General features: G+C 34.4%; 16 protein-coding genes, 1 long non-coding RNA gene and 1 pseudogene across 36 annotated transcripts in view; 9 read left to right on the plus strand and 9 right to left on the minus strand.

Annotated features, from left to right (window-relative positions):
* The window catches only part of LOC142518950 (nucleobase-ascorbate transporter 2), a 3,819-nt gene extending 1,374 nt beyond the window's left edge, over nucleotides 1–2,445 (minus strand). The window contains exons 1-9 of one of the 2 annotated variants that reach the window (XM_075621812.1): nucleotides 2,062–2,445; nucleotides 1,911–2,023; nucleotides 1,719–1,816; nucleotides 1,327–1,503; nucleotides 910–1,010; nucleotides 719–794; nucleotides 533–592; nucleotides 208–392; nucleotides 1–89 (exon numbers count right to left, since the gene is read on the minus strand). The exon at nucleotides 1–89 is cut by the window's left edge and continues 8 nt beyond it. In XM_075621812.1, the coding sequence (XP_075477927.1) occupies nucleotides 1–89; nucleotides 208–392; nucleotides 533–592; nucleotides 719–794; nucleotides 910–1,010; nucleotides 1,327–1,503; nucleotides 1,719–1,816; nucleotides 1,911–2,023; nucleotides 2,062–2,075 (913 nt within the window). In that variant the 5' untranslated portion in view covers nucleotides 2,076–2,445. Of the gene's footprint in view, nucleotides 90–207; nucleotides 393–532; nucleotides 593–718; nucleotides 795–909; nucleotides 1,011–1,326; nucleotides 1,504–1,718; nucleotides 1,817–1,910 lie in introns of both variants that reach the window. The other variant, XM_075621813.1, reaches the window with a different exon arrangement.
* Nucleotides 2,446–3,968: 1,523 nt separating this feature from the next.
* On the minus strand, nucleotides 3,969–9,034 carry LOC142518051 (uncharacterized). Of its 6 annotated transcripts, none has more exons than XM_075620653.1 (8): nucleotides 8,438–9,034; nucleotides 8,298–8,358; nucleotides 7,724–7,974; nucleotides 6,125–6,329; nucleotides 5,338–5,469; nucleotides 5,123–5,172; nucleotides 4,946–5,042; nucleotides 3,969–4,436 (listed from the first exon to the last, which is right to left on the minus strand). In XM_075620653.1, the coding sequence occupies exons 1-8, from the start codon at nucleotides 8,846–8,848 to the stop codon at nucleotides 4,333–4,335; spliced, it is 1,311 nt and encodes a 436-aa protein (XP_075476768.1). In that variant the 5' UTR covers nucleotides 8,849–9,034; the 3' UTR covers nucleotides 3,969–4,332. The 6 variants fall into 6 exon arrangements, 4 of the variants coding, with proteins under 4 accessions (XP_075476768.1, XP_075476767.1, XP_075476765.1 ...); XM_075620652.1 differs by having other exon boundaries at nucleotides 5,123–5,181; XM_075620650.1 differs by having other exon boundaries at nucleotides 5,123–5,223.
* An 11,768-nt stretch (nucleotides 9,035–20,802) lies between these two features.
* Nucleotides 20,803–23,887, minus strand: LOC142518553 (uncharacterized). 3 transcript variants are annotated; one of them, XM_075621344.1, is made up of 5 exons: nucleotides 23,760–23,887; nucleotides 23,631–23,675; nucleotides 22,077–23,196; nucleotides 21,281–21,991; nucleotides 20,803–21,185 (listed from the first exon to the last, which is right to left on the minus strand). In XM_075621344.1, exons 3-5 carry the CDS (start codon nucleotides 23,172–23,174, stop codon nucleotides 21,144–21,146), a joined length of 1,851 nt encoding a protein of 616 aa, XP_075477459.1. In that variant the 5' UTR covers nucleotides 23,175–23,196; nucleotides 23,631–23,675; nucleotides 23,760–23,887; the 3' UTR covers nucleotides 20,803–21,143. The 3 variants fall into 3 exon arrangements, with proteins under 3 accessions (XP_075477459.1, XP_075477457.1, XP_075477458.1); XM_075621342.1 differs by lacking the exon at nucleotides 23,631–23,675; XM_075621343.1 differs by lacking the exons at nucleotides 23,631–23,675; nucleotides 23,760–23,887 and having other exon boundaries at nucleotides 22,077–23,370.
* LOC142518554 (uncharacterized) lies at nucleotides 23,031–23,700 on the plus strand. Its single transcript, XR_012813578.1, has 2 exons — nucleotides 23,031–23,225; nucleotides 23,522–23,700. It is a non-coding gene; the product is annotated as an uncharacterized LOC142518554 (long non-coding RNA).
* A 7,782-nt stretch (nucleotides 23,888–31,669) lies between the features above and the next one.
* LOC142518934 (uncharacterized) lies at nucleotides 31,670–32,629 on the plus strand. Its single transcript, XM_075621793.1, has one exon. The coding sequence runs from the start codon at nucleotides 31,786–31,788 to the stop codon at nucleotides 32,287–32,289; it is 504 nt and encodes a 167-aa protein (XP_075477908.1). The 5' UTR covers nucleotides 31,670–31,785; the 3' UTR covers nucleotides 32,290–32,629.
* A 4,497-nt stretch (nucleotides 32,630–37,126) lies between these two features.
* LOC142518932 (protein LIGHT-DEPENDENT SHORT HYPOCOTYLS 9-like) lies at nucleotides 37,127–41,184 on the minus strand. Of its 2 annotated transcripts, none has more exons than XM_075621790.1 (2): nucleotides 40,530–41,183; nucleotides 37,127–37,599 (listed from the first exon to the last, which is right to left on the minus strand). In XM_075621790.1, the coding sequence occupies exon 1, from the start codon at nucleotides 41,074–41,076 to the stop codon at nucleotides 40,543–40,545; it is 534 nt and encodes a 177-aa protein (XP_075477905.1). In that variant the 5' UTR covers nucleotides 41,077–41,183; the 3' UTR covers nucleotides 37,127–37,599; nucleotides 40,530–40,542. The 2 variants fall into 2 exon arrangements, with proteins under 2 accessions (XP_075477905.1, XP_075477906.1); XM_075621791.1 differs by lacking the exon at nucleotides 37,127–37,599 and adding an exon at nucleotides 37,645–40,330 and having other exon boundaries at nucleotides 40,530–41,184.
* Nucleotides 41,185–46,421: 5,237 nt separating this feature from the next.
* On the minus strand, nucleotides 46,422–57,143 carry LOC142518361 (EP1-like glycoprotein 3; annotated as a pseudogene).
* LOC142518933 (olee1-like protein) lies at nucleotides 49,228–50,388 on the minus strand. The gene is given in 3 exon segments (XM_075621792.1): nucleotides 49,228–49,807; nucleotides 50,207–50,315; nucleotides 50,317–50,388. Coding segments are annotated over 3 exon segments (507 nt in total). The 5' UTR covers nucleotides 50,374–50,388; the 3' UTR covers nucleotides 49,228–49,466.
* Nucleotides 57,144–63,149: 6,006 nt separating the features above from the next.
* On the plus strand, nucleotides 63,150–65,477 carry LOC142518845 (transcription factor bHLH30-like). The gene is made up of 2 exons (XM_075621672.1): nucleotides 63,150–63,717; nucleotides 64,926–65,477. Exons 1-2 carry the CDS (start codon nucleotides 63,514–63,516, stop codon nucleotides 65,379–65,381), a joined length of 660 nt encoding a protein of 219 aa, XP_075477787.1. The 5' UTR covers nucleotides 63,150–63,513; the 3' UTR covers nucleotides 65,382–65,477.
* A 4,987-nt stretch (nucleotides 65,478–70,464) lies between these two features.
* On the plus strand, nucleotides 70,465–73,573 carry LOC142519078 (uncharacterized). Of its 5 annotated transcripts, XM_075621975.1 has the most exons (6): nucleotides 70,465–70,749; nucleotides 71,063–71,193; nucleotides 71,404–71,698; nucleotides 71,776–72,018; nucleotides 73,017–73,153; nucleotides 73,255–73,573. In XM_075621975.1, the coding sequence occupies exons 2-6, from the start codon at nucleotides 71,101–71,103 to the stop codon at nucleotides 73,429–73,431; spliced, it is 945 nt and encodes a 314-aa protein (XP_075478090.1). In that variant the 5' UTR covers nucleotides 70,465–70,749; nucleotides 71,063–71,100; the 3' UTR covers nucleotides 73,432–73,573. The 5 variants fall into 5 exon arrangements, with proteins under 5 accessions (XP_075478090.1, XP_075478094.1, XP_075478091.1 ...); XM_075621979.1 differs by having other exon boundaries at nucleotides 70,465–71,193; nucleotides 71,776–71,919; XM_075621976.1 differs by having other exon boundaries at nucleotides 70,466–71,193; nucleotides 71,776–72,012.
* An 875-nt stretch (nucleotides 73,574–74,448) lies between these two features.
* Nucleotides 74,449–76,381, plus strand: LOC142518601 (senescence-specific cysteine protease SAG39-like). Its single transcript, XM_075621393.1, is given in 3 exon segments — nucleotides 74,449–75,556; nucleotides 75,647–75,870; nucleotides 75,872–76,381. Coding segments are annotated over 3 exon segments (1,029 nt in total). The 5' UTR covers nucleotides 74,449–75,117; the 3' UTR covers nucleotides 76,238–76,381.
* Nucleotides 76,382–77,202: 821 nt separating this feature from the next.
* On the plus strand, nucleotides 77,203–78,561 carry LOC142517623 (senescence-specific cysteine protease SAG39-like). The gene is made up of 2 exons (XM_075619940.1): nucleotides 77,203–77,668; nucleotides 77,769–78,561. Exons 1-2 carry the CDS (start codon nucleotides 77,239–77,241, stop codon nucleotides 78,353–78,355), a joined length of 1,017 nt encoding a protein of 338 aa, XP_075476055.1. The 5' UTR covers nucleotides 77,203–77,238; the 3' UTR covers nucleotides 78,356–78,561.
* A 6,075-nt stretch (nucleotides 78,562–84,636) lies between these two features.
* Nucleotides 84,637–86,171, minus strand: LOC142518785 (uncharacterized). The gene is made up of 4 exons (XM_075621600.1): nucleotides 85,865–86,171; nucleotides 85,670–85,746; nucleotides 85,273–85,384; nucleotides 84,637–85,194 (listed from the first exon to the last, which is right to left on the minus strand). The coding sequence occupies exons 1-4, from the start codon at nucleotides 85,888–85,890 to the stop codon at nucleotides 85,101–85,103; spliced, it is 309 nt and encodes a 102-aa protein (XP_075477715.1). The 5' UTR covers nucleotides 85,891–86,171; the 3' UTR covers nucleotides 84,637–85,100.
* Nucleotides 86,172–95,448: 9,277 nt separating this feature from the next.
* LOC142517842 (magnesium-chelatase subunit ChlI, chloroplastic-like) lies at nucleotides 95,449–97,573 on the plus strand. Its single transcript, XM_075620315.1, has 3 exons — nucleotides 95,449–95,676; nucleotides 95,899–96,017; nucleotides 96,353–97,573. Exons 1-3 carry the CDS (start codon nucleotides 95,571–95,573, stop codon nucleotides 97,400–97,402), a joined length of 1,275 nt encoding a protein of 424 aa, XP_075476430.1. The 5' UTR covers nucleotides 95,449–95,570; the 3' UTR covers nucleotides 97,403–97,573.
* Nucleotides 97,574–99,128: 1,555 nt separating this feature from the next.
* LOC142518369 (pathogenesis-related genes transcriptional activator PTI5-like) lies at nucleotides 99,129–99,551 on the minus strand. Its single transcript, XM_075621130.1, has one exon. The coding sequence runs from the start codon at nucleotides 99,549–99,551 to the stop codon at nucleotides 99,129–99,131; it is 423 nt and encodes a 140-aa protein (XP_075477245.1).
* Nucleotides 99,552–102,003: 2,452 nt separating this feature from the next.
* LOC142518069 (uncharacterized) lies at nucleotides 102,004–109,038 on the plus strand. Its single transcript, XM_075620691.1, has 15 exons — nucleotides 102,004–102,785; nucleotides 102,930–102,985; nucleotides 103,500–103,558; nucleotides 103,702–103,773; nucleotides 104,033–104,116; nucleotides 104,562–104,669; nucleotides 104,818–104,880; nucleotides 104,987–105,067; nucleotides 105,712–105,777; nucleotides 106,370–106,525; nucleotides 106,826–106,903; nucleotides 107,508–107,546; nucleotides 108,005–108,087; nucleotides 108,400–108,472; nucleotides 108,631–109,038. Exons 1-15 carry the CDS (start codon nucleotides 102,061–102,063, stop codon nucleotides 108,805–108,807), a joined length of 1,920 nt encoding a protein of 639 aa, XP_075476806.1. The 5' UTR covers nucleotides 102,004–102,060; the 3' UTR covers nucleotides 108,808–109,038.
* Nucleotides 109,039–120,874: 11,836 nt separating this feature from the next.
* Nucleotides 120,875–125,492, plus strand: LOC142518214 (auxin response factor 3-like). Of its 7 annotated transcripts, none has more exons than XM_075620946.1 (12): nucleotides 120,875–121,144; nucleotides 121,283–121,337; nucleotides 121,513–121,821; nucleotides 121,916–121,972; nucleotides 122,553–122,726; nucleotides 122,832–122,916; nucleotides 123,032–123,122; nucleotides 123,194–123,358; nucleotides 123,630–123,749; nucleotides 123,827–123,896; nucleotides 124,116–124,278; nucleotides 124,377–125,492. In XM_075620946.1, the coding sequence occupies exons 3-12, from the start codon at nucleotides 121,522–121,524 to the stop codon at nucleotides 125,195–125,197; spliced, it is 2,046 nt and encodes a 681-aa protein (XP_075477061.1). In that variant the 5' UTR covers nucleotides 120,875–121,144; nucleotides 121,283–121,337; nucleotides 121,513–121,521; the 3' UTR covers nucleotides 125,198–125,492. The 7 variants fall into 7 exon arrangements, with proteins under 7 accessions (XP_075477061.1, XP_075477062.1, XP_075477058.1 ...); XM_075620947.1 differs by having other exon boundaries at nucleotides 121,283–121,333; XM_075620943.1 differs by having other exon boundaries at nucleotides 120,875–121,337.
* Nucleotides 125,493–129,425: 3,933 nt separating this feature from the next.
* On the minus strand, nucleotides 129,426–129,821 carry LOC142518373 (homeobox-leucine zipper protein ATHB-52-like). Its single transcript, XM_075621133.1, has one exon. It carries the CDS (start codon nucleotides 129,819–129,821, stop codon nucleotides 129,426–129,428), a length of 396 nt encoding a protein of 131 aa, XP_075477248.1.
* Nucleotides 129,822–142,299: the final 12,478 nt, after the last annotated feature.

Genomic DNA, 142,299 nt, shown 5'->3' on the forward strand with positions numbered 1-142,299 from the left:
AGGCGACCAGTACAGCAGACATCATTCCAAATGAATGACCAGCATCAAAGGTAGGTGCACCCCACTGCAGTGGATACGGGATTTTAATCCTATTCGATAAATTTATAGGTGATGAGTAATGCTCCAAGGAAATAAATAATATTAAAGACAAGACAATAAAATGAAAATAGGATGATTATACAGCAGAACAAGTTGACAAATATTAACCATGGGGAAGAAGAAATTAGGTTTGCTTTATCGGTTCGGCAATTTCTTTGAGTTAACTCTGGTCGATGCTTGTATGCTCCACTGGCTGTCAGCAGGTGTGCATAAGCCCATATGACGGTGACGGAGATCAGAAGAGCAAATCGCTCCAGTACAGGATATTGTTTTGCTTGAAATTTCTTCATGTACTGAAAGATATAGTGAAAGAAGACAATAGCCAATAATTCAGCGTGATTTATCCATTTGTAGTTGCAAAAATTCGAACTTTCATAGAAAACTTTGAACACAAATTTTAACTTTCAAATATATGTAAGATTAGTAATGACACCTGAGAGAAAGCAACAAATAAGATGAACGTTGGAATGCCAATTTCCACGCATCGTCCAGCCTGAAAGTAGTGCATCAGAACAACATATAATTAAAGGAAGGCATAATAATTTCTGCATACATCAACCGTGACAATGCAAAGAAATGGCCATTTGATTCAGTATTTGAAATTGAAATTTCAACATACCACTGGGAAGCCTCTATCAAGCAGACCAAAGCCCACAAGAGAAATCACCGGAACCATTCCAAGTGGACTAAAAAACCTGGAATAAATGCCTTTTTATACTTAATTTACAGATGAAATAATACTCTCCGTTGATATAAGATTTGCATTAAGGTAAAGTGCAAATTTCTATCAGAGTAGAAGCTATATAATACCTGGAGCATATAGCCCAGAGCTGACTATAGCCCAAAATAATCTGTACACTTGATGCTACTATCAATGCTCCTTGAATGGCTCTCATCGTATTGAGAAATCTCTACACGTCACCAGTTGTTTTTAGAGATGACTAGTTAAGAAAGTCGTCCAATTGCATTTACAAATTTTCTTTTATTTAAAACTTTGAAGTTGAACTTTTACACTGGAACAAGGGATATGATAAAGAGGTCCAAATAATTTTAATGAATCAAGAAAATCAAGAGGCTCGATTTTAGATTGTTATTTTTTATAGAAACTAAAGGAAATGAACCATAAAGACCCATTAAGTTATATCTTGCACGAAAACAAAATTTTAGTTCAAAAAATGACTACCAACAAATCTAGTAGGAACTGATATTTCAAGAAACGCAGCATACCATATGAGGGTCTGGGATTCTTTCTAAGGATGGATCATGAATTATTGAAATTATGGGAACCATGAATGCCCAAGAGCCGCCAATTACAGTAGGTAGCCTGGTTCCAAATAATGTTTGCAGCAGTGTATTTATTCCTCCAACAAATAGCAAAGTTTGAACTACCCTCACTTTATCACCCTAGTTCAAAATTTCAAATTGCAAATGGAATTAAATGTCGAATATCCCATTCGGGAAAACAAAGACATATACAATCGCCACTGAAAAAATACAGAGAGCGTGTAATTTTAATCAAAGAATGGCTAGCGAGTCCCATTTTTCTTATCGAAAATTTATTAAGAACCAACTTAAAACAACAAAGATAAACCTTAATCAAAGTTAAGAGAGTCACTTACGTCAGTTCCACCCATCAATGGAACAAGGAAGGAAGGAATCATCACCGCGGTACCTAATGCCAAGATATAGTGCTGAAATCCCATCGCTATCGCCTCGCCTATATTTTTCACATATAAAAATCAAACCTAGACCTTTGTTTTAAAATAAAAATAAATGAAGAAAGGAAAGTAAAGAACAAAACTTGAATATACCCCAAGAAGGATTAGAATCTATGCAATACTCTAAGCCTTGAAGTTGGTCCATTGGAGGATGACTTATTTCGTCTGGCTTTGGAGCATCCATCGCTAAATACAACTTGCACCACCTTGCTTTTCTGCTCTCAATTAAGCTTCCGAATGGGACGTTCCAAAACGCATTAAAAGTAAGATCAAATATATGTTTCTAGTGTCAAACTCTTAATAAACAAACATACTGTTAGATGGGTAAAAGCAAAAAGGATATCGAACACAAGAAAAAAGAAAACCAGGAAGAAAGGTAAAGTGATGGGAGAGAAGAGAAACTAAGTCAATGTGATAAGACCCAGAGACTGTACATACATACATACATACATACATGCAGTTTGAAATATTTGTTTGGAGAGAAAAGAAAGCAGTTGAATAAACTCCTGCTTGGCTTTCTTTTAGCTTTTATTTGATTGTGAATGTTCCGTTAAGTTATCCAAATTCCGAGATTGCCCTTGAAGGCACTTCCAAACCAGATGTTACCGTTACTTCCTGCCTTTCTGTACGATACTTAATGGTTTTTCTATTTTTACAGTTCAAATTTATACCTGCAAATATATTATTTTATGTTTGTTTTTGGGTTTATTCCTTAAAAGCAGAAAAAGGGAAAGATGAAAAAAGATGTATCATTTGATTGACGATTTAATAATTAATCCCAATAATTTAAAACAATCAGCTTAAAAGGTAGTAGGTGTACATTAACTTTGTTTTACAAAAAAAGATGACATTGGGCGTCAATAAAGTGGAGTGATTGTGATGTAAGAGAATAGAAAATAGGATCTTTAAATTTTCATAAACGAGACAGGATAAATTTTTATAATTTTTTAAAAAACTGATACACTACTAAACTAATCTATCTTAATAAAATATAAGTGTGTAGTGTAAGAATATACGCAAAGATTTTTTTGTACATATAAACTGAAAATGATACTTCATACATACACATATGGGAAAAAAAAAATGTATTTAACTGAACTAGCTTATCATATCCTTCATTCCTATCTCGAAATGAATATTCAAAAAGCAAAAGTAAAAATTTCAAAGAGGGTTGGGAGGGGAGGTCCAAACTTTTTCCAAGTTTTCTTTGAAAGAAATAATAATTTTCTTCCTCTTCTCGACGTGCATGTGTGTTGTGTGCATGATGATAGCGATGGAACAGCAAGAAAATCTTCAACGTACAGTGAATTTATGAGTTATTAGCGTTGATATCAGAGTCTCTTCTCCACTCACATGTACTACTTTTTATTCAAAATTTATGCCACTTTCACCTACAGTAAAACGTAAAATTCATTGCGAGACAAACAAATATTCCATCAACCACCGATTTCATTTGAGAATCGAGTAGCATTGATTAGTTTCCGACCTGTAAGGACTGCATATTTATTATCATTATCAACATAACGAAAAAAATTCTCAAGGAGGTATGACATACACACCAGATTTATTTTGAAATTTAATTTTACATGTAAACACATAACGTACTCTCGTATACACTAGAGTTTTCTCCGTCAGAATACACTTCAAACCATTCTTAACTTAAAGTAGTATAAACTCTCGTTCGGTGGACGAAATCTTGGGTATCGATATAAAGGACGGAAATTAAGACTAGGGGAGCACCTTAAAATATAAAAATGCGTGGAAAGTGATTATTAAAGACAAACAGCTACAAGAAAAGAGGACATGCTATCTACTTTTGAAAATAAGACTTCGGGATGAGGGTTAGGTTAGTGGAAGCAATGATGCCCACGATCTAAAACTCCAAATCCTTTACATCGCAGATTAGAAATTAACAAAAAGTTAAAAACAAAAACAAAAAAAACAATGCATGCAAATCAAATTAACCAAAAAAGCCACACTAAACTAACTTTATATGACATGCTGGCCCAAAAATATATTGGTAGGGGTTTACCGGTCGGCATTTCATCGTCATAAAATTAGATTTTTTTTAAAAAAAGTAGAGCGATGTTTTATAAAAAAATTCTACTTCTTTTACAAATGAAAAGCTCCGTCCCCTAAAATACAGAGATATACCCTCGAAAAAATATTAAAAATAATCTGCAATTTGGACTTTTAATAGCCCCAAACTATCAGGTATATTGAACACTCAAGGTTCACAAAACTCTGCATTCTTGTTCCAGAACAAGGGAAGATAGGCCAAACATCCTACATCTCCATGAAAAACGTACATCATCATGCATACATTTTGTCGCATGTGGATCTAAGTTCATCACTGTAAAGCTTTAAGTGACTGATTGATGAACAAGAAAAAATTTTGGAAGCTAAATCAACTAAAAGGGGGAAGTATACAGAATGGGTTTCCCGTTGAAGGATACAAGTACAAAATTTCTTTCGGCGCCACTCCTTCCATCTCTATCTCGCCGGCGCACGTATCTTAATATGAATGAAAATGTTTGTAACAAGAGTCAACACTATGATCTCTTCTCCAATTTTCTTTCACTGGATCGCCTATTTTCTGCTTCTTTTCTCCTCTGTTGCCTGCCACAATAGATATTAGAGTATTAGACTAATTTATTAATTGAAAAAACCTAGTATTAGTCCGAGAGCTGAAATCGCAATTATTCAGACTGGCGTTGTATGGGATGCATATGCACCTACATGAACGTTTCTTTAGCTCCACAAGTCCATCATAAGACAAGACTATTCCTCATAGATAAGTACAGCAGAAACATATTAAACTACAATCCAACAAGTTTATTCACAAAATCTCGGATGATCGTTTCATTAAAAGAACCAGCTTGATGACAAGTACTGCTGAAAACATAGAAGTTAATTTTCAACATATCCAACGCTGAAGTCAATAAAAAAAGCATATCACGACCAATGTGTAAACTAGAAGATGAACGTTACTGAGTAGAGTCATTTTTCCCCACTTCAGTTAAAAGACAGTAGAATGTGAACACCATAAACAAAATAAATGGAATAAGATATGAAGATAATAGAAAATTCACATATTAAAACTTACGCAAAAGAAGTGTATCCACTACCAGATTTAGCTGCAGAGATAAGGGCTGCATGAGCACCAATAGCAGATAGAGTTTCCTGACCTCCAGACGGATTAAAATTCCTTTGATCAACATCCACCTAAAACCAAAATCATCAAGATTATTAATCTTGAAATTAACCATACAACTCCTTGATAGATGGAAAGAAAATGAGTAAACCTTGTCCCACTTTGACTTTTTGTTATGTCTTCCATCTCGGGCTGCAGCATCTAAAGCAACTGGTGTTATATTAGACACACCACCAGCAACCGCGGTCAATCCTAAAGTGCATAGAAACAACAACTAACAAGAAGGTATCATCTTGATAAATTTTCAAAAAACAAGCCAATTTATGGAGATATGATGATGGTACAAGCTGACAAGTACTTAAGCACCTGGAATTGGTGTGTTAATCTTTGGAGTAGGAGCAACATTTCCTTGCTGCGCTCCTCCAGAAACAAAGTCAACCCTTTGATTTTTCTTCTTTTCTAGTTCCCTCTTTTCTACCTCCCGCCTAATGTCAGCTTCTATTTGCAGAAGACAAACGGGAAAAATTGAAGATACACTATCCTAAGAATTATGTGAAAGAACTTCTCAACTCAAAACAAGACATCAACTATTTATCGATCATCCAACTCAGGAACACGTTACAAAAGGATGCCACATGTGATAGTCCCGAGGGTGTTGAAGAATATTTATTCTCAACTTATGTCCCAGTTTGAAGATAAAAAATAGAAAATTTCGTTTCTAATTAAAAAAAAAGATAGAAAATATAAACCAGTTATTGAAGTCCCACAATAAAACATTAGGGTAAACATTTCAGAAAGAAGTTCTTCATACATAGCTTGGGTATGTCAAATATGTTTCAAAAGACAAGAAAGCGCCAATTGGTAGAAAGATGTGAATGATATAAGAGAATGTATTCAGAGCTCAATAACAAGTTCAGAGGATCTGCTTAATAGAAGCACAAAGGTTCATAATTAAAAGTTTCAACATATTTTAGAAAAGTTTATGGAATAGATATTTCACAGGTTTGACAAATTTTTAGCGTGGACATACACCAACCAAATCAAACCAAATGACAGGAAACAGTTAGATTAACTGAAATTAGAACATAAATGGGAATATAGATCACTAGACGGCAATCAAACAAATCTAAATACATTACATATGAATTCTAACCTATTTCATCATAGAAGTCACTTTTGTCATATCCATGAGGGTCAAAAACATCTTTACTGCAGCAAGATCCTATTTGATCAATATTTTGGTAAGTCACAGCGTGCAACAAGAAGTCGGGGTTTCGATATTCCTTCTTATTGCGCACCTCTGCGTTGAAACTTCTTCCAGTTGTCTTCTTCAGTGCAAGAAACTTGATAATCTTCTCCTGAAGCATCAAAGAATTAGAAAAGTTGAGGAATGTATTGAAAAATAGCATGAAAAAATCATAGCAAGATGAAACCAATAATACAACTGACAAATACAAATTTATTGTTTCTGCATAGTTAGGCTGACAAAATATGTAACAGTTCCATCTTTCTACCACGAATATTCCGTTGTGTGTCCTATAGGAAGGATTTCAAATCATAGTTATTTATGACACAAGGAGCAATAAGGGGCAAGTCAGATGGTGAGGGGCGTGCCTTATCAAAATAATGGGCAGTAAGCATGCTTTCTTATAATATGTATAAAGGTAATTTCACTTCAATATTACATAGCAGCCAAAAAAATATTTTTCTAAAACTATTGGATAGTAATGTAAATCAAAAGGACATTAGTAAATATTTGCAGTATCAATAGAAAAACTTCAATCAAGTGAATCACCCATTCTTCTTCATCTTTAGCGGCAGGAGAAAGCAGGAGGATTTGAGTGATTTTGGAATTGGAAATTTAGTAACTCAAGTAATGAAGGATGGTTGTTATGATTTTCAAACAATGTACAAAGAACTATCAACCTGAGTCGAGGAAAAGATCCTCAAATAAAGACCGAAAGAGTGCTGCACAGAATGGAGGTTGGAAATTAATTCCTTTCATGCAGCAGGACTTAGGATGATTTTGGGCTGGGCCACTAACTATTTGATGCACCTTTCCAAAGAGTGGCACCTGTGCAAGCTAAGACGCGTGCCTTTAAAACTATGTTTTAAACCTTGCGTCTCTGAAGCCGCTGAAAATGAAATGGAAGAGATCAACACCCAAGCACAAAGTTCTATTTGGAAAGATTCATCAAAGTAACAAAGTTAACTGAAATATGCCTCACACAAGGGAAAGTTGGAGTAGATTAATTTAAATAGAATGCAGATTCTTCTTTAGACAAGGTTTTAAACGCAAATACTAGTACCACTAGAAGTCTAGAATATATGAAGTGAGTAATCTTGAAAGGATTTTAAATTTGAATTCATTGGCACCAAATTTGTAGAACCATGAGATACGAATGAAAAAAGAAGTTTGAGCTAGATCGAACTTGTTAAGACAGTGAGACCTAGTAAATATTCATGATTTGGGACATATTAAAGGTTAATCATTACCCTATATAAGTCAACTCAGTCCATTAGATTTATAAATTACACCACAAGAAAACAGCCAGTTCTAACATTGCCGTTCTCAGAAAGGAACCTGTGATAAAGAACAGTTTTTTCTGAATTTGAGCTACCGTGCCCAACAGAGAGGATCAAATTATAGTAAATGAAAAGGCTATATAAATATATCCTACAAGTCAGATTCTACATCAGCTTAACATAAAATATTATATCATAGTCCTTTCACTAAAAAGAAAGGACTAACTTGCAGTTCCTCTGAGCACTTTTTCTTTGGAGGTGGGGGAAGAAACTTGGCCAATGGATCCATATCCCTTTCCTCTTCGGTAGAAATTCTAATGGCATCTTCAGTTTCTGCGGCTTCCAATGCATTAATTGCACAATCCATGCTATCTGATTCAGGTTGATCAATTGCATCCAATAATTGAGGTGTCATGGCTCGAGTGTTAGGTGTTGCGAAGCTAGCATTTCTTGGTGATCTGCTATCCCGAAACTCACCTAAATTAACAGCAATTAAAACTTAGAACAACTCCAGCACAAAAAACCTTCCAATCCATTGTCAAACTTTATGCATATCAAAATACAGATTCCAGTGTCATAACAAATGGCGCATAACATAAAGTAATCGAAATGGAAATAAAATTACCAACTCAATATCCTAATTTAAAAATCTCCATCTTTGAAAATTTTAATGTCTCTAAAAACTGGTGCCATAGGCCGTTCTAACGATCATAATACTAACATTCAGCCATATAAATGATTAATTTTAATAGATGAGGCAAAAGAGAAAAATGATCAGCAAAATGGACAGCCTTACGCACCGTCACTGGTTTGAAGCTGATCCCCATACATTACTCGACCAGTCGCCACTATTTCTCCATCCTACAATCACTGATCATTCAACACGAAAAACAAAAAAAAAAAAATAATAAAACTCATAATACTTACGCAACATAATTACCTCAGCTTCAGGAGACATTGCCCCCTCCTCATGCCCATAATCCACTATCGTCAGCCGATTCTTTGGAACATGAGCCAAGTTCAAATCCAAACCAACCGTATGTTGCGGCGGTTGAGGTGACACGCGAGAGAACAGTGGAGAGGCAGTTTCCGAGGAAGTACCATAATGAAATAGCTTAATAGGAGACATAGCATTCGGGCCTCGCTCTTCCTCTTTCTGCGACGTATTTTCATTGCCAACGGCAATAAGATCATCTTCATCTTTCACCATAACGACATCCGACGCGATGGAGGGGATTTCTTCTTCTTGAAGATTTTCATCCTGATCTTCGGCGACTTCCATTTCATCGTCTTCGTCTCCATACATGGACAACAACGCTATGCCCTCAGAAGCTTTCTTCCTCGATTCCATTTCCACCAAATCAAAACCCTAGTTTAGGGTTTTTTGCCCCTAATATCTACAATTCTTACTCATCTTCTACCTTGGAATTGTAGATATAACTGAGATTTCAGAGCATACTGAATGATATAACAAGGGGAGATAGGGTTTTGGGATTTTGCTAGGAAATCTCGAGAGCGAGGCTTTGTTGGAATTTTTTTATTTCAGTTAAACAAAAAATATATTTTACATATCCTCTTTTATTGGGCTTTGGAAAATAAATTGGGCCGCATAAAATAACTGGAGCAGATGTTGGTACTCCGACTAGGCTTGTGATCTAGCTCGATTGGGAAAAAAAATTAAAATACTCAAGTTCGATTCGATCTACGTATTAATTTTTAAGTTCGAACTCAAATTGATAACATATCTAGTTACTTCAGCTCGAGCTCGAGCTTTAACTTGAAAAACTCGATTCGAATTGATAATTTATCATATGTTCGAGCTCAACTCGATTACAAGATCGAGTTTTGACCGAACTTAAAAGTAACTGGACTCGTTTGCACCCCTGCTCCCAACTTATAACAATGATGTATTAGTTTGTTAGGCTTTGTGATTTTTATTACTATTTAATAGATTTTCGAAAATTCTTGAGGATATCATAAGGTTATGTGGACATAGGGATGGCAATGGGCCGGGGCCGGGGCGGGTTTGCCTTTCCCATCCCCGAATTTCATCCCCACCCCCATACCCGCCCCAATCCCCGTTTTTTCGGGTTCGAAGAATCCCCAAATCCGAAACTTCGGGGATCAACTTCCCATCCCCGCCCCCATCCCCGTTTCAAAAATATTAATATTGCAAGACGATAACGAATTCGGAGATTTTCTCAAACCAAAACTTATTATTATCTATTATTATTAGAGATAATATTAATATCAATATCAATAATAATAAGATTATTAATATTTAAAAAATAATAATATTATTATATTATTAATATTAATAATACTATTATTTTTTTATTGATATTATTTTCGGGGCGGGTTCGGGGATTTCGGGGATGTGAATAATAATCACATACCCGCCTCGAATTACATCGGGGATTTAAAAAAATCCTCGAACCCGAATCCAAACCCGAAAAAATCGGGGATCCCCATTCCCGTTTCGGGTTTTCCCCGCGGGTCTCGAAACCCACGGGGGAAGTTGTCATCCCTATGTGGACATTCTAAAACCATGTCACGAGGTATACATTTTTATCATTATTATGACTCTGAATATTATGTAAAAAATTAAGACTTTTTTCCAATATAAATATTCTTTAATTGTGTGAGACGGTCTCACGGGTCGTATTTTGTGAGACGGATATCTTATTTGGGTTATCTATGAAAAAATATTACTTTTTATGCTAAGAGTATTACTTTTTATTGTGAATATCGGTAAAATTGACCCGTCTCACAGATAAAAATTCGTGACTCGTGAGACCGTCTCACAAGAAACATACTCTTAATTTTACCGTGTTGTTTTGGAGATTGCAGTGAATCATAATATGATATATGTTTTGAAAGGAATTTTATTCCTTGATATATTTTCTTTTTTTATCTTTAATATTTTGCCTTTCTAGACATGAGGATAATCTCGAAATTGATGATATGATCTCGTATAAATTCAATATGTGATATAAGACTATATTTGATATGACTCTTAATATCTTTAAGATATGATATCACAATATCTTTAAGATATTATCCTTGTTTTAAAAAGAGTTTGTTTCCTAATGAAATTGGTTTTTCTATGTTAAATAGGACTCAAAGGAGAAGAAACAAAATAGAGGTGGACGATATAGAGCATAAAACTTTCGGAGAGACAGAGATGCATTTGTACGAAGAAAATATTTTCTGATTGAAGCAATCTCGCGTCGTTGATAAAGTGTTGCTGTGAAGTGTTGACTACATCTGAAGACAACACCTAATCACTGTTTTGATTAGTGCGCTGATTTTTGAAGACTTTTTCACTTCTCAGTTGATGCATTCTATGTATTTTGGTTATACGGTTTGTTAGAGGTTTAGGATGAAATTTGTTACTCGCCTTAATAAGGGAGTTGTTTTATTCTTTCACTAGTATTGGTTTTTGTAAACTTACAAGTTTTTCTAGTGAATTATTTTTCCCTGAGGCACCGCACATGTATTTTATACTTGTGCATAATTTATCTCTCGTATCTCGTATTATTGTCATTCCAGTTGTGTGTTAATGTGTTAAACTATAATTTCCGCTGCAAGTTGTTGTGGGTGTTACAACACCTACGCACAACACCTACATTCTGATACACACAACACTCACCATCGTCACATTCACCCTGTGGAAACGGAACTTTCAATTGGTATCAGAGCCTCCACTTGACGCTACTAAGTGAGATCCTGTTTTGTTTTGTTTTTCAGGTGGAAAAGGATCATGGAAGCATCAACAAACACTGTTTTTAGACCTCCCGTATTGGATGGATCAAACTATGCATTATGGAAAGTAAAGATGAGGGTTTTTATTAAATCAATTGAACAAAGAGCTTGACAGCGTGTACTTGATGGTTGGAGTCCACCAAAGATTGAGGATGCTGATGGAGACACTCGGCTCAAACCTGAAAGTACATGGATAATCGATGAAGTGCAAACGTCAAATTTTAATTCCAAGGCTCTCAATGCTATATTCTCGTCTGTTGACACAAGGATGTTTAATTTAATCACCAATTGTGTTTGTGCCAAAGAAGCTTGGGATATACTTCAAAAACATTGTGAAGGATCCGAGAGTGTGCGTAAAACTAGGCTAAGGATGGTGGCATCAAAATTTGAAAGCCTGAGAATGGAGGACAAGGAGTCTATTCTTGAGTATGATAGCCGGTTGAGACAACTTTCTAATGAAGCTCACAGTCTTGGAGATCCCATGTCCAATGAAAGATTGGTGAACAAAGTTTTAAGATCTTTACCTGAGAAATTTAATGTCAAAGTTTGTGCAATTGAAGAATCTAAAGACACTTCAACAATCAACCTGGATGAATTAATGAGTTCCCTCAGAACTTTTGAGATGAATCTTGATTTACAAAAGAAGGATAAAGGGAAGACAATAGCCCTTGAAGTTTCAACTGACTCTTATGATGAAATCCTTCAAATATCTAAAGAAGTGAATGAATCTGATTTAGGTGAAGATTCTATCTCTCTAATTACTAAAAAATTCGGTGATTACTTGAAGAAAATGAGAGAGAAGAAGAAAATTGGACAAAAATATGTGTTGCCCAATATCACCACTTCTGCAAAAGCTCAAAAGTTTACTCCTATGAAAGGACAATTTCGACCAAAAACTGAATTGCAAATCCAATCAAATGTCAGAAATTTGGACTCAGTACAATGCAGAGAGTGTTCTGGATTTGGACACTATGCCAATGAGTGTGCCAATCGACTTCGGAGAAACAAAGGCATGGCTATCACTTTGAGTGATGAAGAGTCTGATGATGATCAAGGATCAAATGAATCTGAAAATCACACATCGTTGTCTGATGTGATCAAGGAGAAGCGTTCAATGCAAATCAATCCTTTGGGTGTTGCCACAGGTGTTGCAATACTTGGTCGCAACATCTCTTCAAATTCAGTGTGTCTTAATTCTACAACCCTTGGTGAATCAAGTCAGTCTGAAAACCAAGAAGTAGATGATGATGAAATCACTCTGGAAAGTGTGCAGACAATGTATGAAGAATTGTATGAAGACTGGATCAAAAGAAATAAAGTGAATGCAATTCTCTCCAAAGAGAACACTGAGCTGAAGTCACAAATATCACGACTTGAAGTAATCTTAAGTAAGAAAGATCTGGAATTATGCAAAGTCAAGGAAGAGCTTGGAGAAGCAACTCAAATTCTTGCGAAGCTTAATTCAAGTTCATCCAAACTTGATTCACTCTTGATGATTGGAAAGAATGACAAAGCTGGACTTGGTTATACGAATCACCAATTTGAAATAGGAGAGTCTTCCAACACTGAAAGAAAACCAACTGTCTTTGTCAAAGGAAGTGCTGAAATCTCGAATGCTACATACACTGAAAAAGGTGTTTCATCAAAGAGGCAAATATCTACAAAGAAGTCCAAGTCCAGAAAACGCCACTTTATCTGCCACTATTGCTTTAGACCTGATCATATCAAACCCTGCTGTTTTAAACTGAGAGATGACTACAAAAGATGAGAATCTGAACAGGTGTTGCCACAGGTGTTGTACAACATCCGGCGTAACACTGCCAATAGGAAACCATCGGTAAAAAGGGTTTGGGTGCCAAAGGCTAATATTCAATGTTCTGTTATTTATACTTCGTTAAAAACTAACATTGCAGGAATATGGTACTTTGACAGTGGCTGTTCACGCCACATGACAGGTTCTAAAGACTATTTGACTGACTATGTTGAACTAAGGAATGGTCATGTGACATATGGTGGAGGTGCTAAAGGAAGAATAGCTGGCAAAGGGACCTTGAATGTTGATGGACTGCCTAGTCTACACAATGTGCTTTATGTCGAAGGACTTAACTCAAACTTAATAAGCATAAGTCAACTTTGTGATGATGGTTTACATGTTAAGTTTGATAAAGACAATTGTGAAGTTTTTGATAATATTGATACATGTATTTTGACAGGTACAAGGTCGGCTGACAATTGTTATCAACTTGGAGAGGACCCTGTGTGCAATCATTCAAAAGTAAGTGAACTAAACTTGTGGCATCAAAAATTGGGTCATGCAAACTTCAAGACATTAAAGAACCTTGGTAAGTACGATGCTGTGAGAGGTATGCCTAATTTATCCTCTGGAATTCCTTATGTTTGTGGTGCATGTCAAAAGGGTAAGCAAACACGTGTTCCCCATCAAGTGTTGCAACACTTTGGAACAACACTGTGTCTTGAACTCTTGCACATGGATCTTATGGGTTCAATGGAAGTGGAAAGCCTTGGAGGTAAGAAGTATTCATGTGTTTGTGTGGATGATTTCTCTCGCTTTACATGGGTAAGTTTTCTTAGAGAAAAATCCGACACATTTGCTGTTTTTAAGAAATTACATGCTAAGATTACTAATCTACATGATTTGAGGGTTGGTAAGATAAGGACCGATCATGGTAAAGAATTTGAAAACTCACACTTTATATCATTCTGTGAAAAGAGAGGGATAACTCATGAATTTTCGGCCCCTAAGACTCCTCAACAAAATGGAATAGCCGAAAGGAAGAATAGGACACTGCAAGAAATGGCTAGGGTCATGTTGAGTTCAAAGAAAATTTCAAAACGATTTTGGGCCGAGGCCTTAAACACAGCATGTCATATTTCAAACCGTGTGTACTTAAGGAGTGGTTCTACTATGACATCCTATGAAATCATCATGGGAAAGAGGCCAAACCTGAAGTACTTTCATGTTTTTGGGTGTGTATGTTATGTTTTGAATAACCGAGACCATCTTGCAAAGTTTGACTCTAAAAGTGACAAGTGTTTATTTCTTGGTTATTCATCCAATAGTCGTGCATATCGCGTGTATAATCTCAGAACAAGAACGACTATGGAATCTATTAACGTTGTTTTTGACGATCTTGCAGATCTAACGGGAAAAACAATCGAGGACGATATTGATGGGCTACTGAACATAAGTGAGACACTGCCTAACACAGATGTTGCACCCGGTGTTGTAACACCTGAGACAACACCTGCACTGGCAGAATCAAATGATGAACCAGGAGAATATACTGAAAATGATGATGTTGTAACCAATGAAGGGATTGATATTCCCAGTAAGATTCAGAAAAATCATCCATCATCTCAGATCATTGGAGAAGCATTTGGAGGAATGCAAACTAGAAGAAAGGAGAAGATAGATTATCGGAAAATGATGGGTCTAGTATGCATGACTTCCGTATACTCTCAAGTAAGCCATTCTTGTTTTGTTTCGCTCATTGAACCCAAAAATATAAATGAATCCTTAAAAGATGAATTTTGGGTTGATGCGATGCATGAGGAACTTGAACAATTTGTTAGGAATGATGTGTGGGATTTGGTTCCCAGACCTAATAATGTGAATGTTATTGGAACCAAATGGATTTTTAAAAACAAAACTGATGAATCTGGGATTGTTGTGAGAAATAAAGCTAGGTTAGTTGCTCAAGGGTATACTCAAATTGAAGGAATTGATTTTGATGAGACATTTGCCCCTGTTGCCCGGATTGAGTCAGTCCGACTTTTACTTGCTATCGCTTGTCACATGGACATAAAACTATATCAAATGGATGTGAAAAGTGCCTTTTTGAACGGCATTTTGAATGAAGAAGCTTATGTAAACCAACCTAAAGGGTTCGAAGATCCAAACCACCCGAACCATGTCTACAAGTTGAAGAAGGCACTTTATGGACTTAAACAAGCTCCACGAGCATGGTATGGTAGGCTTACTGAATATCTGCTTGACTTAGGCTTCAAACGAGGTGAGGTTGATAAAACCATTTTTATTCAAAAATCGAAGCATGATATTCTTGTGTGTCAAATTTATGTGGATGACATCATTTTTGGTGCTTCTTCTCAAAAGCATGTTGATGAATTTGTTAAATGCATGTCTACCACATTTGAAATGAGCATGGTAGGAGAATTAAGTTTCTTTCTTGGATTGCAAATTAAACAAATGCATGATGGTATCTTTCTGTGTCAATCCAAGTATGCCAAGAATTTGGTGAAGAAATTTTCTACAGAGAACACTAAACACATGAAAACACCAATGGGGTCGACTGAAAAATTGTCCAAAGACGATGTTGCTGCAGGTGTTGACAACACCCAGTATCGCAGAATCATAGGCAGTCTTCTTTACTTAAGTGCAAGTCGTCCCGACATCATGTTTAGTGTATGTTTGTGCGCTAGGTACCAGGCTGATCCTAAAGTCACTCATTTAAAAGCTGTCAAAAGAATTTTGAGATATATAGCCGGGACAGTTAACTTAGGTTTGTGGTACACCAAAGAAACAAACACAAATCTAGTGGGGTTTAGTGATGCTGACTGGGCTGGAAATCTAGATGATAGGAAGAGTATCACTGGAGGATGTTTTTATCTAGGTAACAATTTCGTGTCATGGTATAGTAAAAAGCAAAATTGTGTATCTGTGTCCACTGCTGAATCTGAATATGTTGCAGCTGCTAGCTGTTGTTCACAACTTTTGTGGATGAATCAAATGATTAAAGACTATGGTTTCAACAGTGACATCTTAATTGTATACTGTGACAATTCAAGTGCAATTGATATTTCAAAAAATCTAGTACAACACTCTCGAACGAAACACATAGACATTAGACATCATTTTATTCGAGATTTGGTTGATAAGGGTACAATTCGAATGGAATTTGTTAGAACTGAGAACCAACTGGCTGATATTTTTACAAAACCATTGGATTTTGAGAGATTTTCCAATCTTAGGAAGTCTCTCAGCTTGTGTGCACAATGATCACTCACGGATGTTGTCCTCGGTGTTACAACACCTGTGGACAACACTCACCATGCATATGCATTTTATTTTTAGGATGCTAGACATATTGCATACATCATGTTTTGTGTGAAGCCTGTACAAGTGAAGGATACTGAATGGTGTGCTCTCAGTTGTGAATCAAACTTTCTATCAAAATTTTCTAAAGTATGGAGTGTGCTGAATCTAAGTCATTAAGCTGTGAGGATGTTCGTGTACCACATGATCTTGTCCAATGTAAAAAATGACTTAGAAAATTCTTGAGCAATAAGGTGAAAAATAGAAGAAAAAAAAATTGTTGTTTAGAAGAAAATGGAAAAAGCTACCTAGAGGAGTCCAATGAAGACCGTTCTTCTAGTGTGGGAGCTACCACTTCTAATTCAAAATACAGATGGAAAAAGCTACCTAGAGGAGTCCTATGAAGACCGTTCTTCTAGAGTGGGAGCTACCATGTCTGAATTAAAAATGTTCAAGAAAGTTTGAGTCCAACTTGTGAGTGTTGCCAAGAGGTGTTGCCAACACCTAAGTACAGACTTATCACAGTTTGATCACATGCGTGTGCATTTCATTTTTGATCATACTTTAGGCATAAATTTAAGTCATTCATAGTGCTGTTATGTGAATTCATCATGACCAGTGGGCTATCAGTTTTTAATTCATGAAATACGAAGAAAACCCTAACCAACTTAATTTTGAAATTTCTTGATTTCTAACTGTTTGTGGGGTTAATTCGACGTGGTGTTTTATCCTGCCTGATTTCTTGAAATAATGATGGCACTGTTTCAGAAAGTTACCGTTGGGTGAGAGTAAAAATTGAGTTGAAAAAGTGCTGAAGTTGCGGTTCAACAGAATGTTACCGTTGGAGAGTTGTGCTTAAATAATTAGGAATGGACGAAGAATAACTTTACTGTTTAGTATTTTCCCTCACATTCTAAAATTTCTCCTGCCCTCACTATTCATTGTTTTTGCTTAAAATATCTCTGTTCTTCGCGATTTTCTGTGTCCTTCGAACCGATCTACTTCTTTTGTTCTTGATTTCGCAGATGGCTGGCTTCGATCCTCACGACATTAGGAGTGAAATTGCTGCGAGCATGGGTGGAAAATCACCTGACACAACACCCACAGCCGAAACCAATGTTGAGGGGATGGAAATTGTGGGCGTGTCAGAAGAACCAACTCCGCTGGAAATGATCGCTCCTGGTGAACCTGGGAACGAGATCAATGTCGAGAATCCACCGGACTTTGAAGTCTTGAATAAAGCTTTTCCCACTGCTCCTATGCGCCGAAAGTCAAAGAGACAAGCAGGGTTCGATCCTGACTTTGTTCCAACCAAGAAACCACGGGCATCTACCTCCTCAAATCTTCTGGACCCTGATTTCTCATCTGGGGACGACTCCAATGATGATGATTTTGAGTTGGTGGCTCGCCCCAAACCAATTGTTGCTGCAAAGGAACCTGGTTCTACTTCTGGTATTCAAAAACAAAACCCCATCACAGATACTCAAAATGTTGCAGAAGAAAGAGTTCCTGATGAGCCTTTAGAAGATGAACAATCTCTGGCCGAGTTTCTCGCTCACCTTAAGGAAGAAAAGGCTGCCAAGAAACAAATTTCTAAGGATGATGAACCTGATTCAGAAATGATGAAGGAGTTTGAGCAAAACCGACCTGGAGCTTCTTCCTCTTCATCGTCTGTATCTGACTTTGAATCTGAGGAACAGGGTGATGCTGAATCTGAGGATATTGGCTCTGAAGCTAGTGAGTCTTCTGATGATGTTGCTGCTACTGCTGCCGGTGTTGAGGTGGATGATGACAACACCGAGCGCCACATTGACTGGGCTGACTATGATTTAAGTAAGTCTTTTTCCCCCAAATTTTATTCTGAGGATGCCTTGGCATTATGGCCGATGTTTGTTCAGAGAGAGCTGATTGAGGAGAAAAATATTGATGTTAATGCATATGGGAAATACAATTTGATTGAGTTTCTCAAGAACCGAAGGTTGCTATCCACAGTCACTACTGTTATGCCCTACTGTCGCCGTGTAGTGTTAGAATTCTACTGCAATCTCCTGGGCAGTGTTGGAGATGAGGAATCGGTGAAGTATGGGAGAGTGTTTGTTCGTGATCGTATCTATAAGTTCTCACCTTCTGTGATCAATGCATTCTACAACACTCAGGATATTGAGGAAGTTGAAGAGGATCTTGACATAAATGCTGTAACCTCTGTGCTCACTGGAGGCCTGATCAAAGTATTCCCTGATTATCCCAAGAAGTTGAGTGCTGCTAATCTCACTTCTTTTTTCTCCGTGCTGCACAAGACATCAATCTGGAATTGGACACCGTCAACCAATTCTACTACTGTGACTAGATCTCAGGCCCTGGTGTTGTTTGCTATTGGTACTGAAAGGGCCTTTAACTTTGGAAATCTGGTGTTCAGGACAGCATTGCAATATGCTGAAGGAGACTTCAAGAAAACAAAGCTGCCCTACCCTTCACTGATTTATGGAATCTTGGAATCCCAAGGTTTCATTAAGGATATTGATGAAGATCATTGCCCTGTCAAAGATCCTCTGAATATTTCTCCTGCTTATTTCAAAGGCAACAGAATGATCGATCTGCCTTGGCTGCATTCAAATGTTGCTCCGGATGTTGGCAACACTGATGATACAACATCTGAACATGTGCCTGAGACAGCTGAACAGCCACCTACAGATGTTCATCCTACTGGTTATGTCACACTGTCTATCTCCTACATTCAAGCTCAGATTGCCTATGGTCGACAACAGATTGAAAATGCCAAGAAAACCATTGAACATTATGAAAATCAAGTGGCTGACTATGAGCTTCTGCTGGGTGAAAGTGTCCATTCTGGACAAAAAGGGGGAGTAGATACAGATATAGCTGGAACCAGTAGAGCAAAAATGGCTGATGATGATGCAGTAATGAAGGATAATGAGATTTTGAGTTTTTTTTCTCTCTTGATGGTTTTAGTATTTTAGTTGTCATTTTATTCTCTCTGATCTTTGTCCCTCCTGATTAATGAACTATTTCGGTGTTATGATCTGAATGTTGCAACATCTAACATACAACACCTGAGTGAACTGTATTTTTCATCAGGGGAAGGCTTAACGGTAGAATTCAGGGGGAGTCAACTAAAGTTGGCTGAGTCACTGATTTGCTAACTCAGGGGGAGCTGAGATGTACAACCATTTTTGGGTTGTTTTGTCCAGAAAGGCAAAAAGGGGGAGATTGAAAGGAATTTTATTCCTTGATATATTTTTCTTTTTTATCTTTAATATTTTGCCTTTCTAGAGATGAGGATAATCTTGAAATTGATGATATGATCTCGTATAAAAATTCAATATGTGATATAAGACTATATTTGATATGACTCTTAATATCTTTAAGATATGATATCACAATATCTTTAAGATATTATCCTTGTTTTAAAAAGAGTTTGTTTCCTAATGAAATTGGTTTTTCTATGTTAAATAGGACTCAAAGGAGAAGAAACAAAATAGAGGTGGACGATATAGAGCATAAAACTTTCGGAGAGACAGAGATGCATTTGTACGAAGAAAATATTTTCTGATTGAAGCAATCTCGCGTCGTTGATAAAGTGTTGCTGTGAAGTGCTGACTACATCTGAAGACAACACCTAATCACTGTTTTGATTAGTGCGCTGATTTTTGAAGACTTTTTCACTTCTCAGTTGATGCATCCTATGTATTTTGGTTATACGGTTTGTTAGAGGTTTAGGATGAATTTGTTACTCGCCTTAATAAGGGAGTTGTTTTATTCTTTCACTAGTATTGGTTTTTGTAAACTTACAAGTTTTTCTAGTGAATTATTTTGCCCTGAGGCACCGCGCAGGTATTTTATACTTGTGCATAATTTATCTCTCGTATCTCGTATTATTGTCATTCCAGTTGTGTGTTAATGTGTTAAACTATAATTTCCGCTGCATGTTGTCGTGGGTGTTACAACACCTACGCACAACACCTACATTCTGATACACACAACACTCACCTTCGTCACATTCACCTTGTGGAAACGGAACTTTCATGTGTTTTTCTTTTGAGAAGATATTTGTTTGTCGTAAATGATGCGTTCGGTTATCCGGTTTTTGATTAGTTTTAAAACATAATATATAAGAGTAAAAATGTAACATGATAATGGTAACTAGAAATAAAATTAAAAATAATAATTACATTGGGAAATATGAAATGAATAAAAATATATTTAAAAAACAAATAACATAATAATGCATGGTTTTATTTTCGTAATTCAAAACCAAGTAACGTCTCTGTCTCAATCTTCAACCGAGCTGCCACAAGTGGAGTGATACATAACTTGATAAAATTATTATTACAAATATAACTCAGTTTTTTTTTTTTACCTTTTAAAGTTGGGAGATGTTTTTAAAAATAAATTTTTAACATGAGATGATGTCTCGAACTTGAGACTTGTTTATATAAACATGGACAAAAATAAACTCGACGGCCTGTTTGCCTGAATGAATTTTGTGGATGCCTAGTTGAGAGCGTTTGTCTATCAAATCATAATAGGATCATGTGAGAGATACATAGCACCATGTGGTCACACAAAATAGACGTCTGTCTGCATTCAACAATAATAAACAAACCTCACACATTATCGCCTGATGAACATAGAAAAACAGTTTGATGTATGTTTGCCTATGAGTTCCCAGCAGCTTAGTAAAATTAGAAGTGATGGAAAAATATCTTGCATTTGTATATATATGAGCATGGATGGAAACAGGAAGAGTAGAAAGCAACGGACAGATTGCCCCATCATTTCTCCTTTTCTACGAATAGTATTTTCTATGAGATCCAAATGGTACTAGCTCCTGTCAAGATAAAATGGAAGGGATCAGGCAAAATTAAGTATAAAACTTGCCAATTACAGTACAAAGTTCGGTAAAGAAGGTGGAGGTGAAGTTACCGATGAATAGCGAACATGATCATGTCGTGAGTAAGAAGATTTGACAATAGTCTCCCATCTGGTATCAGTCTTGGAACCTTGCTGAACCTGTTTCCTAGAGTCAAATGGGCTTCTACTCCGTGGATGTGAAAACGGATTGCCCAAAGAAATGGAAGGCAGAGTACGCCAAAGCCATGATTCGGAAGGAGATTTTGGTAATGGTGGAGGTAATGGAGACTTCATACAAGAAGAATCAAATTCTCTTTGCTCGTGACATTCCAGACTATTTTCATCTTGCGTACCAAAATTTACATCAGATTCCAAAGGTGGATTGGATTCTTGATTGGGAAGTTGATTCATTTTAATATCCTTCACTCCATCAATGGCACATTCAGGCTTCAGGGTGCCATTTGTCTGATTCCTTGATACATCCTGCAAGGCCAAAAACATTTTGCGAGAAGATGCGATTTTCTTGGCACAGTCATTCTCAACTTCCTTGGGAAGTCCAAGAAAGCCTGCTCCTTCACGGAACGTAGGCTTCGTAGATTCATTTCGGTAGGGAGATATGCCACCACTTCTGTTACGCCTCAAGGGGGACAGTCCTGATTTGTATGAGCCAAGAGAGTTCAAAATCTGATTCGAATCATCAGCTAGTTTTTTCTCGATTTCTTGATGGTCCCGAGATAACAATCCTGAATGAAATTTTTTCTGAGGAGTCGGATGGCAAGAATTCTGCAGGATTTCAAAATTATACAATTATTGATTCTATATTAACCATAGTTTTCCTACATTTGCACAAGTGAAACTTTAGAATTACCTTGTACAGAGGACCGCTGTATGCTTTTTGAGCCGGTCGCCTAATTTTACCTGCTGAAAAATTTGGATCGTGGTTTCTCAATTTCATTCCTGGCAAAGGACTAAAGAGGCACAAAGTATTCTTCACACACAACCGAGGGATAATCCCCCAAATTTTACCCCGCTTTTTCACTGGAACGGGGCACTCTTGTTCATCATCGCTTTCCACATTATCCGTGTACTCGCTACGTTTTTGCATCGAATCAAAACCGTACTGCTTTGGCAAAGGCCTATTCTCACAAGAAATCACCTTCTTTATCTGTTCTTTTGGTGGCTCGTTTGCCACTAACTGTTTCTTCATGACATACTGTGGTGTCTCCAAAACAACAGCCTTGGCCGCTGGCAGGAATCTATTCATCATAAAATCTCGGGTTTGAACATCGACAGAGAATGTCCCAGATGGTTTCACACATGAACTATGGTACCCACTCAAACCACTTACACTATAGTTAAAGGACGATGATTCTGTTCGTGAAATTGAGTGAAGTTCATCGGAAAATTCCGCATTTTCACTTCCTGTATCAGATTCATCTTTACAATCTAAACTCTCATTCAATTTCTCCAAAAGACTAGCATGGTCCATGAAATTTAATGTTTCCGTTTGAGTCCTACAAATATTCTGATCACTCGATCTTTCACCAGAATTGTGTCTTGAAGAACTCGACGCCCGTCCGGGCAGAAACCTCGGAATTTCACCCGAATTGTATCTTAAGGGACCTGACATCCTTCCGTGTGCCATCCTTGGAATTTCACCCGAATTGCGTCTAATGGCATCTGATACCATGGCAGGTGGAAGCCTAGGTGTAATGGAAGGTTCCTCTGGTGTATAGACTCCACCTTTCGATTTTCCGGGGAATTTTTCCCAGTGAAATGGAACTGAAGCTGGTTTTGTCACCTCCTCCATTTCGAAATCGTATTTGCTCAATGGAAGGGAATTGTGTCCATATGGTTGTGTATTTTCAAACCCATTGTGGTTTACGAGCTCTGAAGAGCGTATGGGTGATGAAAATCTCCGTACAGACAGAAGGGGAGCATCGAAATTTAGTTGCCTGTTCTCCATCAGCTCGCTTAAATATCAAAATCTGAATCAGACAGAAATTGCATCTTTAAAGTTCGTTACACAACTATAAAACAGCTAATAAATTAACCAAACATTTACTTAATGCTCCACCAGAACTCGTTAGCGAGCAATTGATTTTAGTGGCTTAGTTATTTGAGCTCCTACGCAAACATGTATTAATTATAACACAATGCACCAAAGAACTTACACAACCTCAGCAGAGAAGGGGAACAATGTTTCAGCTAGACTCCTTAAATATCCATCAATTCCAGACGCAAAAATGTTGTACCAAACCCGTCAAGAACTAAATTTAATAGTAAAAATAAATTACCGAGTAACACAAGAAGCAAGTTTGGTCAAGAAACAAGGCCATAATCTGATTTCCGAGAACTGACATTCGTCAATGAGTGACAAGTAAGCATAATAAATAGAAAGAAACAATCTTATAAAGCTTACATTTCCAGCACACCCCATGAAACATCAAAATGGGAACATATAATCCTCAAAACAAATATATATATATATATATATATATAAATCGAAGAAAACACCAAATAAACAGAACCCAGATGCATCTTCACTTACCAAAGGCAGAAAGAGACAGAGAAAAAAGGAACTTGCGCTCCGCAAATTATGGGAAGAAGACTGGTGAAAAGGCGTGAAAAATAAGAAAAAAGAGAGAGAGAGAGAGAGCGGGGGGGGGGGGGGGGGGGGGGGGGGGGGGGGCGAGATGAAAAAGGGGCAGGAAAATGCTGAACAAGACCTCTGTTTGCTTGTGTTTTTTGAGATGATGAATATTTAGTCGAGCGGAGACTGGAGACGAGTGATTGAGATATGCATGTGGATTTTGGACACCAGTGGGCCTCTTATCCCGAAAGAAAAACGTTAAATACCAAACTCATTTCTATCCCAAAAGAAAAACATTAAATATCAAACTCATTTTTTCTTAATTTCGATTACAGTTTTGTTCTTTTTTCCAACCGTTCACTTTCGTATGATAATAAGATTGTCTGGAGATGGAGGGGACAAACGTCACGTATATACCGTTGGGTTATAATGACAGCTAACCCCAACTCCCTTTATTTCGCGCCTCTTATTTTTCTACAATTCCCAAGTTTATTAAGGTTGAGGAGCCAAACACAGGAGGGGACCGCTCTTTTCATTAAAAAATTATAGAGATTAACGTCAGGAACGTAGGGATAAATTTGCCAAGTTGGAGTTTAATATTAATTATCTACCAACACTTTGTGAGCTTAAACACCGGATTGAGATAGAGTTGACTAGTTTCAATCTCTTGAAATTTAGCTCGACATTAGTTGCGACATTCCAGCTTAAACTCATTTTCAATGGCATAAGTCATCGGCATAAGTCGTCATTTGACTCATGAAACAAACCATCGAATTGATTCACAGAGCATAAAAGTTGAGGGGACAAAAAACAGATTTTTTTTAAACATGTACGATTAGAAATATTGAAAATATAATGAAAGTCATTTGGTGCAATGTGACAGCTGACAATTTGGGATGAAAGTCCCCGTAATTAATGGTAACCAAACCAAAAGAAATGGAAAAAAACAGCGCACCTGGATTTGTCGGTAATGCTAACACAGTCAATTACGCCCAATTTCTTCTGTTAAAAACCACACACATGCTTTGCTTTTTTGACCCCTAAGAAGAGGCGTTTCTTTTAAAGATTAATATTATATATTTTTTAATCTTATTATTGTGGCCCAATGATCGCTTGGATGAGTAACAAATGGGGCGTAAAGTAAGCATGTTTGATGCCTTCCTGCATGTGATATTTTGAATATGTATACCAGAGTTGTTTTTCTTTGACTAATCAATCAGGAATTAATTTATTGCGTGGGACAAATCTGGTCTGGGCCACAGTTTCATTTAACATAAAATGCCGTGCAAAATAAAATGTTAATTTCAAAAATTGTTGAGCAATGAGTGCGTTGGTTGTATGACATCTGTATGGAATTGTCGAATCCTTTCCTCTTGAACTAGCTTTCGAGGTTGAGTTAGGTCTAAATTTATATCTTAACATGAGGAAACTCTAAACCACTGATCGACAATTTATAAACAACAGGTTCTAAATTTTAAAGTATATTTACATGGGCTAATCTAGCTGAAAAGGTGTTGTGAGGCTAATCTCCTCGAGAATGAAGGTTGAAGAAAAATGAATGAATAAATGTTGTAAGAATTTGGTTATAGAAAGTTCAATGTACAAAATGTCTAAAACTTTTCTTTTTTATTACTTCCAACTATTTTTAATTATCCGCTATACTAAAATAGTGTTTTTTAAATACTTAAAAAATATTATAGATTTTTAAATATTTACAAACACTGTCTCACTCAACTAACTAACACTTTCTCTGTAAATTCTTTCGGGTCGTTATTTTTCTTGCTCATATTTGTATGTTTTTCTATTGTAACTTCTTAGTGGAATAAAAAATATTTCGAATTAGACTCTTTGCTAAAAACGGGATAGGAAAATAAGCGTATTGCACATAAAATGGAATTAATCCTAGAACCACAAGACTAAAACCAGTGTCGGGATTGGGACGGGACGTTCTTTATAAAATTTATTTCTGAAATTTTGTTAAGATTATGAATTTTAGCTTTTAACTCTATTTCAAAAGTTAGTTCAAGAAAATGATTGTCGAAATCTATACATATATACAACTCTAAAGAAATTAATGTAATTGATGTGAAACATCTAACATACGTCTCTCACGCCTAATGGAGCGTGAAATTTATAAGAAATTAGTGGGTGGCTCGTAAGAGCAGTCAAACATATATTAATAGGTCTGAGCTCTAAAATCATGTTAAAATCATGTTAAGATCATGCACTTTGGCCTAACTCCACTATAAAAGTTAGCTCAATTGGGTATGATTGTCTCAATCTATATATGCAACTCTCCAAAAACTTAATCCATATGTAGGGAATTTTTTTTGGTCTTGTATGTTTGTCTCTTTGTGATTTTGGTTACCTATGTTATAAAATTTAAATTTTAGTCATGTATTATTTTGTTTTTTTGATAATTTTAGTCATTTTACCAGAATTATTAATGTCACATTACACTAGTCAGCACTGTATCAATGTCACATCAGTGTCACGTTGAAAAAAAAGACTAAAATTGCAACAAAAAATAAATAAATATAGATAACTAAAATTGAAATTTGTAATATAAAATACCAAAATCGGAAAGAGAAAAACAAATATAACCAAATTTTTTATATAGTTATAATTAAAATATTGTTTGATTTTGAATAACAGAGCTAAAAGACATCGTTCCAAATAGTCTCATCAAAATAGGGTGGCAAGGATATTATCATTAAAGAAAACGGTTTTCATGAAATTTTATGATTGTTGATGTACCCGTGATTATATATACGCATATATACGGAAATCATAATTTCATTGAAACATTAAACAAGAGGTACATCACGATAGACAACGTTGTCTTTTTTAAGACAATATGGATCGCAACAGCGGGCACTAATTTCACCATACATTGATTCGTCTCTGTTGGGGGTGTTATTTCTATATATCATTTTGTTTTTAAATTATCTTCTGCTCATTTTTTCCCATCTTTTTCATACCTTGCCGAATTTCTTCCATTTAGCTTTACCGATTACTTTCTTCGTAGCTTATAAAATTTCTATTTGAAAATTTCAAGACCATTTTGCCAAGTATTTTGTACATACTTTTTTCCCTCTGTCTATTATATGGTTAACAAGTCTAATAGTTTTATAATCTAAATAAATCAGAATCTTGATATATTTTATATGGATAATTGGATGTTTAATATATCCAAAATTTGGTATTTATATCATCATATTCTTTTGATATAGTTTAGATTTTATAGTGCACATGAAGACTATCATTCAAGTCGTTTCGATTAACCCAAAATTTCTTGTTTCGTCGTTAATGTAACATGTATTTTGTGAGACATGTCAATCATGTTCATATTTATAATAATAAGTAATAATTTTGATATAAAAAATAATATTTTTCATGAGTGACCTGAATGAGAGATCCGTCTCACAAAATTGACTCATAAAATCGTCTCATATTTTTTTTTATATTTGTCAACGTTTTGCTCTTGAAATAGACACCGAATTTCAGCTCGTTATGTGCGTCACATCCTGTATTTATTAAATTTTCCAACTCTATTTCAATTGTCTTGTTGCGAAGGTAATCGTGGGCTTTCTTCTCAAGGACTTGTATGATGTCTGTGGTCCAAATAAATTTGGGCCATGTCTTAAGCGTACAAATATCTTAACCCTAATTCCCATTATTGTCGGTCATAATTAATTAGATAATAATTGTTATTGTTGTTTGTCCCAAGGAAAATTTAATTTAGGGACCCACATTTATCTTGCCATTGTCGACTAGGTACATGATGCTGCTCGGAAAATTGAGTTAGTTGAGTGAACAAAATTTTGGACATAGTTTTGTTCTTTTCATGTGCGTGTTGGTGACCAGGTAGAAGGAATTCGACTTGAAAACAAGAACTTTATTGGGGCGTAGAAGAGTTTTTGACGTGGTTATTCCGACTCTCAAATCAATTAAGTATCAACGTAAATGAAATAAAGTTCTTTCAAATATGAGGTTTTAAAATTTTTCATTGATTTTTTTGTTATAATCTTTAAATGTAACGTTATTTCGATTTTTTTGTTGAAGAACTAAGAATATATTGATTTTTCTGTCATATGCAAAGATTGAAAATTATGAACTACAAGGATTATGCTAAACACATGAATATGAATAAGTCCATTCAAGTAGTTTTTTTGGCTCAAGAATTCAATACTTCGTGTATTGATTTTAAGAAGATTCTTGAAACAAAAGAAACAAAAAATGGGAATGCGACTTGAGATATTAAATTTCGACTTGATTGAAAAAGATAATCAATCATACGTATAAAATTTTACAACATCAAATGTGATCAGCGTTGAAACTTAAATGATATTAATCTATTTATTGAAAATTTATATGATTCCTTAAATAGAAGAAAATGATATTTTATTATATTCGTTGATGATAATATAAGATATGAGATGTATATATTACGAAATGAAATATGAAGCTTTAGTGACATCTAATGGAAATAAGAATGATATATCAATGATATATAACATATTGTATATGCTGTGACAAATTGTTGTAATCTATGTTATTTGATTCTAATTAAATTTTGTAAGTTATGTACACTTAAAACTTCGAATTTGCATTATATTAAATTTTGAATTAAGTTTTGTAAGTTTTTACGCTTAAAATTTAAATTGTCAATGAAATTCGAGATTCCATGTGGGGGCCGTGCTCCTGATTAGCGTTTAATAACCAAACAACCAGGATTCAGTAATGTAAACAGCGAAAGCGATAAAAAAAATTTCCTTTTGGGCCAATAGGAATTTCGGCATAACCTCTCCGCAAGTAGAACATCCAAAAAAAATTTCAAACAACATAAACATTTATATGTTCTAAATAAAATCATAACATCAATTCACAAACTTATAGACGCATTGGCCATGACTAAACACATGCAGAGCCGACAAGGCTCGATCAAACAACTATAAATCCAAAAAATCGTAAAAATAACAGTACAGCTACACAGGGCATCCCCTAACAAATGTGTGACTCGACGATATAATACACACATATATGAACTTATATATCTGGAAACTCTCAATAATAACCCAACGATTGGGTACCGCTACCTGACGCTCCACTAGACACATCAAAGCCTCTTGGATAACTTTTTATGACATAAAAAACAACCATAACATAAAAAGAAATGATGGGTCATGCCCCAATACGACGAACCAGAAAAATTATGAAAAATATAACTGACATGAAATAAAAATCAAGTAAAATGCAATGTGATTCAATGCGTGTCGGTAACAACAAAATAACAGATCTCAAAACAAAGTCCGAACGAATCGCATCAATAATAGGAACAGTGGCCATCTGTGCCAAGAATGCAGCAACGCAACATCAATCCGCATCATCCATGCACGTAGCATCGAGGGTCAAGTAGCGACCCGGTCAATCCTCATGCAGTCATCAGGATTGTGCTAATTTTATTACTCACTCCATCGATGAGATGTCAGAAGTGATCTAATCCTACCGCTCGCTCCATTGATGACTCAATATCTCAACAAGTCAATAATGATAGCAATCAACAAGTCAAGGCTCGAAATGCTTCGCTTGAATAGTTAGTATGACTAGTTGACAAATATCCCAAATATTTCTTTCAAAATAAATATATTTTTATTTTATCATTTTCAAAGGATAAAAATAAGGATTATTCATCAACCTAAGCATATCAACTCAAAAAAATGCGTGAATGCAATCACATTATTCACATAAGCATATAAAGCAATCTACAACTCATTACAAAATACTTAACGTTATCCCATGTCATTATAGACGTCATAATAAAACAGTTCATGCGTACATCAATCGATACTTAATTTACAACTTGAAATTTTCTAAGGATTTTCCCGAAGAATCTGATCATGCGGCAAATAATTCATTTCACATCAACTTCTATTTATTTTTCCAATATTCACCAATTTAGCTTAAAATTTCAAAATCCATAATTTAGGCTTTGATATTTCTAAAATTAATTTACAACAATTCTATAGCATCTAAACATCTAATTTGGGTACAATAATTGTCCATGTTAGGTAAAATAATTAAAATGTGGTGTTTGAGGTATTGCATGGTTTAAAATATTTGACTTCTATCGTTAGCATCAATTACAACTTTTGATAAAGCGGCAAGTGCTCGGTTCTACATTATTCGATTATAAAACTAGAAGAAACAAGTTGCATCAACTTTTAATTTTGAATTGGCCTCTTACATGTTACTCGATTTTTAAATTTAGAAGTATTTCTTCAGTTTTCAGATAATGTTAAGAATTAAATGATAACTGGTTCTTTTAAAATCGAACAAAATACACAATATAACTCATGTAAGTAGTATAAACTAAAATATTTAAATGAAATATTGGATTTATCGATCCTCAAAATTGAAATAAATAAAGTTTGGTACTTGAGTGAGAAATGATATATACAAAGAAAGCTATAATTGTCACAATGAAATAATACGCATACATACATTTATCATTATAGTTTTGCAACTAAAAGGTGAAGAAATTTTTCCGCCTATAATTTTTATATCATATTTAAAATAATTATGAATAAGGATAAATTAAATTTGAAAATTCTTTTATATATATATATATATATCACATTTTAATGTGTTACTCTGAATCTAAATAATAAAAAACTACAAAATTAACTTATTCATAATTAATAAACGCAAATTATATAGTGAATATTACTCCATCCTTCACATGTTGCTCACTAACGACCATTAAATGGTCTGGATCCTCATGTTGTATTAGACATTAAAATGGCAACAATTAAGCAGGATATTATCAAGTACTCTGCCTTAAACCGACTTAATTAAATATTTTTTTGGGTAGGGAAATTCGGCCCACGGGCTCAAAGGACTTCAAAAGCCTAAAATAAATCCCTTTCGCCCCCGGTGTCCACTTTCCACACATCCATATGGTTTTTCTTAGGGCTACTCAATATACACTGAAATATCACTGACACTCTCAAAAGAAAAAGGTGAATTTATCTATCTCCAAAACCCCAAATAATAGACCCATTTGTTTCCCCTTCTTCATACATTACACTCATCACAAACCCCATATATCTCCTTCTCTTTAATCTACATATATATAGAGCTTTCCAACTCTTGCCTATATATCCTCCATGATGTGGCCAAATCAACTACTAAAGGTGGGGAGGGGGGATGAGAAAGAAGTGTAGGATCGGAATGGATCCAAAGGCAAAGTACAAATGAGTTGCAATTATTAATTGATTTTATTTCAAGGAAGTGATAACCCAAAAGAATATCATTAAAATTTTGACATACTTTTATCTTCTTGAAATTGAGATTTGGATCTAATTCAACCTTAAAAACTAACTCTAGAGGGGAAGATTGTCCAAGACCATATATACAACTCATAGAGATTTTATCCAACCGATGTGGGACAAATTAATACACCTTTCTCATGTTCATAAATGAATATCTGGAGTGTGATATTTACAAATGATTCAACTATGGGCAGACCAGGTGGCGTAACTATGGATAATCCAACACATAGCTGTGAAACCTGAACTCTGATACCATGTTAAAATTGAGACTCATTACTAATTCAACCCCAAAAGTTAACACTAGGGGGATGATTGTCCAAGTCTATTATGCAACTCTCAGAGAATTTATTTAATCGATGTGAGATAACTAACACTTTATATGAAAGACCATTTTAACAAACCATTTTTTTTGTAAAATTTATTTTTTTATGGAATTTGTAAAATGTATTTTGAAGAGCGTATGTAATTCAAATTGTATCTCTATCTCAGTATCTCTAATTTAAATAAATCAATAAATGAACTGAATATCTCCCACTACTTTTTCTTTAATTTTATAAAAGACACTTTTATTTTTTGTCAGCTTAGATTTTTCACTTCATTTCTCCTAATGAAAGAAAAATGAGAGGGAAGAGCTAGAAAGATCGGCAGCCATGAAAAACGCAATCAGATGCTGCATATCTTGCATTCTGCCATGCGGGGCACTCGACGTGATCCGAATCGTGCATGCTAATGGCCGCGTTGAAGAAATCGGTGGCACCGTGAAAGCAGCAGAAATCATGAAATTGCATCCCAAACACGTCTTAAAGAAGCCATCAAAGGCTTCTTCTGATGAAGGCGTGTGCCCCAAAATCGTCGTCGTTTCTTCAGACGCGGAGCTTCAGCGTGGCAAGATTTATTTCCTCATGCCGCTGCCTCCGGCGCCGGAGAAAACACGATCGAAGAGGAAAAAGAAAGTGTATTCCGAAAATAACAACAGTGCAGCGAACGCTACTGGAGTCAGCAATGTTTCAGTGACAAATCCACTCATTTCCGATCGCTATTTAAGTGAGATTTTATCGGAGAATATTTCAACGAAAAGGGATCAGCGGCGAGGCCGCGTTGGCGTGTGGAGGCCCCATTTGGAGAGCATTTCTGAGACCCTATCTGAAGCCTGATTAATTAACGCCAGTAAGTTTTTTTCTTCTCCTTTTCTTAACTTTCCTTCAGTGTCATTTTCATAATTACATTAGTTCACTAGGGTTTCGAAGCTGTAATATTTGATTTTCTTAATCGTCTTTTTTCCCTTTCATCCTCTTCGTTGTATATAAAGTATTCAAGCAGAGAGAGCAAAAATTAAAATTGATCAGACTTACTGTGATCTTATCAAGTTGATGAGACACAGAACTCAGGATTTGATATCACTTATCGTATACTAGAGATTGGTATTGAATATGATCCCACTTCTACTATTCAGTCTTCGTTTTTTAATTGTATTCTTCCTTTTCTTTTTCTTTTTTTTTTTAAAAATAAATGTTGTATGCATAATAACTTGAGGTGATTTTGTATGTTATCTTGTATAATTTCATAATAATATTATTCATATGCTCCACCATCAATTGGTATGATAAAAATATTATTAACATGTCCCGTTATAATTATTTCATTGAGGAAAGAAACACAATCAATTTCCATGTTTTCTGGTTCCGGTTCCCTTTTCTGCCGGCACCACTAGCTGCAAAGCAATTCTCATTTAGCAATTTTAAACTGCGTATATAGATGTATAAACAGTTTTGTTATGTTTGTCTACCAACAGCGTCAACTTCTATGTCAATCAATGAGGTGACACTTAGATGTGATTTATTAGTTGGCACATATGTTGGCATGATCGATGAATCTCATATCAAAACTGAATGTACAGATACTCACTTAAACACACATATAAATGTCCGATCGAGTTGTAATACATTAATTACATATATCTAGAAAGTTTAATACCCCTTTCAGGGATCATCATCAGCTTTGATGTTGGCTAATAACATGATCAAAAAAGCTAAACTTCATTTGATCGAGTAGGTACAAACTCAAACTATAGCTCATTTCATATATATATATATATATATATTGTGGGTATAACAAGACGCTGACGGAGCACATTACAAGAAGTTAATCATTTTTTCTCAAATAGAAACAAATACATGATATATAATTTAGAACCACATTAGTGCCTTTCAATAAATTATTGTATCATGTACGGTCTTATATATAAAGTGTGTATGCAATCACTAGTTTACAGAAATGTGTATGTGCGTGTATTAAATTATGTTGATACTGATGGAATAATAGTCCCCACAGTGGTTAGGATGCATGGAAATAATAATGGATCGGAGTTGTAGTTCGCATCTGGCAAGTGGGCAGTGCCTTTAAGAATTTGGTTATATTGTATATAAAAGAGAATGGATTATACATATGTATATGATAGATCGATGCCAATAGCATCTTAAAAAGGTGATTTACAGCAAATGTTTTTTATTTATTATTCTTATCTATATAGCCGACCCTGCAGCGAATGAGAATGTGTTATGACGATGTTATATTCGGATTGATCCATTTGTACAGGCTACCTATGTAACTCAACCATCATTAGGGACCTCCTAAAAAGTTTACACATTTGTTGGAATCCAATCCAAGCGCATCAAATTGCATGTTAATTTAATGTTTTAACATATTCATTATTAGGTTAATGTGTCGAATCTGCTTTTTCCAAAGTCATTTATGGTGAAATCAGATATTAATACTACATGGTGCCGACTTATTATGGGTTGTTTTTTGAAAACTAGAGAAGTCGAACTCCGAATACCTCTTTTTAGGGGTGTCAAAATGCGACACGACCCGTCAACCCGACACGACCCAACACGAAAAAAATCAGGTCCGGGTTGGGGTTTTTCGGGATCGGGTTGGGTTGATTTGGGTTAGTGCCATGTTAGGCGGGTTTCGGGTTGGGTCGCGGGTTGACCCGCAAAATTTTTTTTTGAAAATATTACATATATTTTTATATATGGTATGTTTGAACAAAATTTATTGTATATTTATATGATAAATTTTCATCATTTAATATTTATTTTGTATATTTTTATTTTTTTAACAATTTTTTATTTGATTTAGTAAATATACTTTTAATTTTCTACGATTAAACTTTCAAATTTAAATCGAAAATTTTGTTATTATGTGTTCAAATTAGAATATTATTATTATTTTTTATTTTTTGAATTTTTTTCATTAATTTTTTTAAAAAATTTTAAAAAAATAAATAAAATTCGGGTTAGGCGGGTTAGACGGGTTGAGTCGGGTTATATGGGTTCGTATTCGGGTTGGGGGTTTTCGGGTTGCTTCGGGTTTGGGTTGAAAAAAAAATAAAAAAAATTCGCGGGTTGACCCGAAACCCGACCCAACTCACCCGATTGACACCCCTACATCTTTTGAGTCATGGCTCCCGCTTTCGAAAGCCATGAGTCGTAAATATGAAAAAGGAAATTAAAATTGAAAATTATGCGAACATTTTATATGTAAAGAAAGTCATATGTAAGGGTAATATTTTTAAAAAAAATAATAAGATAAAATTGCATAAAGTGAGTGTAATTAACAGTACTCCACCTAATAAAATCAACTAATTGGTCAATCCATATTTTATTTATTTATTATAATTAAATTCTGAGAAACGATATATTAATTATCTATGAGATTACGTACCAATTTATTATATATTATAAGATGATAATTTGAGCGGCGCTTCTTTCTTGGTTGATTGTTTGTTATTTGTCGGAGCCAACTTTGTTTTCAGCCTTCCGCAAAAAAGCTTAAAAGTTGTGAATGTGAAAAGGGAAATTAAAATTGAAAATTATGGGAACATTTTATACGTAAAGAATGTGCCAAGTTACGCATTCAAAAGTGAGTTCAGTTTCCCTAACCTGAAAGGGGAACTTAACTAGCTCCACTACACATCCAGTGGTGAATACTCGGTAAAAGTCCGGATACTATTTAACTCAGGATAATGAGTTTCAACAAGTAATGGCTTATATTATGGATTCACTAAGTGCCTTCACAAGTTGTGGAATCTCGAGATTTTCAACAAGATAAAAATTCATTTCTGGCGTACGTATACTTTTCAACGTTCTACCAGTTAAAACAAATTTGATAACAAGAGGTATTACGGTGGCAAGATATGCCCAAGATGTGGCTCACAACCGGAAGATATAATACACTTGGTCATGTTGGCTACTGGATTCCCGTGCTCTTGAGGGTATCCAACCAATTTCTAGTCACAAACTTTTTTTCTGAGGAAGACAATATCGCGGAAGCCATCCATTTGATATGTGCAAACTCGTTAGGAACTTAGATTCAGCATAGCTCTCGGAATGCCAACCAAGTCGCCCAAGAACTTGCTTGTCATAGTTTTCTCAATGGCAAAATTGTTCTTTGTGAGAATGCTATTCAGCTGTGTATTAAGAAGATAAAAAAAAAAAAACTATAATCATAACTCTCCTTTTAAATTTTTTTTAAATAATAAAATTTTTTTGTCAATCCGGAAATAGAGATCCATTGGGCCAGAACGAGGGGAAAACGAATCATGCACCTTGGGTGGCCCAATTAAACAAGCATAAGTTTTTTCGAATATCAATTCCACGAATTTAACGAATCAGTAAATTAATTAACTGTTATTACATTTATTTTTTAAAAAAATTATTAAATTTAATTTCAGCTACTAATATTTAGCCTACATATCTAACTTTTTCTGAATTGGGAAGTGATGATATCCCGTGATGTCCGGGTCATGGATGTTCTCGGGACGTCCCGGGATATGAAGTATATCCATGGATGGTGCCCAGATCAGGAGAATAAAAGATTCTAACTGGGCCAATAGAGCAAGGAGATGGATCAGCACCTGAGTCATGGAATTGCTCGGGATAAAGTGGCTGGAAGAATCCATGGGAGAGCCGGTCAGTCAGAGGCCGGGCCATATGAGCACCCGGAACACAACCTCCCCGAGAAGTATTTTACCCTGGCCACATCGATATGAGTGAAGCATTTAATGGCGCCGACTTGGTAGAGCATGCACAGCCGACCTATCTCTGACAATAACATTAATGGTTGATAAAAATAGGGGGGCTGGATGTGACTAGTACAAGATTTGACATGTCAGAACAATAGGGTATAATCAGTCATCCTATTATAATTAATGCTCAAACACGAGAAACGAGGTCATCATTGCATCCTCTACTATAAATATCAGGTTCTTTATTTGCATTTACTATCTATTCAGATATTAATTCACACATTTAATACTCTCATTTACTCTCCACACCAATCACACAGCCATCACTTGACTGCATTGATTTTATTGCTTGAGTACCCTGCTGACTTAAGCATCGGAGTGGTCACGCTGGACACCCCTCTGGCGCCCATTCACGTGGTTACCTTTCTGTTCGCAAATCTCACAAATCGGATCGAGGAGTTGCGAGATTCAAGCCAGGCGTCCAACTCATATTTTCTTTGATATTTTGATAGTTTACCCGGCAGAGTTCCCGACCTGACTCGTCCATTTCGCCCGGGTTGCATCAGGAAGGGTCTTACAAATTATAAGACTCGAATTTGAGTCCCCTTTGGAAGCAATTTTGTCACTTGATTGAGAGGCTTGACCTATATATTCCACTTTTTATAAATCTCAATGTGAAATTTTTATTTGCTAAAATCAAGTTATGCTATATTGACACAATATTGATTATACTGATCATAAATACAAGTCCAAAATAGTAGGAAAATTGCAAAAATCATCTCGAAATTGACCCATTTTATTTTTTTGTCTTGTAAGTATGTAGACTAATTCGATTCTAGTTCGATAAAGTTGGATGTTATTTTCGCTGTTTTTCATCGTATTGTGAGTCTGCTGACGTTGAATATTGAAAATACCAACTTAATGCAGTAAGATAAAATTTTGATCAACAATGGGACAAAAAGTAAAAAAGACTAACTTATAGAATGCTTTTTTGCAATTTTCCCAAAATATTCCGCGGAAGATGAGACGTCGTAATCGTACTATAAAAGTGTGCATACATGCATGATATCAATGTAAAAATGGAAAACTCGGAAAGATAATCAAATTTGATGTTTTCTCGCTGATGATCTGTATCGCATTGCTCACACAAAGTACAAATCTTGTAGCAAAGAGATCGAAGTACGTAGATTATTAAGTATATACGTCCATGTAGTGATATCTTTTCTCTCTCGATATATATATGTATATATTAACCAGTACTTAACTTTACATAACTTTGATTATACATATATATGTCTGCAAATAGTGGGTAGAGATTGATGCGGATATACATACACACACACACATATATATATGTGTATGTATATATATGTATATGTTATGCTTGAATTCCTGTGCTCGCTCCGATATTCTACACAATTATTAACCATAATACCTGCATGCGAAACAAAAAAATTTTGTCACAATTTTGTACATGATAAATCTTTATTAAACCAAACTATATATATAATTAAATCACTAGACAACAACATTAACAATATAGTTAACAGCGCTGAATTTAATTATTTGAAATAAAATAGAGTAAAATTATATATATATATATATATATATATATATATCAGTGTGTGTAGATATCAGAAATGTTTTGGATCAGGAATATATATATATATATAAATTGCTTACCTCCCGATCTCATAAAGATGAATTTCTAGGCATCCTGGAAAGGACAGAGGACATTCAAAAAGAAGAAATAAGCAATAGATATAAAGTTGATAAACGGTCGGGATTTGCTAATGCAGGAGGACTGAGATTTTAGTCCTATTATATTCCCGGAACACTAAAGCACCTGTTAGATAAATATGAGTAATGAATGAACTTTGGAAATGTGTCAAAAAAAGACTTGTCTCATGTTGGGAAATGTATCAAATAAAGTTTTTTTTATTAGCTCCAAGTTTGAGCTAAGGATTTAGGCTCAAGGGGTATTAGAAATATTTAGAAGGGGAAGACACTGATAGGCTGGGTCTCGATGAAACACATGGGCGGCGACCGGCCGGCTCGGCCCGAGGCAATGTGGTGCGGTCTCTTGACTATATTAATCTTTTTGGATTTGGAAAATAATTGTGTCTCGTGTGACTGTCCTTTGGCGTTTTGGTGCAGAACCGCGTCCCTCCCCATGAATTATCAGAGAAGGTTGCGTCCCATGACTTGTCGCAGAAGGGTTTGTCCTCTGGATGTGTCCCATACTCCCATGGCTTGTGTGATTCACTCTTTAAAATTCTCTCAGGCATGCATTCATCATACACTTTTTGCTTACATTTTCGTTCCATTATTTTCTTCCAAAACTTGAAAGCTCCGCCATATCTTTGTTCGCTAACATCCGAAATTTGTAGTGCTGCATTTTTTAAATTAGAGCTGTTGTATCTTGGGACGACTGTCATTCCGTATAGCACCTAAAGACGGGCAAATTCGACTTGCGGAAAAATGAATTTCCGTGCCTCAACTCGTTCTGCTCTCTGTTCCGAATATCAACATAAACATAAACAACAGCACCATAGTCCTGATCCTGATAGCTACGAAAAAACTACTCATTCTTCTTGGGTACGCTCGCCATCTCTAAGTCATTTGACTTGATAGCCGAGGGGTCTTTGTTTTGAGATTGAAGAACGAGTCTCGTTTAAGGTAAGCTAGAAATGGAGAGCGTGAATTTGAATATTTAGCTCATCTACACGGACTTACTACAAAGAGCTAGCTAGTGTGAGCTCAAAATGTGGGCATCATTGTAGGAACTCAGTTCTGCAGTTAACGATACTCTATCTCCATACCAGATCATATAGCTCTATGCGAAGTTAGCCACTAACTTCACAGGCATGTCTTTTTCCGAGAACAATGACATCGATATATAGAGAATACAACGTTTGAGCCACTACGATATTACCATGAAAGGCAGAATTACAACATGAGGTAAGAAAATAAAAAATAATGACAGAAACCAAGTCCATTGTTATTTGCTAATCATTTGGTATACAATAATGAGTAATGACCTAAATTCACAAAGCATTTCATGAAATATTTCTGATAGAGTTAGTATACATGTACACACACCTGCACACACATATATGTACATGTATGCATGTATATATGATCTATACATTTATATTGAAATACTCATTATATTCTCACTTCATAGAAATTCGGCACATAAAAACGTTCAGTAAAAAAAGAACTAAAAATCGTTGGTTCAAATTTGGAAGAAAATTTTGTAACACACACGCGTACACACACACATATATATATACATGCATACATTATATAAAAAAAATAAAATAATTTCAACGATGTAATTAACAAACTGTAATTTATTTATTTTTTGTCTAAAGGAAACTTCATCCACGGATATAATGAAGCAATATTAGGTAATAAATTTGAGAGAGGGAAGAAGAAAATTATGCATCCGTTGAATTAATCGAGCAGTGTAATTATGAAAAGTTTACGTTGAGAAACTGATTTTACATAGGTCAACATTATTGGAACATGCATTTTCTTACATTGTGCATATTTCACTTCAACGTGGGCAACTAACAAGAAGCAACAAAAATAATTTCACCAATTTTATTTATTTTTTTGTAAAAAGTTCTACTATATATATCATAGCGTGTGTGTTTAGACACATTGTTTGGAGTTTTACTAAATTCGTGATAAGTTTCTGGAGTGGAAAAATCAAGCGTGTGTGTGTGTGTATTGGGTATATATATACACGTCCACAGTCGTGAAAAAAAAAAAACAGACAAGATGATACGCTGAAAGGTCGTTCTTGGGGGACAAAATCTTAAAGAATCCAATAAGAGTAAAAAGAAAACATTTAAATTATGAAGCAAAATCAACAGTGTTTTGCATGATTTGAGAGAGAAACAAAGAGAAGGACATAATTGATTACTTATTTAACAGTTTCTTACCACATTATATTTTTCCCTTCATCTGATATTAAGTTTACCTAGGCGCTGGAGCTTATTCACCCATAGCGGCTATGTAATTTAGGGTTTTTTCCTTTGTGGATCTAGGGTTTGTCTGTTAGTATAGCATTCTTTAATATACTATTATTGTTCTTTGTGATCTTGTGGTCCTGCCCGAACATATTTCATCTGCTTCCCTCTATGGGTTCCAGATAGCTGTCATATATCAAAGGTACGCTATTAACTGAAAATCTAATGATTTATGGTCGCTTTAATTCCATGAATCCTAACGTTGAATTTGAAGTTACCAGGCAGAAGCTACTTGCTTTAATTACGAAATAAAAATCCACACACACGAGTATTATAACTTACGCATATTAATTAGTGTTTTAAATAGGATCGAAATTAAAGTTACCATTTTTTCCTTGCTAATTCAAGTGGGGTTGCCTCAGATTCATGATCGGATGGTTGATTTTCTTCTTCTTCTTCTTCTTAAATGCTATCCCTCTTGCCTTAGCTTGGCATCCCTTCACTTCACGCAAGTAAACGCGGATCGATCCGTTGCCAAAAGGGTTTGTTTCCGGTGATCCGCCGTGCTCTTCGTAAGCTGCCCTGAGCCGTCCAATCAAGGCATCAAGGCTTCCCCAAGCCTGCTTCAAGGGGCAGGTGCAAGGCGCGGGGGGATCGGGCTGCCCGAAGAACATGCAACCTGGTATATGAACCTTAGTTTTTCCAAACTGGTCTAGGTATCGGAGAAATTCAAGGACGTGGTTGCAGTTGAACTGAGATATCGTCAGTGGAGGTCTCTGGTTTTTCAAGTACTGCCCGAAAGTGTTCCAGTCTCTTCTCTTTTGAGACTCGTAGCGGCTAAGTGGAGGCTGAGGCGGCGGCGGCTTCTGGTGCTTGCTGGCTGAAGCTTCGACAGAATCCTTGGACATGATCGTTGCAGGAGGAGAATTCATGGTTATTTTTAGCAATTGGAAAAGAAAGAAAAGTGGCAATTTATTTACCAAAGAGTGGAGAGATGAAAACCACGAGTTTAGGGTCTACTGAGTAGACATGATATGGGCCCTTGGGGGTTCTATTTTCTTTATATATATATATTTTTTATGTATGATTTCTTCTCTCATGCCTTCATTTTCAACTTGTTTTTTAAAAATAGCACTAAAAGTACAATTCACTATTAATTACTATTTAAATCAATGATTTTGATTGAAATTTAAAGATTTTGTTTTATATTTATAAAAAGAACTAAAAAGTATATACGTACTCTATATATTTATTCTAATTATCTTTGGATTTGGAGTGCTATGGTAACTTGATTATCGTATATACAGGAATCTATTTCCTCTCTAATATATTTTGAAAGATTTTCCAGGTTAATTAACGTTGTTCTGGCTACTGTTCATTAAATAACTAATCAAATTTTTTTGACGGAACATTATTTATAGAGAAATATAAAAGGTAACCGAGTCAACTGCAGAAAAGCACTCACAAAATCTGATTCGATTTCGAAACGCTACTTTTTTACCATTTAAATATTAAACGATTTGGTGTAGGTAATTAATATTCAAGCCATCATCATTAACCATATTATATTTCCACGACCTTACTTGAATAGGATCTATTCTATAGGCTCATAAATTGAAATTTCACATAAGATAAAAGCTCTTTTCATCATCGAAAACAACCAATAAGGCGGGCTAGTCCCCGGGGATCAAAATTTTCCTTGATCGTTCCGGTACCTCTGTGTCTTTGAGTTCTGAGGAGGCAGGAAACCAAGTCTGAGGATCGCTCTTGACCCCACTGTGGGTTGAGATGGTCTTGCAGTTGTCTTACAGACTACCAAATCTTTTAAAAAATGAAAAATAGAATAAAAGAATATATGTTAATCCAGAACAAAAAAAAAGAAGAGAAAAAAAATAAAATAAAAAAACCATATTATATTTCCTAATATATATAATATCATATGCATGAATGTGACCCACAACTTTTACATTAAACGATTTGGTGTAGGATATTAATCTCTTTCTTACAACTATTCAGAACTTGCGCTAACAAAATCATACACCTGTGGCGCTGAGCGGATGCATTTAGGAAAACAAATTATGTGTATATTCTTTCCTCCGTAACGAGTACTGTGATACCCTGAGGAGGTCGTCGTGGGTACTGGATGATCCCAAAGTCATAGGTTAGGTCTGACAAGCTTTCGGCTGGTTCGATAATAGCCGGTCAAATGACTGCCCGAGATATCATCTCCCTGAGCTGCCAAAAGCCAGACTTCCTGACGAGTTCCCGGGTGATGGTTTTCTACCCTGGTTATCTCGATAATAGCACTTCACTCGAGTTCACAAGTATGTGATACCTTATCTTGGCGCATGGATTTGACAAGACAAAAAATGACAGTTTGGCGTGTCAGAAAAACAAGTTATGAGCAATCATTTTGCCATAATTAGAAAGTGGACATTGAAAATAAGGTCATCATTGACTTACATGAAATCATGTTGGTTTAGTATTAAAGAAGACAATTCATTTTTCATATTGCCTACAATATTTATTACCAAATTCTCTCTAAAAACCTTTGACATGAGCATCAGAGTGGTCACGTCAGAGAATCTTCTGGTGCCCATTAACGTTCTTTCTCCCTTGAACGTAGGTTTAGGTGCCAAGGTTATCATCTCCAACTCATCAACTCGACCCGGTGCAATCGCCCACCAAGCTCCTACCCGATTCACCCGGTCATCATCCTAGTTCACTCCTGAAATTATAAGCAACGACCTGGTACCGTCTTATTGGATATAATGTTCAGATTTTAAGTGATTAAGAATGGAAAAAGGGAAATTTTACATTTTAGGAAAGCACGGAAATGTAGTTTAAACTGAACTTGGATATATATACACAACAATATTTATCTTTCATTGTGGAAAAATAAATACTTTCGGTTGTAAACATTACTTGCCGATTGACCACTATACCATCTTATATTACACGGAGAATGACTTAGTGTTATTGGAAGATAGAACGGCGCATATGCTCGTCACAGAGAAACAAAAAAAATACGTATTTTCTTTCAAAGAAAGGGAGGGAAATGCCATATTTTCCTTGTTACTTTAAGATTTGAGTCGAAATCTATGGATTATTATCAGATAATGAGTCGCGCGAGGAAGTGCTAGCAGCAAATGATGGTTTGATCTTCTTATTCTTCTAGTTATTAATTGATTCACGAGGTCTGCTAAACATGGATTAGAGTGCTGAATGCTAAATTCAAATGAATTGAAGAGACCTGAAATGGTGTTTCATGTTTAGATCACTATGAAACGTACTCGTAGCTAGCAACCTATAACCATGATTATGGACTTTTTATTACTCGATCGTTAAATTGTATCAAAACTATCTGCAAGTACATATCATTTTCCTACTCGAGGCTATATTGAGATAAATTATGATCTAAGAGGCAACCGAAACTTAGTCATATCAGTCAAGGAACGTTGCCCAGTTTTGAAAATTTTAGAATATAAATGATATCTTAGTTGGATATATATGGATTTAATTGCAACTTAGAAGTAGTTTCGAAAAGAGTTAACTTTCTTGGGATATGTTTGTAAACACTTGAAACTTGGTAAATATGGTTCTTTGGATTGGATGACTAAATAATGTTGATTATGGGTTAAAATTGATCAGTTTATTATTAATGTTAATTCGGATAGTAATTGGTTCGAATCATTTGAACTTGAAATAACATAATGATTTTGACAAATCAAAGTTGGATTCAAATTGGAAATGGATAGTGATTAAATAATATAGCATTAAATATTTAGATTGAAGAAGTGCACCAAAAGTCATTTAACCATCAAAATTAAGGTGGGCAGGAAAGGGATAATAAATAAGGCAGGTTGGGATCGAGTAATATATTATAGGTATCCGTGTCATTTGATATATGATTGGTTGATTTAAGTGAAAGTATATATCAATATAGCTTATTTGAGTTGAAGTGACTTACATGACATTCATGATTGATATATCGATGTTTAAAATAATCATCGGATATCTTAATATAATGGAATTTTGAGATTGATTCCGAGTTGTGAATACAATACGGTGTTTGATATTACGTGGCCCGTAAAGATATATATTCATGGTCTCTATGATTGATTGATTGGGGTTTAAGATTTGATGATGTTTTGCCGACGATATCATATGAATACTCTCGTATAGTTGACCGAGGTCGGCGTGCCTGCTCAAGCTTTGATGATTTAATAGCGATTCGATTGATTTTATACATGCTCAATTGATGCACAATTAATCTGATACATATCATATATCATTTTATAGATACATATTATATTTTTTATGATTGTTCTATATGGAACATTTACTCACTCCAAAGAGGGGTTGTTATTGTCATTTATGTATAGAAAATGACAGATACCCCAAATCATTATGAGACTATAAGTTATACTTCTGGAATTAGCCACACTTGAAATTATTTGGTAGTATTTATCCTAGTATATATTTATAAGTATACCAGGACGTGTCCTGGAAATAAGGAATGCTTGTATTTAATAATTTTATTTAAGTAATTGTGTGAGCATGTTTATTATTTGATGGTTGTAAACAAGATGTTTATTAAATTATTTTTAATTTTGAAATTTCAACTAATTATGGAATCATCTTAAATAAAATTTTAAATTGATTTCTATTGTGATTAATTAACTCAATCAAATCATATGATAATAATAACTATTATAGTTGATGCTCCTCACATGCCACTATATATTTCCCGACACTTAATTAATTAGTACGTATACGTACCAACTTGCAGTCATCAAGTTGAGTACTATTGAATAAGCAAAGTAGCATGCATGATAATCACAGTATATTACATTAGACCGCAGTCTCAATGTCATAAAAATTACAGTTTTTAAAATTAATATTGACGTCTATAATATGTTAGATCTTTATCATTATTTAAATTATAAGTTTATTTTGAAATTTTTTTAATCATAAATTATGTATGATAACAACACAAAAACTTTTATAAGACGATCTCATGAGTCAATTTTTTCAGACAAAGAACTTATTTGGGTCATAAATGAAAAACTACTAATTTTTATGCTAAAAATATTTCTTATTATTGTAAATATGAGTAAGCTCGTCACATCAATAAAGATGTGTAAGATATTCTCATGAAAAACCTAAATGACTTTCAGGTGTTTTTTTTGTAATTTTTTTACCAAACTCGAGTTTAATTATACTGCTAGTTATTATTATTATTAATATTATTATACTATAATTTTTAGAGTCGATATCAAGTAAAAAAAAAATCGATTGGCTTAAACACTAAAATTTTTGTCGGTTCAAAACTTTAATCAAAACTTGACTTAGTGGTTTACTTTCTATTATTAACTTTAAGAATCCCACAAAAATTATCATATGGATAAATCTGTTATCTTTTGAATCACACGACATCTATTAATTGTCGGTACAATTCCTCCTCATCTCACCGTCAAAGTAATCGGTTTTTTTAATATTTATTTTATGCTTCGTGATTTTATCGAACAAATGATACGATATATTAGTCGGTTCATGTCGTTATTATATCAGACAAAATTACATCTTTATCAATGTTACACCCATTTTATAATTTAATTAATTGATGGTTGGCACACCTTACCTATTATTATTTAGAGAATATAAAAAAATATAATAACAACGCGTAAATTTCGAATTTACTCCATTTCTCTCCTAATTGTAATTGATAATTCATACAAAGAATTCTGTACTCAGAAAACGTAGCACTAATTTAAAGTTGTGGTTCATTCTTAATTTTGAGTTTTGTTACGCAAACACTGTAAATTCCTCGATCCCTGTCAAGCAAGCTGTCGTGGGTTGATGAATAAATACACAAATGAGGCTGTATTATATATATAATGCTCTGAATAGCAAAGAATTAAATTCCCCTAATGTTGCTAATCACATGGGGGCTTTCGAACAAATGCTTTAATTCTCGTACGGGAAGAGTTGTCGCCACTCCTAAGTGATTGGGTCCAGCGCTCTTCTCCAATTACTCTGAGTTGGAGAACCCCACCATACATATTCATTGTGTTGGTTTTTCAATTATTTAAAGTTCAAACCCCACTTCGATGCCCTACTAAGTTGCATCAATTTTCTTGGCTACAAGTTTTTGATTTTGTGCGATACTTTGCTCTAGTTGTTGTATTTGGTCTAGGTAAAGAATTTGTGCGGAAGTAAGTTATAATCTCTTGACTTGAGAATTAAGAATCATACCAAACCGACAGAACTTAATTTATGTACTTACACATATGTATCCAACATGCGCAGGGTTAAAAGTTCCAAGAGCCGGCACCAACAGGCAATTGGATGACTCGACCCTATAGAAGAACCCGAAGCATTTGCAATCCTTGCTACATTTATTTCTACACTGAGCCAGAGTCATGGGCCCATTCCCGTCGTTGTAAACACTGCTGTAATGTTCAACACCTTCCACATTTGAGCCGTCCTTGCAGGGTGGCAAAACACGCGGCACACCTGCGTCGCTCCATCCTAACGATCCTTCATGAGGCTTCCGGCACGCAACACATTGATCATTGTCACAAACACCAAGTGATCGACGCTCGCTCGCTTGCCCATTGTTTCTATCAAACAGCACATGTGTCACTTCCCATGCCTCCCAACCCCATTCGGTCACGTTTTCATCGTAAGTGTACGTCCTTCAGTTTTCATCTATATATATCGACTCTTAACATCGACTATTTGCTGTTGAACTTTGGCCGGGAAAGCGTAACCATTCCAAAGCTACCGGAGTTGCTCAGATTGTAACCCGAGCTCGAAAGCGCCAGAGTCCCGTGCACTATATATAGAAGCCAAGGAAAGCCAAATAACCTTTGCCACCCACACACACATCAAACTTGTAATAAAGTAAGGGCTTTGGTCATGCTTGGATTGGTAATATATAGCCCACTGCCTAGCCTCCATCGCAAATGTGAGGCCCATTCGAAGGTTGGGCTTCCGACAGCCGGCTCAACAGTCTTGTAGGGACGTCTCTTAAAGCATGTCCCAACGAGAGAGTGTCGGTTGGATGATCAAAACTCTGCCAAACATATTTCCCCGTGCTATCAGACAACATCAAGTTTTCATTTAGAAGCAAATTTAGGACTAGGACATCCTTGTTGGCCGTATTTGTTTGCCAAGCCACGAAACCATCAAAATCGTCTAAGATCGAATTTCCGTCGCTACCAATTAATGCGAGGATCGCATTTTTTTTTTGACCGGGCTGCCAGACACATCTCGTGGTGGAGGCTGAACTCTGGCGCCACATCCGGAGTCCTAAAATGAAAGCATTTGGAGTTGAGTCTTAGAAACGTACATAGGGTAAATGAGTTTGTAGCGATGTCTAACAATCGATAGTTCGTTAAGTATTATGCCCTGTTTTCTCCAAATGGGCCTTAGGTCGACATAATTGAATGTTCTTGAAGGAGGAACAATGGCTTGTGCGAAGATGAATGATGTCACGCCCCGAAACTCAGGATTGACACTGATGTTTAACAATCACATAAACAACCAACCTCGTAGCACAGTGTAAACCAAAACCAGTTTATATTACAATTCAAACGAAATAACAATTTTCTTTACAATCCAAATGAAATAGTAGTTCGGAAGCGTTAAAAAATGAATTATAATAATAATCTTAACTTAAGCTATAATCTTGAATCTCGAATTTCACAAGCCACAAACTTGTCCGACTCCTATTCCTCGAGTTCTTCCTCGGGTTTATCTGAGAAATGGTTGTTAGGGTGTGAGTATTTTGAGAAATACTCAGCAAGTGGAGGCCGTATCGAATACAATATAACAACATGCATAATGACAACCAACACAAGAAAAAGAGTAGGAGAAGAAGGTGTACTCGACCGTATTTAAAAAAACGAAGAAACATGCGTAACGAAACTTAAACTTTAAAACAAGCCCACTTACAATTTATTGGAATGCTAAAAACGTAGGTGCACGGCTTCGTGGATTAGACCGCTTCTTGCTCCTCGTTCGGGCAGCACTTCGGCTCGATTTCTAGTCTCACTTTGGGACGATTTTTTAGCAGATTTTTGGCAACGGAGAAGCTGGTGGAAATTCGAAATTTGCAGCAAGGGATTTTCGAGATTTAGGTGTAGAGAATGCTAGGATTGATGGTGTATTTATAAGGTGAAGGGAAGGGATCAAAGCTAAATATGGTGGCTAAATCATGTCCAAATTGGCCCCTAAATTTCACGTTTTTTGGCTTCAAAATCTTATCCCATAATTGAGTTATTTAGCTACCAAAGTGTAAGATTCATTCCTTAGTCCATTGCCTTTAATTTGGTTTGAAAATATGGGGTGGATATGTCCAATGATTTTGAGCAAAATTGATTATTTCTTTCCAGTTAACAATGTATATATCCATTACAATAATTAAACATAGAATAGTAGGATTTTTGAAAATTGTATGCAATATTCATGTATCAATCCTCTAGATCTTTTATGATATATTCCCATCTTGCTATACTCCTTAGAAATTTTCGAAAATATGATTGACTTAGTATAAATATTATTATCTTGATATTAAGATTTTCGATAAAAAAAATCTCCAATATATTTACCATAGAAGAATCCAAAATCCCTAGCTCTTAAAGTTTCCTTGAAGTAAAGCAAATATGAATGACAAGATTTTAAAAAAAATTTCCGGTTCTCACAAATTAGGTGATTACCGAGATTAGAAATGGATCGTAAAGAAGAGAAGACATTATTTTTTATGGCTGCGCGTATGCATGCATTTATAGAGCATATCTACCTAATGCACTCACCCTTCCAAATTAATGTGCTTTTCTGAAGAACCATTAAATTCGAGACAAGTGTTGTCACGCTCAGAGCGTAAACATGGACAATGTTCGATAATTAAATTACTCAAAAACACTAAGACTTGGCAAATACATTAAATTCACATTAAATTCAATGAGTTCACTGTTAAATTCACATTAAATTCAAAATGGTCCGAAACAAAATTTTCTGACTTTTGAAAATTGAAAGAAGAAAAATTCGCCGCACATTCCTTGATTACAAATAAGTACTGGAAAGAGTAAACTTTATTCATTGCACACTACATAGTCTACACTTACATGTCTCTCTCAGTCTAAAACTGTAGTATCATCCTTCACGATCACTAAACCATCAATTTCCATAAACATAAAAAAAATGAGTACTTATGTTGAAGCCTTCCAATAAACATCAACCCAAGTAACAGCAAAATTTATTCAGAATCAAAATTTCAAAAATTTATGAAGGATGCAAATTTGTGTGCCTTGATCTACGAGTCTTGATCAATATCTAACTCCTTGAAGAGCTCAGAGCATTGTGGCAGTGCCACTTTTTTGACGAAGCCAAGGGGGTTCGCGTTGCGGGTGTCGCCTTGAATACCATTATGAGTGGTGAGTGTGACTCTTGATGCTGGTTTTTGTGCCCATCCTTCATCTGGGAGATCATCACAATCAGGCCTGCTGCTCTTCACCAATGTTATTTCGCATAGTTCTTCATCATGATCACCCTCGACTGGCAGCCGATAGAGTCCCATGCCATTGGTTTCTCCCTCCACGCTGTATGTTAGATTACCTGCTTCCTCTCCTCTGCATTCCAATCGAACCTTTGCCCCTGAAGTGATGAAAACAACATGACATTAATCCTGCTCATATATGTGTTGTCCTTGCAAAAAGATAAACATGGGTAATCTCAAATGTTTTTTTTAGGTGTTCCTGAGTTCATGATTTTTGGATCTTCTTTTGAGATGCATGCATGGTACCTAGAACATCATTATTCCTAGAACCATGTAAGCAGTAAGAACATCAAGAAGCTTATGGAAATTAATCCAGTATTGTCCTAGAGATGGTTGGTTAATGTCAGTTGTAACAAGTGAAATCCCGTTGGGTGCAAGTTCGATCGTCCACCTCAATTGACACTTTTTAAGATATTTTGCGTATTTTTTAGATGATGCAAGTTTCACGCTAGGTCTGCCGCACATTGTGTTTCCTAGAATCATATAATTCAATGTACCTGCCATAGGCTCGCTGAGTTTATTGATGAAATTGGCTCGACAGACTTCACAATAGACCTTTCCTTCAACAAAGAATTGAGGGACTGTGGAGTGGGCGATGCCAGGGAGGACACATCAAGCATAGAGCCCCAGCGAAAAGGAGTGCAACTTGTGTTAGGCTTGCCATTTTTAGTTCTCGTATCTTTCTCAAGTTTTCTCGACTCTAGCTCTACAGATGGTTCTGCTTTGTGTTTTGTGGGGAGGTCGGTTTATATTTCTTTTGGCAGTTATATACGTGAGGTTATGGTTCAAAGTTTGGTCTCCAGTGGTTGAAAATTTTATTTGGACCCATCTTTTGCGGGAAACCAAAATATATATGCAATCTCTCTCCTTAAATAACCCATCTTTTTAGGAAAACCATAAGACATCTGGAATCCCTCTCCAAAACACACGCGCTCCCTCACAATCAAAACAAAGGTTGTATGAGTTTTGTGGAGCTGAAATGCATGATTAATCCATGTTCCGCAATTGCATTGCATGCCAGCCGAGTTCTCTTCAACTGTCAGTGGCAAAATAATAGCTACATTAGAATTTTTATGAGAAGAAAATGACGCCATGTGTAGCTCCGAAGTTAGTGAGATGCTACTTTTAATTAACCCGATTGCATCCATTTCAAGGCGGTTCCATATATAGTTCGTCACTCCTCTTTTTCCATTTGAATCTCTTTTGCCCCACTCCGAGCTCATGGGAAACAATATATTCTTCTGAAGCAACAATTCGACGGCATTTTTTGCAGCGGTACATGACTTAGGGTTTTGGATCAGAACTCGTAGGTAGGGGAATTGTTTGTCAATGTAATATGTTTTGGCCGGTAATAAATTAAATTAACAGTAATTAGCGGCTACGATGTTCAAACGAATTTATTCTAAATATATATAAGAAAAGCGAAAGCTCATTTAAAAATATAACACACGCTTTTAATATATGTAGAGATCTGGACTCAATTCTTTCTGAAAATTTTATTATAAAATAATTACAAATATACTTAAATCTAGAAGGTTTTATAAGTAAAGTTTATTATTAAAAGGTGTGTATAATTGAGTTTTATCGAAAATGATTTTAAAAATTTAGGCCTGAATTTCAATTTTTTGGACTTCCAAATCATGCATATTGGTTATAATGAGCTCAAAATTTTAGGCCTGAATTGTGAATAATTTATCTTTCCTTGATATAAATATACGATAAGATGATTAGTTTGATTAAATATTTCGTGACATTTGAACAACACTAACAAACTTTTTTTTTAGAGAGAAAATGGAAAAACGCAAGTTTTAGTCTTGTAAGTAATGAAATGTAACATTTTTAGTCTGCATTTTAATCATTCTCCACAAAATAATGTAATTAAATGATCAATTTTATTGTTTTTTTTTATAAGTATATAGTTAAACAAATTTCTTCGAGATATACACGTGTGTTTAATAACGTAATTATAAATTTTAACAAAGATATTTGTCCTTCATTAACATGATTTTGAAAAAAAATGACTAAAATTAATTACATGACTAAATTGATTCAATATAAACATAATTAAAATTGATATTTTCCCCCAAAAAATATAACTTTTTTATATTTTGATGGATGTGAAATTAGAAAACTTATAGTCGATTAATAATTCAAATATTAATAATTCAAATATACTCAAGATACATGTAAATTGTATATGAGTAGTTATCTTGTGAGATAATCTCATGAATCTTTATCTGTGAGACGGGTCAACCATACCGATATTCACAATAAAAAGTAATACTCTTAGCATAGAAAATAATATTTTTTTAATAGATGACCTAAATAAGATATCCGTCTCACAAAATATGACATGTGAGATCATCTCACACAAATTTTTATCCGTATATATTGAATTCACATGGAATACAAAAATCACATGTTACATAGTAATCATATTTTATGGCATGAGTTTTATCCGGGTAAAATATGACATTAGGATATGCCTTTTTATATTTTGTGCCGGCGGGGGGTGATCGCCGGTGCCATCAGTTGCACGGACAATGAGCGGCTCCTGGCAGGCTTCTAGGTGGAGGGAACATGAATGAACCGACCCACACGGGAATGAGAGGGATTCCGAGACTGTTCAATGTAATGGACTGTACAGTTGAAGAGGGCTTAAAAGATTTGATTTGTACTACTCATATCACGAAGGTGCATCTTCTTTTCGGTAGCTCATCACATAAGAACTCCAAAGTTAAGCGTGCTTGACTTGGGGCAATTTTGGGATGGGTGACCTCCTGGGAAGTTTTCCGGGGTGCGTGTGAAGTGAGGACATAAGCACGCTGGAAAGACTCGTCTTGGTACAGTGAGGACAGTCGTCGAATCTTGGGCGTTATAGTTGGTATCAGCGCCGACCTCTCTTAGTACGGTGTGGTTCGGGGACGAACCAAGCGGAAGCTGGTGGGCATGTGAGGCCCGGGGCCGAAGAGGGCGGGGGGTGATCGCCGGTGCCATCAGTTGCACGGACAATGAGCGGCTCCTGGCAGGCTTCTAGGTAGAGGGAACATGAATGAACCGACCCACACGGGAATGAGAGGGATTCCGAGACTGTTCAATGTAATGGACTGTACAGTTGAAGAGGGCTTAAAAGATTTGATTTGTACTACTCATATCTCGAAGGTGCATCTTTTTTTCGATAGCTCATCACATAAAAACTCCAAAGTTAAGCGTGCTTGACTTGGGGCAATTTTGGGATGGGTGACCTCCTGGGAAGTTTTCCGGGGTGCGTGTGAGTGAGGACATAAGCACGCTGGAAAGACTCGTCTTGGTACAGTGAGGACAGTCGTCGAATCTTGGGCGTTACATATATATATATATATATATATATATATATATATATATTGGAGTAATAATACTAATCATTCGTGCCTTTGTATGTGGAAGTATATTTTGTTGGCAAAAACTCGTGTGAGACGGTCTCACCGGTCGTATTTTGTGAGACAAATCTCTTACTTGAGTCATCCATGAAAAATTAATACTTTTTATGCTAAAAGTATTATTTTTTATTGTTAATGTCGGTAGGACTGACTCGTCTCACAGATAAAGATTCGTGATATCGTCTTATAAAATATCTGCTCAATTTTTTTTGTGGTTATGGTCGTTAGGTCTGGGTGAAATGAATACGGACATGGAAATGCCAAAGTCAGAATTCAGAGTTTCAAAATATCTTCAAACCTATTAGTTTTTGGTCGGCCCAATAAAATAGTTTGATTGGTAGCCATTTTGAGGCTACTAAATACTAATATATTTTAGGTCAGAAAACAACTAATTATTTTTCGGTTTTTAGTAATCAGGTTAAGTTGTAATCGATGTATATTTATTTATTAACGATGATGCAAGGAAGAATATTACTTTTATTTTTTGTAATTTCAGAGAACCAAGATCATAAACTTCAAATATAATCATTTATATTTATATGGTCTTTCATTTTAATGATGATGAATTTCGAGTTCTGTCAATAATATAGACATTTGAAATTCATTCTAATATGTGTTATTAATGTGTAAATAGACAAGATATAGGATTTAAGAATTCATCTATTGTTTTAACGATAAAAATATAATCGAAATTCATATATTTCAAATTCATTTATCCAAAAGCAAGTGTTTTTTTTTTGTTTTATTTAAAAAATCAATTTTTAAATCTAATGTTTACATCTAATTTTTTATTTTTCTTAAAAGTATATATTCACGTATTTTAACCTTCTCTCATACTATTGTTTTCATTGAATTAATTAATAAAATTATATTTTAAAATATATTAACATCTACTCTATAAATTGATTCTTAATATATTGCTATTTGGCATGGAATCTAGATTATGAATATTTTATTCGTAATATACAAATGAAAATATATTATTTTCAACTTAATTTCTGTATTTATTATATTAATCTATTCATTAAAATAAAGATAAGAAATTAAAAATGTTACCTACTTTTTTTTTTCTATTTTGATGCATTTAGAATTATTGGTGCTGGACTACCGAAGCTAATGTTCCCCTGATAAAAATAATAATAACAATGTTAAATGTACAATGATATTTACAATAATTATTTCCTGAAATTTTGTTACTGGAATTGATTTTTCCTTATATTTTGATAGATTGAATTTTTATGTTATAAAAATTAATGTACAAATTTTGTACCTTTACATTACTCAAAAAAAAAAAAAAAAGTGCAGACCCAGTTGACTTTTCTTCTGTTTTGTCTATTTATATTATACTAGAAAAGTGCACAGTGCATTGCACGTGAACAACTAAACTGCTGAAATATATGAATAAAATTTTGATAATATTTAAATGAATTAATATATGGATAGTAGTATTTATCAATTGAAATAAATCAAACCACAAAAATTAAAAATCATGATCATAGACGGTATATGAATCAGAAAAGTTGTCTTATCCACATGGCACATTTTTCAATATGCTTCTTGGTTGATTTTGACAACTCAACAACTGTTTGTCGTAGTTTTTATAATATGCGTATAACTATTTTGGTATACTCAACAAGTATATGATCATCTTTAACTTATTATGTTATTTAGAATCCTCATCGAAGATTTGACATGCTTGTAGTTTGCTTCTCTATCACGACATTTTTTCAGTTTTCTACATTATTTTTATCCGGTAATCTTATATTTCGACTATTTATTATTATTTTTTGAATGATTTTTCAGTTTATGACAATAATCAACTGTAACTCCTAAGAAAAAATTCTTTTAGTCGTGATAGGTTTTCACTTGTGATTAAAAATACGTATAAGCTATATATCCTTCAACAACATAATCAATGAATGATGTTGTAATTTCTTCAAACATCGTGATATTTGTAATATCAATTTTATATATTTAATATCAATATTATTAACATATAGCTACAAGGTTAATAAATTAGAACTGTTTATATATAGCTACTCGGTTAATATAGCTACTCAAATTATTATATTAGAATTATTTCCTCGTTTAATTTGACGCAATTCAGGAAAATCATCTCGTTAGTTATTTTTTTAGAAGCTTTGGAATGATTATTGCGTTCATCATATCATGGGGATAGTATAGTTTCATTCTCATTTGTTGTGTCTAGAACATAAAATTATATTATTCATTGAAACAAAACAAATGTTCTTCTATCGAGTTTACATTTTGTTTATAATATTTTATATCTTGTGGAACGACATACAAAATTAATTATTGTATTTTAAAAATTTTGAGAAGAAACATGAATAACATAATTAAGATGCAAATGAGATAATAAATATCATTCAAATATATATAAAAGTATTTATTTTATTCAATATCTCATCTAATAATACAACTGTTTAGATTTCATAAGCATTTTATGATAGTCAAAATTAATTTGATGAAATGTTGTAGAATTTTATTTACATTTCACTATTTGGCTAAGTGAATGTATTTGGCGAGAAGTTTTCAATACTACCATTTTATATCTTATGAATTAGCTGATTAGTCACTTTGACTAAAAAAAAGACAAAAACAACCTCTTAACCACCTCGGAATATATCGAGATGATATTGGATAAAATAAAGTGCAATTGGCTCAATGTCTCAATTTACTAAAAATTCACAAAATTGATCTATTGTGTCCACAAAGCTTTAGAATTATTCTCATACCATTATAAATAGAATGAGAATTGTGTACACTTTGTTTTTCATGTGTTTCTTTTTCTGGATGAAGAACTTTTTCTTTTTGAAAATGATTTTATTTTCTTAGAAATATTGACATTTTATATGATATTCATACAACATAATCAACACAAATGACATATAACAATAAAACATGTTAACTCTAGGGTAAAAAAACTCATCTCATTGCAAGAACACTAAATGACAAATGAATCATATTATTTAGTAATATTTATTTAGCAGCATATATAAAAAATTGACCAAATGACATAAAAATAGTGTTTGAAATCAGTTACATACAAACATTTCTCTCAATCAAGTATCTCAATTGACACATAAAGAGTCTGAAAATATCTCTATTCTAAATGGGAGAAAGAATTTTTATATGAACTTAATATTTATTAATAATTTATTTTTATTCAATCAGTCTCATCTCCCTTCGTCTTCCCATTATTATCTATCATTAATATGATAGAGATTTTCATAAATTTGACTGCAATGTATAAATTTAAGAAATTAAAATTAAATTAAATAATAATTATTTTGATTTAGTTAAGTACACTATTAATGATCCATTTTATACTAATATAAAAAATGACTTAAATAACATCATGAATATGATGAATATTGTAAAACAAAAAATTGGTAAAATAGTAAGCTCACAATTGAAAGTCATATATTTAATAGATATTATTAATAGATAATATATTATTTAAGGATATTTTTTTAGCATCATATATCGAAATTGATTAAATACTTAAATATTTGTATTTGTATTGAAATCACTTACATACAAACTTTTTCTCTCAATTATGTATCTATGTTGATACATAAGTAGTTTAAAAATATATCTATTTTAACTGAGAAAAATATGTTTTATATGATTTTAATTTTATTAATAATTTAATTTTATTCAACATCACTCATCTACATTCGTCTTCCCATTATTACCTTAATATTCGGAATATTAACAAATTTTTAATTTATAACATTATTAAACAAAATAATAAAATAATAATCCTATTAAACTAACGTAGAAAATAATTTAAAGAATCTTATGAACATGACAATTTATAAAACAAATAAAATGGTAAAATAGTAAGTTTACAAATGAAAATCATATATTTATAAAAGTAAAATAGATGTAATATTATTATTATTTTTAAATATGTAAATTAAATTAAATTTAAAAGTAAAATCAAATTAATAATTATATTGATTGAATTAAGTAGACTACTAATGATCATATTAAATTAACATAGAAAATTACTTAAAGAACCTCATAAACATAACAAATTGTAAATAAATGAAAGGATAAAATAGTAAGCTCACAATTCAAACTCATATATTTATAATAGTATTAGATTATTATAGTAGTTTTCTATGAATTTGATGTCAATGAATAATTTAAGTTTATTATAGTACTTTTCTATGAATTTGATGTCTAATTAAATTTAAATTTAAAAGTAAAATTGAAATAATAAATACCTTAACTAAGTACTCTATTAATAATCATATTAAACTAATGTAGAAAATAATTTAAAGAACCTCATGAACATGACAGATTATAAAACAAACAAAATGATAAAATAATAATCCTATTAAACTAACGTAGAAAATAATTTAAAGAAACTCATGAACATGACAATTTATAAAACAAATAAAATGGTGAAATAGTAAGTTTACAAATGAAAATCATATATTTATAAAGGTAAAATAGATGTAATATTATTATTTTTTTAAATATGTAAATTAAATTAAATTTAAAAGTAAAATCAAATTAATAATTATATTGATTGAATTAAGTAGACTATTAATGATCATATTAAATTACCATATAAAATTACTTAAAGAACCTCGTAAACATAACAAATTGTAAATAAATGAAAGGGTAAAATAGTAAGCTCACAATTCAAACTCATATATTTATAATAGTACTAGATAAATGCACGTGCGTTGCACGTTGAGAAATAGCGATAATTTGTATATAATAATTTTACTTAAATATGTTTAAATTATTTTTGAAATAAGAATAACTTTTAATAGATAAATAATTAATTATTTGGTTACAAATGAAATCATCACATTTTCTTGTTTTTGATTTGAAGATCTCTTGAAATCTTTTTGTGTATGTCGGTTTTTATCTTCTTATCTATTTTTTTGTACTCAGCAATTGGTTCTTCATCTCGAATCTCTATTTCATCTTCGTCTTCATGGATCTTCATGTTTTTGTTGATGTTTATTTCATTTGATTTTTCTACCTTTGGTGGTACACTGCTTTGTTTAGTTGGCTTGATAATTTTCCGAGATCTCCGTTTCTTGATATTGACATTTGTTGTTGGATAATTATCATGTATCTCAATAGCTTCTGCCATAATTTTTAACACTTCATCACGTTTTTCCACTAAATTATCCAACTTGAACAAGAATGTGTGGAGCTTGGAGCTTGGTTGATTTAGCGAATCTTTACATGAGTTATTTGGTAAATTCTGCATTGAAATTTTTTATTGTTAGATGCAATATTTATGTAGATATAAAATCATTTGTTTGTTTTATCTTATACTTTGTCATAAATTTGAATGAAATCTTCAATAGAACATCCAACAAAAGATGCTGCAACTTTTCCAAAAAATGTTATTCTTGCCATCTCATTCTCATCTTCAATTGTGATTGTTATTCTATACCTGTAACATAAAGAAATAAAGTAATGATCACCTTTTTTTTAGTGTGATCTAAAACTTGGTTTGTGTATTGGTAATTTTTTTTACATAAAAACAATTTGAATTCATTTTTATTTATCTTTTTCTATCCATTTGATGTATATAAGAGTAATTATTACACATAAAATTAATTTAAACTCATTTTGATTATTTTGAAGTGTTTTCTTATTGTACCAAACAATTATTTGTGTTTGTCATGCATAGGGTTTTACAATTTGGCAAATTGACAGCCACGTCAATTCAATCCTCATTATGTTCACCATTTGCTTAGTATAGGGCTTTGCACGGTAAATCACAATTATAAGAAATAAATATTGCATCGTGGTTAACAAATATAACTTTTGACATAAAGATTAAGCAACATTCGAACTAAAAGATAAATCTTTCACTATCATTCAGTTTTGTTAAGTTAAGCGTGTAAGAGTGAAGGTAGTATTGGAATGAGTGAACTCCTATGAATTTTTCGTGAGTTAAGCTGCTGACATTGTGTCGCTTATTTTAAATTTCATTAAAGATATAATTTTTTAAAAAAAACTGTAAATTTCATTCCAAAAATAAAATTTCATTTTTCTTCAATTATTATAAAATTCATTAATACCTGAAAACAAACAAAAATAGACATGTATTTATTAATATTATTTAATGAAAATAAGGACATATATGTAAATTCACACAATTTTATTATAATTTTCAAATTTATTAGTCGTGTATTATTTACGTATTAATGGATGTTAATTTACTCAAGTTTAAAATAAAAATTGCATACAAACTTCTACGAGGCTGTTTCATGGGAACATGTCTCATATCCTACCATGATCATGAAAAATCATTGTTTTTCACTCTAAAAATTGATCGGTTGGCCCATGTGAAAGATATATCCATGAGACCGACTCACATAAGACCAATTCAAAAATTGGAGAATTATAAAATTAATAAATAAAAAAAAAGAGAAATCAAACAAAAATAATTATTTTTAAAATAAAGATATAATTCATTCTGTGAAAATATATTGTAAATTTTATTATTTTTTTATTCATTTTAAATTATATTAAAGATATATTTTTTAAAACAAATAAAGTATAAATTTCATTTCAAAAAATGGTGGCTAAATTTCATTTTGTTCAATTTTATTTAGAATTAATTGATAGTTGGGGGAAAAAAAACAATAAAATATGTATTTATTATTATTATTTTAAATTTTATTAAATATATTATTTTTTAAAAGAAAATGATGTATAAATTTCATTCCAAAAAACGAAGGCTTAATTTAAATTTCATTCTAAAAACTGGTGGCTAAATTTTATTTTTTTTCAATTTATTTTAGAATATGTTAAATAATAGATGAAAAAAACAAACAAGCGAAGAGAAGTATATTAATTATTATTATTTACGTTATTCATAGATGTTAATTTATATAAGTTAAAAATAAAATTGACACAGAAACTCCTATAGATGTTAAATTATAGATTGTTTCACGAGTAACTTTTGTGAAACATGTCATATCCGACTTGAATCGTGAAAAAAAAATTATTTTTCACTTCTGAAATAACTGGGTCAGCCCTTCTCAAAGACTATTTAACAATGAAACTGTTTTACATAAAACCTATTAAAAATTGGAGAACTATAAAATTTTGAACAATAGTGTACATTTCATTTTTATTCAATTTATTTAAAATTCCTTAATTAATAAAAAATAGAAATCAAACAAAAATGCAAATTTCATTATTCTTTTATTTAATTTAAATTTCATTAAAGATATATATATATATATATTTTAAAAAAAATAGAGTGTAAATTTCATTTCATAAAATGAAAGATAAATTTAAATTTTATTCCAAAAAATGGTGGCTAAATTTCATTTTTCTTCAATTTATTTTAGAAGTCATTAATAGCTGATAGAAAATAAACAAAAAAATATTTATTAATAATATCGTTTCGAATTTCATTAAAGATATGTTTTTTTTAAATGGAGTACAAATTTCATCACAAAAAATGAAGGCTAAAATTCATTTCTCTTCAATTTATTTTAAATTCCATTAGTTAATCAATGAAAAACATGGAAAACAAAAAATAAATAAAAAATGGAGTGCAAATTTCATCACAAAAAATGAAGGTTAAATTTCATTTTTCTTCTATATGAAAAAAACAAAAAAGAAACATATATTATTGAAGAATGAATGTTGATGCTAAATTTATTTTGTTTCAATTTAGTTTAGATTCCATTAATTAATAGATGAAAAGAAAACAAACAAAACGATATGTATTAATGAATACATTATTTAATGAAGATAAGGACAGATGTAAAATCACAATTCAAAATCATATATTTATAGTAGTAAGTAATAAGTAATAATAATAATAGATAGATAATAAAATGAATTTTATTATAGATATAATTTTTTTTAAAAAAAATGGATTGCAAATTTCATCACAAAAAATAATGCTAATTTTATTTTTCTTCAATTTAGTTTAGATTTCATTAATTAAAAGATGAAAACGTGCAGAAAAAATAAGGTTCTCGGGTTAGCGTGAGCACATCCAGCCCCCTTACTCAGTTTTCGGCACATTCGATCTCCTGATCAATATGCTCACCTGTATCAATCACACTTAGTGAGTTTAAAGACTCAACACATGTAACTTAATAACGAATACATATACATAACATTCAACAATGAAAAATATTGTACTAAACATACATTTCATGATCTTAGTATAAGCGTAAACATGTCATAAAATAACATAACGTGTCAAAACATCACATCATAACATCATATACTTGTTCATTTTCTTTAATCGAATTCAACTCGTTAGTTGTGATTTTCGTATTAGCTGTATCGTATGAGTTTTATCGTAAAATTTAAAAAATAGAGTGCAAATTTCATTACAACAGAAAAGACTAAATTTCATTCCTCTTCAGTTTATTTTAATTCATTAATTAACAGATTGGAAAAGACTAAAATTCATTTTTCTTCAATTTATTTTAAATTTCATTAATTAATAGATGAAAAAGATAGAAAAAAAATAAAAAATGGAGTGTGTAAATTCACAAAAAAATAAACATGTATTAATTATTAACCTCTTCAGTTTATTTCATTTCATTAATTAATAGATTGGAAAAGACTAAAATTCATTTTTCTTCAGTTTATTTTAAATTTCATTACTTAATAGATGAAAAAATAGAAAACAAAAAAAACTAAAAATAGAGTTTGTAAATTTACAAAAAAATAAACATTTATTAATTATTATGATTAAATGAAGCTAAGGTCATTTATGTAAATTCACAATTCACATTCATATATTTATATAGATATAGATTTATTTTAAATTTCATTACTTAACAGATGAAAAAATAGAAAACAAAAAAAACTAAAAATAGAGTTTGTAAATTTACAAAAAAATAAACATTTATTAATTATTATTATTAAATGAAGATAAGGTCATTATGTAAATTCACAATTCACATTCATATATTTATATAGATATAGATTTATTTTAAATTTCATTACTTAATAGATGAAAAAATAGAAAACAAAAAAAACTAAAAATAGAGTTTGTAAATTTACAAAAAAATAAACATTTATTAATTATTATTATTAAATGAAGATAAGGTCATTTATGTAAATTCACAATTCACATTCATATATTTATATATATATATATATTTATATAGATATAGATTTATTTTAAATTTCATTACTTAATAGATGAAAAAATAGAAAACAAAAAAAACTAAAAATAGAGTTTGTAAATTTACAAAAAATAAACATTTATTAATTATTATTATTATTAAATGAAGCTAAGGTGATTTATGTAAATTCACAATTCACATTCATATATTTATATAGATATAGATTTATTTTAAATTATTTATTAATTATTATTATTATTAAATGAAGCTAAGGTCATTTATGTAAATTCACAATTCACATTCATATGTTTATATAGATATAGATATAGATTTATTTTAAATTTCATTACTTAATAGATGAAAAAATAGAAAACAAAAAAACTAAAAATAGAGTTTGTAAATTTACAAAAAAATAAACATTTATTAATTATTATTATTAAATGAAGATAAGGTCATTTATGTAAATTCACAATTCAAATTCATATATTTATATGGATATAGATTAATAGATGAAAAATAGAAAACAAAAAAACTAAAAATAGAGTTTGTAAATTTACAAAAAAATAAACATTTATTAATTATTATTATTAAATGAAGATAACGTCATTTATGTAAATTCACAATTCAAATTCATATATTTATATAGATATAGATATAGATTTATTTTAAATTTCATTACTTAATAGATGAAAAAATAGAAAACAAAAAAACTAAAAATAGAGTTTGTAAATTTACAAAAAAATAAACATTTATTAATTATTATTATTAAATGAAGATAAGGTCATTTACGTAAATTCACAATTCAAATTCATATATTTATATAGATATAGATTAGATACATTAGATTAGATATATTATCATTTTCTTGTAATTTTCTGTTGAATTCACGTAAAGTTTTTTGCTGAAGTACTTGATTCTTTCCCTTTCTTTACCATGTGAATGGGCTAAGTTCCGACTCGTGTTCTTTTGTTGCCAATCTCAAGATTTGTTCTGCAACGCTTTCTTTCGAGTTTCCTGCCTCTACTTTGCCCACATATTTCATGATCCTATATATAAATACCCCCAGTCTAATTTTCCTCGGTCGCATATAAGAAAATAGATTTGCTTTCAATTTGAATGGATTAGATACGTACGTAACTTTCTGTCAAAAGATTCAAGATTTGGATTTCATGTATTGATTACGCTTGAGTTGGCGTATTGTGATCAAAATCCATAAATATCGAACCTCGAGTCGTTAAGTTTATTTGAAACATTTTTGTGGCGGGTTCGATGCCGGTTAAACAATCATTGGTTTTGGATGGTGAGAAGGATGAGTTAGTGAAAATCTCGGGGATATTGGGAAAAGGAAATGGGGTCTCAGACGCAAAAACATTGGCTGCCCTGAAGAGCCATTGTGAGGCAGAAAGGAGGAGGAGAGAAAGAATCAATGCACATTTTGCAACACTTCGAGATCTTGTACCCAGCAATGAAAAGGTTCGTAATCTCCTTGTTGGCTAGTTGGTACTGAAAAATCTGTAGCATTTTTGTTGATATTCATGTATAGTTTACCCGTGAATTGGATTTGATGTTTTACATGCCTCACTTGTCTTATGAGATGAATGAGATTTTAGCTTTAGTATATTTCTTAATCCCCTTTTTGTGCGACTGTTAATAGCAATGGATGGTAGCGAGGCTTGTTTGTGCTTAAGATATCTAAGAAAGAATCTTTTAAGTCAATTTTAACTGCTCTACTCAAGTTAACTCAAAAGTTAGCATTCTTGTTGGCCTAGGAGTTAATTTTGAGCTGATACGTTTAACGTAATACCGTGTTTGTGAAAATGGAGATTTATGATGCTCAGTGCACATCTCAGGAATTGTTTAATACTTATGTTCATGTATATGCGAGTTTGGTGCATCGCGAATAAGGTTTTGCTTGGCATTAGATTGATGCCTGTGATCGAGTGTGTGCGTCCTCTCTTCCCTTCTGCGATCTTTGTCCATAAAGTCATTCTTAAAATGTCAACATACTCTATTGTCATTAAATTTGAGGAAGAGAAGGTGAAAATATATTACCTAGTTTGTATATGCATAGTTTTTTTTTTATTACAATATGGTCACAAGGTCAACATGTATTATCCTGATTCATTGAATTCTTCTTTTTATGTACAAGGGTTTTTTTTTTTTTGGTTATATCAGCGTTGAACAAACGTTGAAAGAGATGTTTATAGAATACGTAAGCTCACAAATGAGTTATATTATGAATAGATTAAGTTAGGTGATATGTCCTGTCGTTATCGCAAAATTTAACTGCCTCAAACTGCGAAGACAAAACTGGCCCCTCTCCACGCACGAGATGCTTATTTGACTAACCTCAAATAAAAATCGATTCTTGTTAGTCTTTGGCTTTTATAATTTGACTTTCTTATTGTACTAGGACAGCAAAGTTAGCGGCTTTGAATTCTATGCTGATCGCTAACAATGAGATTGTCAAAACTCGGGAACTGTTTGAAGAACACTTGTACTAACAGAGAAGAGATCATTTAATTTGTGTCTAATCTTTAATGAGATACATGCGCAGGATTAATGATTTGTAGTTTATCCAGGACATCAATAAATTACAAAAGAAATTAAAGTACTTCCATTCTAAATATACATCCGAATGCTCAGACGGTGTTAATTCTCTAAGATTTGTTGGTTAACAGATGGATAAAGCCACATTACTAGCTGAAGTCATCAGCCAAGTGAAGCAAATGAAGAAAACCGCGGCATGTGCAAGTGAAGGTCTCCACATTCCCATGGACCACGATGAGGTGAAAGTCGAGGAATTTAATGAGAATCAAGGCAATGACACGAAAACATTCTCTTTCAAAGCCTCTCTTTGCAGTGATTACAGGCCTGATCTCTTGTCTGATTTAAGACAATCTATAGATGACCTTCCTGTGAAATTGCTGAGGGCTGAGATATCTACATTGAGGAGTCGGGTTAAAAGCGTTTTCTTCCTAACTGCCAGTGAAGAAGGGCCTGAAGCTCGGGATGTACTAATAAACTCTGTTCACTCAGCTTTAAGTAATATTCTTGATAAGGTCTCTGCGTCAACTCAGTATAGTCAATCATTTTTCCCTCGGAAGAGGTCAAGGGCTTCTTACTTCCATTCCTAACGTATTTTATGTCACACAAGAATTCCTATGACATTTTGTCATGGTTGGTGCTCTATTCAAATCTTTAAAATTCATGCATACATGAAACTACTTCAGAGTAAAGCCATCGTTTTGTGACATTCAAATAATAATAAAAAAAGGTATTTGGATATATTTCTTTCAACCAACACCATACGGTTTAGTGGCATACACCTAAAAAAAATCTTATTTTGTAAAAAATATCAAGTTAAATTGCTTTTTTTTTTTACCTACTTATATTACCATAGCAGCAATGGTCTAAGTGGTAGAATAGTACCCTGCCATGGTTCAGATTCATGTTCATTCCCGGTCATTGCTATTTTGGTTAAAATAAATGTTAGTTGCATTCGCTTTTTTATATTTTATGCTTAACTATCTTATAAGTGTAAAAACTATAAAATGTCAAGAAAAATAAATGTCAAATACATAAAGTTCACTGGAGGTGGATGCAAATTACCTTTTAATATAATAATCAGGTTCCGACGAGTGTATATTTTCCAAAAAAAATAAATGTCAAATGCAAGTTTGGACGGGTGGAAACCTGATCGATTAAGTTTTTGAAATGAATCTTACGAAAATCAAAAATATGTTGTTTTCTGTTATATTAATCTCCTGCGAACGACTATTTAAATGTGTCTTAGTACTCTAGCAATTTTTTATTAGTAGAGCGTGATTTATGTTTTATATATATATACTAGAAAAATGCACGTGCGTTGCACGTGAGAACATAAACTGCTGAAGATATATACGTAATTTTGATCATATTTAAATGAATTAAAACATGGCTAATAGCATTTATCAATTGAAACAAACCAAGCAACAAAAAATAAAAAATCATGACCATAGACGTTATATGAAGTGGAGAAGTTATCTTATCCACTTGACACACTTTTCAATATGCTTCTTGGTTTATTTTGACAACTCAACAACTCTTTGTCGTAGTTTGTTATAATATGCATATAACCATTTTGGTATACTCAACAAGTATCTGATCGTTTTTAACATCTATTATGTTATTTACAATCCTCGTCTGAGATTTGACATGCTCGTAGCTTGCTTCCTTATCACGAAATTTTTTCGGTTTTCTACATTGTTTTTATCTGATAATCTTATTTTTCCGATTATTTGTTTTGTTGTTAAATGATTTTTCAGTTTTTGACAATCATCAACTATAACTCTTAAGAAAACATGCTTTTAGTCGTGATAGATTTTCACTTGTGACTGAAAGTACGCATAACCTATATATTCTTCAACAACATAATCAATGAATAGTGTTGCACCTTCTTCAAACATTGTGATATTTGTGATATCATTTTTATATATTTAGTATCAATATTGTCAATATATAGCTATAAGGTTAATGAATTTTTAACAACTATTTCAGTATTTCTCAATCACTGTGATAAAAAATACTTGAAAATCTCTTCAAATGATTATATCTTAGAATTGTGTCATCGTTTAATTTGACACAATTCAGGAAAGTCATCTCGTTCGTCATTTTTTTGAAAGCTTTAGAACAATGATTGCGTGCATCATGTCATGAGGATAATATAGTTTCAATCTAATTTGTTGTGTCTAGAACATAATATTATATTATTCATTGAAATAAAACAAATTTTCTTCTATTGAGTTTACATTTTGTTTTATAATATTTTATATCTTATGGAACAACATACATAACTAATAATTGTATTTTAAAAACCTTGAGAAAAGACACGAATAACGTAATTAAGATATGCGTATGAGATATCATTCAAATAAATGTCAAAGTATTTGTCTTATTCAATATCTCATCTAATAATACAACTGTTTATATTTCATAAGCATTTTACGATATTCAAAATTAATTTTATGAAATATTGTAGAATTCTATTTGAATTTCAATATTTGGCTAAGTGAATTTATTTGGCGAGGAGTTTTCTATGCTAGCATCGTATATCTTATGAATTAATTGGTTAGACACTTTGACTAAAAAAATAGACAAAAACAACATTTTAGCCACTTTCGAACTATATCGAGATAATATTGGAGGAAATAAAGTGAAAAGGCTCAATGTCTCAATAAAATGCACAAAATTGATTTATTGTGTCCACAACGCTTTAGAATTATTCTCATATCATTATAAATAGAATGATAATTATGCACATTTTGTTTTTCATGTAATTTTTTCCTGACTGAAATTTTTTTTCTTTTTGAAAAACTATTTTATTTTTTAGAAATATTGACATTTTATATGGCATCCATATGTCGCAAACCATGAAGTAGAATCGTAATCAGTATATAACACTTAATGTACACATACAATTCTTCAATTTCTTCTTCATTGTGCTTCATTGAAATTTAAATCTGAATCATTCTTGATCTTAACATTTTGCTTTAAATATGATTTAATATATATGTATATGTTTCATGTTGCTTAGTTAGACCTAATTTCAAATATCTATAAAAAATGTGCTTGAATTATATCATACAGAATTATGACATATTACTACGCAACATTATTTTTTATTTAACATGTCTTTTTTCATCCACTATATTTGTCTTAACTTTTTTGTTCAAAGTTTGACGCATTTCGTAGACTATATGTATGAAGAACCAATAAATTATATATTTCACAGAAGTCATCTATTATCCTCTTCGTAAAACAGAAGACCCAAAATACGTGGCTTTGATTGGTGTACTCTCATACTTATTTTCATATAAACAACAAGGCACATCATATAATATCAGAAAAATCAATTACCGCCAACAATATTAACCAAAATGAATAAAAAATCATAACACAAACAAACTCGATAAGAGAAAAATGATAACTCAAAGTTTAAAATAATTTATTTAGTACAATAACACAGAAATGGAAGTATATACGAGCAACAAAAAGCACAAATCACTCTCGAATTAAATACTAACTCATATTATTCACAATTTGTATAAATTTTCCAATATTTTTTTCAAATAAAGAGAAGACGCCTTATTAACGTCATTATTTCATAGATATTCCACATCTTTTTTTTTAAAAAAAAAAACACACACACACAAAGGAAAAAATGGTACCTCGAAATCATCATGAAAAATCCTTCAATAAAACCATTAAGAAAGATAGTCGTAAAAATATAATATAAAGTCACACAATTTTTCTTAAACCAAAGAAAAATATTAAACCGTTGATAAAATATATCTAGCAACAACAAAGCATGCGTTAACTGGTGATATAATTAAAATTTAGAATCATGCATAATCATTGAATTAGAACAAAATCGCATGCAAAAAACCTACTGGATATTATATATTTTAAAATTTATCCATGTTTGTCGTCCACAAGCGGACTCCTAAACATACCAAATTTTTTTAGTCCACCTATTATTTTCACAATAAATATTACTACAAAAATAATATAAGCAAGCACATAAAAACTCAAATTCAAATACTTTCGATCAATCTAAATACAAAAATTTTGAATAGAGAATACAATAATGTCGTAAAAATTTTAAATATTGATTTATAAACAAGATTCTGGAAAAAAATTTGTCTCAATAAATAAAAAAATATTATAACTTGATATTCTGATACATAAGGTAAAAACAAAAAAATATTTCGGCATTTTTAATATTTTATAAGTCACTTCAAACTAAGTAATCTAAGCAAACAGAAAACATGCATTATGTGTTTAAAAATTAACAAAATATCTCAACAATAAAAAATTGAAAAACAACCATTTTCGTGGGATATGTGATTTTGTTTTATGTTTTCTTTCGGCAAACAAACAAATCACATAAGCAATCTAAACATAATATGATCAATACAAATGACATATAACAATAAAACATGTTAACGCTAGGGTAAAAAACTCATCTCATTGCAAGAACACAAAATGATCAAATTGATCATATTATTTAATAATACTTATTTAGCAGCATTTATAAAAAAAAATTGACTAAATAACTTAAAAACAATGTTTGAAATCACTTACATTAAATAATTTTTCTCAATCACATATCTCTATTGACACATAAAAAGTCTGAAAATATATTTATTATAAATGAGAAAAAGAAGTTTTATATAACCTTAATATTTATTAATAATTTATTTTTATTCGATCCGACTCAACTTCCTTCGTCTTCCCATTATTACCAATCATTAATTGGTAGAGATTTTCCATGAATTTGACAGCAATGTATAAATTTAAGTAACTAAAATTAAATTTAAAAGTAAATTAAAATAATAATTAGTTTGATTGAGTTAAGTACACTATTAATGATCCTATTAAACTAACATAAAAAAGATTTAAATAACATCATTAACATGACAAATCGTAAAAAAAATGGTAAAACAACATAGAAAATGACTTAAAGAACCTCATTAACATGATAAATTGTAAAACAAATAAAAGGATAAAATAGTAAGCTCAAAATAATTATCTTGTTTGAGTTAAGTACATTATTAATGACTATATTAAACCAACATAGAAAATGACTTAAAGAATCTCATTAAAATGATAAATTGTAAAACAAATAAAAGGGTAAAATAGTAAGGTCACAATTCAAACTCATATATTTACAATAGTATTAGATTAGATTAGATATATAGTGACCTGCTGTTCAAAATGATCCAATGTATATACTTTGGAGAAATAGTTTTCATGGCATTGGCTTTAGGAATATTTGGAGTTAATTATAAGAATTGACGTAAAAAAAGCTAAAGATCGTGGAAGATGGATTTGACATACGGATGTTATATGTATTTCCAAGTGTATGGACATTAGATTTAAAATAATAATAATAATAATAATAATAATTCTGCAATTATTAGGAAAAGAAATCGAAATTCTCACAACTAAAAATCTATAAACAAGTCGATTAATCCAAATCTATATATTTTGAAATCTCTCCTCCTAACAAAAAGATAAGTTTTAAAAATTAGGTAAAAGTATTTTTTTTCTAATTGGAGAAAAATTTATTATAATTGAATTTCGAAACTTAAAATCTCATCTTACATTTAAGATTTTTGTGTGAGTATTTCTACATGTTTAGTATTTCTAAGAATTTTTTTAGGAGCCAAATCTCCGTTTTTTACTTTATTATTTCGATTTCAATGATCTATGCCTATGGGGTTACGTTAGTTTCCTTGTGTTCGTCTACCTGCTGCCGAGATTTTCGTATTTCTTTTATCTCCAACATTTGCGATTGCGAAGCCTTGCTCCGTTAAAAGACTTGATATTTTTTTGCGGATTGATCGAGGCATTTGAGTTTTAGGTGATCGGGGCTTCTTGCTGTTTCTCTCGGTCCAATATGTATCAAAAATTTCATAACAATTAGCGCTGGATTCAATTTTTCATCTTCGTTAATTTCGTGTATGAATTTTAAATTTTTTTGTTGTACTCAAGTTATGATTCTTTTCGTGGCCTCTCTTGTCTTGTATTTATAATTGTTTCTTTGAGTTCTTGTAGCCCTTTAATCAATTCGGTTCCGGAGTTTGACTCCTCAGCAACTGAGTGATTTCTTGCTCTTTTTCATTAGTGGAATGCTGAAAATACTTGTTTATCACTTTATAGCTTAAACGTGAAAATGTTGAATTTTCACTGTGTGTTCGTGTTATCTTGTTCGCATATGGAGTATGTTTTTATCTTCAAATTGCCAATCCTCTGAATGATGGTTTGTTTATAGATAAGTTGGGGCTATCTGCAGAAGGTTTTCTGAGAGTCATGGATTCTGGGAGTAAAGGTCAAGCTTGGGTGGAGAACCTACGTCACCGTTTTAGTACTTTCTGTTCAGAGGCTGATGAAATCATATGCCAGGTATTACATGAAGTATTGCAATTTTTTACAGTAATATTACCTCTTTATATTGCTTGCTTAAATTTTACTCTATTTTAAAGCACTAGTGCACACACATTCATAAAGTCCATTCATTGGTAATGATATGGTAGTTACTGCCGTACTTCATCTAACTTTGGACTATAAAAACGATGTCTTGACATCCTCTGACGTGATTTCTTACTTGGACAGGATTCTGTCAAATACATTCGAACCCAATTGATCACAGCAGGTGAAAATCTCATGCACTTGTGTTCCGAAATAGTAGAAGATGTTCTCCACGACATTTCTGTGGATTCTGCTGGAGAAAATGGTCTAGCTTCCCCTACACTGGAACAAGATGTGAATTTTCCTGCTCAGAAAATGTTGAGCATCGGTATTGATACGGACAAGGACGAGAAATCATGTGCGGTGAATTCTGCATCCTCTTTATTGTTAATCGAACCTGTGGGAGAGAGATGTACGGATATCCAAGCCGATGGAAAAGGTAATAATGTATTTATGATATTAAGATTTGTGAGGATGCTCCTGTTGTGGAGACGATAGATATCTCTCAAATTTCAGTTTTAACTGCCCTTCTTGAAGCAGATGAGGCGAGCAACCGTTTCGGCAAACTTACTCTTGATGGAGATGAATGTAACGTTCATGCTTATTCTTCGACCTCAGCTCAGACTCCGGCAGCCAATTCTTCTGAAAAAACGGAGGAAAGTAAGATTTTCCTTGAGTTTCAAGGCTATGAACTACCAGACGATGAAGTTACATGTTCTAGTTCTGTGTCTACTAAAGCAATTCAGTCTAATGGTGATGGTCCATTACTCCACGCATTTTTTTTCTCTTTATTCTTAATAAATAAATAAGTGTTTTTGCGGAGTAAGCCAAGGATTTTGAAATTGCTTTGAACATTGAATCTTGATCGCTCATTGAATATTAAACCTTTTCCCTTTGTTTCTATGATGCCCATAGGCCTGATACATTAGTTATTTTTCATTTGGAAACACCCCAATAAGACAAATTTTTTGATTGTAGTATGAAGGCCTGTCAAAGACCTTCTGACTTTGACATGTTTGTGACTATGACATATTCTGCTATGTCAGAACTTGAGCTTGAAACCTTCGGTGATCCCGGCAAGCTGGGATTTCTGTGTTAGCCTATTGCTCCTGCAGTTTACCAGCTACACATTTTATGTTATTCTGAACTTCAATCTTTCTGGGATTATTTTTTGCGATGAATCTTCTGAAGTTATCTATGATATTTGACATGGGTTCGTTTTCTATGTTACATTCTTTAGATTTGCCCTAGATGAATTTCTCCCCCCTTCCCCTAAAAGAATTTCATCTTTCTTTCAATTTAAGAGCTGGATTCTGTGGCTATACAATGAAGTAAATTGTAACAATACTGAGGCTCGGGTTGAGATCCTCCAACCTTTCTGTTTAGATCCTAAAGTTCGCTGAAATTCTAAGGAGATTCAGCCTTTGGTCTGCATATTCCTTGCATGTAGACCTCGATGCTTCTTTGCTATGGAAATTAAGAATTGGCTTGCCTTTGCCTGCCCACTGTATAAAGTTTCCTCATATACTCGCCAATCACATTGACTCAACACCGTGTGACTTGAAAATAAATCACAAATATCGATCAGTCATTACCATTTGTCATACATCTAAACTTTCATGTCCCGCAATTTACATTAGTTTTGGGGAAGATATAAAATGACAGTAGTTGACTAGTAAATATTGATTTAGCAACTGCGTGAATGTTTCAGAAAAATTAAGTCAAGTATCGAAATCTCCATTTGATCTTTTGTACAGTGTGCACTAGGCAATTTCCCATTGCAGAGTCTGATCAATCAAGTTGCTGTCAGAAACTTGAGGAAAGCATCATCATGGTGAATAGTGATGAATGCTATTCAGATTTGAAATTGGAAACGAATTACGGTTATCTTGAGGTTCCTTCATCTCATTCTTAATTCTGTCTTGAAGTACATTGTAACTCTCCTTTTTCTAGTGTGGAATGTAGTCATGATGTGGCGTTCTTATTTACTCACAGAATGCTAAGGTAAAGTTATGTACATTGAAGAAGAAGATATCCAGTGAACATTCATTCGACTCTCAAGGTATATATTCAGAAACAGATCGAATGACAGAGAAGTGCTGCACAGAATTTCCATGTGCCAAGGATTCGAGGATGGTGAGTGAAGATTTCTGTGACTGGGAGATTATCTGATTGGGATATTTGGAGACAAAAACATTTGGTACGGAAAATGAATAATACCTCGAGACATTGATTTGTTTAGATATTTTTGAAGGAGAAAATAAGGTGGAACTCGTGAAATAATAATTTGAATTTCTTGGAGTTATTTTTTTTACTTTAATTTTCTAACATAATTTATTCTTAGGTTAACGTGTCAATGATCATGAAAGACAAATTGGATATTAATATTAATCACGATTTAAATTCTATAATCATTATTTCTCCTTATAATTGCTTTGAAACTCACATAGGTTTTACCTTATTCCAATTGTTGTTTGGAGTATTTGTAAATCGCTAAGTGATTAAGATTGAAAAGTTTGATATTTTTTCTTGAAATTGCATTTATCCATCATTGTTTTGGCCTCCAGTTTCTCTCAAAATAATTGCATGTGGGTAAGTGCAAAAGGATTAGAGAAGAATTCATTTAATTTACTTGTTTGGTTGTCGTTTTCTTTTTTCAAGTGATATGTCATCTATTTTTTTCTATACTTCTAGGATATATATTTATTGAGATGTTGCAATAATAGTAGATGATTGAGATCACGCTATAAATTTGAATTGACATATGTTATGTTATCTATATATTCTGCATATCATTTCATCAATTGTTTTTTTTTTTTTGTTACTTTCCTTAATGTTTAGTGTATAGATGGATAAACATTTTTTTGAGTTTGTTTCAATCCATATTGTTTTATATATGTTTTGTTTATTATCATTTACTAGTAATACAAGATTTTGAGATTGAAATTTTAATTATATATATATATATATATATATATATATATATATTTAATTTATATTATATATAATTAGTAACTACACATACTTCATGCTAATTGCTATAAATAAAGGAGAGAGATCTGTTTTTGTCCTTTAAAATGAAGGTATGAGATAATTTTGCTGTAGTTCAGCAATCTCAATAGCTCAGAAATTTATATTTTGCTTGTCTAGCCTTGATCGAATGAACTCATTTGGGATGGGGATAAATTTTGTCAATCGAGAAAATGAAGGAAAAGAAAACACAAAACCAAGAAAGTAAAATCAAGCCAAAATAAATAATAATTAAGGCGGAAAAGAGGAAATAAAAGCACGGTAATTTGAAGGAACCAAAAAACAGAGCACATCGACTGCTCAACTGTCGCAGCAGACGGCCATTTTTTGTGTTATTTAAGGGTCTGATGTTTGTCCCATTGATTCTCATGACTGAATCAAAGGTAGAATGCAAGAATATAGATATGACTGTTGTTACAGAATCTTTAATCATCATTCGGATACCTTTCGATTCTGTTCTAGTCATAGTTCGAATCCATTAAAGAAAAATTAATTATAATAATAAGACGTGGCTCATGAGGTCATCTACCTAATAACCAAAACAGCTATCAGCAACAGAATATTTTAGGCAAAATGGAGCAACGTCCACGGAACTGAATCTCAAATGTCCTTCTACAACTTGCCGGGCATTCCAGGGACTTCGGTAAAGCTCCTTCCGTTACCTTTCAAAGCGACAAAGAAAATCTGATGTGACCTTTGAAGAACACAGAACTCCATTAACTTTATAAATTCCTGTTGCCTAATGAATGGATTCCCAACACTTTCCATTCACATCACAAATTGGATTCATAGAAGAAAATTCCGCTTTCCAACGTATAATTATAAAGAATGGTCTTGTCACCTTCTTGGAAGCTGATTTTTGCTGCGATGGTGGCGTTGGTGATGTGGGCTTCTTGGGTCACAGCCCGCACAATTCCTGATGCATCTATGGCCGAGAGGCATGAGTCGTGGATGGCACAATATGGAAGAGTCTACAAAGACGATGCTGAGAAGGCGAAGAGATTCAAGATATTTAAGGAGAATGTGGATTACATTGAATCTTTTAATTCAGCTGGGACTCGTTCTTACAAACTTGCAGTAAACCAGTTTGCTGATTTGACCAACGAAGAGTTCCAAGCATCACGTAATGGATTCAAGATGAACTTCCACCACAAGTCATCTAAAACAATTTCGTCCTTCAGATATTCGAACATGACTGCAGTTCCACCGAGTGTTGATTGGAGGAAGAAGGGAGCTGTTACAGGTGTTAAAGACCAAGGACAATGTGGTGAGTTAAACAAACCATTAAAACTACACTAAAATGTTGTTTCTGTATATTTTTGGATGATTTTTCAAGTTCCTTGGGAAAAAAATACAGGATGTTGCTGGGCTTTTTCAGCCATTGCAGCCACAGAAGGAATCCACCAGCTCAAAACCGGAAAATTGATTTCGCTGTCCGAACAACAACTAGTGGATTGTGACACAAGTGAAGATCAAGGCTGCAATGGTGGTCTAATGGACTATGCATTTGAATACATGATCGGAAACGATGGCATAACCACAGAAACTAATTACCCATATGACGGAGAGGATGGACCATGCCAACTCCAATAAAGAGTCCTCCCATGTTGCCAAGATCACAGGCTACGAAGATGTCCCAGCCAACAGTGAGTCGTCATTGCTGCAATCGGTGGCTAACCAGCCAGTATCTGTTGCCATTGATGCTGGAGGATCCGATTTCCAATTCTACTCAAGTGGGGTTTTTACTGGAGAGTGTGGTACTGATCTAGACCACGGCGTTACTGCAGTTGGGTATGGAAAAACTAGCGGCGGAACCAAGTATTGGCTGGTTAAGAATTCGTGGGGAAGTACCTGGGGTGAGAATGGATACATTAGAATGGAAAGGGATATTGGTGCTGCAGAAGGGCTCTGTGGCATTGCCATGCAAGCTTCTTATCCAACTGTGTGAAATTGCTGATGTACAAGTCCCCCTAATACGTGTATTATACTGTAATTTCTATGATATATGCGTGCATAATTTATGTGTATCCTTCCTTGTTCATATGCAGGTGGATTTATTACTTGTAAATCTTGTAAAAGCAAGGCATGTTATCTGGTTAAATCTTTGGTGGCAAGTGATCAATTTTTATGTTGTGGATGTTAATTATGAAGCACGTACGTTCGAATAACTTTTATTTTGACATCATAAAAAATTGTATTCAACACTAGATATATTTTAACACAAGACCCCCACAATATTTCTTTATTTTGATCGCTCATTTATTCGTCGACCCGGATCTGATGTCTGATTCCCATGATTTTTGGGCAATAAAATCCGTAATAAATTTTTACATTCTTTCTCCAGCGTAGTCTTAGGTCCGGGTCTGATGGTCTGATCTTCCCAGCTTCCTGTGATGCGTATTTTTAGAACTATGGCAAGTACGTGGAAATATTGTCCTAATATGTATTGTCCAAACCAAATGTTCACTCCTAATTTTTTTTTTAAAGAAGGAAACTAGTTGATATTAATAAACCCGTTTAATCGTTTACCACACCACTATTCTCACATTTTTTATTACTTTTTAAAATAATAATATTAATAATAAAACCCATAAAAAAATAAATTATGATTATTAAAAAATTAATTAAGATAATAATATTGATAAAAAGGAAATAATAAATAAAGTGGGGTTACATGAATGAACAATGAATAACCATTAATTGAAAGTTACAAATGGGAATAAATGGCAAGTTTAATTTAAGTGAGTCGAGTAAATATGCATGAGAGTTAAAACTTGCGGGATCTAATTTATTCAAATCTCGCCCCTGGAGACTCGTTCAATAGATCATGATCAATTAAATGAATAGGTAGCTGTCAAGGAATTTATTACAATCTATAAATACCCCAATTCTTACCTGTTCATTTCCATCTTACAATTAAGGTTTAGTATAACAGTATAATTATCCTCCATGGCTTTCCAATTCGGTAAAATCATTTTTCTTGCGCTTGTATCCTTTCTTGGGATGTATTCAACTGTAGCAACATCTAGAAGCATTCCAGACCGAACCATGGCCGAGAGACACGAGCAATGGATGATGCAATATGGTCGTGTATACAACGATGACCTCGAGAAGGCCAAGCGATTCGAAATATTCAAGAACAATGTGGAGTTCATCGAATCTTCTAACCTTGACGAAACCAAGTCTTACAAGCTTTCCATCAATGAATTCGCAGATCTTTCCAATGAAGAGTTTCGCTCTTCTCGTGGCGGATACATGATATCACCCGACAAGAAATTTTCCACAAACTTTAGACATGAAAATGTGACTAAAGTTCCAGCGAGCCTTGACTGGAGAGAGAAAGGAGCTGTTAGTGGAGTAAAGAACCAATTCACATGTGGTAAGTTGAGACAAAAATTCGAGTAAATTCATGAATTTTTTCCGTAAAAGTTGAAATCTCGTTCTTACTTGAAAACTCATGTATGCACATACGTACACAGGGTGTTGCTGGGCATTTTCAGCAGTTGCAGCCACGGAAGGAATCAACAGGATTAAAACAGGCAAACTTGTCTCATTGTCCGAACAAGAACTAGTGGATTGTGATACCAAATCTAATCAGGGCTGCCACGGAGGATACATGGATGATGCGTTCAAATTCATAACTCACGAAGGCCTCTCAACAGAAGCCAACTATCCATACAAAGGAGCAAATGGCATGTGTAACACCAAAAAGGAATCCTCAAGAGTAGCAAAGATCACCGGATACGAAAAAGTGCCGGCTAATGATGAGTCAGCATTACTCAAGGCGGTGGCAAAGCAACCTGTGTCTGTGGCTATTGATGCGAGCGGACCCATTTTCCAGTTTTATGCAGGTGGCATATATACGGGTGAGTGTGGAACTAATCTAAATCATGGTGTCACAGTTGTTGGATACGGAAAAAGCGAACACGGGAAAAAGTATTGGTTGGTGAAGAATTCTTGGGGCGCAGCATGGGGCGAAAATGGATATGTAAAATTCGAGAGAGGTTTTCGTGCTAAGGAAGGGCTTTGCGGGATAGCCATGGATGCCTCTTATCCAACTGCTTGAAATAATTGTTTCCAGAGCCATTTTTGCTTCCTTAATAGTTGTGTGGGTTAACCAGTATTGTGAGGTTTGCATACTCTTAACTGTATACCTCTCAGACTCAACAACTCACATTTGAGTCTGCTTTTTTTCCTTCAGATCATGTTTTCCCGGTTACTTCTGCGACTATCGAATGCAGATCTAGATAATGAAATATCTTCTACAATTGAGCCAGTTTTTTCATTGTACGTACGAGAAATCTTGCATGCAGTTATCAGCAAATATAAGCACATTTATCGTCATGAGAATCGTCAACAAATAGCTAAAAATTTGAAGACATGATAAAAATTTATGGGGGCCAGATCAGATATCACAAAAAGTTAATAAATGCAGGCAAAGAATTAAATAAAATCAATAATCGGATGGTTTAAAGTCATTAAAACATATTATATGCATGCTCTTGCTCACGCTGAGATGATCTTCGATAACATATCGGCCATATGATATGAAGATTAAGAATCAAGTGAACTTCCAAAACTAATCCAGTAGATGAAAAAATCTATAGTAAAGTACTATATTGTAACTTTTCACATTTTAAAAACTTCTCATATATGACTTAATTCTTCCAAACTATCCTTTATCTAGTTATCTAAATTTAATATTTTTACACCTTACTAAAATTCTATAGCTATAAAATATTTTAGGAACATGCATAGCTTGCACTTTAATTTGCAAGATACTTGTTATATAACTGATGATAGTACAAGGAATCGCACTATACACCAACCCAAGACGCATATTCGCCACCTGCAGGAACTTGGAAATGCACTTCTGCACTCTGGTGCACAAATAGGCACGGATCGGATTAAAAGAAAATACAAAAATTTTGCTCATACCGTAATATAATTTGTATATGTGATATATTAAATTTTGAAATTGAATAAAAAGCCAAAGCCACTAGCTATATAAGTTAGTGGGTCCGAGAAAAATAATATACCTGTGATCGATTTACGTACATTGCTAAAAAAAACATGACATTCCGATTGATACATGACATTTATGTTAGGATTATTTTGGACTAGCGTAATCAATTTAAATGTACATATTTGTCATCAGATGATCCAATAAAGTAATTCACTGATGTTTAGATTTTGGATTAAAAGGATATCATTATCTAGTCATATATGGATTTAAATGCATAATTACCATTAGAAGATTTTCAGTTTGAGTACGCAATGCACACAAAAATACGTAGAAAATTTGTATTTTTGTACAAGTTTCTCAAAAGAAACCGTAAGGAAGTGCTTCAAACATCTCAACATAATGGATTTAAGTAAGTTTCCCCATTATTTTTCAGTTATATATTTTAGTTAATCCGACATAAACGATTATGTGGATTATATATCATCAAGGCAATCATTTCTAACAATTTGTTCATTTCAAATAAATATCGTTTAGTTTTTTATATATATATATATATATATAGACACATGCACAAAAAATCTCATATAAAAACTCATATGAGACAGTATCACACGTCAATTTTGCAATACGGGTTTTTTAAACGACTCGACCCATGAAAAATATTAATTTTAATTCAAAAGGCATTACAATTCATTCTAGATATAGATCAAATCGAACTGTTTTACATATATAAATACGTGAGAACGCCTTACAAGATACCTATATATATAGTTTTGATATATTACATAACCAAAGAAATTGTGGTTAGCACTTATAAGCACGTACACGTTAAAATATATAAACTTACTTGCACCCTTACGCACCGTTTGATACGTAGATGAGAATAATAATTGAATGATAATACAAGGAATAATAAAGTGTAGCACATGGACATTTAGTACAAGTCTTCAAACCGCATTTATGTTTGGTTCTATTTATTTTGTCAGGATAAGTACTAGTATAATAATTAATTGTCCAATTTCACCTCTATCACTGTGGACATCACGCTTCTATTTTTTCCCCAGTCACAGATCTACCCACTACTCTCTCACTCAACGGTGCAGCTATTGTTACCTCACACATCTGATATACTACGGAAGTAGATTTGTGAAAGGAAGTTAAGGTGATGGGTTACAAATTAATGGCATGTAAAAATTCTTCTTTTTTATGTTTTCGATATGTTCTACATGTGAAGAAGAACATTAAATATTTTAGTTCTCTTTTCGGTTCATTATTTTTGATTCCTTTGTGTTTTGTACAACAGAAATTTGCTTCTTTGTGGACCGTTGATTTGCGTTGTACACCATAGAAGGTTGTTTTCAAGGAGAAATTTGAGACATCAAGGATGCAGTCGTTGTGAACGTATCTTAGATGGTGGAAAGCAAAGCAACATTTTCTTTCAGCAAAGGTTCGAAAGATAAGTACTTTGTACCAAAACAAACAGATGTGGAAAGAAAAAAAATATTTTCTTGAATTGATATTTTACCTGATACTTGTAAAGATTTCTGAGACAACTTGCAACGACGAATTGAACTTACTATCCTCCTCCAACAACGACGGCGGCCATTTGCAACACAAGAAAACAAATTGAGAAAAGAGAAATCACGTTTAAAAGCAGGGCGAAGGGTAGTTTTGGAATGAGACAACCTGTCTCTTCTACTGTGCAAAATAGGACTGTCAATACCATCTTCAGTTTGGGATTCTTTTCTTGCATTTTCACGTTTCAGCAGTGCTCAATTCCCGGGCCCATGGATATTACTGGAGCTCTTAAAAACCAATCAAACGTTTGACTAAAAGCGTAATCCAACGATAATCCATAGTACCAAACTGTGGCCTTAATGTCAACATATAAAGCTTATGTTGGATAATTCCTGGTAGCTACATATATCTTTTGAGAACAGCCATAAATAGGATGACAATATATAGAGGGTCAACATATGTATGCTAATATGCTTCTATTCGACTAAGTTATATTTGATACTAATAGTTTCGTACACAGGAAGTTGCTGGGTATTTTCAGCAGTGGCTGCTATCGAAGGCATTTCTTGGATTAGATCCTGTGTACTGTGATGGTGCCTCCGATTGTTAAGATATCTTGCATCGGTTGGATAAAGTTATTCAGAGTTACATATTTGAATTTGGACAATTTTTCCCGCTTGAGCTAACTTTGAAGTTGAGTTAGGTCCAATTAGTTCTAATCTTAACATGGTATCATAGTCCACCGTTATGTGTCGGGCCATCCGTTAATGTCTCAACGCTCCAGCTGTTCATTTTGTAGCGTGAGGAGTGTGTTAAAATATATCACTTCGGTCGGATAGAATTCTTGAGAGTTGCATATATTGATTTGGATAATCTTCCCTTAACTAGATTTTGGGATTGAGTTAGGTCCAAGCTATCTTAACACGGATGTTTGCAAAAGTGGCAGTATCCAACATGCCTTTGAATTTGTTAACCGCAACAAGGATCTATCCTCAGATAAAGATATATTATCCCTACCAGAAGAAAGAAGGAATCTGCAAATCTAATAAGCTCTCTCTTGCCGCAAAGATCACAGGATACGTACACGTTCCCCAAAACAATGAGACTGCTATGTTAATGGCAGTGGCTGATCAACCAGTGAGAGTGCAACTTGACTCAAGTCTCTTCCAGTTCTACAAAGAGTGGAGTCTTAACAGGCGAGTGTGGAACAAATCTTACCCATGGTGCTACTGCAGTTGGATACGGTACAAGCGAAGACGGTATAAAGTATTGGTTGCTAAAAAGTTCTTGGGGTTCAAACTGGGGAGAGGATGGATACATAAGATTGGAGAGGGATATCGATGCGGTACGAGGCATGTGTGGCCTAGCTATGCTTCTTACATACCCCACAGCATAAACTGTGGAACACAAGATCATATTTTACGCGCAATCAACAAAACTTAGAATACAGAACTCACATATTATTGAGCAGCTCAGTTTCCGCTCAAAAATATTCATGGTGCACCTTCTTGTTAAAATTCAGTGCTTAGGATAATGCTATTATTTTGGTTGGACTGATAGATAACGTTTCAGGGGCAATGGAAAACGACATTATTACAAGTCATCAACATGTAATATAATCTATTAACACAATTCATGTTTGAGTAGGTCTCTTGTGAGACGGTCTCACGAATCTTTATCTGTGATACGAGTCAAACATACCGATATTAACAATAAAAAGTAATACTCTTAGTATAAAAAGTAATATTTTTTCATGGATGACCACAAAATACGACCCGTGAGACCGTCTCACACAAGTTTTTGTCTTCACATTTTCCCATGAGAAAAATAAAACAAGTTTTTTCTATCACAAAAATCTTGACACTTCATATAATTATGAGAACCGCTTTTAATGCACATCAATACATATTAGATATAATATAAATTAAGCAAATGACTGCTAAGTCCACGATATCTGTTGTTTAACTCAAATAAACTCCGTTGATGTTATCAAATAATTTTATAATCTATTCTACAGTTCTCATAATAAATCTTTGAAATAAATCAATAATGATAATGATAATAATAATAATAATAATAATAATAATGAAGTTATCATAATAAAAATGAAATAATAAATGAAGATGCAAAAACTATTGAACTTTCGAATTTAATTCATAATAATAATAATAATAATAATAATAATAATAATAATAATAAAATGAAGTTATCATAATAAAAAAATGAAATAATAAATGAAGTTGCAAAAACTATTTAACTTCCGAATTTAATTCACGTTAATTCAACTTTTTATGAGTGGGTTCAGCTTTAGTATATTATTCATGGCAACTTTTTAATTTAATCTCACCCGCATGAAATATAATTAATCGTTTTTCCGTTCTTCATTATAGCCGTAAAGGGGGTCACATGAATGAACCATTAATTGCCATAAAACTGAAAGTCACAAATGGGAATAAATGTCATGATTAATTTTATAAAGTGAAAGTCTCACGATAAGGCTGCGTTTGATTAGGATGATTAAATAATGAAATTATTAAGAGAAAAATGATAAAAAGAATGATTGAAGTAAATAAGGATAAAATAATATTATGTTTGATATGATTTTTGAGAATGAGATAAATAATAATTTTTTGATGAATTGACAAAATTGCCCTTCAAGTTTTGTGGCGGCGGTCGGCGGCGGCGGCGGCGGTCGACGGTGGCTGGCCGGAAGCGGTGGCGGCGGCGGTCTGGAAATCGACCGGCAGTCGGCCGACGGTCGGCGGGGGTGGGCGGCGGCTGCTGCAGTCGGCGGCGGTGGTCGTCGGCGGCGGCGGTCGGTCGATGGTCGGTGGTCGGGCGGCGGTCGGTGTAGGGAAGTGGTGGTGAGTTTAGATTTAGGAGAAGAGTAAAATTAGAAAAATATGATGGATTAAGAGTGAGATAAATAATCCTGGGGGGTGAGGAGTGATTATTTTATCACACATAATATAATCTAATCATTCATAGGATGGATAGACGTGGTTAAATAATCACTCCTACCAAACATGTTATTAGGTGAGTTAAAAAAATAAACACACCTAATCACAGGTACCAAACGCGGCGTAAATATATATGAGTAAAAAATTGACTAAAAATGTGAATGTGAAATTGTGAATGTGACACCTAAATCGTTGGATTATGTAAATATCGCATTGCTGATAGGGTGATAGCTGTAATCAGGTCGATATCGATTAGTCCCATTTTATTTATATTTTTCCTGTCATTATTGCATCTAAATTGTCCCCGTTATAAAAACCTCTAGCAGAACTCAAGTCTGAAAAAAAGGGATGAAATTTAAGCTCCAAAACTTGTTAAAAACTTTAATCGGAATACTCCTATTTGCGAGTGATTTAATGCATAATGTGAGTGATTTGCATCAGAAAATGGATGCGATTGGTTTAGTGGACAATGGGAGTTTGATCCTTCATATCCTCTACAGGAGTCGATTGCCAAAAGTTTGGAAGGTATACACTATCAGTACCCCTTGTATTTTCAACTTTTTAAAAATTCGTAAATCAGTCAAAAAAAAATTTGTTCAATAACATATTACATATGTTGATTAAATCATTTTTATATTCCTTTAAAAATTATCAGTTCAGTCACACACAACACACACGACTTGTTAACAAATTTTATGCACGCATTAGCCAACAGAACAAAGTTGGAGGGTGGCATCTACGTGAATTTTTCGAATTTAAACAAAATAAAAACCACCCTGTTATATTTTGGAATTTGAAAATTTTCATGCATGAAATGAAGCTGCAGCCGTGATTAGCCAAGTGCGACTTCGTGGTAGTTCGTCCTCAGGATATACATTTCTGCATGATTTGTGGTAAAGTAGTCCCTCCCAACACTGAGCCATCCTTTCATTTTCTAATAGACATGATTTTGGGTACAGATTTGACGGTGAGCACTTCTTGAGGAGATGGAAGTGGGAAAAGATAAAGTTTGTTGGTGACTCCCTAAGTTTAAATTAATGGAGTTCTTTAGAATGTATCTGCAGGTTCCCAAGGCCAACACTACCTTCAAATAAAAGGCCCGATATCTCAAATCACATTCGAGGTCAGATTGCTTCTTTATCAATTCAACTTTGTTCATTTTTTGTGCATGATCAAAATGAATCTATGATATGCAGGATTATCAAGTGACCTTATTTCTGTATTGGACACCAAAACTTGAAAGAAGAAATGGTACATTGATGTTTGGAGTATTTGATGTGTTGGAGAGGAGTAAAAGAGACCAACCATTTAGCACCGATTGCCACAGAAATTTAGCAACCAACATAAACGGCTGCATTTACAATGTATCAGTCATCATTTTTATCTCCCATTTCTTCAACGTGCACCCCACTTGAGCATATCAATCCACCATCCACAACCTCAACATTCGTCATCTTTCCACTATGCAAGGTGATTCAATCAAAGATACGCACAAAGTTTGTGTTTGTTAACCCCATAAATGAAGTAGAAAATACTTACTAAGGGAAAATTGACTTGACCTTCTCAAGGTCCAACGAGTGCTGCAGCGATCGAGGAACCCCCAATTTAATCTGAAGCTTCATCTCACCGAATGAAACACCTGGTATGGAACCTGAACCCATCCAACCAGATATATATACTCCAGTATATAAGAAAGTTGAGCAATTTTATCGACGAAGAGGAAATAATTCAACATGATACAAGATAATTAAACTCCCAATAACCAAGTCATAACTACTCAATTCGGGAGGTACACCGAATACAAGAAAGTAACCTAAATTTCAAATACAAACATCTCGTTACTAGATGAAACAAAAATGAAAAAAGAAGAAGAAGAATAGCATGGGTTTCCTTCCTTGAAGGGCAAATATAAAAATAGTTGCCAAACTAAGGTTACCTCTTCTGAATGCCGGAATCGAATTGGAAGAAATGGCATCTCTGCAAGCCCTCATAGCTGCTGAAGTTATATATTGCCTATTTTTCGATCAATACTACTTAAAATTCGGATCATTTTTTTCGTCCAACAAAAATACATGATTGCATCGCGTGAATTTGTGTGCGCGTGAGATAGCGGTTGGGGGAAGGGCCTTACCCATGTTGATCGTAGCCGACACCCATTTCTACAAACAAGAGCTTAATCGAAGAATTAGGCACAACTTCAACAGTTTTAGCAATGCTTTGCTCACTGTCCAGGCATATTCAATAACTGTAATCCGGCGCGAGAGGAATTTTGGTTTCTTGTTTGCGGATGCAAGTTTGTAACTTGAATTCGGAAGTGAGAAGAAATCGATCGGCCGTCGGCTATGGAGGGGAGAACAGATAAATCGGGACTGAGCGAAGGTTCCAATGCTCAGAGCCTTTTTTCACCAACTTTATGAATCTCGACACTAAATGCCTACATAGTTAATCTAGTAATCTATATTCAGTTAAAATTTAAAGACGAAGATAAAAATGGAAAATCAATTGCATTATGAAGATGAACAACGATATTCCAAGTCCTGAATTACAATCAAGTCTTCCCTTCATTTATATAGTACCGTGGCTAATTGCTAACTAACTAGTGGAAACCAGAGTAACTAACTAATATTCCTCCACAAAGGATAAACTCTATCCACTTGGTTCTTCTCGATTCTTCTTGGATTTGGACTGGAACATCATGGGCTAGCTGAAATAGATTTGTCAAGATTTGGGCTTTGTGCTAATTGGGCTTCGACCTTATCTTGCCCCCTCAAGCTGAGCGGAGTTCTGGGAACAACACACAGCTTGGAACGAAGACGAGTAAACGTGATTGTTGTCAAAGGTTTGGTCAAAACATCTGCTGTTTGATCAAAGGATGGAACATATTGAACATTAAGTGAACCTGATGCAACCTTTTCCCGAACAAAATGAATATCTAGCTCAAGATGCTTTGTTCTGGAATGAAGAATAGGATTTGCACTTAACGCAATGGTGCTAATATTGTCACACCATATAATGGGAATGCTATAGCAGTGAACCCGAAGTTCTGTAAGAAGAGACTGAATCCATAACAATTCTGAAGTGGCATTAGCTAAGCTCCGATATTCTGCCTCGGTACTAGATCTTGAAACAACAGTCTGCTTCTTCGAACTCCACGATATAGGAGAAGTTCCCAAGAACCAACAGAAGCCAGAAGTTGATCTTCGATCATCAATATCATTTCCCCAATCGGCGTCACAATAACCATGAAGAGATAGGTGTGAGGACGCATTTAAACTGATGCCATAATCTAATGTGCCACCGAGATATCGAAGGATGCGTTTCATGGCTTTCCAATGAGTTAAGAGCGGAGCTTGCATAAACTGACATACTCGATTTACACTGTATGCAATATCAAGTCTGGTGATTGTCAGATACTGCAGGGCACCCACAGTGCTTCTATAGAGTGTAACATCCTCAAAAGCCTCACCATCTTTAGAGGAAAGCTTAGTTCCAGTAGACATCGGAGTTGGTAGAGAATTGGCAAGATTCATTTTGGTTTTGACCAACAAGTCTGTAACATACTTGGTCTGTTTGAGCAGCAAGGAGTGATCAGAATTTTTAACAACTTCAATACCCAAAAAATATGATACAGTACCAAGATCCTTCAAAGAAAATTGCTTGTTGAGCTGCCGAATGATCTCGTTAACTCGATCCGGATCATTGCCTACGATGACAATATCATCAACATAAACAAGAATGTAAATAATAAACTTCGTGTCATGTTTAATAAATAAAGACGAGTCAGCCTTTGGATTCATGAATCCTAGGAGATAAAGAGCACTTCGAAGCTTATCAAACCATGCTCTAGGTGCTTGCTTGAGCCCATAAATTGCTTTGTGTAATTTACAAACAAGAGGTGTGGATCCAGATTGAACCTCATACCCAGGAGGTTGCTGCATGTACACAGTTTCAGTGAGAGATCCATTCAAGAAGGCATTGTTAACATCAAGTTGCTTAACAAGCCAACCCCTTGAAATAGCGATAGTTAACACTATGCGAATTGTTGTTGGTTTGACAACTGGACTAAAGGTCTCGGTATAGTCCAAACCCGGTGTTTGTGAATAACCTTTAGCTACAAGTCTAGCTTTGTGACGAGCAACAGTCCCGTTAGGATTCATTTTGAGCTTATAAACCCATTTGCAACCAATAACAGGTATCTCAGAAGGTAGAGGAACCAATGACCATGTATGATTATGCATTAATGCTGCATATTCTGAATCCATAGCCTTAACCCAATCCTGATTGTTCTTGGCCTCCCATACTGTCTGTGGCTCATGAAAGATAGATAATTGAGCATCAAAAACCTTGGGCTTAAACGTGCCAGTTTTAGATCTAGTAATCATATGATGTTCATTTACAGGGACTAGAGAAGATGTGTCTTGCATAGTAGGAGTACTCGAATTATCTGAGTATGTTTCAGAGGTGGAACTAGAGTTAGGAGAAGAAGAATCAGATGGAATGACAGAAGACACTGGCTGAACTGGACTAGAAGACAAGGAGGTGGATGAAAAATTAACAGTGGGTGTTAAAGTGGTAGGAAGAAAGAGTGGAACAGTGGAGGAAAAATGTGATGGTGGAACTTTAGAACCGTCCACAAAGCTATAAGCAAAAGGAAAGAAGCTTTCATTAAACCGAACATTTCTGGAGATAAAAAGACGACCATCACTAATAATGCATTTGTATCCTTTATACTTGTCACTATAACCATTAAATGTACTTTGTTTGGACCGAAATTCGAGTTTGTGGCTGTTATAAGGACGCAAACAAGGAAAACACAAACATCCAAAAATTCGAAGCAAAGAATAATCAGGAATTTTGTTAAACAACTTAGTAAGAGGAATATCTCCAGAAAGCGCCGAAGTTGGAAGCCTATTAATTAAAAACACAGCTGTAAAGAAAGCATCTTCCCAAACAGAGAGTGGCATAGAGGCATGAGCTAATAGAGTGAGACCAGTTTCGACAATGTGACGATGTTTGCGTTCAACAACTCCATTTTGTTTGGATGAATAAGGACAGGAAAGTCTATGTTGAATACCAGGATTTTGAATAAACGTGGTTAAGGATCGAAATTCACCTCCCCCATCAGTTTGAAGGGCTTTAATTTTACGATTGAATTGAACTTCAATGTATGTGGAGAATGTTTGAAATACGATGTTGGCTTCCGATTTGAGCTTCAAAAAATAAATCCAAGTATAACGAGTGTATGCATCGACAAAGCTAATATAGTATCGAGAACCATTTCTGGAAATTGTGTTTGAGGGACCCCATAAATCCGCATATAATAGATCAAACAGTGCAGTATACACAGTATGAGAATGCAAAAAAGGAAGTTGATGGCTTTTTCCTAATTGACAAGAAGAACATAAAGTAAGCTTTTCATTTCTGGAAAAAGGAAGATTACAATGTAGCAACACATTTTTAACAGTTGACATTGCAGGATGACCTAACCTAAAGTGCCACTGATTTAGGGAATGAAAAGAATTTGTTGTTGAATCTTGAGTACTGGAAGGACTGGAGACGGAAGAACCGACATGAAGACAAGCAGCAAGATGATCTGGAGTAGACAAGGGCTTGCCAAGATGAAATTTATAAAGACCATTATGTAAAGTTCCTCGAAGAAGCACCGCTTGAGTGACTAGGTCCTTCACAAGAAAAAAGTTAGAATGAAATTCAAAAAACACATGATTATCAGAAGCAAACTTACTGACACTAATGAGATTTTTAGTTATCTGAGGAACATGTAGAAGATTTTGCAAAATGAATGATCGAGAAGAGGAACGAAAATTCGAGTGTCCTACATGAGAGATAGACAAACCTTCTCCATTGCCAATATGAACATTACTAGTACCAGAGTAATCTGAGGCAAGTGATAAATTGGCTAAATCAGACGTAACATGATGAGAAGCCCCTGAATCAGGATACCACCATTCCTCCATATGTGGTTCAGTTTGTGAACATGCAACAGCAGCAACAGGGGATTGTGATGAAGTAGTATGCGAACGTGGTGTCAAAGAAGAAGAGTTTCCACGTGAGCGTTGAAGAGGAACAAAATCTGTATCAAATTGATAGTAGCACTTCTCAGCAATATGATCAGAAACACCACATATTTGACATACTGGACGTCCAGAATTGTTGTTCCAATTACGACGACCTCCACGAAAATTCCTTCCACGACCCCGTCTTAAAAACGAAGAACTAGAATTTGGGTTCCGAGAATAGGACTTTGATGGTGGACGAAATGTAGTGACATTCACAGAAGGAGTATAAGAATCAATCCTTGCCTCATGTGCTAATAATAGAACAGCAACATCAGATAAATGAAGAGAGTCAACTCTAGAAGTAACGTGAATAACAATGGAATCATACTCAAGCCCAATGCCGCCAAGCACATGAAGGATCTGATCATCTTCAGAAAGAGGATGACCACAAGCGGCAAGAGTGTCAATGAGATTCTTCATTTTCCCCAAATAGTTCTTCATAGAGAGATTGCCTTTCTTTAATGTCTGGAGTTGCAATTTATATTGCATTACCTTAGCTTTGGAACGAGAAGCAAACAAACATGAAACCCGAGACCAAAGCTGGCTTGAAGTGAGACACCCAATCATTTGTCCCTGGACTTCTTCAGTCATAGAAGCCAAGAGAAAGGAAAATAAGAGCTGATCCTGCCGACACCAAGACATAAAGGTAGGATTGAGAATGTCAGCTCCTGTGTCGTCTTGAATAACTTGGGAAGGGACGGGTGGGTTATCAAGAATAAAAAGATCAAGACCCAACCCACGGATTCCAGCCAAAACTTGAAGATTCCATGAAAGGAAATTATCGGCACTAAGCTTGACGGAATTGATTTGGTTGGCTGGATTCACAATCACAATTGTTGAGCCACCACTACTGTGTATTGAAGGTGAAATGGCTTCCGCCATATTGCTCTGATACCAAGTTAAAATTTAAAGATGAAGATAAAAATGGAAAATCAATTGCATTATGAAGATGAACAACGATATTCCAAGTCCTGAATTACAATCAAGTCTTCCCTTCATTTATATACTACCGTGGCTAATTGCTAACTAACTAGTGGAAACCAGAGTAACTAACTAATATTCCTCCATAAAGGATAAACTCTATCGACTTGGTTCTTCTCGATTCTTCTTGGATTTGGACTGGATCATCATGGGCTAGCTGAAATAGATTTTTCAAGATTTGGGCTTTGTGCTAATTGGGCTTCAACCTTATCTTATTCCATCGTATCAAACAATGACAAGAATGTATTGGTATCAAATTCTTAGATGAACTTGATACATACAATTTATGTAAATAATTTTAGTGGTGTAGCTGAACGCGATTTAGCTGACTAACATGATTTATATATTAATACGTTAATATTGATATACGTTAATATGATATTTATGTAGTGTGGTGTGGTGTGGGTGCATGTCAAAATAAAGAGTAGGTCTCTTGTGAGACGGTCTCACGAATTTTATCTGTGAGACGGGTCAACCCTACCGATATTTATGATACAAAATAATACTCTTAGCGTAAAAAGTAATATTTTTTTCATGAATGACCCAAATAAGATATCCGTCTCACAAAATACGACCCGTGAGATCGTCTTACACAAGTTTTTGCCCAAAATAAAATATTTTTATGAAAACTTTATGTTGCTATGGTGAGTGACTCTACAATAGCAATCTCATTCCTCAGGTATAAATTTAGTTCGCAATGGTTGCCATTGAACACTTTCGAATTACCCAATTAAGCCATTTGAATTTTTGTTTGGGCAATGTCATGGTATATGTCTTAGTCACATTTTCTTATTATAATCATGTTAAAATCACATTTTGTAGTCAACGTTGTACTGATTATACGTAATAGGTTCCTAAAATTGCTGCAATTTTAGTTTTGCTAATTCCAAGTATAAGCTTACACAGTCAATTAAGTAATGTACCAAACAAAGTTCTTTGACATCCTTGGTTTGATGCATCATTGTTATGAGAGGTGGCGAAAATTAATAGCACGAAACAAGCAAAATTTGTTCTTCCCCATCTCAGCTAAGAAACTAAAAATATGTTACAAGCAGTGGAAAAATCTTGACTGATTTGTAACATTATGGCTATATATTTTGAAACTTGGATTAGGAAGCCAGATATTAGAAATGTTTGAGATGATGATAGGGATCAGGTCCTTCAGGACTCACTCTTTCAGGCCATTTGCTGGAGCTTTGATTCATCTCTTTGGTTCCAAATCGAGCCTCCAGGGACCGTCTTGCCAGTGTTATAGGCTTCACAGGGCGAGCTACAATAACTGCAGATGAGAACAAGAGCCAAGTTATAAGGCACATTATGTAGTGCTTGAAGCCAGACATCGTAATTTGTCTTAGCGATCTTTCATAGCTGATTAATAGATAGCGGACCCTTTATATATTGTTTCTCGAGTGCATTTGTTCTTATCTTGTCTAGGCCGAATGAGATTCAAAAGCCACATTCATGTCATTTTTGTTGAGGCGTCGACTTCAGTTGCTGTCGTTGAAAGAAAACAAAGCCCACATGCATTCTGTTAGAAATTCACTGGTTTAACTTTTCATGCTCATGGATAAAACAAAGTCTACACAAGATATACGTTTTCAAATGGATATTGCTGATACAGAAACAGAAATTCAATGGACAGAAGGCAAATACTTTATTAACTTTGGAGTGTGATCGTTGATTTGGTCTTCGGTTGGCAGATTCGATTATTGGTTTTATTGACAATGCCTACCTTGATGGGATGGGATGTTACTCCGATCCCTCTAAATGCGCAGAAAGATTCCTCATGATCACAAGTTCCACGTTACTTCAGCCAGAGAGAAATGCGGAAGGTAGGAGCAACGAAGAAGAAGATGATATATTAGAAAGAATAACGTACGAGATTCATGTATTTAATTTGTTTTTGAGTTTTTATCTTTTGGATGGCTAGTCACCAAAAGGCTATACTACAGAAGATCACAACGCAAGCTCGCCCTTGGGATTCCAGTGACAAAATAAATCTAATATTTAAATGATAAGCCAAATATTTGATTGAAGACTTTTCTTGTTTTGTATACCAAAATCAAATTAAATTTCATTTCCATCTGTTGTAATAAGCTTTTCATCCAAGTAAAGAAAGTAAATGCATGCGTATACCTCATGAGAAGCTTTGGGTTACTTTACATTCCCATGAATGAATGAGTCGCGGGCAAACGCAATTATGTATTGACAACTCAACAGTAAGAGCTTCAAGGAAGCTTAACATTGTCGAAAGAAAACTGTGAAGGACAATGATTTATTCATATGCATGTTCCAGCCATTAATTCCACCAAATTGTGCGACATTCATAGTGTTTTTATCTGATTCAATCTTTTCATCAAATTAGATATGATGATAGGGGGCCCATTTATCTTTTCTTAATGCTGACCAAGTCCGGATGTGCAGCGTCATGCATGTCGACCCCTCTTTTTATTATTTTCTTATCTAGTTCTGCACTACTTGTGGACTTTCTTGAACGTTGAAGAAGATGATCAACGTATCTAGGCACCGATAATACTTAGTTAAAAGTTTATGTCATACCCCGAGATCGGGATTAGTCGACACCGATATTGTTTAGCAATCACACAATCAAAAACAACAAGCATCGTAGTACAATATAAACCAAAACCAGTTTATATCATAATTTTCAAAGAAATATATTTGTCTTTACAACGAAATAACTGAAAAACGACAAAATTAATGCGGAAACATTACAACTTAAATTAAATTTAAACTTAAACTGCAAAGCTCGAAAATTATCAGCCCCAAAACTGGTACGACTTTTCTTCTTCGAGCTGTTTCTCGGGCTTATCTGAGAAATGAAGAGTAAGGGGTGAGTGATATGGTCGTCACTTAGCAAGTGGAGCAATTCGAGCACAACATGTGATCAAACAGTAAATCTTCACGTTGATATGGGATATAGTGATTGTTAATTGTCCCACATCGGTTGGATAAATAACCTGGGAGTTGTATATATGGGCTTGGACAATCCTCCCCCCTTGAGCTAGCTTTTGGGGTTGAGTTAGGTCCAAGTTCCAATCTTAACATGGTATCAGAGCCCGGGTTCCACCGTTATGTGTTGGACTGCTTATAATTAGGCCACCCGTTCTGCCTATAATTGGGTCATTTGTAAACTCCACGCTCCAGATGTTCATTCCGAGGGGTGTGTTAATTGTCCCACATCGGTTGGATAAATAACCTGGGAGTTGTATATATGGGCTTGGACAATCCTCCCCCCTTGAGCTAGCTTTTGGGGTTGAGTTAAGTCCAAGTTCCAATCTTAACATGGTATCAGAGCCCGGGTTCCACCGTTATGTGTTGGACTGCCTATAATTAGGCCACCCGTTCTGCCTATAATTGGGTCATTTGTAAACTCCACGCTCCAGATGTTCATTCCGAGGGGTGTGTTAATTGTCCCACATCGGTTGGATAAATAACCTGGGAGTTGTATATATGGGCTTGGACAATCCTCCCTCCTTGAGCTAGCTTTTGGGGTTGAGTTAGGTCCAAGTTCCATTCTTAACAGTGATATCGCCAATCATGCTGATGGTCATTCACCCAATGCCTTTTGTGACGAATATTTTGATCGTACTTTTATCGCTGATGAGGGTACACTAATATCTCATCTATCAAATATTGAAGAAATTGATGTTGCTGGAGTGGACTTAAGTCCAATTAATTTGCCTAATAAACAAATGACAGAAGATTTAGTAGGTGTTGCTAGAGTGGAATTAAGTCCAATTAATTTGTCCGATGAACAAATGACAAAAGAGCAGGTGGTGCTAGAGTGGACTTAACTAAAATTATTGGTGATCATAGTAATGTTAGTTATTCTCACATATGGATCAACTCTCACTCTCCGACATGAATTTGACAGCAAAGAGGAAGTGAAGGAATGAGCTGTTAAAGATCGCAAAAGCTGCATGTTTTGACATTCATGTTTTGAAATCTACAAAAACTCTTTATGAAGTTCAACGTGTGATCAATACATGCAGTAATTGGAGAGTCAGAGCTTGGAAAATGAATGATTCAACTCATTTTCGTATCAAAACTTATTGCGATATGCACACACGCGACCTTGTTGATAGAAGACTGTTGTTGCCAAACATGTTATTGGAGAATTAAGATTAATACGTGCATCAGTAACCTCACTAAGCGATGAAGCTTTTTTTTTAAAAAAATTCATTTATTTGATTTCCATCGACACATGCGAGGTAGCATAATTTTATCTCCCTCTTTCTTCGTTGCAAAAACTTCTTGAATCCCTGGAATGCATTTATATGCAAGTATCTACAATAACAATGCATAAAAATATCAATTAACATCATAAATGATTCATATTTAAAAAAATAATAATATTGATCATATTTATTTACCTGAGGAGGTTGGATGAAATCAGTCATATTGAAGGTGGCATTCTTTATGTATTTTTTTTTGTTGGAGCCTCAATCAATAGTTTTTCTACTATTTTTTTAAAAATATCAAGAGCTCCTCTAGAAACTTTGTAGTTTTAAATTTTAGTGGTTGAATATGTAAGTAAATATTTTTTTTTAATTTATTTAACAAGAGATATTTTGTAATTTAATAGGTGAAGATTATTTTTTGAAAGTCATATGAGACCAGACGGTGAGAAAAGGAGGAGTCATACTCATGGAAATCTGATCTTATCCTGACCCAATTAAACCGAACCGGTGACAGACAACACAAATTCACGCCCTAGAACCACACTTGCAAAAAATCAAAATTGTTCCATTGGTAGACATGGCGGGGCTCGTGGGAATTTCGTCCACCACTGCAATCTTGGCCTCTAGGCCACACTTTTCTGACTCCTCCAAGTCTTCATGTTTCTATCTTCCCACAGCACGAGGTACTGAAAAAAAAAACCTGTTCTTTATATTCTTGGAATTTGGTGCTTAAGCGATAATGTTGCTGTTTAAAGTTATAATGGGTCTGGTAAAATTGTTACATCCGTGGATTGTGGTGCTTAAAAGTTCAAAGATTGCAAATTTTTAGATGATAGAGAGCAATATTTGTTTTGATTTGTGAAAAGGTATTTTAAAGTTCATTGCTTTTTGTTAATTTGTTGCAGGGCTGAGTTATGGGAAGAAGTTTTGTGGTGGGATTAGTACTCCCTTCAAGAAAGGGCGCTCTCCATTTCATGTCTCGATTTCTAATGTTGCCACTGCGACTAGTCCTGATCAAGATCAAGTAAAAAAATTTGTTTTGTTTTTATTTTTTCCCCATTAATTGAACACAAACGTGAAGTACTTAATTCCATTTTGCTGATAAGGGCAATGGGCTACAAACCTGGAAATGTTGCCTTTATTGACAATAAGGCTATGATTGAGTTGATGAACTGTAATGGTGGTGATTGAGAGTTGAAAAAGTTCATAATGTCATGTCAATTAAGATAGTTGTAGATCATATGTGCCTGCAGTACTTCAATCTTAAAGTAATACTTTGTTCAGTTCTTCTTATGAATACTTGAAGTTAACAAGTTTAATGTGTATAAAGTTGTTCTGCTGTTTGAATTTCTGGTGCAGAAACTTGCTGCTTCAAAGGAGAGCCAGAGACCAGTTTATCCATTTGCAGCTATAGTTGGACAAGAAGAGATGAAACTATGCCTTCTGTTGAATGTGATCGATCCAAAGATAGGAGGTGTGATGATAATGGGTGACAGAGGAACAGGAAAGTCCACAACTGTCAGGTCTTTGGTGGATTTGCTTCCTGAGATTAACGTCATTGCTGGTGATGCATTTAATTCAGACCCAGAGGACCCAGAAGTGCAGGGCCCTGAAGCAAGAGAGAAGAGTTTGCGAGGTGAACAACTCCCTGTTGTGTCGGTCAAAATCAACATGGTTGATTTGCCATTGGGTGCTACAGAAGACAGAGTTTGTGGTACTATTGACATTGAAAAGGCTCTTACTGAAGGTGTGAAGGCATTTGAGCCTGGCCTTCTTGCCAAAGCAAACAGAGGAATTCTCTATGTGGACGAGGTTAATCTTTTGGATGACCATTTAGTAGACGTTCTACTCGATTCTGCTGCCTCGGGTTGGAATACCGTGGAAAGGGAAGGAATCTCAATTTCACACCCTGCCAGGTTTATACTCATTGGCTCTGGGAATCCTGAAGAAGGAGAACTGAGGCCACAGCTTCTTGATCGATTTGGGATGCATGCGCAAGTTGGGACTGTGAAGGATGCTGAACTCAGGGTGAAAATCGTTGAGGAAAGAGCACGTTTTGATAGAAATCCTAAAGAATTTCGTGAGACTTACAATGCAGAACAAGAAAAGCTCCAGCAACAAATTTATTCCGCTAGGGAATCCCTGTCGTCTGTAAAAATAGATCACGAAGATAGAGTTAAAATTTCCAAGGTCTGTTCTGAGCTGAATGTTGATGGATTGAGAGGTGACATTGTGACTAACCGGGCAGCAAGAGCCTTGGCTGCTCTCAAAGGACGAGATAAAGTAACTGCGGAGGATATTGCAACTGTCATTCCCAACTGCTTGAGACATCGTCTTAGGAAGGATCCTTTGGAGTCAATTGACTCGGGCTTGCTTGTGATTGAGAAATTTTACGAGATTTTTAGCTGAGGCGGGAAAATTACCTCATTTCTCTCAGTTTTGTTTCGAGATTTTAGTACTATTATTATGTTGAGAAAGTGTAAGAAAATGAAGATAGCTGGTGTTTGATGTACTCGGTGCTTCAATCTTGCTCATGTCGCAAGCTGCTCATTTATACTTCAGACATTTTTTGCTGGTTTACTCTGGGTTTACTAGTTTGTACAGGTAAAAATGTCAGCAATGTCTGTGGTTTACCACCACCCCAGATCCCAGGAGCTAATACAAGAACACCTACTTGATCTACAAGAGTAACTTTGGGTAACATCTTATCTGCCCTGAGTTGTGTTACGAAATGATTTCAAGTATATATAGTAAATACAGATCAAGATAAATCTCTGGTGTGCCAATACTGAAGTGTCTGCGCGTAATTGACATTATTTGAATTGGTTTGATGGCCCAAGGATACTATCATTTTTTTCCCTTGAGCATGCAACCATGAATAATTCAAAGGAACACAGACTTGAATTTTGAATTTCACCACCTGGTTCTAAATCTGAAGCTCAAGCTGAGACCCATCATCTTCCTTTAACCTTCGACAGAAATGGGGCTGAAAAATCATGGAAAAATAATGAGGTCATGTGTATGATGATGGCATATAAATACCATTTAAAACAGAGTTACACTACTGATTTTAATCAATCAACTATGAAAAATTGCACACTCGTGAGAAAAAAATACAACACTTCATATACATTTTCGGCCAAAGCAAGAAAATTCTCGGCCTGATACCCCAGGTATGAGGTATCGGAAAAGTCCAATTTCCATACCTTTCGTGTTCCAACACTTCGAGCAGACTAGCAAGTTTACAGTGGTCTTCTGTTTTATGCAAGTTTTAAGCTTATCGTATGTTTTATAAAACATGAAATTATGGAAATTTTAAAGTGAGATATATTTTAAAATTGAAAGTTAAAGCCAAACGGTGGGGAGAATATTAATCATAATTCTAATCCTTAATTATATTAAGTAGAAGTTCAATAAAACTTTGGAATTTAGATTTGAGGTCTAGAGAATATTTTCGGGCGAATTAAAATGGCAACTAATAACTTCTTTCTGAAGGTATAAGAAGCCAAGACTTGGGATTTTGAGCAATTTTGTTCTTGTTACATGATTTTAACAATAGATGATCGGGCCACATGTCCTCGATTTCTCTTTGTTGTCACATATGTGAAGGTGAATTTAGTCAATGATTGCCCGGTGACAAAGCAGCTGGACTCGGCACAATCATCCAAGTGAGTGCACACTAGACATTGTTGTAAATACCATCATACTCTAGTGTTGAGCAATTGATCCCAAATGGATTAAGTTGTATGCAATAAAGGGAGATGGATACATGCTTGAAATGATAATATGAGAATCCTGAGGGATTTCTATTTTCAGATCTTCTTTGTTATTTCTTGAAAAACAATACGTAGCTTGTTTGTTAGTAGAAATATGATAAACTTGGGCCTGAATTTCTGTGAGCACATTTTATATATAACAAGTACATTTAGTTATTTATTAACACTTATTTATGGATACACAACTACATCACTATTGACCCAGCACGGAGAGAAACTGAGAAACACCATCACGCACGAATTTGAACCAGAGCAACCATTTACTTACACACAATACATCCAAGATTTAAAACTTCCATCCCAGTGACTGATCTTATTGGCGAACTGTATCGTAAGATTTGATATCTTCTACTTCAAGTTCATGTATGTCGAACAACAGAGCCAGCTTCTGATTTGACCGTACTAGAATTCTGTCGAATATTCCTGTGAATCGACGAAGCAGCCACCATCTCAGCAGGGAAATTAAGCATTGCCTTGGGACCTCGCATTCTGAAAGCTGCTATATCATAAGCCAACGCAGCTTGTTCTGCTGTTTCAAATGTTCCAAGCCACATCCGCCCACCTTGTCGCGTCGAGTCCCGAATCTCTGCTGCGAATTTCCCCCACGGCCGCCGCCTCACGCCTCTGTAGTGCTTCTTTGTAATTGCATGGGGTGGGCGGAGTGAGTGGCACGTGACAGTATTGTCTCTTTGGTGCAGAACAGAGGTGCTGAGTGTGTGTGCTTCATTCAGGACTTCGAGTAATACTGTTTCTTGTGAATCGTTTTCATTTAGAGGCAGCATTTTTCACTTTGTGGGAACAAATAATTAGAGAGAAATTTGATTGATTATTCGGGTTCTAAGAGGCTGTTGATTTATTGGATTTAGGGTTTGAAGGTGGTGGTGTTTTGTTTTCTTGACGGGATTGGGTGGGTTCATAGACTTTTTATCGTGTTGGAAAAACATTGGATAAATGAAGAAGATCGTATAAAGCAGTGGGGACAGGGTACGTGTAGGGTGTGCTCTTCCCTGGACATTACAATTCAATTTGACGACTATTCATGCTTTGCACGCATTCTTCTAATAATATCATAATCATAATAAACATCTGAAACATCAATACAAATATATTATCTTTTAACTTTGTCATAATTAAGTCTTTATTATTTTATTTTATTTTATTTTTTTAATTTCTGAGTGAGGAGGACTCGAGAAAAAAAGGGTGAGACCACTTGAATCAAAGTCGGGTCTCGAATCATGTCTTGATTTCTGTATCGTAGAATTAGCAAAACATGATGCACGATATGACGTCACGTGTGGTTTCTGGAGGGGTTAGGGGGGTCCCGTAGATGACAAGTCAAATATGAAGTCTCCACACGTCACTGCACCTGCCCTTTTCCAAACGTGTTGTGGAAGAAAAATGGAGACCCCAAATTTCACGTGTTTGAACCATGGAAAGATGCATTTAATTGGCAAACACAGAAAAAACAAGTGGGAATATCCACTTCCTCCGTGACATTTGCAGCTTCTTGGAAACTATAGTATTTTGTGCATGTAGTACATTCACATTAAATTTTATTTATTTAATATATAATATAGATGAATATTTATAACTAATAAAGCTCTAGCTTCGAATTTTATAGATAACTAGCAATTCACGCTCCCGATAATTTGCATGCACTAGTTTTTTTTATATAATTATTATTTTTTTAATCTTTAAGTTATTTATTATGATGAACACATTTAGTTATTTTTAGATTTATATATATGCTATCTATTGATCGAGCCGCAACGTGATCGGATTTTGACACGAAATTCGCAAATTTTGTTTCACGTGATTTCCTTCCGTTTTTGTGAGGATTTCAATCGATTTATGTCTGATTGTTGGTCGGAAAAAGTAATGCAGAGGTCGGCCGAGGCAAGGTGATAGTGGGTCATGGCCGGAGTCTGGTATGGTTGGGGAGCAGTTCGCAACGATTTTCGCATTTAGGGTTAGGGTTTGGTGGTATGATTTGATGATTTTTTTTTCTAAAATTTAAGGCCTTGTTTGATTGTTCAATTTTGAACCAGATTTTGAAATTCAGGATTTTGACATTTTATCAAATTTTGACTTTCGCAATTCTGATATGTGAAATTAAATTCGACCATTTCAAAATTTAATTGCATGAAATAAAATATATATATTATTCATTATTTTATCGTTTTTTGTTCATTTCGATAAAATATTTATTGATGAATAATTATGAGATATAAATATTTTATTTCTTGCATTTTCGGTATCTGTATTTTTTATTCGACTCAATTAAAGTAAATTAAATTTTCTTGTGAAAATTTTAAGTTAAATCAATATCATGTATATCAATTTGGTTAAATTTAAAATACATGTTAATAAAATGATTTTTGATATACGTAGATGTTGTTAGAACTCAAAATAAATCGTGTTTCAATTTATTTGAAAAATAATCGGCCCAAAGTAAGACTAGTTTTTGATCTAGCAAACACAATAGATTATTTTAAAGTGCATCTAGATCTATGTGAAAAATAAACGACCCAAAAGAATATTATTTTTTGGCCAAATTTTAGATACAATATATCTTTTTCAAGTGCATTTATATCTATACGAAAAAATAACAGCAAAAAAAGCTATTTTTTGCCAGATTAAAGACTCAATAAGTGACAAAAAAAAAAGAAAAAAAAGAAATGTATTTATATTCATGTGAAAAATAATCGGCCCAAAAAAATATTATTTTTGTTAGATTGTAAATGCGTCATATGATATTAAATTGTAGTAAATTTATGCGAAAAATGATCGACATAAAGAAGTGTCATTTTCTGACCAAATTTTAACACAATATATAGTACTAAATATGCCATAATTTTGAATTTACCATGCATGCAATTGTCGGTTCAAAAAAATGCATATTTTTGGTTATATTTATTATCAGTATTTAATAACCATGATTTTTAATTATACCACTTATGACACTACAACCAAATGTTGAAAAAAACGAAATATTTTATTTAGCACTTACAACACTACAACCAAATGTTGAAAAAATAAAATGTTCTCTAAATAAATAGTGTTTAAACTTTGCTAAAATGCAAAAGTTTGATTTATTGAAATTTTTTATGGTTATATGAGATGATTATAATTATTTTTATTTTATATTTTTGAAAGTAGGTGACGATGACGACGACGATGAATTATTATTATTACAATTATTATTATTGTGAGTAATTTTGCTCCGCGGTTTTAAAATTTCCGGGCTCCTAAATTCCCAAATTAAAACCTGAACCTCCCTTCTCTCCTTTTATGCAAGCTTCGAACATGGGTGCATTTCGATTCCTAAACCCCTACAAGAATCTCCACACTATAACATTCTTGAACTATAGCCATCGTATCTACTGCAAATCCCATAATCCCCGCAAAATCCATTCCACTCCCCACCGCAGGTCTCCCGATGAATCTGCCACTGCCCGCTGGTCCGCGTTTCCTGATCCACCGCCGCCTGTTGACGCAGCATCAACGACCGCTGCCCGCTGGTCCGCGTTCCCTGATCCACCGCCGCCTGTTGACGCAGCATCAACTAGAAAATCCACCGTGCAAACTGTTTACGACCCTACCAGCGGCCGTGTAACCACTACACGAGAAGTGAGTGCCGGCAAAGAAGCTGATTCTGATGGAGGACCCATCTACAATGCATCCAGTATAGAACAGGGGAGTAGAATATACGGTGATGTTATAGGGAGTAGTAGTGTTAGAGGCAGCATCAAGAAGAAGGGAAAGAGTAGAAGTGTCTATGTTTGTGAGGACTGTGGATATTCCGATGGTCAGTGGTGGGGCACGTGCAAGCAGTGCGAAAAAGTGGGTACAATGAAGCGATTCTCCACAGAGGATGTGGAGAGGAAACTGAGTGGGACGGAAGTGTCTGAAAAGATGGTGAGAACCTTGTTGCCGAAGGAGCTGGGTGCTCCAACCCCTATTAAGCTCACAGATGTGTATAGTCGGATTAATGTCTTGGATTGGCGTATACCTTTGTAAGTAGGAAAATACTTGCATCTAAAAGGATTGATATTAGATTCTATATAGTATTGCCTGCAGTTTCACTTGTAGTTTGTTTTCTCCATCAAAACACCACAAGTACATGGATTTACGTGATGTTTTTTATCCTAACTATTCAGGCCAGGACCATTTGGAGCTGAAGTGGGGAGGGTTCTTGGGGGAGGTCTGGTTCCAGGTATTCCTGTTTTTTTCTTTCCTTTTAAGGTGTTCTCTCTAGGTAAACTTGAATCATCAAATAGTTTGAGAGCTACTAGTTAGTCAACAAAATTTTTAAGTCAATATTAAGTAGCAGCACGACCTTGGCCTTTAAAGAAATTCTCAGCAGTTCCAAAACAGCTTCCAGATTGAGAGCGGCGATATTGCATTTAAACTTATACATTTTTTAGAGCTAGAAATTATGGGCTTCTTTCTCCAACAGATGTAAAAAAGATATTGTAGCTATTTATCCGACCTGCATTGCATAATATAAATCCTCCTTGAGTGCAGAAACTAAACTTAGATGGTTTCAAGGACTGAGGAATAGTTGAGAACCCACATGAAAGTTGTAGCACATCAATCGGTCACTGTCATGCTTATTTCTCAGTTCACATTCTACCACTAACTTGTTGTATCTGTTCTAACCCTGTCTCTGCTCCTATGATTTGTTCATTTCTGGTACATTTTAAAACTTTTAGCATTTTGGCGTACAGGTTCTCTAGTGTTAGTGGGTGGTGATCCTGGTGTTGGTAAAAGCACACTACTGTTGCAGGTACTTCTTTTGTGTAAATGATGTGCAATACAATTTCAATATATTTCTTTATTGTTTAATAGATAATTATCGACTGCAACATCTATGCTTGATTGCTTCTGTGGTATCTAATGTGACATCACATTTTACTCTGTGAATGTAAGATTGCAGATTTAATTGCATTAGGAAATGGTACCGATGATCCAGCTAGAGTTATTTATGTATCTGGTGAAGAGGTATTTTTTTAATTACTTTATGCTTGATGTCAGTTCTCGTATGGTTTATTGTTATAACATTGGATAACCTTGCATGCTGCGAACATATTTTTCCATTTTGTTGAAATATTCTTCCTAACGTATGATTTATTGAATGTCACTCCCATTTGATCCTGGCCCGGTGTTTTCTTTGTCCTTGACACATGATCAAGCTAAACATTGGGATTCAAGTATGATTTGGAATCTTTTTCAGATGTGTTGATATGTCTTTCTATGACAGAGTGTTGAGCAAATTGGAACCAGAGCTGACCGTTTGAGCATTGGGACTGGAGAAATTTTTCTGCATTCAAGTACTGATATTGAGGTTTGCATCATTAAAGTGCTATGCATCATGCCTAACAATTTAGTTTACAGATGTATAAAACCACTCTTTCCCTTTGCCTTGACTAATACTCTTTTTACCTTGTGGAGTTAAAAGTAGGTCCTAGGATTACTTGACACAAGATTTTTGGTACAGTCAAGCACGAAGGGAGAATTTTGAGAGTTTTGAACGGTCAAAATGCTAAAAGTTAATGAATAGTTAGATAAATGATCTAATCATTGGATGTTTGAAAATCTACATGTTTTGGAAAGCATTAATTTTTTTTTTGTTTGTGTGTGGGGGGGGGGGGGGGGGGGGGGGGGAACATGACAGGGAATGCTTTGGGTTTGCTGTGTATAAATAGCTACCACTGAGAAAACAATCTTAGGAGACATCATTCATCGTCTCACCGTGTCTAATAGCTCATAAGTTTTTTGCCATTTGACAGGATATTTTAGAGCAAGCTCAACGTCTTTCCCCGAAGGCAATAATCATTGATTCTATTCAGACAGTCTATCTGAGTGGAGTGACCGGAAATGCTGGAGGTGACACGCAGGTATTGAACCTTTTGAATCTTTTATCCACCCCAAGATTTTCGTGAAGAAACACTATGAATTGAATTTTGTGGAATAATTATTAAATAGTCTTTTGTGTGTGGTTTCTTCAAAATAAGAATGTTGTAACACTAAGCTGGCAATCGGCAGGTAAAAGAATGCACGGCTGCGTTACTTCGTTTTGCTAAGAGGACAAACATACCAATACTTTTGGTTAGTAAGAGTTCAAATAATGGTGATTTTTGCTAAATATATAGATAGTAAGTCATTGAAACACTACCTTGGCTGATATTGTGTCTATGCTTCGTGCTTATTGCAGATTGGACATGTGACGAAAACTGGAGATATAGCTGGACCTCGTGTATTGGAGCACATTGTGGATGTTGTTTTATATATGGAAGTTGGTACCTTGTTGAGTTTCTTTCTTGAAGCAATTAGATTGTTTCTTGTTGTGTTGTCTTGATGTTTGCTTGTTTAGTTATACCATGTGGACTATCAGATGTTTCTTGTATCGATATTTTTAAAACTATTTCAAATTTGTTTTTTCTTACTTGCAAACATATAGATGATCTGTAAGATGATTTATTATAAGAAATGGTAATGATGATATATAACTTTTATTGTAGCAAAATTGAAAAATGAAATGACACATCTTGATTTGTAAACCTAGTAATTTTGCCCTTGTCACCAAATAAGCTGCTGTGATCATGGAATGATTTTAATGGCAATAAGTGATGTTTTGTTGGCTCGTTGGTTTGGGCATTCTTCTACTAGAGAAAAAGCTAATAGATTTTGGAGCTTTTGTGGAAGTACTACAGAATATTAAGTTTCTCTGGCACAGACGTTACTGTTTTGTGAATAAGCAGCAATAATGCTTGTAAATAATCATTTTGCTTCTCTGATCACCGTCCAACTTTTTTAAACTCGATGGCTCACAGCAAATGTAAAACATTTCCCCTTCTACCTGCTCTTCCATTTGTTACCTTTATATATGGTGTGAAAAAAATTATTTATCATTGAATCTGTATTGTCGTATGATGTCAGGGGGAGAAACTTTCATCGCATCGAATGCTTAGATCAGTAAAGAATCGATTTGGCTCCACGGATGAGGTACTTCATCAGTTCATCATATACCATTATGCTTAATTTTTATTCGCCTATCTTTTTTAATTTCTACTATAGATCTTTATGTGAATATGATAATAGATTCTGTCTTATTCACAGTGAGACCAAAAAGATTCATCTGTGACAGTTATCACCTGAATGAATATCACCTGATTATTCATTCAAAATTCTTTTAACACATTGTTGATTGTTCACATAATCATCCTTATTTTTTTAATCAAAAATTTGCTTTGTTCATTAGGATTCTCTTGAATTTTTGCTGAAGGAGTGATGGTCGATTCTTGCATCAGTTTGGGTTTATGCACCCGCACCCAGGCCATATTTTTCACTGTTTATTCACATGTATGTAAGATACATGAAGAATTTACCTTGAGATAAACGTGCAAAAAAATAAGAACATCTAATAGATGTTGAATCTGGAATGTTCACCTGTGAATTTAAATGCATCAAGAAATTATATTGTGTAATTGGGTGTGTGATGCTGCCAAGTGATCTTGTGTAATTGGGTGTGTGATGCTGCCAAGTGATCAAGGCACAGCTATACAATCTTGACAAAAGAGTGGTAATTTTCTTGCAGCTTGGAGTTTTTAAAATGTCACAGGCTGGGTTGCAAGGTGTTTCAAATCCAAGTGAGATGTACTTAAGTGAGCAGCACTCTGTTTCAGATTATTTGGCTGGATTGGCTGTCACTGTAATAGTGGATGGATCTCGTGCATTTCTCATTGAAGTTCAGGTACTGTAGAACTTGTGTTTATTACCGAGCCTATTTTTGGCATGGCTGATTTAGATTGTTTTTTCCTGGAAAGTTTTAGTTCTTCACTATCCGCTCCTTCCTTGCATCGAAATTTTGATATTGCTTTATGACTTATGGATAGCTAATTTGTTGCTTAGTGATCATGAGGGTTCATGTTCATCTGAAGTAGGACAGCAGAACATGAGATTGTAGAATGCATATGGTTTTTCTGAAATGGTATTGATAAAACATCCGTTTTACGTGCTTCATTCATTATATTTACTTGTTATATCTCTGTAGGCATTATGTGTGGCTAGCTCATCATTTGTGAGACACGTAAATGGTGTTCAAGCTAGCAAAGCTGACATGATTATCTCCGTAAGTGGTTTTCTCTTTTGGTTTATTCACTTAGTGCTTCCAGTGGAGGTGGAGCTTTATCTTGTGATTCGTGATTCCTTGTTATCTAGAGGATGATATTCATAAACAAAATCTTTCTTCGTTTAATTCAGCTTAACATCATCTGCTACTGACCAACTATGCTTTGGGCTCCAGTTGTGGTCCTCTCTTCATGTTATTGATAAAACATAAAATTACCAGTTTTGGATTTGGTAATTCTCCATAAAAGACGAATAACATCATCTGCTACTGACCAGCTATGCTTTGGGCTCCAACATTATCAAAGACGAATAACATTATCAAAACATTTCTACTCAAATTAATTGGAATTTTCTAACTTTTCAATTTGATAATGTTATTCGTCTTTTATGGAGAATTGGCTTTAATCGCTGACATAGATTGAGTTGAAGTTATTTGATTGTATATTATTTTTTTGATTTTCTTTTACTTGGCGCCGGAAGTAAGACATTCCGCATATGGTTGCCTTTTGTAGATAAATCTGAGCTTTGATTTCGTGAGAATTGCTTATCTAGCCTCCTTTTCTGAAACAGTATTTTAATGATCCCACCTACATTTGCTGGTGCAGGTCATCATAAAGCAAGCTGGTCTGAAGCTACAGGAGAATGTAATGATTGTTACTCGCATAATTTGATTGTTTACATCTCTTCTTCTGACATAGCTCAGTCCTAACTCGCATTTAAATACTCTTTCTTCATTCTGTTTTCCTTTTTTTAATGATGCACAATACTTGAATAAATAACTAAAATGCAAAGCAAGAAAAAAATTTACTTGATTGTGTTGGTGATTTATTTTTATTGGCTCATGCAACCGGAAACAATAGCATAAGAGAATGAATAGCAAAACATCGACTCATATTTATGTTTGTAGGAAAAGTATGAACTATTGCTATTAAGTTTCTAATGATACACATAAATTCTTACCTACATGTTGGTTTACTTGCTCATAATTTTTTGGGTTTGTTTTATATATTTAATTTTGAAAAGATTCACCTTGAATCATGGTTTAATTATTGGCAGCACAACTATGTTATGTTATATAGTTTTCGTCTCTTTGTGTTTGCAGGGAATATTTGTTAACGTTGTTAGTGGAATGAACTTGACAGAGACAGCCGGGGATCTTGCAATAGCAGCTGCAATTTGCAGTAGGCATGGATTTTATAACTATTGATTTCAATATTTTTCCTATTTGTCATGATTGCTGGGCAAACAAGTTATACTGACAAATATGTGTTTTTTGGATTTATGTAATTCTCAAATGAAACTAATGCACATTCTTGAATATTGATCATGTTGTCATGAAATATGGAAAATATTCCTGATATTTGTACTATGGGTGCTAGAACTAACCGTTTCTAGCAGTATGATTTTCAGAAAAGTTTTAATAGCTAAATCATTTGCATGAATATAAATGCCTCAGTTTTTGCTTTATTTAACTAGACTGATTTCCTTGTCCTGTAGTTTCTTGGAATTCCCTATTCCTAGTGGCATAGCATTCATTGGGGAAGTCGGTCTTGCTGGCGAGCTGCGGCTGGTACGTGAATTTCTTCATTACATTTAAAATTTAGAAACATAGTCACAAGTGATTTTCATGTAAAAACTTTATCTGCAGAGTTGGACTGGAAATTGTTGGATTATTTTGCTTAAACAAGGGACACCATAAACAATATTGATATTTCTTTAATTTTTAAGGTACCACAACTGGAAAAAAGGGTCATCACCTTAGCGAAGTTGGGATATAAGAAGTGTGTTATCCCGAAATTTGCCGAGAAATCTCTCTCAGGCACTCAGCTTCAGGATATGGAGCTATTGGGGTGTGACAATTTGAAAGAGATGATCAACACCGTGTTCCGAAGTAGCTCGCCTTGATTATTGACTGCCAAATATGTAGTTGTTCGTTAAATATCAACATCGCCTTGATTATTGACTGCCAAATATGTAGTTGTGTAAATTATAATATCAGCCAGTATTTTGTTCAACACCAACAGGCTTAGTTAGGTTAACTATTTCCTTCATTCCCTTTAGTAAGGCAGTGTGAGGAGGCTTGTAATGTACTTCAACATAGTGTGGATGCCAACCACGGTGCCATGTATTTTTTTTTTTCTTTATTAATATCGTAGTTTTAATATTTCTAACAATAATATCATTAAATTAATTCACAATATTTATTGTTATTTGTATTTTTATTTTTTAATATTATTATTCGAAATATAATTATTCTAATTGATTTATTTATAATGAATATACATTAATAATTGTATTTTTAAAAAATTAAAATTTCATATATTTTATGAATAATTTAAAATATAATTTAAGAATTTTTTTATTAACTGACAGCTCGAATGACTATTTTATTCAATTTTATTCATGAATGAACACTCTCAAATTTGCTTTGGCACTGAAATTGTATCTAGTTTGTTGTTACGATCTACTTGTATATGAAAACAATGAAAAATTCAGCTTGGAATGCATTTCATGATAAAGAGGTATTGTATCATATTTCTAATATTAAGACTTTGTGAGAGTGTAAGTTTGATTTTCATTTCGCTATTTTATTGGGTTTCCGTATATATGCAACAATCAAACATCATATCATGGAGAAAATCAAACATCATACCATGGAGAAAGTAAAACCAATCTTTAAAGAAAATCATCTTTTTGTTATTAAAAACATGACTGTTGCAGGAATGAAATATAAGAAAACAACAAACAAATACAAAATCAATTTTATCTATAAAATTAACGTCTAGGAGATTTTCGATGAATCTTTTTCGTCGCTGATATTTGAATTCAAGAGTTTAGAGATTTGAAAAATGCACAGGTCGTTAATGAGAATGAACTTTTTGGCAATTTACTTTTTTATTCATGTTTTATTGATCCCTTAGATTTCTTATTGCTTATTAATTAGTTTTTATTTTATATCTTTGCACATTTCATTGACAAAATGGTAACAAGAGATTCACTTAAAATATAGATATTAATGTATGTTCAACAAAGCTTATTGATTTTGTCATGGAAGATTTTAAGTAAACAATGTTTTTATTATTTTTCTAATTCTATTTGTGCTGAATACGAACAAGTTAGTCATCGTTTACTTTATGAAGAGACTTCCTTGATGACATCATGATATGTTTGGGTAATTTCGGTGAAGAACATAGGTTATTTTGTGATATGTGGCGTTTCCATGGACCATGACAAAGGTGATAGGGATGCATCTTTCCATGTTGGAAAGCATATGCAGTGCCGGAAAAGTGACCAAGGCTTTAGATTTTTTACACAGGACTCATGAAAAGGTAATAACGACAGATACCAACATGTACAGCACAGTTTTCCGTGCCCTTGGGAAATAGAAGCAGATGTCTCATCTTCTTGATCTACACCAGACATTTTTACTTACATCATCTTAATTTTTAACTTTGGTGGGTATGGAAAAGTCGATGAAACTATTAGAATATTTGAAGATTTTGAAAACAGTTATTACAAGCCTGATATCGTCACCTACAATTCTTTAATTAATTGCCGTCGGAAAGAGTGGCAATCTTGATGAAGCCCACATGAGATTCAAAGAAATTCAAGAAAGGGGATTGAATCTTGATGTAGTCACGTACATTACATTAATAGAATGTTTTGGTAAGTCTTGTAAATTTGAGATGGCATATAGCCTGTTCAATAAAATGTTTGCTGAAGGTTAATGTTGCCCAAATATTGTGACTCACAATATCTTACTCGATTGTCTTGACAATTTTCATATTGGATACTCGAACAAGAACATGATTTATGAACAATAAATCCATAAAATTCTCAAAAAAAAAAAAAACAAAACAAATAGAGAACGAATTTTGATTGCTACAGAAAATGAATGAAGAGAAACGAAAATTGTTATGTCTATATTATATCATAACATAGACTTATAACTCATATTTATAATGTATACACAATCTTTAAGAGATGACGTGAGACATCATTCGTAACATATATTTTTCATTCAAATCCTACCCTCATTCAATTCGAAAAGTTGTATTAATTCGTTCAGATTTCTTATGGCACAATTTGTTATTTTAATATAATTAATAAAAGAATAATCAAAACTCTAAATCTGTATTAATTTTAATTATTTTCTTCTTTTGGGGCAGAGAGGATCGGAGGAGCACCTCGACCGATTTTTGGAGCACGTTTTTAAGGTTGTTTTTCATTATTTAGAAAATTAACGAGGAACTAAACTGTAATTTGAATTGATGAAATAAAAAAACAAAAATAGACATGACATCAAATTTTTTTATGCATTGTTAGAATTAATAATAGTAATAGATATATAAAATAAATATTCAAATATAATATTTGATGGACAAAAAATATGGGTATCATAGGAAAGGATAAGTGGGAGAACAAAATTTGTAGATTTTCCAAAATAAATATTTGATGTGTAAAAATAATCTGAAACACGTGAAATTACATTTTGCACTACAATTTATGTCTGCACATGAATCATGTGCTAATTCCCAAAGTGATTAGGAAAAGTGAAAAATTATACAAAACCAAGTAAATATTTTATCTGAACGATACGAAGAAGAAGAAGATTTCCACAGGGAAAGGAACAGGCCAGAAGCCACTCTTGCCTCATGCCACAGATAATATTCATGTTCAAAAGGACACCAGCGATGTTTCTGTTACGGTATTGTGGTTAGCCTTTAATGTAGGAATCTTTAGTGTCCTTCAGTATTTTGTGGACGTTACTCATCAAGAAGATCATAATCTCTTCGATTTTGAATTGCCAATCATTTCACCATTTTTTTCTCAACTCGATGATTTCCCGTTATTCTGATCAACTTTGTTTGAAGCTGAGATTTCTTGGTTCTTGTCTTTTTCAGTATTTTCTTTGATTAAATATTCGTCATATCCAGAATGGCGGGTACGGTTTACCTGAAAACCAACCGCTTTGAGGTTAAGCTCGAAGCCATCACGTTCAAAACAAAAGATTTTGAATCTTTATGCAAAATGGACTTCCTCTTCCCCGAAGGAAAGATCTGGGACCGTCCCCCTATTGTTGGGCTCGACGTGATGCGTCACCCTCGGAATCCATCTGTTCTATTGGTTTTGTTGTGTTTTGGTGTTGGTTGTGTTATTCTTAGGTTCAAGTCCGGGGAGGCATTGCCTGTTCGTATCAGAAATTTTCTTTCTGACAAAAGAATCCATTTTGTTGGATTCGGGATCCCTGAGAAGAAAGATTTGTTTTCATTTCAAGAACTGGGATTAACAAAATGTGAAGTGGACATTGGTTATCTAGCTGCAAGAATTTTGAAGGACACCAAATATAAGAGATGGGAATTATCCGAGTTGGCCCGTAAAATTCTTGGAATCAAGAGAATGGTCGGCCTGACGGATGCAACGTCGTTTGAGAGACACGAGCATATCAAATGTGCAATCTGCCAGCTCTTCATTACCAGCGTCATTGCCATGGGGTTAATGGGTGCAAGTGATAAGAAAAAACTGGATGATTCTCAGAAGAAAAGCTCGTTTTTCAAGAATTTGAATTCCCTCCATCTTTTAGCCGAAGGATTGTTCAAACTACCTAAAAGCAAGAAGAAAAGCCAATCGCAGAATCATTCTAAAATGGAAGAAGTGGAGCATATGCTTGGAGACAACGTTCTTGAACAGCCCGAATACAGAGACATCCCTTTTCTCATCCATGATTTTGGAGATGATTCGTCTCATAATAAGTTTAAAATGAACTCCTCTGATCTTTTAAAGAAAGAATCTTCTGATGATTTAAACGAGACATTTTGTGCGACCAACTCAAGGTTAAAAGGAATCTTGAAGTGCCCCGAGGCGGATTTGCAATGCAACTCATCCCCACCCAAAATGTTATCCACTCCATCGACTTCAAACGATCTAACAGACTCACAACGACGGTTAAAAAGGGCCAATTCCAAGGGTTGCAATGTCTCCTTCAAGTGTAGTTAGATTTCTTGATGTGTAGCAAAGGTTGTTTGTTCTCTATGTACAAATCCTGTCCAATCCATTTTCTTCAGGTCTCTTAAGTAGGATCCTAGCAATTGAAAAAGGGAATTCTAGCTAAAGGATTGTGTTTATTTTTCGATCTCTCCTTTTCTTTTTCTTTTTCTTTTTGGTGGTTGGGAAGGAATGGTTAAAAACAAATGCAGGTGGGCTGTTAACATAGCTTGGCTTCTTTACGAGCCCAAAAAAAAAGGAAGACTGCTGCATTCTCCCACAAATTTGGGCTTTGTTCAGGAAATTTTTTTAGAACAAAAAAAAAAAAAAACACACACACACACATCCTATATTTCAAAATTTTGATCGGACCAATAAAAGTAAAATGGAAAAATAACTAAATATCTTAAAATTTCTTACACAAACATGTAAGAACTAAGTAATAGTTTCAACATTATAAGTATTTTTTTCTTGAAAAATAAAAAATTCATCAAGTAATATGATTACCTGTGTAAGACAAAATATTTACCTAATCCCACGACAGTATTATTCTCAAAATATTTTAAAACTATGTATTATTAAAGATGATAATATCAGAAAAGTTTGAGTTTCTAAAATTGACAACAAAATGATACTGATTCGGTTGCATTAAGAAGAACAGGAAAGCAGCATCCAACATCATGTTTAATCGTTTCATGATTTATTACTGTCCCATCTCAAAAAAAGTACACCGTAGCACAGCCTATATTTACAGTCAGTAAAATTAAGGACGTTGGTGGTCTATTCTGAGGTCAAATGAATCAGACCAACCTGACAGATTTACTTTTAATTTCTGCATACAGTGTACAAACAGATTTTTCAACCTTGTACCCCAACACACGCTGATTAAAAGGCATTTACCGCACAATTATCAAACTTATACGTTTAAGGGGTGCACCGTCGTCAAACGAGACAGATTCTAGGTATTGTTTCTTAAAATGAATTGTTCAAGAATCTTTTTTTTATATATATGACGCTTAATCTGTCACTCTACTCTACAGATTTACCCAAGATTTCTTTAGTACGACAAAACACCCTTTTCTTATTCTTCAGAAATACCTTCTCCAATGTTGTTAAGTCAATGTTATTTATGTAAAACAATACATAATTTTTATCTTTAATGTGTGAGTGTTTATTTTTATTAGTCATTGAGGCAAACATGTTGCATATACATAACACAAACTAGTGTCGTATTATACCATCGCAAACATCTGTTAAATTTTTTTTTTCTCTAACTTTCTAATTACTTTTGGAGCAAAATGAAGCAATCACGAGAACGGTATTTTCCTTTTATGAAAAAGAAATAGAAAAAAAAAAAAAAGAGAGAATTGTATTTTCACTCCATAAAGAAGGAAATGTTTATTCTCAATTTTCAATTTGAAAGAAATTAACCAGAACTTGTGGAAATGAGAAGCTACATATCTTCTTAAATGAACATTGTTTTTTCATTAATTAAATTAAATATTTTGTTTTTGAAATATCACACAATTTGTGGCAAAAAATTTCTTTTTAATATTTATTAAACATCATTTATATTGAAATAATTTTAAAATAATAATATATTACATAAATATCATACATAATATTTGTATGTTTTATACATGTAATGTATGTGTCTCGATGACTAATTTGAATAAAAAAATATAATATATTTGAAATAATGTAATTAACAAAAAAAACTTTTGTGAGACGGTCTCATAAATCAATTTTATTTGACAGATATCGTATTTATGTTATCCACGAAAAAATATAACTTTTTATTTAAAAATATTATTTATTATTATAATATATGAGTATTGTTGACTCCTCTCGTAGATAAAAAGACATGTTAATTAGTTAATCAGTAAGATATCTATAAACTCGGTAATTGAATCTCACATTCACGTGTAATAAAATATATAAACAAAGTTGGTCCGACAAACTGGAAGTGTGCATTTATCGTCCCACGAATAAAAAATAATGATAGGCGGAAATTATTAAGATTTATTTCACCAAAACTAGCTAATTAAAATCGGAAATTCTCGAGGACGTGTTGATGATTATATCAAATATTTTCCACTTCAATGCATAACCTCTACAAACATTTTAATACTTTTTTATTTGCAATAAAAACTTGTTCTAGTACTTCAATGCAAAACTTCTCATATTTATAGTAAATTTTTTTATAAATTAATAATATTAATATTATACATTTTATTAATTGAAAAAGATATTAATCAATCGATAAATTAATAATTTGTTGTTTTTAATTTTTTTGTTTCAGTAAACATAAATTTAATTATATAAAAGTTACTGTGTTTATCCATATCTATATCATTTTATATGAATTAATATATATTAAAATCTATTATACATATATATTTATAAAAATAAGTAGATGATGTTTATTGTTTTATTAATTAAATAATATTCAATATCATAATCAAATAAAATTTATAACATAAAAAACAACAATAGAATTAAATTTCATGGAAAACAAAACTATATATAATCATATGTTACTAAATTTTTCTAATTATATTTATAATGTCAGAGAAATATTAATGTATGATATTGGTTGGAGCATAGTTTTATGCACGAGTCTTCCGAAAAATTATTGTCATATTAATTTATTGAAATTATTGATTTAACATATTGTTTAAAGTCGAGATCAAGATAAAATATTATTTCAGAGTAATCATTAATTTATCGAATATTAATTTGTCGAGGTTTTACTGTTTTTTTAAAAATGATTCGTATTGTTTGATAGAGAAAGATTGTGTTCCATTGTGGATATATTTAAGATTATTTTTTCCTTTTCAGGAAATTTTAGTGAATAAAAATGGTAACAATGGGGATATTTAATTCAAAGATTTAAAATACTAGCATTCAAACTTAAATTACATTTATTTTTTGATTTTTTTACATTTAAGCTGCATCTAGGGATGTCAATTTTTCCCACGGGTTTGGGGCCCTGCGGGGAAAACCCGAAACGGGGATGGGGATCCCAGATTTTTTCGGGTTTGAGTTCAGGTTCGGGGATTTTTTTAAATCCCCGATGTAGTTCGGCGCGGGTATGAGATTATTATCTCATCCCCGAAATCCCCGAACCCGTTCCGAAAATAATATCAATAATAAAATAATAGTATTATTAATATTAATAATATAATAATAATATTATTTTTTAAAATATTAATATTGATATTGTTATTAATATTAATATTACCTCTAATAATAATAGATAATAATAAATTTTGGATTGAGAAAATCTCCGATTATCCATCATCGTCTTGCCATATTAATATTTTTAAAATGAAAATGGGGACGAGGATGTGAAGTTGATCCATTCCCCAAACCCGAAAAAGCGGGGATGGGGACGAGGATGGGGTGGGGATGGAATTCGGGGATTGAGATGGGGATGGCAAACCCGTCCCGACCCCGGCCCGTTGGCATCCGTAGCTACATCGACTCAAATGTCTTCATAAAATTATTGGTGCATATTTATATATTATTAGTTAAAATATACTGGCATTCGTGTCGAGTTCCAATTTGTTGGATTCGAAAATAATAAATGAGATATTTATGGTCGTGAGCACTGGTGACCGTAAAATATGCTGTCGTTGCGTGGATTTCAGAAGGTGGGACATCCAATAAGATTTTATTTTATACCGAAGAAAGATCGGCAGTTTTGTGACCGTACGATCCACACAAATCGAAGGCTATTAATCCTTTTCAGTAGCCGACATCGATCTGCTCTGAAAACGACCGGTCTAGTTCCTTTTGGCAACTTTCTCATTCCTTTGCCACGTCTTGCTTTAATTATTTTAAAAGTCTTTATGTGTGTGTGTGTATATATATATATATATATATAATTTTTTTTTTGATATTTGACTGATTTGAGTATTGGAGTTGTCACGTCGAAAACCCTTTCAACAGCTCACTAAAGTTTCTTGATTTCAAGTGTGGGTGCTGACCATTAAGCTTGTGGTCATTTTACCCTGTCAACAACATTCACAGGTGACGTAATGCATCTCTACCTGAGAAATTGTCAACCAAGTTCACTCAATTTTTACGGGAAAGCATCCATAAAAATATATATATTTATTATTCCAAAAATCCTCTTTAGATGAATTTCAGATCTCTAATCTATATCACTATATGTATTCGGAATAAATATATATCAAATATGTTAGGACCAATGGAATCCGGATATCTCCACACTTGTATGATATTGTCCACTTTAGGTTTTAACACTCATGGTTTTGCTTTTGGAACCATCCAAAAGGCCTCATACCAATGGAGATATCATTCCATCTTTATAAACCCATGATCTTTCTCTAGATCTTCCAATGTGGGACTTTGGTTGGATCCCAACAATCCTCCCCTCAAACGAAGTTCCACTATTATTCTCATGATCCGAGCCTCCCCTCAAACCTTATTCGTCCTCCAATCGAGGTTACTCCACTTCACTGCGTTGGAGCGCACGCCTTACATGAATACTGGGAGCATAAACCACATCGAGAGTTTTATCAAGGATTTTTACCAGGAGCCCTCACCTCCTTCGTTTAGGTATCGAGGATTCTACCCACACGGCTCGATCTAGACCATGGCTCTGATACCACTTGTTAGGTTCAATGGAATCCGGATATCTCCAACATCTTTATACTCCTTTTCATTGTGTGTTTGAGATTCTTTTGCCTTTAAGGCCTTTTGAATATCTTCGAATGACAGGGACTCCCTGGCATACTTCATTGTATCAGAGAATACTGAGTAGGATTTTGGAAGGGCATTAAGAATGATAATGGCCTTATCTTCATCTTCTACGTCGGTACCAATGTTTTGTAAATCTAAAATGAGCTTGTTGAACTCATCAAGATTTTCACATATAGATTTCGTCTCTATCATCTTGAACCCAAATAGCTTACCTTTCAGATAGATTCTATCTTGAAGGGATTTTTTCATATACACAGATTCTAACTTGTTCCATATCCCAGCAGTTGTTTTTTCGGAGGATACTTCCCGAAGAACTTTATCGTCTAGATTCAGAGTGAGGGTGCTGAACGCCAATTCAAGAATTTCATCTTTCTTCTCACGGTCAATTAGAGTATCAGGGAGATCCTTTTCACCCAATAGGGCTTTCCCAACTTTCTGTTGAACAAGAATGGCGTACATTCTCCTTCGCCATAAACCAAAATCTCCCTTCCCGTCAAAACGTTCCACTTCAATCTTTGTACCCATCGCTTTGACTTGTATAGCTTTGAACCTGGCTCTGATACCACTTGTAATGTAACCAAGCTCACAGAATCTCTTGTAATCACGTGTAACATATCACACTTCAAGAATTATGAGACAATCAATTAAAGCACTCAACGCACGATAAGCAAAATAAAGAAATTAACTCGAGACACAATTTATGTGGTTCGGTCATCAATCGACCTACATCCACGGGAGGAGCTCATCTTTATTTGATCAACAAACTGAGTTTTGAATTACAAAATAGTTCTAACGTACGTTGAGAAATTACTTAAATTGGAAAAAATCGAGGGCCATTAATTATTAATCCTTAAAAGATTTTTCAGCAAAGAGCAAGAAGTCATCGTTTGAATATTATACGGTACGTATATATATGGTGGAGCGTATAATTGACGAGACTCCAAGTACGATGAAATAGAGCAGTGGGCACAGTGAGCAATAAAGCAGTGGTTAGAGAGCGGGCTTTGGGGGTTGCCCCACAGGGGAGGGTTTCAGTAAAAGCCCGCGAAAAAGTCGAGGGGATCTCTGTAAACGCCACACCCCGCTTTCTGACGAGTCCTTGTCTCTTTACCCCTTCATTCATTTCTACTTCTGTTTATTTTTATTATTGTAATCACTTAACCAGAATTATTTAAAAATCTATAAGAATGGTCAAAATTATATTATAGTAGATCTATTGTATTATCTATTAATAGAAATGCATCTTATAACAAGAAATCACACTATTCCACAGTCGGACACTGCATCATCCAACAGATAAATTATTACCACAGCTAGGCTACGTACTTCATGCCTGCATGCTGTCTGTCATTTTGTATATTGTCCGTTTTCAAGCTGTAATTAGAATATGTTTCCCACGGTTTAATTAATCAAAGCTTAAGACCCAGCTAGTTAAGCAATTTCTGTACAAACACATTGATTACATTTAGTTTCGTAATTAAGGAAATCGGAGTCGGTCCATAATAATGCATGCATGTGGGATCAATCCCACGTGGTTAGGGAAGGGTTTGGTTATACTTATTCCCCAATCTAATATATATTTCTTGCCCACGTAGTAACGTACAAAATAATTGTTATCAAATTAAGAGTGTTAGGAAAAACTATTTCTCAATTCTTCTTTAAAAACTACAATTGGAGAGCAATTAATTTTTTTTTTTTTAAAAAAAACATTTTAATGTTTTTTATTCAAACACATACTTTAAAATTTTCACTTATAAAACACTAAAAAACACGTTTTTAAAGTACTTTTCTAAACGGATCGAAATTTTTTTCTTTTACATTCTATGGTTTTTCTTAAACTAAATAATATTGCGTGCTTGCTACGTAGGTTGTGTGAAAAATAATTCCTATTTCCAAATAGTTGAATTTATTTTAATACATGCCGTTGATTAATTATCACGTACAACCAAAAGACCTTTTATCCCTCGTGCCAAAATAAATTTTATTACCCATTTTCTCTATTAATATCTAACTGCAGGCACGTGTCTTTTACATAATTAATTGATCAGTTGGTATATGAAATTAATTATCCAGTGAAAAGAATTTATATGAACAATATAGCACATTATTTTATGTTGTGGGCAAATGGTTATTTTTTTTTTAAATTCAATTTAACTCTCTCTCCCTCTATATATATATATATATATATATACCCAATGTGGAAAATTTATGATATGTAAATAATTTTTCTTTGTTTTTCCGGATGTATGATATAATATTTGAATCTTTTTGCGAAGGAATAATGGGTTTCAGCTCCCATACATCCCTTGTACTAGAACTGGGTGGATGTTCCAATTGCCAAATTGCTTAAAATTTGCCTGGGAATTGAGGGGGGCATTCTTTGATGAAGTTTTGCCTTGAAAGTAACCACTTTCATACCTACATTTTTTTGATCGGATTGGACTCGAAATATTTAATCCATAAAATTACAAGTCAAGTTTAATCAGTAAAACTTTGTAAGAAGGACGGTCGATTAACCCCTCGAAAAGTGTTATCGCGTCCTTAATTGGTGACATCTGACCATCGCGGACATTAATAATCTTTATGCAAATAAATTTAATAAAATAAAAATGGATGGATAGCACAAAAGAATCAAAATATTGGGACCATCTTTTGCTACCTAAAAATAGCGTATAAGTCATAATCCCTTACTTTATCGTCCCCAACAAAAGATAAACATCATCGCCTTTGGCTGGCTGGCAGGAAAGCTTGGATCTTTTTCTTCCTATTAGATGCGGAGAACTTATAATTGAAAGGCCCTAGCTTATAGTGCGGCCACGGCACAAAAATTGGGCAGCCCAAGTGTTTCCCAGCAGTATGTTGCATATTGGATGTATCCACATACCTTTATATATATATATATATATATATATATATATCTCCAAAATTTTCACTATAATTCTCTTATTTAAAAAAAAAACAAAAATACATAAATTATGCATCATACTTTTAGTTTAATGTATATGCAATAATCGTATGTCAAAGATCACTAATTATATCTTCACACATGCCCTATATATATATATATAATGAAGGCAAGGGACACAGGGGAGATTTGTTGAAGTGAAGGGGGACAGAATAGACATCGCCCGAAAATAAAGGGGGTATTGTGAGCGCACAAAACTTCATCTTTTATTTATTGTTATCTTTTTATATATTATAAATTGTATTTTATTATAATAATATTTCTTGTTTATTATTATTACTGCGAGTCATCTTCTTCCACTACTTTTCCGTTATTTTTATTTATCCAGCAGCTCCTCCCCCCTCAACTAACTCCCAAAAATCACATACTGACACCACCTCTACTGTGTGCTGCAGCCCAATCAGTGCATACAGACGAGGGGTGTATGTATAGGCTATGTACATACATAATCTAATGCCCACCCTCGACTCCTCACACCCCACACAGGTAGCTTGAGTCCTTCTCCCCGCAGTTGCACAGCGCTGCTTCTTCTGCAGCTTGCAGAGTCCTGTAACGATAATAGTAATGTATTTGCATTTACGATTACAAAAGTTAGAGTTATTGTTATCGTTATTAGTAAAAATCAAGGCGCGAGTGAGATAGGATGCTCCAGTGTTGGTTGCTTAAAATAAAGCGAGATTTTTTTATATATATGCACAGAGAAACGGCAATCCCGTGTTTGCAGTGAGAGAAAGCAAAGCAATGCAGTGAGTGAGTGAGTGCGCTCTTAAGATTTTTTTTTTTAAAAAAAGGTCCCATTTTTCTCTCTCGTCCTCCCTCCCTCTATCTGTGCTGGTGTGAGTGGGTACTTTTCAAGTACACTCATATTTTGTATCTAGAGATTTGCAGCAACTGAAGGATTTCTGTTTTATGTGATTTTTGTTGCTTAGGGTTCGACTATGATGTTCGGATTAATCGATTTGAATACCGTCAACACTGAAGATGAAACGGCGTCGCTTTCCTGTTCTCCTTCATCGTCGGCGGCCTCATCGAACTCGGAATTGGCCAAAACGCCGTCGTCGGCGGTGTGTATGGAGTTGTGGCACGCCTGTGCTGGACCGTTGATTTCGTTGCCTAAGAAAGGAAGCGCCGTCGTGTACTTTCCTCAGGGACACGTGGAACACCTCCCGGAGCACCCGGACATGACCTATGATCTCCCTCCTCACGTATTTTCTCGCGTCATTGATGTAAAACTACATGTGAGAATCTCTTTTTTTTTTTCTTTTACCACTTAATTCTTGTTACTTCATTTTCAAGATTTTTTTTGCTGAAGCTCAAGATTTTTATTGTTAGGCGGATTCAACCAATGATGAGGTTTATGCTCTAGTTTCCCTCGTTCCAGACCCACATGTAAGAGTATTTCTTCCAGCGTTACATTGTTCGTTTAGCTGCAGTCGGCTGCAGTTCTTATATTTTCGTATTTGTGGGAAAATTTGGAAATTATTATATTTCGGGGTAATTCCTTAATGATTTGAATGAATATCTCCTTTTTTGCACAAAATTATTTAAACCAGAAGGGCATTAAGAGCGAAATTTTCTCCTCTCTCCCCTTTGAAACTCTAAGCAATATTTTCCTTAGGAAGGCAATACTTTGGGTCTGGAGATGATATTTTGGGATCGATGTCTTTGCCGATTTTGAAGACATTCTTCTTAGCGTTGTTTCTTTCTTTGAAATATGTCAAATGTAGCAGTATTATCTTTCTTGGAAATGAAATTTATTGTATTTGCTTGTATGAAGTACTGCTGATCTGGGTAAAAGGTCTATTTTACTCACATAAACAAAAGATGCCATTTTTCCTTTTAAAGATTCAGTTTTTTTTTAACTTTTAGTTGATGAGATGCCATTTTCTATTATTTAGACTCACTACTACAGTTCATCTATATTGCGGTGATCTACAAGCTTCATATCAAATAAATTCATTTTCGGCAGATAGAACAAAAATGGAGGGATGGGATTTTTGAAGCTGAAGAAGAAGATGTAGAAGATTTAGGCAAGTCTACGACACCTCATATGTTCTGTAAAACTCTTACAGCTTCTGATACTAGCACTCATGGTGGCTTCTCTGTACCTCGTCGAGCCGCAGAGGACTGCTTTCCTCCTCTGGTGAATAAATTTATAAAATCATCCATTTTCTCTTAATTTCATTCCCTGTAATCACTTTGTTCTTTTGGTTGGCGATGATGGTGTATCCATTCTCTTTTGATCTAGGACTATAAACAGCAGAGACCTTCGCAAGAGCTTGTGGCTAAGGATTTGCACGGTATTGAGTGGAAATTTCGGCATATTTACAGGGGTAGGACTTCAACTTTTGTGGTGGTGTTTATTTTCATGGTCACTGAACTTTATTTTGTGTCTCAGATCTACAACTTAATAAATGTAACTAAATACGGAGTGTTTTTCTGGAGCAGGTCAGCCTCGCAGACATTTGCTGACTACTGGTTGGAGTGCATTTGTCAACAAGAAGAAGCTGACTTCGGGGGATGCTGTGCTTTTTTTAAGGTTTGAATTCACATAGTTGATTGTTGTTTTAACTCGATCCATGTTACGTCTCATCGTCTATTCTTTTGCAGAGGCGGTGATGGAGAACTAAGGCTCGGAATTCGTAGAGCTGCTCAGATTAAAAGTGGTTCCACCATTCTTGCACCCAACAGCCAGCAATTCAATGCTAGCAGCATTGCTGGGGTGGTGAACTCCATATCCATGCAAAGCACTTTTAACATTTGTTATAATCCTAGGTAGTTCAATAAAATGCTGTTAGTTCTTAAGCTATAAAATAATTTTGACGATGAATTGCATATTACGATTATGGTCAACTAAGTTTTTTTTCCAACCATCCTTGATGATGTTGGAGCGTTGTGAGGATGGTAATACGTCTCTATTGGTTCTCACATATATATCCATGTTTAGTTAATATATATCTCTGGAGTTGATTCATGACAATGCCTGACCCTACTGTTAAGATCTCTTTTATGGTTGGTAATTCTGTATTTGAAACATGTTTTGCAGGGGTCGTTCATTTGAGATCATTTTACCTTATCAGAAGTTCTCCAAGAGCCTAACACATTCCTTTTCATCTGGAATGAGGTTTAAAATCCGGTTTGAAACAGAAGATTCTTCTCAGAGAAGGTTCATTTTCAACAATGTCTCTGGACTTTGCGATGGTGCAGTATTTTATCAAATTAATCTTATTTTGTATGGTGCAGTGGGCTCATTATCGGGGTCAGTGATGTGGATCCAGTAAGATGGCCTGGTTCAAAGTGGAAGTGCTTATTGGTACTTATAGATATGTTATAGTAATTATTTTGCTTTTAAGATTTCGTTTTGATCTGGTGTGGTGAATGCATCGGGAGATTTTCACAAATGGGTTGTGCAAATTTTTCTGTGAAGAATAGACGCGTCAATATAACTAGAGGAGCCTATTTTTGTGTAAACCCAACTTTGTAATTGACCCTTGGTTTGACGCCTGTTGAGATTCATGTTTTTATTTTGCAGGTGAGATGGGATGATATGGAGGTGAACTGTCTTTGCCGGGTTTCCCCTTGGGAGATTGAGCCATCCGGTCCAGTGTCTGGACCCAACAGCATTATGTTACCAGGCGCCAAGAGAAGTAGGGTCAGATTTCCCACTACAAAAGCCGATTTTCCAGCTCCCAGAGGTTACATCCCTGCCACAAAAACTAAATTTATTCCCGAAGTTATATTCCAAGTGGTCGTCTTTAACGTTTATCGGTCATACATCAATACTTTGTGACAGATGAGAATGGAATGCCAAATTTCGGGGAGCCTCTAAGGATCCACAAGGTCTTGCAAGGTCAAGAAGTATTCGGGTTTCGTCCTTCATACACTGCACTGGACGGCCCTATTAGGCTCCCTTCAGACACAAGGTGCCTTCCTGGTCTCATTGAATCAAGAATTCAGGCAGAAGGAAACAGCGTCATGCCTCATCATGCAGATGCCGGTAATGCTTTTGAGGGCATTACTTTGTTTAACGAACCCTTTCAATTCCACAAGGTCTTGCAAGGTCAAGAAACTGTGTCGTTCCGGCGCTCCGAAGCCTGTAATGTTTATGAAAATAATGATACTCACATATTAAATGGAGTTCAGTTGCAGAATCATGGAAATAGTTGGTCCACTCTTTCCCATGTTTGTAACACTGAAACACCATTTTCACCTTTGCTCGTTCCAGGATCATCTCCTCCTGTTTTAATGTTGCAGCAATCAAATTCACCATCATCTCAATTTATGTCATTGTTATTTGGCAATCGGAAGAAGATTGGAACCAGCAATATTGGAGATTTCGGTGCCTCTCTAAGAATTCCAAGTAAGTTCCCATCTTCTGAAAGTACTGATCAATTGCCTCCGCCTGCAATCAGATTACCAGAGCCCTCTGAAGAACATAAGCAAATGAGACTTTCGCAGCTCTACAGAGACAATCAGAAATTTGTTTCAATGTGCAAAAAAGGTTGCAGGCTCTTTGGTTTTCCCCTTTCCGAGGGAAAAGTTGCAACAACCAAAGGTGACAATCCAGCTGCGCCAGCTTGTAACGAAGAACGACTTCGTTGGTCTCTTTTATAACCATCAAATCAGTCAGCTGTTGTACTTGTAAAACCCTGAATGGTGGTATATATTGGCTATAATGTCAGATGAACCATCAAGAAAGAAGAGGTAGCTTCAGTTTTTGTCCTCTCAAATACTCCCAGATCCTGAATCGTGTCATTTTCCCAACATGCGTGCCCCAAGTGCCTCAACCAGAGGAAGTTTCTGAGTTGTTTTTGAAAAATTTGATTGGGCGGATACTGTATTGGTTTGTTTTTCTGCTCTTGTTTGCAAGTTGGTGCATTTGATTGAATATAACTGTTGTCTTTAAGTTTTTCAAGCCATGAACATGGAAAATCTGGCAATGGATCTTGTCAAATAAAAAATTGTATTATTGTAATGTCTTTTGTTTCAGCGTGAAGCTTTAAATAATAAATAAATATTTTAAATGGTTTTGCATCATAATTTTTCCCTGAAAAAATCCACACATATCATCACATCATACAAACCACCCTAACATTTATTTTAATAAACCTAGGACTAGAAAATTCAGGAAAAGCAGAACTAACATCTGAGGAGATCCTATTCGCCAGAGCATGAGTTGCCATATCTAATTGAACTATCAACTGCAGAAACCAGTCACTTCAAGAACCTGCTTACCTTAGCGACGGTGGCTAAAACCGTAGCTGACAGTTTCCAAGCCGTCTGGAAAACCTTCGTTGGCTACCGTCTTCACTAAACAGTGGCTAGTAATAGCCTCTGGAGCACGAGATGGAGGAAAAATACTTTAACTGCTGCAGCGTCTGCGGTAAAATATTGGTAACAGTAAAATATTTAATGTTTTATTTAATTTCAAAATGTGAAGTGATCAAAGTGTTAACAGTAAAATATTTAATGAATATAAGAATTCCAGCAAGAATGTGGTGAAAAAATAAGTCCACGAAATGAATCTATTTATTTTGTTCTCTTTATAATTATGTTTATAACAATAGTAAATTTACTATACATTCATATAAATTTATTTTAAATTATTCAAATTTATGATTTAAAAAGAAATGTGCTCACTATAATTTGAAATGCAAAAAGGCTTTGCATCGCTAACCAAACTATAATTTTGTGATAACACGTGAACCTGAAACAGAAATAGGAAAGATCAATTGAGACAAATCTGGGCTCAAATGCCCCCTTTTGGCTGCTTCCCTGGTCATCGAGCATGGTCTTCTTCTTTTGGCTAAGGTGGAAACTAAGAAAAGTCGCCCGTCGACGTTCAGTTCTCTTCATGTATATATCTGTGTGTTTGTTTGTGTATGTACATTTTATTCATGTATCTGTATCACTGTATGTGTGTGTGTGTGTGTGTGTGTGTGTGCGCATGATGCCTCATTAGCTCAGGACGAGACATACACTTGGCAGTTTGATTCATGTGACTGACAACAATTCGCAAACCTTGTGTACAGTAACGCGAGTGTTTTTGGGTGCAGTACTTGAATAGAAAGAAAAGAAACTCGCTTCTTCAAGCTCTTAACAAAGTCAAATCAGGTGAGAAATTGGTACAGGAACTTGTGCTGGCTTTATTCAACTGCTCATGCGAATTTTATGTCGGAGTTTTGAGCTTTGTGTTTGATTAACAGATTTGTTGCTTTTGGGGTTTATTTCTCAGTTGCTGAATGTATTGGAAAAGCCAATTGCAAGTATATGCATCCCGGAGAGCATCGCGGAGTCTTTCTTCCTTGTGAAAGCCCAGCATTAATTGATGAACAAGAGGAATCCAAATGTCAATAACAGGTGATCATCATGGTTTTCTTTGTTTTTTTTTTCCAGGGAATAATTTTGATGATACAATATTATTGTCCTTTTCAACCCATTTCCAAATGAATTAACATAACCAGAAGATACGCATTTCCAAATGATAATTTTATGAATGATCCAAAATTTACATTTTTTTGTGGTAATAGGGGAAGGCGTCTTTATTATCAAGAGTTGGTGTACAGCAGCTTCAAATGTTGATATTTTTCTTGGCTTTCTTCCACGTTTAGTCAAGTTTTCATACGTTCAGTCTTGGGATCTCAAAGGTTAATGAATACTTTCTTCTTCGACGAAAAAAATGTACCTACATTCATATATATATATATATAACACACACATCTCGCCTTCCACAAAATTTTCTCCGTGCGTGTTCATTTTTCATTGCACCGTGGGATGTAGATTTCTCATATTTGTCAATTGTTCCCACCCTTGTAGATTTCAACCTAGAACACTCTACACCACTCGACGCGTCATATATGGTTCATCCCATCTTTTGACACTCAGCAGTTACCACTTGATGAGGATATAACCATTAAGACGGTACATTCACGACTTCATTGGCAACAACTATCACAAACCGCCGATTAATAGAGACACATTTCTGTGTTATAAATAACAGCTTTATACAAATTTCCCCGGTAAAGCCGGTATGACTGGAAATACAAAGAAAAATTAAAATTCCCCGCACAATCTTAATTGTTTGTTCGTGTCTTTCATGCCATTGGTGGTTAGAAAAGAATGATTGGAACCCAATTTATGTCTAGGAAAATCTAGTGTTTGATACCGTTCGTACACCACCCATGGCCTACGTTTAGTAAAACTTAACATCCTGTGTAAAATATCAGAAGCATGAAGCATGCACCATGCACATTTCTGTCTTTCATGTTATATATCATGAGTGAGAATATTCAAAGGCTAGCTGCAGTTTCACAGTTGATTAAAGTATCATTTAGATCTACTAAGATTTCAGTTCATTCATCAAACATCATTTGGAAAACGGCACCTTGACAAATATTACACGTGATTAAATATTATTTGTTGATTATGAAAATCTCTGGAAAAACACAACCACAGGCCTAGCTTGCCAAGACATTGGTCGGCTGTCCTAAATTTCAAGCTTCCCTTCTAGGCTTCAACTGTATTGGACAAATTCCACGTACGAACAATACAGATTGAAACAAACTCAAAAAAATTGTTTATTTATCGTCACACCGTGCATTAGAGAATGTAACAAAAAAATCAATAATTTATATGGAGATGAAATGATATACACAATATATAGATAATACAACATATGTCAATTCAAATTTATAGTTTTATCTCAAATAGCTATATCATGACAACATCTCACAAAATATATATCATAAAAATAAATAGTAAATATAAATATAGAAAAATAGATGACATATCACTTGAAAATTAATTAAAAAAACGACGATTAAACAAGTAAATTAAATAAATTGCTCTCTCTTCGTTTTGCATTTATCCATGTGCAATTCCTTGATACAAAGTAAAGATCAAAACTATAATCATAAATACAATTTTCAAAGAAAATATATATATTGAACCTTAAAATGAAGAATATCATATCATTATAATATATATATATATTAGTGGATTAATAATTGCACAATAAAACTATATTGAAAATGTAGCTATCAAATTTAGATAAAGTAATGATTGACTATAATTCAATGATCTGGGAATACCCATTTTATTTTGTCCTTGACCAATGATAAATGTTATAGATTTTCACGTTACTTTTAAAAAAAAAATCTTGTTCACTGAATTTGAAATAAATTGAAATTTATACCAAGATAATGCATACATATATATATATATATATATATATATATATATATATACTTCTATACTATTTTATTAAGTTTGAGACACTTAGATTAATTAACTTTGGTGTCATTGTCTGTTTTAGTAATTATATATATTAATAAAATATTAAAATTTTAATGCAAGTTATATGTAGTTCAGCGGATAGAGTCATTGTTTTTTGGTTTAGGTTATAGGTTCAATTCTAACTGAGGTGATTTTTTTATTCTTTTATTTTTTAATTTATCAAAATTACAATGCAGTTTATTGTTATTTCTTATAATCATATTTTGATTTCATCTAAATATAAATCAAATAAATTATAAATTCTTTTATTTTTCAATTTATTTTTTAATTTATCAAAATTACAATGCAGTCTATCACTATTTCTTATAATCATATTTTGATCCTCATTTAAATATAAATTAAAAATATTATATAAACACGCAACGCGTGCATCAGTGTATTAGTATACATATATGGTAGCGATATTATGTTAAAATAAAAAGAAAAGTATTGGAACATGGATCGAGTTTGACATTATAATCTACTAGATTCAATCAAACCACCATCTTGCTGCATCTGGTGCTCGATATAATCAAGACTTTAATCGAGTGCAGCCGAGAAGTAGATATTACAACCCTCCAAATGCCACAAACTGGCCTCCCGCACCACCAATGAGTGCCGCATAATATTCCCTCTCCAATTCATGCTTCGAGCTCCCCACCTCTTCACAGGAACTCGAAACCGAAGAATTGAAACCGTTAAACAATTCTTGAATCTTGCACAGCTCTCCTCTAAGCCTCTCCACTTCTCCCCTCAAGCTTGTGTTTTCAGCTAACACGTTTTCAAGTCGTTGCTGCAACGCCCGGTGATCCGTCTCAAGGCTTTGGTTCTTCTCACGAGCCCTCTTGTTTTGGTACCAAATGGAAACCTGTCTGGGGGGAACACCAAGTTCTAACGCGAGCTGGTGTTTTCGATCGGGGTCGAGCTTGTTGTTGAAACAGAAGTTGGTTTCCAGTATCCCCATTTGCTCTTGATTGAGTCTTTTCTTGTTTTTGATCAATGGATGTTTTTGGGTTTCAGAATATTGAGATCGCATATTTAATTATGTTATATTATATTGTGTGCAATTTGGAATTGGAATGGATGATTAAATATGGGAATTTATAGACAAATCTGGCTGCAAAGTTGATGACAACTTGCCAAGGAAATATCGGTGTGATCACGTCATTATCCTATGTGAAGGCCAGACTTCTTGCTAAATACGACGTCAAATAAAAACAATATTTTACTAATAGATAGATATCACACAGCTTCATCAATTTGTACCTACTTGTCTATGTAGGTGCCACATTCTATTTGTAAGAACCGTGTATCGTATTATCGTAAATCTCATGTTGATTATCGATAATTATGAAATTGTCATGTGATTATGTATATGATGTATATCATGACAATGAAAGTGAGAAAATAAGTATTGAATATGAATGGACGTTGTAAGAACTCGAGTGGAGAAGCCGGACGCCAATATAATACAAAACCCAATAATTTGGACAGAACGTGTGGCGCCCGAACAGTAGAAAATGACCGCCCGAGCGCCAGTGTAGAGCATGTTATGGCTCGGACAGAACATTCCGCGCCCGAGCGGTAGTTTGTGACCGCCCGAGCGCGGTACAAAGCATACTCGGGGGCAGAACATCTCGCGCTCGGGCGCGAGAATTCTATCGGTCGAGCGCGATAGCGGTGAGGATAAGAGTAACTTTTTTCCTCTTTTTTTCTTCAGTTTTTATTCGATAACTCCGAGTGAAAAGTTGGAAATTCGATTTCTTTCGTCCAAATCGACTTCGAAACGCTGTCTAAACGCGAAACAAATTATAGATTCGGAATCTTCGCGTCGAGAGCTTCCTTTTGAGGTAAATTTCTTCTAGTTTCAGCAGCTCTAAATATGAAAGTGCTGGAATAGCATGTATTTGAAGTCGAGATTCCTGTATGTGGTAGAATAACCGACAAGAAACTCATATTCGAAGTTGGAATTGAATTATGTTATGATTTTGATTTGATATGAATTTTCAAAGTTTCAAAAGATATTTGGAACTTGTATTATTGAATTTGAATGGTGTTATTGATTGAAATGAATATGTTATTGACGTAGATAGCTTATTATACTGATATCTTCAAGCTACATCGACTGGAACGAAGAATTGAGGTATGTTGTGACCGGGTAACATACGACATGTATCTGTATTATATGATATATGTTGGATTGATTTGATTGATTGGAATGAGAATACATGTCTACATGCCTTATTTGTTGAGTTTATGTGGCATACATGACATTGTGATTTGAATATCGATGTATAAAATAAATGTTTTGTTAACACATATCGTTTGATGCATACATCGATACATGACATGCACGTTGAGCTATGATCCTTGGATACCCTGATATGATTTGATTGGATTCTGGGGTTTGTGAACACAATGCTATGTTTGGTATTACATGACCCTTAAAGCATAGACATTAGTGGCCCCGATGATTGGTTGAGATTTGAGATTTGATGGCGCTTTGTCGACGCTATCATACGAGTATCCCTTATTGAGGCCGGTGTGCCAGCTCGAGCATTGATTTGATAGCGATTCGTTTGATTCTGACATGTGCTCAGTGGATGGGCATTTGACCTGATACATCCACGACATACATGCATTGCATACCATATATCATTGTTTAGATACTTGTAGTATATATGATGGTTGTTCCATACGCAGCTTTGCTAATCCCCAAGGGGGGCTGTTGTTGTCTTTGTGTGTGGACAATGGCAGGTACTCCAGGATATCAGGAGGCCGGAGAGGGTACTTCTGGAGGGAGTCACAGTTTGGGCTGAGGTTTTATGTTTTGTTCCCATTATATATATATGTATCTATATACCGGAGCATGTCCCGAGGATATGAGTTGTTTGTATATGATTGGATTTGATTATGTGTGGGCAAGTTTTATGATGTTAGATGAAATACTATTTTTAGTATTCAAATTATAGAAGAAATATTTTGGGCTCATTGTAAAGAAAATTTAAACTCGTTTTCCGCTGTAATTAATTAACCCTAATCAGATTGTGTTGTAATAACGATTAGGAGCTAAGGGTCCCACACAGTATGGTATCAGAGCATAGCTGGGAATGCTCAATTGAGTCTTATGTACACGTAAATAGGCGCAAATGAATTGTGTGTATGTGTTTGATTTATTTGTATTACTTGCTCCTACCTGATTTAGTTTGAGTAAGTTATTGATGAGATTGATGATATGAGATGATGATGTGGAATTGATATTGATTTGTGATATTCATCCCTTGATTTGTAGATGGATCACACAAATGAAACTGCGAGTAGCAATACTGAGAGGATAGATGAGCAATTTGAAGGATTGTCCATGGATATAGTGATGGCTCGATTCCAGGATCTGAAACCACCGAGGTTCTTTGGCACTGAGAGTGCAGAAAGAGCAGAGGCTTGGTTAAAGGATATCGAGCATTTGTTTAATATTGTTGAATATTCTAAGGCTCAGAGACTGAAACTTGCTCTCTATCAATTGAAAGACCGAGCAAAATCTTGGTGGGAAGCTGCTGAGATTGGATTGAAAGAAGCCGGGATTGAAGTCACATAGGATGTCTTCAAGGCCCAATTTTTGGAGCAGTATTCCCCTTCTTCCTATTATACTGCTCAGGATAATGAATTTAATAGTCTGCAGCAGGGAACGATGACTATTGCAGAGTATGCTTCGAAGTTTTCTACTATGTTGAAATATGCACCTCACGTAGCTGGGAATGCAAAAGCGAAATATAACAGGTTTGTGAATGGATTGCATCCTGCTTTATATACTTTTGTTGTTTCTGGATTGCCTACCAGCTACGCAGAGGCAGTTGAACGAGCCAAGGCAGCCGAGGCTGGACTCAGGCGAGGAGGTCCACAGTATACTCCTCCACCACCAGTGTCAGCTCAGCAGCCTACATTGCGCCCGAGAGGTAAAAAGTTCAAGAAGACTGGTACTGTTTCTTCGTCTTCTTCGAGTTCGAGTGGATCCCAGAGAGGGAGTCCAGTGATTGCTCCTTATTGTAGTCATTGTGGGGGTAAACATAATATCGATCGGTGTCGAGGTATGTTTGGCACTTGTTATCAGTGTGGGCAGGAAGGCCATTTCTCTCGAGTATATCCGAATAGGGGTACGACTTCTTCTCAACCCCAGCCAGGATTTAAAGGTGGCCCTAGCATGATGAGACCTGCTGTTCCTGTTCCATCTTTTCATCAGTCGAGTGTCCCACGATACCGAGGACCAGGTGGTCAGACTGTCCAGGTTCCTCCTCAAGTTCGAGTGTATGCTATGACTGAGAATCAGGCGAAGGAAGCTCCTGGTGGTGTGATTGCAGGTATTTGCATGCTTTGCGATTATCCTGCACGTATTTTATTTGATACAGGAGCATCTCATTCATTCATATCTCATGCATTTGTTGCATCTCACGGTATTGAGTGTACCCCATTATATGATACATTATCGATAGCCATGCCAGCAGGAAAGATTATTTTGTCTGAGCAAGTTGTGCATAATTGTGTATTGATATATGAGGACAATGTGATATTTCTGAATTTGATTGTCCTTCCAATGCACGACTTTGATTGTATTGTTGGCATGGATATCTTGACGACAAATCGAGCTACTGTTGATTGTTTTCATGGAGTGATTCGATTTCGACCGATTGATGGACCCAAGTGGAATTTTTATGGCAAGGGTTCCCAAGCAAAAATTCCATTAGTATCTTCCTTGGAAATGTCTCGAATTTTGACTAGCGGAGATGAGGGTTATCTTATCTACGCTATTGATGTCTCTAAGAAGGAGCCTTCGTTATCTGAGATTCCTGTTGCGAAAGAGTTTCCAGATGTATTTCCCAATGAGATTCCTGATTTTCCTCCTCATCGAGAAGTTGAGTTTAGTATATGCTAGGGACTGCTCCCATATCTAAAGCTCCCTATCGCATGGCACCATTGGAATTGAAAGAATTGAAAGAACAATTACATGATCTTCTCGATAAGGGATATATTCGACCGAGTGTATCACCTTGGGGAGCTCCAGTTTTATTTGTTCGAAAGAAAGATGGTACTATGCGAATGTGTATCGATTATAGGCAATTGAATCGGGCTACTGTGAAAAACAAGTACCCACTTCCTCGTATTGATGACTTATTTGATCAGCTTCAGGGTACTTCTGTATACTCTAAGATTGATCTTCGTTCTGGTTATCATCAAGTACGAGTTCGAGATGAAGATGTGCCCAAAACTTCTTTTCGTACGAGGTATGGCCACTATGAGTTTTTGGTTATGCCTTTTGGTCTCACGAATGCTCCTGCTGTCTTTATGGATCTAATGAATCGTGTCTTTCGAGATTATCTTGACCGATTCGTTATTGTATTTATTGATGATATTCTTGTATATTCGAAATCGAAAAAGGAGCATACTGAACATCTGAGACTCGTGCTTCAAACTCTTCGCAATAGCCATTTATATGCTAAATTGTCCAAATGCGAATTCTGGATGGACAAAGTGATATTTTTGGGCCACGTCATTTCGAGACATGGCATATCTGTTGATCCTGCGAAGGTCGAATCTGTATTGAATTGGCCAAGACCTACGAATGTTCCCGAGATCCGTAGCTTCATGGGTTTAGCTGGATATTATCGTCGTTTTATTGAAGGATTTTCGAAAATAGCTAAACCTATTACTCAACTGACACAGAAAAATCAGCGATTCATTTGGTCAGATGAATGTGAAGCTAGTTTTCTTGAATTGAAGACGAGATTGACCACAACACATGTGCTTACTATTCCCTCAGGTACCGGAGGATTTGTTGTGTGCACAGATGCATCTGCTAAAGGTTTGGGCTGTGTGCTGATGCAACACGGACAAAGTGGTTGCTTATGCGTTTCGTCAATTGAAATCTCATGAAACTCGTTATCCTATTCATGATCTTGAATTGGCCGCCATTGTATTTGCTTTGAAGATTTGGCGTCATTATTTGTACGGAGAAAAGTTTGTTATTTATTCAGATCATAAGAGTCTGAAATATCTATTTTCTCAATCGGATTTGAATATGAGGCAACGCAGGTGGATGGATCTCCTGAAGGATTTTGATTGTGAGATTCAATATTACCCTGGATCGGTGAATGTTACTGCGGATGCCCTTAGCCGTAAAGTTTATGATTCTGTGTTAGCTTCTATTAATGTCGCCAAGGTACATGAGGATGTATCTGGTTGGACTTTTCACTCGAATTGGAATTCTTTCACTGTCTCAGCATTGCAAATTGAGCCGAACTTGATATCGAAAATACGAAAGGCCCAACGAAGCGATGCTCAGATCCAAAATTCGAAAGAACTTGTATCTACAGGACATTAGTCTGGATTCCAGATTTCTTCTGATGGTTCTTTACGTCTTAATGGTCGGCTGGTAGTCCCTAATGATTTTGATTTGAAATCTGCCCTTCTTCGAGAAGCACATTGTAGCAAATACAGTATTCACCCTGGAGGTCGAAAGACGTATTTGACATTGAGACCTCAATTCTGGTGGAAACGTATGAAGAAGGACATTGCTGAGTTTATTTCGAAATGTCTTGTCTGCCAGCAAGTGAAAGTCGAGAGAATGAAACCTGGAGGATTGCTCCATAGGTCTCGAAATCACGAAATGGAATTGGGAACATATTGCTATGGATTTTGTGACTCATTTACCTCGTTCGCCCAAGGGCTGTGATGCTATTTGGGTTATTATTGATCGGCTTTCGAAATCTGCACATTTTATTCCGTATGAGCGGACTTATCCTTATAAAAAAAATGGCCCGTTTACACATCGAGAATATTGTGAGCCTGCACGGTGTGCCAGTCTCGATTGTATCAGATCGCGATCCCAGGTTTGCTTCTAAATTCTGGGGTAGTTTTCAGGAAGCGATGTGTACGCATTTGGATATGAGTACTGCTTATCATCCTCAAACCGATGGCCAGACTGAGCGTACAATTCAAACATTGGAAGATATGTTGCGTGCGATTGTGATGGACTTCAGAATAGGATGGCAAGATGCCTTACCATTAGTTGAATTTTCTTATAATAATAGTTTTCAAACGATTATTGGTATGGCACCGTTTGAAGCTCTATATGGGAGACGATGTAGATCACCATTATTCTGGGATGAAATTGGTGAGAGACAATTGACTGGACCTGAAATGATACAAGAAATGAATGATAAGGTTCAGTTGATTCGACAGCGAATGAAAGCTGCTCAGGATCATCAAACGAGTTATGCGAACAAGCGAAGACGACCCTTGAAATTCCAGAAAGGTGACAAAGTGTTTTTGAAAATATCTCCCTTTAGAGGTACTGTTCAATTCGGCATGCGAGGGAAATTATCTCCTCGATATGTTGGTCCATATGAGATCCTTGATCATGTTGGTGATCTTGCTTATCGATTGGCATTGCCACCAGCTCTATCTGCCATTCACGATGTATTTCATGTTTCTATGCTGAGGAAATATGAACCAGATCCATCACATGTACTTGCACCTGATGAGGTTGAACTTGATCATTCTCTTTCCTATGTTGAACAACCTATTCGCATTATGGATCAAAAGGAAAAGATATTGCGAAATAAATCGATTCCGCTAATTCAAGTGCAATGGACACTGCATGGTGTGGAAGAGTCGACGTGGGAATTGGAGAGCAAGATGCGAGATTCATATCCACATTTGTTTGATTCTCTTCCATATGTTCCATTGTATTCAATGTATACTTATCCGTTTACAGATTTTAGTTTTGATATGTACTATAACTTATGACATATATATGTTTGTCAATGTTATGTATATAGAGATATTTGAGATTTCGAGAACGAAATCTTTTAAGTGGGGGAGAAATGTAAGGACCGTGTATCGTATTATCGTAAATCCCATGTTGATTATCGATAATTATGAAATTGTCATGTGATTATGTATATGATGTATATCATGACAATGAAAGTGAGAAAATAAATATTGAATATGAATGGATGTTGTAAGAGCTCGAGTGGAGAAGCCGGACGCCAATATAATACAAAACCCAATAATTTGGACAGAACGTGTGGCGCCCGAGCGTTAGAAAATGACCGCCCGAGCGCCAGTGTAGAGCATGTTATGGCTCGGACAGAACATTCTGCGCCTGAGCGGTAGTTTGTGATCGCCCGAGCGCGGTACAAAGCATACTCGGGGGCAGAACATCTCGCGCTCGGGCGCGAGAATTCTATCGGTCGAGCGCGATAGCGATGAGGATAAGAGTAACTTTTTTCCTCTTTTCTTCTTCAGTTTTTATTCGATAACTTCGAGTGAAAAGTTGGAAATTCGATTTCTTTCGTCCGAATCGACTTCGAAACACTGTCTAAACGCGAAACAAATTATAGATTCGGAATCTTCGCGTCGAAAGCTTCCTTTTGAGGTAAATTTCTTCTAGTTTCAGCAGCTCTAAATATGAAAGTACTGGAATAGCATGTATTTGAAGTCGAGATTCCTGTATGTGGTAGAATAACCGACAAGAAACTCATATTCGAAGTCGGAATTGAATTATGTTATGATTTTGATTTGATATGAATTTTCAAAGTTTCAAAAGATATTTGGAACTTGTATTATTGAATTTGAATGGTGTTATTGATTGAAATGAATATGTTATTGACGTAGAAAGCTTATTATACTGATATCTTCAAGCTACATTGACTGGAACGAAGAATCGATGTATGTTGCGACCGGGTAACATACGACATGTATCTGTATTATATGATATATGTTGGATTGATTTGATTGATTGGAATGAGAATACATGTCTACATGCCTTATTTGTTGAGTTTATGTGGCATACATGACATTGTGATTTGAATATCGATGTATAAAATAAATGTTTTGTTAACACACATCGTTTGATGCATACATCGATACATGACATGCACGTTGAGCTATGATCCTTGGATACCCTGATATGATTTGATTGGATTTTGGGGTTTGTGAACACAATACTATGTTTGGTATTACACGACCCTTAAAGCATAGACATTAGTGGCCCCGATGATTGATTGAGATTTGGGATTTGATGGCGCTTTGTCGACGCTATCATATGAGTATCCCTTATTGAGGCCGGTGTGCCAGCTCGAGCATTGATTTGATAGCGATTCGTTTGATTCTGACATGTGCTCAGTGGATGGGCATTTGACCTGATACCTCCACGACATACATGCATTGCATACCATATATCATTGTTTAGATACTTGTGGTATATATGATGGTTGTTCCATACGGAGCTTTGCTCACCCCCAAGGGGGGCTGTTGTTGTCTTTGTGTGTGGACAATGGCAGGTACTCCATGATATCAGGAGGCCGGAGAGGGTACTTCTGGAGGGAGTCACAGTTTGGGCTGAGGTTTTATGTTTTGTTCCCAGTATATATATATGTATCTATATACCGGGGCATTTCCCGAGGATATGAGTTGTTTGTATATGATTGGATTTGATTATGTGTGGGCAAGTTTTATGATGTGAGATGAAATGCTATTTTTAGTATTCAAATTATAGAAAAACTATTTTGGGCTCATTGTAAAGTAAATTTAAACTCGTTTTTCCGCTGTAATTAATTAATCCTAATCAGATTGTATTGTAATAACGATTAGGAGCTAAGGGCCCTACACTATTACCTAGTGTTATATTTATTAATTGTATTCAATAAATATATATATTCCCATATTAATAAGTTTTTTTTGTCATAATAATAATATATCCGAAAGTATTACAACATGGAGCTTCTTCTCTAATCAAAAACATCTACACATTTAAATGTAAATTCACCATTTGAGTTTGTCCATTGTTGTATATATCTAGGAGAGACTCTTGTAGAGTAATTAATTTGGTATGGATGGTGTAGTTTTTTCACTTTTCCAAAAATACTCTCAATTGTTTTTAAAATTAATAATTATTTATAGTAATCCATCATCCATTGGTACTTTTAATTTATATGTATATGTATTAATTTCCAGTATTTTTAAACTCTATTGATCATTTCCCTACATAAGAAATTTTTCGAAAAATTAAAGGCGTTAAAATTGCATATTGTTTCTGTGTGTGTGTGTGTTTATACATACAAAATTCTGAATTTTATATGTATAAAAAATTGAAATATCGGGAATTCTGGTCAGATGTACGAATGGTGTAAAAAGTCTGAGATAATTAAAACAATGAAATTAGATACAGTTGATTAACTGCTTGAAATGTCAACTGCAGCCGACAATAAATAAGAAGACGACTCTAGCTAGATATTTCAATGTAAGATTACAGAAGTTCAAGCTATTCAAATTAAATCAATTAAGAGCAGATTCCTCAACTCATCCAAATGTTAAAGTCGGTCCCTATCCGAAATGGATTAGAAAATTAGAGTTTGAAAATTTCAATTATATCTATAGTAATTGGATAATCGAATAATATATCGACGCGATTTTGTCTCAATAAAGTAAGGAATCAAAAGTGTTCAAAAAAATTTTGTTACCATGTAAATTTTACAATATTGAAAGGTTTCCCTGCCTAAAATAAGTACATTTAAACAAAAAAATGTCGTATATATTGAGGTGACGGAGTGTCCCTCCCACCTGTACTGACTTGATTTGCCATTAGAGTTGAATACATGCATGACATTTGATTAAGTTTAGCATTTAATGCTAATGCTGAAATTTTGCTTATGCATCATGCATTCATGTTCCTAACAATACGTATACATATATATAATATGTATATTCAGCCCCTAAAACACAAATTGACAAGATTAATTAAAGTCGTAAGATGGATTTGGTGCTGCTCAAGTGGATCATTTATTGCTCTAAATACATTTTGTTAAATTGACACCATATTTTAATTGATATTTCCTTTTAAAATCTATGATATATATATGCCTCAAGATCCGATCTATTTAGATGTGGTAGATATCGAGGCATTGTTCACTTTCCTATTTTGAATACTATTGCCACATTCAGTAGGGATAGGACTCGGGTGTCTCTCTTGGGCAGGGCGTCAGTACAATTGTAGTTTAGTGGCAATGACTTTTAAAGACATGATTCATTTCGAATCTCCTTTGTATAAATCAACTTCTTAACCTAATTTCCTATGCTCAATTGATTGTTGATGCAGTAGCTCTGAGTCGAGAGATCTAAGCTTACTTTATTATTATGAAAAGGATAAGACTTTTTTTTTTTTTATAGAGAGAGATGAGCCACGGGGGTTTGCTGGCTATCTCATGCAATCAACGACAAATTCCTTATTACGCTAGCTTAGTTCCGGGCTTTCTCCATTCTCGACCAGACGAAAGAGATTTGAATTTTAAATTATGCTACTCATTTTGAGTAGTTTATGAGTGAGTCTAATTAATTGACAGACTCTTTGAATTTATTCTTATTTATTATAAGAATGCGACTTAGGCTCGGTTAATGTTGCATGATCTGGATATGGAAGCTTACAGAAATTAAGTACCTCATTAGTTGAAGCCCAAAAAAAAAACCTTCACATTTAATAATTAAAGTATTTATACGTGTTCACCACAAAAACAGAAGCAAGATATGCATGATTTTGAAACTAAAATAGTTTCCGGTCTCAATTGCAAAATAGATACCAATTAACAGTGACAGAAACTTGTGTTGTTAATTCTGTTATTAATAACACGTCTCTATTGTGAAATATATATGTTTTAAAATAGAGTAAATGGTTTAAAACCAATATTAATAACTTTGGTATTTATTTGGTCTCTAATTCCGTTACGAAATTGCATTTTTCTTGTAGTGGGCTTGTGGTCATTTCCCAACTCGAAATCCACGAAGCAGGATTCCGAACAAATTAAGAACTAAAAATAATTAGATTAACTAACCATCTCAATTTAGATTCAAATAATACAAATACACCATATAACTAATTAACAATCAAAAATTCAAGAAAAATAAAGATAAAAAACAGAGCTCTTGTTTGCCGTGTTTAAAATTAAATTGGATAATTGATGTTGCTGAAATCCGCGATGGTAGCAGGGAGGTCGGATTTTCGCTTGGGGAGCTTGGATCAGACCTTCGAAAGATAGCTAGGAGGTCGGATCTTCACTTAGGGAGCTCGGATCGGACCTTCGGAATCTGGAAACACAAACATGAGTGTTAGAAGGGGGCGGAAGGTTGTTCCGACGTAGCTCCTCCGACGCTCAAGTCAGAGAACAGAAAACTGAGAAAGTAATGTGTGTGCTGAGAGAATGTGAATATATGAATCAATAAACAATGAACGAAACCTAGTATTTATAGGGGAGCGATAGAGTCCTGATTTGGTAGGTTTAGATCCTCAGAATCTTGAAAGATTTGAGTAATCTTGTGCCAAATTTGGTTAGATCTTGTGCCAGATTTGGTTAGATCTTTAATGGGCTTTATCTTGTTGGGATTGATTTCTTTGGGCTACCCGTTAATATTTAGGTAAGAGCTCTCAGAGGCATGAGCCCGCGAAGGATCTCATTTTCTTGGGAGCTCGGCGTGGGAGGTCGGCCAAAGCATTCCCAATCGGCGTGAAATCACCCTCTGGGAGGTCGGCATGTGAGGTCGGCATGGGAGGTCGGCGGTGGAGGTCGGCCATCTCACTGATCGACGAGATTGTGAATATGGGAGGTCGGTCTGGATGACCTCCCACCAGCTTCATGTGAATAAGGTGACCTCCTGATGGGCTCTGTCCTGAAGATGACCTGTCGAGGCTTTCCGAGTACCTTTATGGGCTCTCTCTTTTTGGGCTACCGAGAGTGGGTCGGACCCATCTCCGGTCCGGGGGTATCAATAATGATTAACAAGAACCGATCAAAACCCATTGACAGATGTTGTAAAATCCCCACCTTCAAACAAATTCCCATTCCGTATATTACATTATCTATGATGATGATAGTCGGATAAATTGGGTGAGTTGGGCGGGCGATTTAATGAACCGAGTAGTTATTCTTGGATACACGACAGACTGGACAGATGATACTCAGGAAGAAAGATCTACACACGACAGACCGGCCGATTGAATAACAGAAAGTACATTTGTCTCCACAGTACAAGAGCTTAACAACATGTTCCACTCCTTTCTTAGAGTATGTCTCTTGTGAGACGGTTTCACGAATCTTTATCTGTGTGACGGGTCAACCCTACCGATATTCACAATAAAAAATAATACTCTTAGCATAAAAAAATAATATTTTTTCATAGATAACTCAAATAAGAGATCCACCTCAAAAAATACGACCCGTGAGACCGTCTCTCACACAAGTTTTTGCCCCTTTCTTAAGAGCCACCATTTTGGCCAAGTGAAGTGAAAAGGAATCCGAAAAACACTTGCAAATAAAACATCGTCGTAAATTATTATCTCCGCCCACGAGACAGATTCAAAAACATGAGATGTGGTTGTCAAAATATTGCTCGGATGA

The sequence above is a fragment of the Primulina tabacum genome, chromosome 11, assembly GCF_025594145.1.
Source record: "Primulina tabacum isolate GXHZ01 chromosome 11, ASM2559414v2, whole genome shotgun sequence".
In the NCBI taxonomy this organism is placed as follows: domain Eukaryota; kingdom Viridiplantae; phylum Streptophyta; class Magnoliopsida; order Lamiales; family Gesneriaceae; genus Primulina; species Primulina tabacum.

What these genes read in the sequence shown, in the direction of transcription:
- LOC142518051 (XM_075620650.1), bottom strand. Translation starts at nt 8,848, where the DNA reads ATGGAATCGAGGAAGAAAGCTTCTGAGGGCATAGCGTTGTTGTCCATG. An exon ending in TCAGCTTCAAACCAGTGACG is followed by an intron (nt 7,975 to 8,297) that starts GTGCGTAAGGCT and finishes CTGTTAATTTAG; the next exon opens with GTGAGTTTCGGGATAGCAGA. An exon ending in GATTAACACACCAATTCCAG is followed by an intron (nt 5,224 to 5,337) that starts GTGCTTAAGTAC and finishes TATGCACTTTAG; the next exon opens with GATTGACCGCGGTTGCTGGT.
- LOC142518553 (XM_075621342.1), bottom strand. Translation starts at nt 23,174, where the DNA reads ATGGAGAACAGGCAACTAAATTTCGATGCTCCCCTTCTGTCTGTACGG. An exon ending in ACAGCGGTCCTCTGTACAAG is followed by an intron (nt 21,992 to 22,076) that starts GTAATTCTAAAG and finishes GAAATCCTGCAG; the next exon opens with AATTCTTGCCATCCGACTCC. An exon ending in ATCATGTTCGCTATTCATCG is followed by an intron (nt 21,186 to 21,280) that starts GTAACTTCACCT and finishes TTATCTTGACAG; the next exon opens with GAGCTAGTACCATTTGGATC.
- LOC142518934 (XM_075621793.1), top strand. Translation starts at nt 31,786, where the DNA reads ATGAAAAACGCAATCAGATGCTGCATATCTTGCATTCTGCCATGCGGG.
- LOC142518932 (XM_075621790.1), bottom strand. Translation starts at nt 41,076, where the DNA reads ATGAATTCTCCTCCTGCAACGATCATGTCCAAGGATTCTGTCGAAGCT.
- LOC142518845 (XM_075621672.1), top strand. Translation starts at nt 63,514, where the DNA reads ATGCCGGTTAAACAATCATTGGTTTTGGATGGTGAGAAGGATGAGTTA. An exon ending in TTGTACCCAGCAATGAAAAG is followed by an intron (nt 63,718 to 64,925) that starts GTTCGTAATCTC and finishes GTTGGTTAACAG; the next exon opens with ATGGATAAAGCCACATTACT.
- LOC142519078 (XM_075621975.1), top strand. Translation starts at nt 71,101, where the DNA reads ATGGATTCTGGGAGTAAAGGTCAAGCTTGGGTGGAGAACCTACGTCAC. An exon ending in CTGATGAAATCATATGCCAG is followed by an intron (nt 71,194 to 71,403) that starts GTATTACATGAA and finishes TTACTTGGACAG; the next exon opens with GATTCTGTCAAATACATTCG. An exon ending in CGAATTACGGTTATCTTGAG is followed by an intron (nt 73,154 to 73,254) that starts GTTCCTTCATCT and finishes ATTTACTCACAG; the next exon opens with AATGCTAAGGTAAAGTTATG.
- LOC142517623 (XM_075619940.1), top strand. Translation starts at nt 77,239, where the DNA reads ATGGCTTTCCAATTCGGTAAAATCATTTTTCTTGCGCTTGTATCCTTT. An exon ending in AAAGAACCAATTCACATGTG is followed by an intron (nt 77,669 to 77,768) that starts GTAAGTTGAGAC and finishes ATACGTACACAG; the next exon opens with GGTGTTGCTGGGCATTTTCA.
- LOC142518785 (XM_075621600.1), bottom strand. Translation starts at nt 85,890, where the DNA reads ATGGGTGTCGGCTACGATCAACATGG. An exon ending in GTCGGCTACGATCAACATGG is followed by an intron (nt 85,747 to 85,864) that starts GTAAGGCCCTTC and finishes ATCGAAAAATAG; the next exon opens with GCAATATATAACTTCAGCAG. An exon ending in GTCAAGTCAATTTTCCCTTA is followed by an intron (nt 85,195 to 85,272) that starts GTAAGTATTTTC and finishes CACCTTGCATAG; the next exon opens with TGGAAAGATGACGAATGTTG.
- LOC142517842 (XM_075620315.1), top strand. Translation starts at nt 95,571, where the DNA reads ATGGCGGGGCTCGTGGGAATTTCGTCCACCACTGCAATCTTGGCCTCT. An exon ending in CTATCTTCCCACAGCACGAG is followed by an intron (nt 95,677 to 95,898) that starts GTACTGAAAAAA and finishes AATTTGTTGCAG; the next exon opens with GGCTGAGTTATGGGAAGAAG. An exon ending in CTAGTCCTGATCAAGATCAA is followed by an intron (nt 96,018 to 96,352) that starts GTAAAAAAATTT and finishes TTTCTGGTGCAG; the next exon opens with AAACTTGCTGCTTCAAAGGA.
- LOC142518369 (XM_075621130.1), bottom strand. Translation starts at nt 99,551, where the DNA reads ATGCTGCCTCTAAATGAAAACGATTCACAAGAAACAGTATTACTCGAA.
- LOC142518069 (XM_075620691.1), top strand. Translation starts at nt 102,061, where the DNA reads ATGCAAGCTTCGAACATGGGTGCATTTCGATTCCTAAACCCCTACAAG. An exon ending in AAAGCACACTACTGTTGCAG is followed by an intron (nt 103,559 to 103,701) that starts GTACTTCTTTTG and finishes TGTGAATGTAAG; the next exon opens with ATTGCAGATTTAATTGCATT. An exon ending in ATGTTGTTTTATATATGGAA is followed by an intron (nt 105,068 to 105,711) that starts GTTGGTACCTTG and finishes GTATGATGTCAG; the next exon opens with GGGGAGAAACTTTCATCGCA.
- LOC142518214 (XM_075620942.1), top strand. Translation starts at nt 121,019, where the DNA reads ATGTACATACATAATCTAATGCCCACCCTCGACTCCTCACACCCCACA. An exon ending in AGGACTGCTTTCCTCCTCTG is followed by an intron (nt 122,727 to 122,831) that starts GTGAATAAATTT and finishes CTTTTGATCTAG; the next exon opens with GACTATAAACAGCAGAGACC. An exon ending in GAAGATTCTTCTCAGAGAAG is followed by an intron (nt 123,750 to 123,826) that starts GTTCATTTTCAA and finishes TGTATGGTGCAG; the next exon opens with TGGGCTCATTATCGGGGTCA.
- LOC142518373 (XM_075621133.1), bottom strand. Translation starts at nt 129,821, where the DNA reads ATGGGGATACTGGAAACCAACTTCTGTTTCAACAACAAGCTCGACCCC.